Source organism: Coccinella septempunctata, chromosome X, assembly GCF_907165205.1.
Source record: "Coccinella septempunctata chromosome X, icCocSept1.1, whole genome shotgun sequence".
Lineage (NCBI taxonomy): Eukaryota > Metazoa > Arthropoda > Insecta > Coleoptera > Coccinellidae > Coccinella > Coccinella septempunctata.
Window position 1 is genome coordinate 14583074 of NC_058198.1, and position 114995 is coordinate 14698068.

The 114995-nt window shown below is 37.1% G+C and overlaps 5 protein-coding genes, 1 long non-coding RNA gene and 1 other non-coding gene across 8 annotated transcripts; 4 read left to right on the forward strand and 3 right to left on the reverse strand.

Moving 5' to 3' along the window:
• Positions 1–12445: 12445 nt before the first annotated feature.
• On the reverse strand, positions 12446–12518 carry Trnat-ggu. The gene has a single exon. It is a non-coding gene; the product is annotated as a tRNA-Thr (tRNA).
• Positions 12519–20042: 7524 nt separating this feature from the next.
• Positions 20043–22494, forward strand: LOC123321842. Its single transcript, XM_044909620.1, has 2 exons — positions 20043–20517; positions 21533–22494. The coding sequence occupies exons 1-2, from the start codon at positions 20343–20345 to the stop codon at positions 22492–22494; spliced, it is 1137 nt and encodes a 378-aa protein (XP_044765555.1). The 5' UTR covers positions 20043–20342.
• Positions 20518–109890, reverse strand: LOC123322008 (protein ALP1-like). Its single transcript, XM_044909822.1, has 2 exons — positions 109633–109890; positions 20518–21464 (listed from the first exon to the last, which is right to left on the reverse strand). Exon 2 carries the CDS (start codon positions 21338–21340, stop codon positions 20555–20557), a length of 786 nt encoding a protein of 261 aa, XP_044765757.1. The 5' UTR covers positions 21341–21464; positions 109633–109890; the 3' UTR covers positions 20518–20554.
• Positions 27798–29954, forward strand: LOC123321843 (MFS-type transporter clz9-like). Its single transcript, XM_044909621.1, has 2 exons — positions 27798–27905; positions 28677–29954. Exons 1-2 carry the CDS (start codon positions 27798–27800, stop codon positions 29952–29954), a joined length of 1386 nt encoding a protein of 461 aa, XP_044765556.1.
• On the forward strand, positions 45567–55289 carry LOC123321846 (52 kDa repressor of the inhibitor of the protein kinase-like). Its single transcript, XM_044909623.1, has 4 exons — positions 45567–47950; positions 53027–53220; positions 54821–54982; positions 55216–55289. Exons 1-4 carry the CDS (start codon positions 45567–45569, stop codon positions 55287–55289), a joined length of 2814 nt encoding a protein of 937 aa, XP_044765558.1.
• On the forward strand, positions 95688–98024 carry LOC123322007. Of its 2 annotated transcripts, none has more exons than XM_044909821.1 (2): positions 95688–97281; positions 97502–98024. In XM_044909821.1, the coding sequence occupies exons 1-2, from the start codon at positions 97164–97166 to the stop codon at positions 97729–97731; spliced, it is 348 nt and encodes a 115-aa protein (XP_044765756.1). In that variant the 5' UTR covers positions 95688–97163; the 3' UTR covers positions 97732–98024. Both variants share the same exon structure in this region; 1 of them encodes a protein (XP_044765756.1).
• A 724-nt stretch (positions 109891–110614) lies between the features above and the next one.
• Positions 110615–110843, reverse strand: LOC123322009. The gene is made up of 2 exons (XR_006539021.1): positions 110784–110843; positions 110615–110682 (listed from the first exon to the last, which is right to left on the reverse strand). It is a non-coding gene; the product is annotated as an uncharacterized LOC123322009 (long non-coding RNA).
• Positions 110844–114995: the final 4152 nt, after the last annotated feature.

Below are 114995 nucleotides of genomic sequence, written 5' to 3' on the forward strand. Positions count from 1 at the left end.
TCTTTTGGAAGGTTTTGTATATGCTGATTGGGGAGGAAATATTAAGGATAGAAAATCATACACAGGATATATAACTTTGTGGGGCTGGTATAGCCTGGGAAAGTAAAAAACAAAAAACAGTGGCTTTGTCAAGCACTGAGTCTGAATATATGGCTATTGCTGAAGGTGTTGAAGAAGGAATATATCTTAGAGGTTTAGTTGGAGAATTAACAGGAATTGTAACAAAAGTTTCAATTTTTAATGATAGTCAGAGTGCACAGAAATCAATAAAAAATCCTTTATTTCACGACGTACCAAACACATTGACATTAGATATCATTTTATAAGAGATAATGTTGATAACAAATTGTTATCTGTAGAATATTCAGATACTGATTAGATGTGTGCTGATATTTTAACCAAGTCCTTATGTAAAGAAAAACATAAAAAGTTCGTTGAAGATTTGGGCTTAATGTAAAATGCATATTAATTTAACTTCTGAAATAGTGGGGGTGTTAGAAATTGATGTCAAAAGTCAGATTAACCCCATATCTATTGTTAGCTCTGTATAATGATGGTTTCTGATTGTTGCCGGTAGGTGGCCCTTGGGATAAAATTGTGACTGCTATATTTCACAGTTTTCTGAAGTCAGTCAGTCTGAAGTCAGTCGACATTGGACGATTAACAAAGACGGTTGTTTTATTCTGAACGCTCATCGCCATATTTCCCAACAGAAAGTTCCAATTTTTGTTTGTCCAGAGTCCTGAACGCTCTGAAGTTCATTTGATTTTTGATCATATTTTTATTGTTGTTGTGCAATTGAGAAAAGAGAATTTTAACCCAAGATTTTGTTGACGAAATTTCAATGATTATTGCTTTGCGCACTTCGCATGTGTGAAAGAAATTGAGATTTTATTTTGGTCGTTATCGACCAAATACGTGCTTGTATTCAAATTTCCGCAATAGAATTATTCGTTTAATTTAAACAGAGTTTCATTTAAATTTTCTCCCCGAAATTATAGAAAAACATCAAAGACCTGTCCTTCGCGCGACGGGCCGAATCCACCATTTTTGCCTTTAAATGGGCCTTCAATTTTGTGTAGTTAACATCTCAAAAATAATCACCCCTGTTCAGTGGAAAGCCGCTCTTCCATTGATTCCAGATAAGGGGTGTTTTATATCAATTGAACCCACCCCATCTTCACTGAGTGAGCCGTGGATACCCTCGCTTGGCAGCCCGGGTATTTCTTGCGTTTTGGTGTGACGAAAGGTCACACACAATACAACAGTCAATAACTTCGTGACTTGTCGTGGTGATTATTTTAGTTTTGTTGCTTCTTCTTCTTTCAGATACAGTTCTTCCGCGTTGTGAGGTTAGGTATAGTAATTTTGTTTCGGTCATATTCGTTGTTGAGTATCGATTTAAGTATGGAGGGCCGTATGGATGTAGGTCGTCTTGATAAAGATGAGTTAGGGTATGAGTTGGCAATTAGAGGCGTAGACGATGTTACTACGGTTTTCGAGATGAGGAAAAGTCTTAGGGGCTATTTAAGGTTAGAACGATCTGGAATTGAAACCAAATACCCTCCGTATCCATTCAAATTCGCCGATGACTCGGGAGTAATCGGAGGTACGATATCGGTTCTTCAAAGAGGAATTTTCGGGTGATGAGAGGATTTCAGCTTTTCATAAGTTGTCTTCTCGTTTGGTGCATTTATTTAAACGGGCTGAACGTTCTCAAGCACTCTCGGAGACGGAACAAATTCTCAGGTCGGGATATTTGGCACAAATAATTGGGCTAGAATCGGAGTTACGTGCGCGCGCGAGAAAATATCGAAGATTTTCGTAGCAGGCACAGACCCCTCTGGAGTTGAGCACTTTGATGGCCTCGGTTGATGTATCGGATTCAGCTTCGGAATCTGGGTCGGATGTTGATATATGTAGGTAGTGATATCGCTCACCAATCCACGGCTCCGGTTGCCGTCCATAATTGTAGGGCCCCTTCTGTATCGGTGGCTAAGTGGAGTATCACTAAATTCAGTGGGAATAATGATAGGTGCTCTCTGAGCTCCTTCCTAGAAAAAGTGGAGGAATTATGCATTTCACGGAACGTTACTAAAGAGCAGTTGTTTTCGTCTAGCGATCTTTTTGAAGGTAAGGCTCTTATCTGGTTCAGATCGGTTCGGGCCACCGTATCAACCTGGTCTCAATTAGTGGAGGAATTACGGAAACAGTTTCACCCCCAATTATAAAGAAAAACTTTTTGATGAAATTAAGCGCCGAACTCAGGGTCCTGACGAGAACATAGGTTTGTACCTTGCCATGATGGATAACCTGTTCAAGCGCCTCACTGTCCCTGTTAATGACGATGTCCGACTGAAGATGCTTCTCCGTAATCTTTCCCTTGCTATCAGAGTCAGATAGGTTAGACCAACATAACCTCAATTTCGCAACTTCTGGATATCGGAAGACAGCTGGAGGCTCGCAAGGAGTGTATCGAATCTTATGTGCCCCCTCCACGAAATAAAAGCTCTTTGGTAGAGCCAGATCTAGCTTACGTGTATGCCGAAACCCCCTCCTCCTCTTCTCCTCAGGTGAATGCAGTTCTGACCTGTTGGAATTGCCGGCAACCTGGTCATGCCTCTAGGGAGTGCCGCTCGGCGAGGAAAAGTATTGTTTCCTCTGTGGTCGTCCAGATTTAACCGTTCGGGGTGTAAGCCGTCGGAAAACTGATGGGGAAAACCTCTCATGGCAGTAGGTGTGTCTTCCCTCAATCGACTGCCGGTGTTCGTTTGCCTAGATGTCAGGAAGCCATCTTAGATTATGTGTTGGCGCATGCGCATAATGATGAACGTCCATATTTGTCTGTTTCGGTTCTTGATGTTGATTCCTCAATTATAGGAGGTCCTGGATGAGATATATTGAAAAAGTTGAAGCTTAAGATTGATTCATCAGAATCAGCAACAATCAGCAACATTATCAAATGTTGCTTCTTGTTGGGTCGCTAATGGTCAAAGTTATTCAAGTATTGGTTCGGTTGATCTACCAATTAAGCTTGAGAATCGGGTTAAGATGATTTCAGCCTTGGTGGTTCCAGATTTGCCGCACACCTTGATTTTGGGCATTGATTTCTGGAGGAAGTTTGGTATCGTACCGGATCTTCATGGAGGGAACTGGGTCTTCCGGCGTGATGCTGATGTGTCTGTGGGTGCAATTGCCTCGGAGGAGCATCTGACTCCCGACCAGACCAGAATTCTGAATGAGGTTGTGCAGGAGGCTTTCAGGGACATGGGTGACGAGTTGGGGTGTACTAACTTGGTGGAGCATGAGATAAAAACTTCTTGTCGTCCCATCAAACAGAGGTATTATCGAGTTAGTCCGGTGTTGCAGGGTCATATTGATGCTGAGTTGTATAAATTGCTCGAGCAAGGTATTGTCGAGCCCTCGACCAACCCCTGCTCATCTCTTCTCGTGAAAAAGAAGAATGGCTCGTACCGGTTCTGCGTAGATTACCGGAAACTAAACGCGGTTACGGAAAAAGATGCGTATCCCCTCCCCTATATAAATGCCACTCTGGATCGACTTCGCAATGCCAAGTTCCTATCGTCAATGAACATCAAGTCGGCATATCTTCAGGTGCCCCTGGAGGAATCTTCTCGCCCTCTGAGTGCCTTAACGGTTCCCAATAGAGGTCTGTTCCACTTCCTTCGCTTGCCTATGGGATTATCTAATAGTCCAGCCACCTTCCAGCGTTTGGTTGACAGACCAAAGAGTCCTTAGTCCCGATCTGGAGCTTTATGTATTCGTCTATTTGGACGACATCATTATCATCACTGATACCTTTGAGAAGCATGTTGAGGTATTTAAGGAGGTCTTCAAGCGCCTGAAGGCTGCCAATTTAACGGTTTCTAAGAAGAAGAGTCATTTCTGCTGACCGGAACTCTTATATTTGGGATATGTGGTGGATTCTACAGGGTTAACCCAGATGTTACTACCGTCCTCTTAAAAGGCATTCGATTTACAGGTCGATTGAGTGAGCCTCGTATATTTTTTAATAGATGTCGCTTTAAATATCTATTCGTGAACATCGGATAAGGCCACCTGTCAGCTGATTCCATCTGAGCTATAGATTTGTGAATGTTTACTAGTGTTTTTGAACTCTATTTTCATATACTGTGATCATGTATGATTGGAGGTGAGTTTATTTACCAATATGAATAAGTTAAGTCATATTGAATATGATATTATGATACTATAAGGACATAATTACGCCATACTACCAAATATAAAACGTCATAGGTTATTATAGTGCATGCATACTGTGCAAAATGACGCTGTCCTTTTTAAAGGACGGTAGTAATATATACTACTGCACGCTACTGCAAACTTGTAATAACTGTTTTACCATTTTCAGAAGACCTTTGAAACTACACGAGCTACTTGAAGAATTAGAAAATCCAGACAAAATACCTGTTCCTCCGGAAGGAATCATACTTTTCCCCCCTGAAAATGCAAATGGTGACCTTACCGATTGTGACTCTGGGGACGAAGAACTCACTGGCCTAAATAATCTTCCAGGGAGCCAATTGAGGAACGACGTGGAAGTAATGCTTTCACAGGACTCTGAAGCTAAGGACAATGAATATGATTCTGATGAGGACATACCATTGGCTCAACTTTATCCTGGGGCAGCTCTGCTTTCCATTGGTGATAGATTTGGTGAACCCCAAAAAAAAATTTGTCTTGGATTCAAGAAGATATTACCCCACAACCAAACTCATGGGAAAAATTTATTGGTCCTTTTCAAGAGCAATCATTTGAACTTTTCTTCGACTCTGAGGTGGTTGACCTGCTAGTGACCTTCTCCAACAGATATGCTCTCAAGAAAAATGTTGACGGTGATGTTACCACTAGAGAAATGAAATGTTTTTTGGGTGTGTTGATTCTGAGCGGTTATGTAGATATCCCTAGACGATACATGTATTGGGAAAACAGGAGTGATACCAAGAATATTTTAGTGACTAAAGCTATATCAAGAGATAGGTTTTCTTTCATAATGAAAATACTGCATGTTTTGCATCTTCAGAAAGAGGACAAGTATGCTAAGCTCCGCCCTTTATTTAGTCTTCTGAACAGAAGGTTTTTGGACTTCGCACCCTTGGAGCAACAACACAGCATCGACATGGTGCCATATTTTGGAAGGCACTCTTGTAAGCAATTCATAAGAGGCAAACCAATTCGATGGGGTCATAAGTTTTGGGTTGGTGCGTCACGTTTCGGATATATAGTATGGTTTTCGCCATATCAGGGCGCATCAACGACTCTACCTAATAGATATAAGGAACTTGACTTAGGATCGAGCATAATCCTCCAATATGCAGATGTTCTCAGCTCCAAATGGCCAGATATTCACTTTGAACTCTTTTTTGATAATTTTTTCACTTCGATTCATTTATTACACGAACTAAAAAAAAAAGAGGTATAAATGCTACTGGAACTATCCGAGGAAATCGCACATTGAAATGCCCAATTTCTAGTTCCTCTAGTTCCAATTTCACATCAGTTTTACCTCTGGGATATGTATAAGATAAAAAACATGTGAATATTGAAACACATACAAGGGCGGTGTAGACAGGGGTGACCAGAATTTAAGTCTATATAGAGTCTCGATCAGAGGAAAAAAGTGGTATTTCTCCCTATTTGCACAATGTTTGGATATGGCAATTCAAAATGCGTGGCAATTACATCGTAATCAGGGAGGAAAATTGGACCAGTTGGAATTCAGAAGAGAGGTTGCTACAAATATCTTGGAATCAAATCAGAAAGATATCAAAAGAGGACCATCCAGAAGAAATTCGCATGAAAATGCTCACTCAAGGTTCGATAACATGAACCATCTTATAATATATCAAGAAAAGCAACTCAGATGTGGAGAATGTCATAAAAAGGTTCAATTTCGATGTGAGAAATGTAATACCACTCCATCCAAAGTTTTGTTTCAAAAAATACCATACCCATTAGTTTTAGTTAGTTTCAATTATTTTAACTACTGTTAAAGTAAAGGTTATGCTACAGAATTAGAAAAATATTATCAAGTGCAGTAGTTTATGTTACTACCGTCCTTTTAAAAGAACACCTCATAATCCTGACATATTCATAGCAAATCCAATAATCAGTATTTTTTTTGTCATATTGAACGACAAAAACCTTATATTTAGGGAAAAAAGTCAAAAATGCCATGAAAAAAGTTTCAGTAACATCTGGGTTAAGAATCGATCCAGCTAAGGTCCAAGCCATCTTGAACATACTGGTGCCCACAAGTGTCTCGGAGGTTCGACGTCTGCTGGGACTAGCTTCATGGTACCGACGCTTCGTACCAAATTTTGCGGATCTAATTGCTCCTCTGACGGAGTTATTAAGGGTAGACCTTTCAAGTGGAGTGCCCAATGTGATGAGGCTCTGAATAACTTGAAGGAACGGTTGATTGGTGCCCCTGTGTTGTCTTGATTTCTCGAAGCCATTCACTATACAGTGTGATGCTTCAGGTTATGGAATAGGTGCAGTCCTTACTCAACAACAAGAGGATGGAGAAAAGGTGATATGTTATCTTTCTAGGTCTTTAGCTCAGTTAGAGCGCAACTATACCACCACGGAATGTGAATGTCTATGGGCGATTGAAAAGCTGCGACCGTATATTGAAGGCACCCATTTCACAGTGATCACCGATCATGCATCTTTGCTCTGGGTGGACCGATTGGAGTCATCTCCTGGTCGACTAGCCCGTTGGGCGATCCGGCTCCAACAATATGATTATACCATTATTCATCGAAAAGGTAAATATAACATCGTACCTGACGTTTTGTCTAGGTCGGTACCCGTACTCGATACCATCGACACTACCTTGGGTTGTTCCTCGGATCCGTGCAACAGGAAGCTTTTGGAAGGGATAGTCAAGACCCCGCACCGTTTCCCTTCATGGCAGTTGATCCAGGGTAAACTCTTCAAAAATGTTACCCCCGCATTCTCGAATTGGCATCTCCTTCTGACTACTGGAGAGAAGTTGTTCCGCGACCTCATCGGAAAGCCTTAATTGGAAAGGTTCACGAATCTCTTTTGCATGTTGGCGTGTATAAGACCTATCATAAGTTGGCCGAGCGCTATTATCGACCCAAAATGCGATCCGACGTAGCCTCGTTCATCCGTCGATGTATCACTTGTCATGCCATCAAACCGGAGCAGCGAAAACCTCCTTGTTTCATGCTCTCTAAACAGGTATCAATCCATCGACCATTCGAACTTATGTCTGCCGATCTGGTTGGACCTTTGCCTCGAACTCGCTCAGGTAAACAATATATTTTTGTCATCGCTGATTGTTTCAGTAAGTTCCCTCTACTGTTCCCGTTGCGTTTCGCTACCGCGTCGGCGATTGTGAAGATATTGGATACCCACGTTTTTCCTATTTTTGGGTGTCCAAATTCCATCATTTCGGATAATGGCGTGCAGTTTCGTTCCAAGGAAGTTACTAATTTTCTAAAATCTTATAATGTTAACATTCAGTATACGGCCTTATATCATCCTCAAGCGAATCCGGTCGAGAGAATTAATAAGGTTATTAAAACTATGTTGGGGTCATATCTTTCAGAAGATCAGAGAGGTTGGGATAGACAGTTGAGCCAGGTTGGTTTGGCCATTCGTTCCTCAAAGCATGAAGTAACCGGTCATTCCCCAAATATGATTGTTTTCGGAAGAGAAATTTCATTAAAGGGTGAAAACGCCTGCCCTGACCGGATTCAGTTCGACAGATCAGCTTTGACTAAGGAGCGCGAACAAGCCTTCGCGAGGCTGTACGCGGATGTCCAGAAAAAGATGTCGCAAGCGTACGAAGCCAATAGCCGCACATACAATCTTCGACGACGGGATGTTCAGTATACGGTTAACCAATTGGTGTGGAGGAGGAATCAGGTGTTGTCCGATGCGGTGAAGTATTTTTCAGCTAAGTTGGCACCGAAGTATGTTGGGCCTTTCTTGGTCTCGAAGCGGATCTCCCCTTGGACCTATGAATTGCAGGGTGAGGATGGTAAATACCAGGGTGTTTGGCATGTTAAGGATTTGAAATCTCACCCACCGGACCAACAAGCAACTGGACATCTGTCAGACTAGTCTCGTTATTTTCCGGACTTGGGGCAGAGGATAGCTGTCCCTTGCTTATGCATAAACTGACTTGGGGGGTCACAACCCCTATCCAGTGGTTGGAATACTAATTATCATCTACAGTACATTCCAGACCACGGCAGTAATCTAGCTGTTATGGTTGATGTGACCTATATTTTGGCCCGATGATGACAGGGGCAGAGGATAGCTGACCCTTGCTTATGCATAAATTGACGAGGGTGGTCACTACCCCTATCCAGTGGCGGGAATTCTCCTCATCATCGTTGGTACATTCCAAGCCACGGCAGTACCATCGCTGTTGTATTTTCCTTCACTGGCCCTCAGGTAGATCGTTTGTCGGGGTGGGGAGATTTTTAGATTGAGTGTGACCATGAGCCTTTGTGTTTTCCATTTTGACGTTCCTTGATATTTTCCTTTATCGATATAGATTTTGATGTGGATTTGGTCTACCTTCGCTGCTGGCGGATTCGCAACGTTCTATGTTGTCTGAGGTGACTTTTCCTTCTGATTTTGATTGCTAATAATTCGAAGTTCCTTGATATTTCCGTTTATCGATACCGATTTTGATGCGTATTTGGTCTACCTTCGCTACTGGCGGTTCGCAACGTATCTATGTTGCTTGAGGTGACCTATCCCAATTTTGATTGCTAATTTCTTTTCCGGATTATGACGTGTCCTGGTTGACACTTACCTTCCCGATTTTGAGTACATCGCTTTTTTTTTTGGATTGTCCGTTTTGGGTTTGCCTTCGCTTCGGCGGATTTGCGACGTGTGTTGCCTGAGGCGACCCTTCTTACCGATTTTGAAACGATAACTGCCGTAAGACTCCCGACGAGTTATTACTCTCAGCGGGTCGTGCATGGAGCTGTGCTCTTTGCCCACGAAGACCCCTGATTTAACGCTAACTTCCCGATTTTGACTAAAGATTTTTTTTTGTATTACCGTAGGACTCCCGACGAGTCAAGACTTGCGGTTGGTCGTGCACTGAGCCGTTGCTCTTTGCCCACGAGGACCACCGTTCTGCCGATTTTGACTATCTTTCCCGATTTTGTCGTTTTCCCGATTGTGACATCACTTCCTAAGGTTGTGGTGGGAGTCGTTGAGGTTGCGACTTTGAGAATAAATGAAGTCTTCTAGGTCCAGCGCCTTTTCCGTGGTCTTCGACTCGGGCTGCGGAAAAGTTCTCTTTTTAGTCCTTGAAAAAAAGTATTACACAAAAATTTCGGCCCTTTCTTAGTTTTCTTTTTAGTTGAGCCGGTACGAATTGAATTTGCAGGTTATGTTGATTATTATGATGGGCTCAGGGGCTGTGTATCTAAGATGCACAGTACGGGGATCGCCAAACCCGAGGTACCCGAGGACCTGGTAGCTCGCTACCTTGCACACACCGACCTGACCTAGACATGTCGTAGGGTGGTCGGGGAGCTTGGCTTAACCGTCCGGCTCGATAGAGAAGATAGACTCTATAAAAATCCCCAATCCCAAGGTGTGGAGGTTGCCGACGGGATGCATGGCCGAGGGGTGCTCGGTCCTTCCACGTGGGACATTTAGCCTTCCCTGCCGTATGGGGTCACTGCGGTGGGGTGACCTTCATTTACGCCCGAATCGTGGGATTAATTATGAATAATCTAGAAAAACTCAATAAAAGAATAGGAGGCGAGAAAAAGCGAAGAAGGGTTAGCCCAGAAACGCCAGAATGCCGAAACAGCTCTGAGGCTGCGGTTGAGGATGGTGCTGATGACGTCGCTGGTGGTGCTTGCGCCGCCGGTGGTGTCGGAAGCACCACTGAAAAGATGAGGTTGATCACGGCGGGCCTGAGGGACTTTGCCCTTCAGGACTCTAACCGGGTCAACAGGGTCGCGGCTGGATCCATACTCGGTGCTCTCGCCGAGTATGAAAGTATAATTGTGGAACAAGCGAAAGAGATCGAACGACTGAAAGGTCGTATCGCGAGAGCTGGGCTCAGCAAGTTGCGGCTGGTGGAGCTGCAACGAGTCCAAAGAGCGCAAGAGGGGCGCCTGCGGCAAGCAGGCCCCAGAATGAACGAAAGACTGAACGAAGCTATGCCATCGTCGTCAAAGACGCCAGTGGCAAGCTAGTTAGCGAAGGGGTGAAAAAGAAAGTGTGTGCGGGTAACCGCCGTCCGGAAATGTAAGAATGAGGGCGGTATAGTCATTGAGACTAGGACCGAGCGCGAATTGGAAAGTCCCTCCAAATGTGAGGGCTTTCAAAGGCTTAGGTTAACAGTGGAAAGGCCTAGGAAACTAGGCCATAGAATGAATGTATTCGACGTTCTGTCGAACATGAGTGATGCGGAGCTCATTAGTGAGCTCCACAGAAAGAATGGCGCTGGTATCGATGCCACCTCCTTCAGAGGCGGCGTACGCGTCAGAAGCCGGGGCAAGAGTGGCGAAAGTGGGAACGTGGTACTTGAAGTACCCGTTAAAGTGAAAGATGAGTGGCTGCGGGAGCGGAGGGTCTACCTTCGCTTCCAGGCCCTCAGAGTGAGAGAGCTCAACATAGTTGAGCGCTGCCATCGGTGCCTGGATTTCGGGCACCTTGTCAGAGACTGCAAGGTGAAAAAGGATATATGCCGCAAGTGCGGCACCGAGGGGCACGTCGTAAAGGACTGTAAGAAGACGGACGATTGTAGAGTCTGTCGTGCGAGAGGAAAATCCGGTGCGGGACACAGCACTACTAGTGACCATTAAACTCCTGCAGCTGAATGGGCAAAGATGCTACGGCGTCATGAGCGAAATAGGCGAATGCATGCAGCGTGAAAGGGTGAGCATATGTCTGCTGCAGGAGCTCTACTTGAGTCACGGGTTGGTGCATGGGTTTCCCAGTGCCATGAGAATATTTGTATCAGGTTCCGGGGGCGCTGCCATTGTGGTCAACGACCCTAGTGGTGACGTCATACCGGTGCCTGGAATAGGTGATGAAGGAATATGTGTTTGGTTCAGGAACACATGTTTCGAAGGAGACTTGGTATCAGTCTATTGCAAATACAGTATGAGAGTTGAGCCATACTTAGGATATATAGAGAGTGCTGGAAACGATTGGGAACAATCCAGTCCTGTTTGGACTGGATGCGAATACGACATCCACCTTGTGGTACAGCAAGGTGACGAGTGAGTATGGGGAAAAAGTTGAAAGGGGACGGGCGATAGAAGAATTTGTTAGCGAAAAAGAGCTCCTGGTAGTGAACCAGTGGTCTGAATGGTACACCTATAGCGGTGCTACAGGGGAGTCAGACATTGATCTGACTCTGATAAATGATAAGCTGGATGAGCAATACACACACGACTGGTGTGTGGTGTCGAGCTGGAGCATCAGCGACCATAACGGTATGCTGATAACTCTCGCAAGGCGACTGCGAGTACAAGATACGTATGAGCTGGAGAACAAATGGCGAATAAAAGGAACTGACTGGGGAAGATATAGACTTCTCATTAGGGCGGAGGCTGAAGAATTTGGTTTCGACTGGTTCGACGGCCTTTGCTCTGGTGAGAAAGTACGATTAATAGAAGGCTGGATCACGAGTGTGAACGAAAGAATGTTGCAGAGACCTAGGCGAGCCACTGGCAGGAATGCCTGGTGGACGCCAGATCTCCAGAGGCGAAAGTTACAAGTGAGAAGGGCGAGAGTGGCATATCAGAAAGCAAGAAAGGGCGAAAGACCGAGCGATAGAGAGAAGGCGGAGTACATCGTCGGACCATCTTGATTCCTAAGAAAAAAGATGAGCTACACAGGACAGAGAACTGGAGACCACTAACGATCTTCTCTATTTTACTAAGACTCCTAAATAAGATCGTGGCGTCTCGGCTTTCAGAGAAGATTGCCCTCGTCGAGTGCCAGAGGGGTTTCAACATGGACAAAGAACCGGACGTGCCGAAAGCTGTGGAAGTTGAAGAGGATGAGAAGACAAAGGCGAAACTAATCCTAACAATAGATCCATCGCTGTACTTTCATGTGAAGGAGGCGACCACGTCCAAATCTCTATGGAGTAAGCTGCAATGCATGTTTAACGATTCTGGCTTTGCCAGACGAATAAGCTCACTAAGAAATTTAATTTCGACAAAGCTGGAGAGTTGTTTGTGATAGCATGGTTCAGAATGTGAACCAAATTATAGAAACTAGACAGAAGCTTCGTAGTACCGGATTCAACATACACGACGAATGGATAGGTTCTTTGCTGCTAGCTGAATTACCAGATAAGTATATGCCAATGATAATGGCGATCGAACACTCTGGAATTCCATGACAGACAGGAATTGAATTCTGAAAAAAGTATCACCCAGAGCAGGATTCGAACCTACGCCCCCCTGATTACCGGTCAGGTACTCTCCCAACTGAGCTACCCGGGCTGACGTGAGGATCCATCTGCATTGTCTGGCTACCAATATCCTCAGAATTCACATGTTAGTATTATCACTTCCGAACTCCGGCGTTCGAAAGCGATTGGAAATGTTATAGGTGGAGGGGATACACATTCGCTTTCAATGATCTTTGGGATTCTACATATCCATTTCCCAGTGCGTCGTCGACATATAGCGACATCAGCGGGGATCGGATGCGAACCTCCGATCATTGAACAAATTAAGCAATTTCATTATATTTTCAGACAAAAACTATCATTACACTCTGGAATTCCAATCACAGCTGATTCCATTAAGTCAAAGCCGATTGACATGGAAGGCGATGTCTGTAGGGCAGGGGGCGCGTTATATGTCAAACACCGCTCAGCTGGTCCGAGTCAGGTTGTTGTAAAAGTCAAGCTGTCAAGAATAGAGAAAACGACGGAATGTCAATGGAGTGACCATCGAAGAAGATGATTTATAGTTCTATGGTTCTGTGTATATAAGTTGATGAGCAGGATGTGCTCTCTCTCTTGCATGATTTTTTTCAATGGTGAATAAAGGTGTTATGCTGATTTTCCTTTGTTTTATTCCAACGTGGTGGAAGCGCCTGGCACAATTCGGCACTAAAACAGTTAGATTGTGGCACGTGGTCTATAAAGCTAGGTGAGTAATGAAAATTCAATTCTGAAATAAAAGGTATTGCCCAGACATTGAGTTGAGTTATACCCCAGCAAACCAACATGTTACATGCATGAGGATGCTACATATCATAAACAGAACATTTGAAACACAACTATAGATTTATAAATAAATATTCCATATACATATTAATATGTAAGCCGATCCGGCACATCCCTTAAATGAAGAAGCACTGACCGCCAACTGCTGATCAGGCATAATTTGTCTATTTAAGGATGTAAGGTGTTAGAATAAGACAGAGTTAGTAGATAAGATTCATTGTAAAGACTTTGAATAAATCGCTTGTAAAAGTTCTTCCTGATTTTTTTTAAAACGTGTTGACGAGTTGAGAAAATATATCTGGCGACGAGGATGGGATGTTGCTAGTATTCTAGAGAAAAATAGAAAACGTGAAAGTTATTTCTTCGAGCAACATTCGAAACAAAAAAGTTGTGAAAATTTGTGACGTCAATCCTAACTAGTGAAACCGATCAAAAGTAGCAGCAAACCAAAGAGCCAGCTAGAGTCCAAGACGAAAGGCTGAATCCCTGAAAAGAAGGGCAAGGTGAACCCTCTCAGGCCTGCTTGTGAGCTTATCAACATCGGACAACACACCTGTGGATTGATGGAGTAGCGCCCTTCAAACCAGGACCGGAAGCAACGAAAGTGAGTTGATCTATTAACCTCCTAGTTTTTCTATTCCCTAGACCAAAGGAATATTTGATTTTTTCTCTTTTTCATAAATATTGTAAGAAACAAACTGAATAATTTCATTCAAGATAGACGATTTAATTTAAAAATTCAAAAATCTTAAAACAACAATGACGCAACCTTCCGTAAGTCAAGTTAATAAGTTGGATATCAATGATTTAAAATTATTTGGAGATTAATTACCCAAATTCAGTGGTAACTCACACGAACTTCAATCATTTATAGTGGAAATAGAAAATTACATCGCAAAATTCGGATTAACCGATAATGCCCGAATAAATCATTATTGTTTCGCCATGATAAAGTCACGAATAATCGACGAAGCATCAATAATTATAAATTCAGGACCAATTCTAAATAATTCTGTCGAACTGAAGCAAATTTTAATCGATAAAACAGACTAAACTACAGTATGACTAATGTGACCAGACGTCCCGTTTTGAACGGGACTGTCCCTTTTTTGATTGCTTGTCCCGGTGTCCCCGAACTGAACGCCGGGACGCAAAATTGTCCCGTTTTCGAAAACCGCACTAAAATTAAAGAGCTGGCTGGTAAATATCTGGAGCAGTGGACTTGTTTCCTTACCAAAGAAATGGAGATATTTTATTGGGTAGATTTAAAAAAATTAGCCTCCTGGAAGATGTTCAAAAATCTCTGGATATATTGATTGAGGAGGAATATATTGACTCTAATAAAGATTCAGAAGTTTTTGACAGATTTTCATGTATTTTCTATGATGAACAAATTGTGGACATCTGGAAATATCCAGTTACAAATTCCCTTAGATTAGGAAAGGGAGTCTAGTCTCTAAGCAAATTCCAGTTCTAAAGACGATGTTGATAACTAAGGTGAATAGGTGAATATAGAAAAAACGTGCCAAGAGTTCCACTCTTACAAAATCATCACGAGCAGTATTGAAGGAAATTTGTTCCTTGCTAGTTGTATATAAATACAACTAAACATTTGGGAAATGTTTCTATTTGTATACCTGTTAGTTTTTTTCTGTGAATAAATAATTTATATATATATATATATATATATATATATATATATATATATATATATATATATATAATAAACTAGTGTTCTGTTTTGAGTCAGAAAATTAATGGTCACGTTAAGTATGACTATCAATTACAAATGCAAGGTTTCAACAATAACGAACTTGTAATTTATAGAAACATTCCGGAAAAGATTGGTCAAAGAGTAATTTATAATAATGTTGATGAAAATGTAAGAAATCTATTGGATAATAATGAAAGAAACTTTGATGATACCTGCAAAATGTTGAAAAATCGAGAGATAAAAAGACAGCAGTTAAGTTTCAGTCCTAATTTCAATTCTTATTTACAGAATGCTCATAAGAGTAAAGAAAAGATTAACTCTACCTCTTATCATTCCATTCCAAACCCAAATTTTTCTAGACAAAATACACGCCCTCATATCAGTCATAATTCGATTCAGAATTTCCCAAGTCAACGTGTAAGTATACAGCCTGCTCAGAATTCAACGCAACCAAAATTCTTTAATAATGAACGAGTATTCGGTAAACCACCTAACGTTTTCAAACCTAACCCTCATTATAAACCTAATGATAAACCAGAACCGATGTCCATAAGAACGAGAATTTTGCCACAAAAACGATCGAATGAATCATCAAGTATACGACAACCTAAACCAAACTATTAACCTAGAGAAAATTATTTCAGAGCAAGGGCACCACCGAACTTTGTATCGGAAGAATTAGCTAATACAGAAGAACAACATGAATTTTTGCTAAATGAACAAACAAATGAAAATTGCGATCTAGATTATGAATACGTTCATTCCAGTAATTCGGAAGAGAATCAATGTAGCGAAATAGAAGATGAAAATTTTCAGGAAACTGCTTATCAATCACACATGACCCAAATTTTAAGGACGAAAGAATTGCAAGTCTTTCTTATATCAAGTTAGAAAATCCACCATGTAAATTACTAATAGATTACGGTAGTTCGATTTCTATTACAGATCCAATGATTGCATACAACTATTTTCCTGATTCGATTTATAAAGAAAATACATATTTCACAACAGCTACAGGTAAAGAATCGTGTAATGAAAAAATGATTTTTCCTTTAAATATTTTCGGTTATGATACAACCTACCCATTTGTTGTCTATAAATTTCATCCCCAATACGATGGTGTGATAGGATATAATTTGATGAAAGACCTACAACTCAATTTAGATTTAAAAAACAGAATATTAACCAATGGAATTGTTTCCCAGGAACTCCATTTACAACAAGTAAAACCCCGTGAAAATCTACCTATAGACTTAAGTCATTTGAATGGAAACTTGAAAAATTAATTGACAAAAATTCTGCAAAGTAATAAATCCGTTTTTCAGTTACCAGGACAACCTATAAATTTCACAAATAAAATCAAGCATAATATTCGAACTATTGATGATAATCCAGTGTATGTTAACCGATACAGATACCCAGAAGTCCATAAAGAAGAAGTGAAACGCCAAATTACAGACCTCCTAGATCAAAATATAATCAGACCAAGTATATCTCCCTGGTCATTTCCTATTGTTGTTGATAAATCCGGAAAACGAAAATGGCGCATTGCTATAGACTATCGTAAACTTAACGAAAAAACAGTTGATGATAAATTTCCTATTCCATATATTGACGAAATCTTAGATCATCTCAAAGGCGAAAATTATTTCAGTACACTTGATCTAGCATCGGGATTCCATCAAATCGAGTTAGACGAGGAATCTATAGAAAAAACAGCTTTTGCCACAGATGAAGGACATTTCGAATTTTTAAGAATGCCCTTTGGATTGAAAAATTCCCCTTCAACTTTTCAGAGAGTAATGAATCGAATTCTGTAGCCTATTCTTGGAATAATTTGTGTTGTCTACATGGATGATATTTTGATATTTTCTAAAGATCCAGATAAACACTTAGCAGATATCCAAACAGTCTTACAGTTACTCAAACAAGAAAATCTTAAAATACAGTTGGATAATTTTTTCAAAAGCGAAGTAATGTTTTTAGGCTTTAAGATCTCAAATAAAGGAGTAGAACCTAACCCAGAAAAAATTGAAGTTATTAAAAATTTTCCAATACCAAAAACCTCAAAGGAAATCAAATCATACCTAGGCAAGAGAGGCTATTATCGAAAATTCATTCCAAATTTTTCTAAACTTACCAAACCATTGACCCAATGCTTGAAGAAAAATTATAAGATCAATGTCGAAAATCAAGAATATCAAGAAGCATTCAATATCAGTGAAAATATGTTAATAAATCATCCTATACTTCAATTTCCAGATTTCAATCAACCCTTTGTTCTTACTACGGATGCATCAAAATACGCCATTAGTGCAATTTTATCACAAGGAAATCCACCTAATGATTTACCAATGGCCTTCGCGAGTAGAACTCTCAATACTGCCGAAATTAATTATTCAACTATCGAATAAGAATTACTCCACTATCTATACAGATCATCGACCTCTTACTTGGCTATTTTCACTAAAAGAGGCCTCTTCGAGATTAATGCGTTGGAGAATTAAACTAGATGAATTCAATTTTGAGATCAAATATCGAAAAGGTGTTAATAGTAACGCGGATGCCCTTTCCAGGATTAAAATCGACTATTTTAATATTACAGAAAAAGAACAACAATTGTTATCAGATTTAGAATCAATAATGCCACAAATATCACATGAAGATCTTCTTAAGAAAAGAAGATTTCGACGAATTAATTGCAATTAACCCAGATGAAAATTCAGATGCGGAAACGGTACATTCTAACGAAGAAGATCCAATTTCAGAAATTCCCTACACCGAACGAGAAATTAATGCATTCCAATACCAAATTATCATTAAAAGCGGCAATAACATCAACGTCACCAAAGTAAAATTACATAATCAATCAAAATTTAGGCTCAATGTAACTATTTCAGGAGAAAGTCAATCCACACAATTCCTGAAAGAATTCATAGTCCCCGATAAGTCATATGGAATTTTCTTCCAAAAAAAAATATCGAAACATCATTTTTATTCATTATTCACAAAAACTATTTAATTCAGGAAGTTTCAAGTTTGAAATTTCAAACACATTGCTGGAAGACATAGAAAACGAAGAAGATCAAATGGAAAAAATTAAACTGTACCATGAAACGAAAACCACACATCGAGGTATTCAAGAAAATGTGGAGAAAGCCTCAAGAAAAAATTCTATTTTCCGAATATGTTACTGAAAGCCCAACGTTATGTTAACAGTTGTGACATCTGTCAACGTCAAAAATATGAACGCCAACCAAATAAACTGATCTTCAAACAAAATCCAATCGGTGAAAAGCCTCTCGAACACTTATACGCTGATACAATCAACATTGCAAAAACACCCTGTCTAACATTGATCGATTCATTTTCAAGGCATGGACGGTGTTTCATTCTGAAAAGCAAAACGGTAGCGGAAATCGTAGAATGTTGTATTCGCTATTTCTCTAATCACGGAACTCCTAGGAAAATTACGACAGACAACGGAACGGAATTCAAGAATGCTTCATTCCAAGAATTCGCAACCATTCATAATATCGAAATTCACTACGTGACCAACTACAATCCTACATCAAATTCCATTGTTGAGGGATTTCACTCAACATTAATTGAACAAATCAGGGTCATTGAAGATAAAAATTTGAGTTTAAGAGAAAAATTGAATAGAGCACTTTTAAGTTACAATAATTCCACTCATTCTACTCTCAAATATTGTCCCATACAAATTATAAAATCCGATTTGAATTATAGTCTTCCTGTTGAATACACCGAAAATGAAAAAGTTTCCAACTATATCGATCGATATAATCAAAATCTTAAAGAAATTAAAGAAAGTTCCAGCAAATAACAACAAGAAAAATGATAATAGAAGGCAGAAAGTAAACGAAAATAGAGCTGAGGATGTTAGTTTAGACGAAGATCGAAAAGCGTTTCTCAAATTACCGGCAGATGCGAAATTAAAACCAAGATTCAAAGAGGCCAAGATCAAAATTTTAGACAATATTCTTATTAAAGAAGCCAATAAAGGTCACATTTACCATAAGGGTAAAATCAAACAAAGAAAGAAGTAATTATCGTCTGCTTCAGGATGGTCTACCTTCATCTTAATTTCTCTCACAACCACATTTTCCATGAAAACAAAAGAAATAAGGAATAATATAATCACCTTCAGTGGTCCCAAAACATATATTGTAGAAAATGATCATATCCTCATGTATCATTATAACCTTTCCCAAATTGATTCAATTCTGAACAAACACGAAGAAATTTTAAATGACATAATTAATAAAAATGAAACAAGGGATACTGCGACGCAATACTTATATGAGTTGACATTAAATCAGTCTTTTGCAAATAAGCTTATCTTGCATGAATTAATCCCATCAAGGAATAAAAGAGGCCTTGTTAATATAGAAGGAAAAATTTCCAAGTTTCTTTTTGGCACTTTAGATGATGAAGATGAAAATCTTTATCAAGAATATTTTCGAACATTACAAGATAATGTAGTAACCATCAAAATAAATCAAAATAGAATTATAACAATAATTAATTCAATATCTGATAGATTTCACAATCAAATCAATATCATGATAAATCAAGTAGATAAATTCCTGAAAATACAGCAGGTTCTCGATAAAATCGTACTTCTACAATTTGAACAAATTAAAATATCTAAAATGCTTTCAGAAATAAATACAGCCGTCAGTTTTGCTAGACTTCATTTGCTGCACGAGTCTATTTTACCTCTCAATTACTTCAGAAATTATATTCAAAATAATGATTTATTAAAACATCTAGTCTACTTGAAAGATATTTACTCAGTGTTTTTCACGTCAGTGAAAGTAGAGGAATCACAGATTATATTTGTTATAAAAGTACCTTTGGTAAATTCCATCCCTCATAATTCTTTTGAGTTGAAATTTGTTCCCTTCCTAAATACCCACCTGATAGATCAACCTAAGTATTTGCTCCTACAACGAAAAGAAATCATATGGTCCCTGTATGAAGAATGCCAGAAAGTGGAAAAATGGATGCTTTGTTCACGAGATAAACTAGTGAAACCACCTTCGAGCCCGTTCCCACTTATCCGATCAGTCTATTTTCCCGGTCCGTCTAAATAGACGGATGTGCCAGTGGCAGTACAATTTGTGAACAGCTCCATAGGAGCTGTTCACATTATGACTGATCCGGGAATAAAGACTGATCCGATTTATTTGACGGACATTTTGCCACTGCGATGATCAGTCAAAACGCCCGGATCGGATGAGTGTGAACGAACGTTCCGTCAAGACCATAGATGAATCTATGGTCAAGACTGAAGACGAGCCCGCTCTTTCTCGCGTCGCTAGTCTCATTAGTTGTTAGTGCTAGTGGAAAATGGACGTGGACGCTTGCGCGTTAATATCGCTAGTCGAAAATAAACCCGTATTGTGGGATAAAACTTTAGACGATTACAAATTAACTAATCGACGATTAGAAGCATGGCGTGAAATTTGCTTAATATTAAATCCTGAATTCGAGAAATTGGACGAAAAGGAAAGAAAAAAATATGGTAAGTTAATTTTTTATTCAATGCTATGTAGGTAGTTTCATATAGCTGTTTCCTGCCAAGGTATTGAACCAAGATCAGACGAGAAGTATTCAGCAAATGCTCTTCGAATTATATTTGCAGTAGGACCACCTCTACACGGTCGAGGATGTGGACGACGTGGAAACGGGCCCGTTTCTTCACTTGTTTCCATACTTATTGGGTTTTGTTGTAAATTAATACCGTCTTTATCTCGGACAAAGTTATGTAAAACCGTACAAGCTTTTATGACGTTAATCGCCGTTTCTATTTGAAGATCTATCGGCCGATGCAGGATTCTCCATTTATTGGCTAGAATACCAAAGGCACACTCAACATATCTTCTAGCTCGGCTCAAGCGATAGTTGAAGATTTTTTTTTCATGATCTAGATGTGTACCCCCATATGGTCTCAAGAGATTCGGTGTTAAGCTAAAGCCTTCGTCCCCAATGAGTACATACGGCATTTCTTCATGTATGGTTTCATGCACAGGCTTGAGGTTTGGTATATTTAATGAACCATCATTAAACTTTTGCCAAAAGGTACTGTTCTTTAATATGGTAGAATCACACTCTTTCCCATATGAACCAATACTTATGTAGATGAATCGGTATTCTGAATCTACCACAGCAAGTAATACAAACGAGAAATAATCTTTATAATTAAAAAACATGGAACCACTATGGCATGGTTTTATAATTCTGATGTGCTTTCCGTCTACAGCTCCAAGACAATGAGGAAAGTTAGCTTTTGTTTCAAATCCATTTGCAATGGCTTCCCATTCTCCCTCTGTATCAGGCAACTTCATGAAGTCTGTGCATAATCTCTTCCAAATAATGACGCTTGTTTCTTTTATTATTTTACTAATAGTCGATATTCCTACCCTATATGAGTAGTGGAGTTCCTTAAACGAACACCCAGAAGCAAAATATCTGAAAACAAATAAAATGGATGAAACACTTAAACAACAGAACTTTATGATATTATTATTTGTTTGCAGGAAAATCTGTATCTGATAAATGGAACAACATTCGAGACACATGGCGAAAATCGATGAAAAATAAGAAAGATGAAAAAAAATCTGGATCTGCTGCCAAAAAGTCTCGACGTTATATACACGAAGAACAGTTGATGTTTTTAAAGAAGGTTTATGAGCCAAGATCAACCCAAGAGTCTATTCAAAACTGCGATGAAGGAAATGTACAAAGTGGTCCTAGTAATGCAACTGAGTTTCGTAAACCTTCGATTCCCAAAAGCACGAAGAGCACAACAGACGTCGATGAAAAGATATCTAAGTTCCTGGACTCTAGGATGACACAACAAAAAGAAAATCCAAATTTACTTTTTTTCAAGGGTGTATTACCCGCCGTCGATTCTTTCACAATGGATGAAACTTTAGAGTTCCAAGCAGGAGTTTTAGCTCTAATACAAAAAATCAAAGGCCGAAATAGAGTTGGTTTCCAAAGATATGATTATCAAACTGAATGGCAAGATCCATATCGTGGATACCATACACAACCTCTTCAGCAGCTGGCAGCGTTCGTACATTCACCATCACCAACCTCTCAGTCATCGTATCATTCTCAACCATCTCCTGCAGCGACAAGTGCATTACAATCTATTCAGCAAACGACAGCGTTCGTACATTCACCATCACCAACCTCTCAGTCATCGTATCATTCTCAACCATCTCCTGCAGCGACAAGTGCATTACAATCTATTCAGCAAACGACAGCGTTCGTACATTCACCATCACCAACCTCTCAGTCATCGTATCATTCTCAACCATTTCCTGCAGCGACAAGTGCATTACAATCTATTCAGCAAACGGCAGCGTTCGTACATTCACCATCACCAACCTCTCAGTCATCGTATCATTCTCAACAATCTTCAGCAGCATCAAGTGTATCAAATTATGATTTTGAGGGATTTTGGTCATTATATCTTAATCAAGAGTACTAAAGCAAAAGCTCTCATGTGACTGTTTTCCATAAAAATATTTCAATAATTACATATCTGTATTTTATTTAACTCCTAAAAATATTTTCCAATCCAACTAGCCACCTTGGAAGAGCATTTCCTATATAAATATTTGAAGAGAAAAAAAGGTCGTACCTTAAACATATGGACAGCCTTTGTTGTGGACAAATGCACTCTCTAAATCTTGTGTCTTGTAATTTTATGTCCATTGAAATTCTTCCCAAGAGATCGTCGAAAGAGGAAAAAGACATTCGAAAGTAGTTAAAGAACTTCGCCTCATCATTCCTTAATTCTCCCATCAATGTTTCAAATGTCCCTGTGGAAAATCGGTCTCGAAGTATAGGATGCACCCAATGTTGTCTTCGTTTTCTACATCTTTTTCGTCTCATTCGCCTCAAATACCACCACAATATAAGAACATCATCGTCGCCGTCCATCGCGTACAAAATACAAACGTAAACTGGCGGCGAGTCGAACCACCGACCTTCCGGCAAAACAGACTGATCGGATATAATGTGAACACCCACGTCCGGCGTCCGGTTTCAGGGCAAAAAGACTGATCGGATAAGTGGGAACGGGCTCTTCGTGTATGAGTGCATTTGTGCGTGAAAAACGTGACATTTGTAAGAGGAAACGTACCCCAATTTTCAAAGACTTAGAAGCCCTACCAAATGGACAATATTTATCCCTCTTCAATGATTTTTTTAAAGAAAACTGTTCAGGCCATTTAACATATGAACATGAACCAAAGAAAATTCTCCTAATAAAAAGTGATTGTATAATTTCTAATGGTTTTAAAACTTTTCAATCCTCCAAAACCGATCATTTTTACCATGAATTTCAACTTGATAACTTGCATATTTCACAGATTAAAGATTTAACTTTAGACCCTTTGAATGTCACGCATTTTTCATACTTAAAATTATACGAATGGAATTTGCATCCCAACCACATTTCAACCCTCTATTTTATTTTCCTGATGATGTGTTTACTCATAATTGTTCTTGTAATGTATAAAATTTTCATAATGAAATTTCGTAAAATTGTGGATTAACAGAGTTCAAACATTCAGAATGAACTCAGTTCAACAAAAGGGGGAGACAATATGTAAGCCGATCCGGCACATCCTGTAAATGAAGAAGCACTGACCGCCAACTGCTGATCAGGCATAATTTGTCTATTTAAGGATGTAAGGTGTAAGAATAAGACAGAGTTAGTAGATAAGATTCATTGTAAAGACTTTGAATGAATCGCTTGTAAAAGTTCTTCCTTATTTTTTTTTAAAACGTGTTGACGAGTTGAGAAAATATATCTATATATACACCAGAAAGAAAGTTGAGAACCCAGAGGTACCAAACAACCCCAAGAGGGACAACAAAACAACACCACCCCAAGAGGGACAACAAAATAAAACAACCCCAAGAGGGACAAAAAATAATCAGCCCACAAAGGGACAACAAGGGATCGCCGGATGGGGATCACCTCAACGCAACAAGGGGTCACCAGAAAAAAGGACCACCACAATTTAACAAGAGATCGCCAGAAAGGGATCACCAAAGAAACAATCCAAGGGTAACCTAGAGCCAGAGCCAAAGCCGTAGACAGAGGGATCAACACCAATCAACCACAACTTCCGGACGCAAAGTCAGAGGAGCACCTCGACGGAAGGCCCCACCCAAACACCGCAACCAAAAGCGAGTCAAATTGTTCAAACATTGTAAAGTATATGAAAACTGCACAAATGTCACTCAAAGAAAAACCAGGCACCGCGAATGATAATCTAAGTGACGACGAACCATTTGAAGAATTACCATTAACTGTTCTATTCAAATACATAAAAACATTCAATGGCGACCGGACGGAACTCACACTTTCATAACAAATGTAAATTCAGCATTTTCTTTAGCTCAATCACATCAAATTCCAAGTCTTTTTCTATTCGTAGTATCACAATTATCCACGAATGTCATAAATGAAATCGATATTGATGAAATAAGTGATTGGACAACCCTAAAAACCAAATTGAAAACGTACTATAGTCAAACAAAGCATGTCGCACAAAGCCATGAAGAACTAGAAACACTTCGTCAATATTCGAATGAGGGAATTACTGAATTCTTCAAAAGAGTCGAAAAAATTGAAAATGTATCCAAGCTGAATATTTATCTGCCGAACGAGACGAATTCACCGCGATTAAGAAATCAATTCAAAGAACAGCATTGAGAAGATTTATTATTCATTGCAAACCGGAAATATCTCAAATGTTAAGAGCTCGAGACATCGACAATTTGAATGAAGCTTATAATATAGCCCTTCAAGAAAAAAATTCTTAATTATACAAAAAATAAATCGAATAATTCAACCGGACTTTACTGTTCTTACTGTAAAATGAAAAACCATAACACACAAAATTGTCGCAAAAAACCAAGGTCTAATAATTCCAACCATCAATCAAGTCGAAACTCTTATCGTAACAACAACAATTCTCAGCCAGGAACCTCCAATAATACTCATAATGCAAATTCCAATCATAATCCTAATCAATTACACCCAAAATTCAAGAGAATTTTTTGTACGTATTGTAAAATATTATACCTGGACACGTTTATGAAAACTGTAGAAAGAGACAGAATCGAAATAATTATACTCAAAATCCCAAAGTCAATCAAGTGGAAAAGAATTATTTAAACTCGAAAGTTCAAACTCTGCCGAATGTCCCAGAGTTGGACCATGGCCAGTATATGGAGGCATTCGAATAAATCATTACGGAGCAGAACTCCAAGTAATTTCATTCAATGTCGAAAATTCACCAAACAAAAAGAGAGAATTTCTAATAGCCAAAGTCCAATCTGCTCTGAAGAACACCACATCGGGTCCTGTAAACAATTCTTAGCCATGGATGTCAATGAACGCTGGTCATTCGTATGCAAGGAAAACCTCTGAACAAGGAGTGCAAAAAACGAATGAGATGTCCAAAATGTGATCGCAGTCACAATATGCTCCTTCACAACGACGCAGCAGTTCCCAAAACTAATCCTACACAAACAAACAGCGAAACTGTTGGAAAGACCACTCAACCAATATCTGGCCACCTTGGAAGATCCAATCAAATTAACCATCAAGAAAAAGTAGCCATGCTTGCAACTGCCTATGTGGAAGTACGAACCAATGATGGCCAAACAAACAGCGAAACTGTTGGAAAGACCACTCAACCAATATCTGGCCACCTTGGAAGATCCAATCAAATTAACCATAAAGAAAAAGTAGCCATGCTTGCAACTGCCTATGTGGAAGTACGAAACAATGATGGCCAACAAAAAATCTTGAAAGCACTTATCGATCCGGGATCTCATAAATCGTGCATCACGGAATCAGACCAACTTCTAGCTATAGGCAGCATACAATTATCAACACGACTATGATCGTGTGAGAGTCCAGAAACCATAAGAGTCAACTGGTTAATAGGCAAAATGCCCGGAACCTATGAAGAAGCAGTTAAGGGTTTTTAGTGGGTCTCGAGCTCAGAGAGTGAAAATTCCCCCCTCGGGAGAGGGTGTGTTTGTCTGTTTTGCAGATTCTCCCCCTGCTACACCAAAAAAAAAAGACCAACTTCTTTGACTGTCTCGATACAAACATAATGTGGAAATAAATGGCCTAGGAATTGCGGCGGCAGGAACCTCGAAATGGAATTTTCACGCAGCTCAAACCAAGATTCTCAATATCCCATGCACACAACGCAGAATTGCTGGTTATGCACAAACTAAGAAGAAATATACCCAGCACCAACATCAACGTACACATACCAGATGAATGGAACAACCTGATGCTTGCAGATCCAAACTTGGTCTCAAGAAATCGACAACGGGTCTGATTCTACAAAAAACCACTTTGGGATGGATAATTTCCATTATCAGCGCAACAACCAGAAACTTTGGGATTAATAGCCAACATCGATCATGATATTGATGAAAAACTGGCCAAATTCTGGGAAATAGAGGAGATCCAGTCCACCCCCAACTCACCGGACGATATGGAATACAGCGAGAAATTCTAGAAAAGCACCCATACACGCATTCCGAGTGGAAGATACGAAATATGGTTACCATTCAAAAATGATGCGAATCACCTTGGAGAATCAAGAAAGAAAGCTGTCGGACGATTTCTGCAATTGGAGAAGAAATTCCGCAATAACAATCAACTAGAGGCCGAGAAACTTTTTCTTCGGGAATTTTTTTCGGAGGGAGTTGGGCAGACCTCCAAATATCCTAAAAGAAGTAAGTCAAAGCCAATACTGAAAGATGTAAATATCTTTCATCAGAATGTTCAGTGTATTGGAACCTCATTTCTGACGGTGGAAGAAATATTGGCGAAACACTGTGTTGACTATCTCTGTGTATCTGAGCATTGGAAATCAATAGAAGAACTTAAAGAGTACAATTTTGAAGGATATAGGATGGCTGCTGCTTTCTGTAGAGAAAAGGAAGTAAACTGGTAGCAAATACCACATCCATCTTGTGCAGCATCCCATTACCAATGTTAGATGAAGGAATGAACATTCAAGTTCTATCTAACCTAGGGAAAGAAGCGGAATAGGAGAAAGATGGCTTGTCTAACTACAGGTGGCGAAAAAACTATGGGTACATGACCACAATAAGCGTGACAATAGTTATTACAGCAGCCATAATTACGGCAGGGCTATACACATGGAATAAATGGTGTAAACAGGTAAACAATTCGCAGGATACTGCTCCACATGATGCAACCAATGATGACTGGACTCTTCACCCACTAAGGTCCAACTCAGATGAACCAGGGGATCCCGATAGCGAGTACAGCGAATCCGTCGCCCGGGATAATGACTGATATTCATGAAAAGATTATCAGACAGGCTTCAATATTTCATATTTTGGGCGAACAAATACAACTGCAATGCGGCACTTTAGCTTAATTGCATTACTTTTTGAGGATTTGGCACAGATACCAAGGTCATCGGCTGCACTTCGTGATCGCTAAATATCATTGAGTAATTAGGTAGTTACGAATTAAGAAATATTAGATCCAATATGAATAGATTTACGAACATGAAATAAACCATCCTTCAGTTACTTCTTACTTAATTCACTACTGTGTATAGTCAAACCCAAAGAAGTGAGCCTTACAACCTCACTATCTTTTACAGTTAAATTTTTCTTCTAATAGTATTTTCTCATTATTTTTGAACGTCTTGAAGTAGGAAGAGTATCAGAGTTTTTAGTTAGTGAAAACAGTTTACATCTTAAATCACAATGTCGTCCGATGAAGAACCGAGTACAAGTGCGCCAAGTGCAAAAAGAAGAAACTACCAACAATTTTACAAGAAAGAATGGGAAGAGGAATTTCCAGGCTGGTTGCAAGTAAGCCGAAAAGGAATAAACAGCGCGTATTGCAAAATATGTAAGAATGATATTGATATCGCGTTAGGGAAAGGCGCTTTGAGGAAGCACTGTTCTTCTCAAGGACACTTGGCATCATCCAATAGTTAGAAAGCACAACCGCAGATATCCTCGTTTGTAGTGGCAAAAAATCCAATTCCAGAAATACAAGTTAAACAAGTTAAGAATGTTTCATCATCTTTTAATGAATACAAGCAAGCATTTTTGAAAAGTAGAAACGCCCTTATTATTAATTAGGGAAAGGTGGGGTAAGACGGGGTAGCGAGGTAAGATGGGGACCCTACCAAAATAGATAATGCAGTGCCACTAGAAAATTTATTTTAACGCCATCTGACGGTATTCATCAGTATTAGTTAGTGTTAGTAAAATTTAGGCGTAGAAGTGCAGGGATCCACTTGGTAAGTATGTTTTTTTCTAAATTTACGTGGTTTTATCTGATTATTGACTTGTATGAAGTGCGTGACTGTTCATAATATATGTTATACAAGGTGCGTGATATATTCTTTTATTAATGTTTGTTTATTTTACCATTCTTAAATCATTAATTCGTCCCGGTTTGCTTTGGTTTACAAAATACAATACACCTGTCCAGTTCGGGAAAGATGGGGTACCTACTTCGGGGTAAGACGGGGTTGGGACCCCATCTTACCCGCTCCTTTGCTATTCTTTTTGGATCTAGATTTCATTCAAAATTATAATTATAAGTTGGGTTAATTTGATTATTTCTTATAGATTATGGTCCGAAATTATGAAAGAAAAACTAATAGAGGAAAGTGGAGTGAAGCACAAATGAAATTAGCCATTCAAGAAGTTTTGGATGGAAAAAAGGGTTACAAATCGGCCAGTAAGGCTTATAATGTTCCTCAAACAACACTCGAGCGTAAAGTTAACCAAGCAAGAAAAAGAGAAAATAGTGTACAGAATGTCAAGGTTCCCTTAGGTCCAATTACAACAGTGTTTTCTGAAGAAGCAGAACAAATACGTGTTGACTATTTGAAGGAAATGGAAGGAAGATTGTTTGGTTTGTCAACATCCGAATTCCAGAAGTTAGCCTATGAGTTAGCAGTTCGTAACAGACAACACAAATTTAATGAACTCAAGGAAAAAGCTGGTAAGGACTGGCTGCGTGGATTTCTAAACCGTCATCCTCATTTGAGTTTACGAAAGCCTGAAAATACTTCAGCGGCTCGTGCTGCTGGATTTAATAGTGTCGAAACATTTTTCGAACGGCTAGGAAAAACACTTGACGAAAACCGTTTTACTCCAGACAGGATATATAACTGTGACGAGACAGGTGTTTGGGTGGTGCCAAAATCACGGTCCAAAGTGATCGCAGCGACGGGTAAAAAGCAAGTAGGTGCTCTGACATCGGCCGAACGAGGCACGACTATAACGATTGAAATTTGTTTCAACGCTGCAGGGTCATACCTTCCTCCAATGTTCATATATCCCAGAAAACGTATGAAGCCCGAACTTCTCAATGGAGCTCCACCGAACTCATGGGCTGAATGTTCAGATTCTGGGTGGATTACTGCAGAAATTTTCTTGAAATGCTTTCAGAAGTTTGTAATACTCACCAACGCTTCTAAAACCAACCCAGTTATGCTGATTTTAGATGGCCGCGCTACTCATACCCAAAATCTGCAGTTAATCGATGAAGCACGTAAATACGGTGTGCCGATAATATGCTTCCCACCACACACCACTCACAAACTACAGCCCGCAGATGTTGGTTTTATGTGGTCTTTGAGTATATTTTATGATCAGGCTCTAACAGCATGGTTAAGATCTAATCCTGGGAAAGTAGTTTCGCAATTTCAAGTGGCTGACTTCTTCGGGCAAGCGTTTATCCGGGCAGCAACAATGCTAACTGCAATTAATGCATTCAAAGCATGTGGGATCTCGCCTTACAATCCACATATTTTTACCGAAGATGATTTCATTGCTGCAGAGGCTACCGAAATCGAATTGAACGCTGAAAAGGAACCCGAAGCTGATACAACTCACTGACACTGACACTGACAGTTCTACCAACAATAACTTCGTCACTGATACTCAAACGGCCACCTACACCACCATAAATTCTTCAGAAAACACTCCACCTCATCCAACTGCTACGACCTCATATGTAGTACAACAAGCCTCAGTAAATAATTCTTTGGATAATGCAGTATTCCATCTGGTTAGCCAAAAACTGTTAATGCCATTTCCACGAATGGCCGAAAAAAATCGAGGCAAGTTTGGAGAAGAGGAAAAGCAGCTATTATCACTGCTTCTCCATATAAAACAGAATAAGAGGAAAAACAAAACAGTAGCAAACCGAAACCTGATGTCTCAAGCGAAAAGAAAATGAAAAAATGAAATAAGAGATCTCGAAAAACTAAGCAAGCTGAAGAAGAAGCTCAGACATCAGAAGAAGAAGATACACCATGTCTATACTGCCACGGCTTGTATTCCGAGTCTATCGAAGGATGGATCACTTGCCAGGTTTGTTCTAATTGGGCGCATTGTGGCTGTGCAGAAGTGGAAGACAACGATGATGAAGCTGTCCATATCTGCCCATTATGAAAAGATGAAGACTGTTGAATATTCTGTACCCCATCTTACCCAAGGGGGTGCCCCGTCTTGCCCTTTAGTTGGGGAAAGACGGGGAGATTTTGTTATTTTTCAAATTAGATATTAAATGAGAAGAATATATATTTTTTTTTTAGACTGATTGTTATTGAAAAAAGAAAGACCGATTATTTTCTTGATAAAAGTTCCTACATTGTGCAATTATAAAGAAGGGTTTTATTCAAGAAATGTCTTAAGGTCGCCGTCATACCTCACCTTCCCCTACATACTTTTCACAATTTCGGAGAAATAAGATTAGTAAGAACAGCATTAGGCCCACAAACATGTGCAAATATTTGGGTATACTTATTGACAACAAGTTGAGCTTCAAGTCACATACAAGAACGCAGAAAAAAGCAGTTATCACACGTGCGGGTCATTTTAGATCGCTCACCTATAAAAACATGGGTATCAATATGAAGACTGCAACTTCAATTTACAAAATGATATGCAGACCGATGCTAGAATATGGAAATACAATTTTACTAAACTCAACTAAAACAACCCTCAAAAATCTTGAAATAGCTGAAAGAACATGCTTAAGGAAAATAACGAAAATGAGACATCCTAATAATCCTTTGCACAACCCTTCTAATTCACTACTTTATGAAACAACTGGAGTTGAGCCAATACTGAAGAGACTTGAGAGACTGGGTAAGAAATTCATTGGGAAGCAGACGAACAAAGATATAATGGAAACCATTGATTCATCATTATGAAACACAGTATGCAACACGGGCGGAACTGCCCAACATTACCACTTTACGAACACCTACTATCTATAGAATGACTTTAGTAGTAACTGGCAGGAAGACTTCGGTCGATAGCCAATTGATCCTTTGTATCAATAAAGTTATGTTTCTCTCTTTCTCTCTCTCTCTCTCTCTCTCTCTCTCTCTCTCTCTCTCTCTCTCTAAGATTAGCTTCATTTCTGGCTGAATATAATCTTCCGTTTACCATTAGGAAACATCTGATCCATTGTAGATAATGTATTAGGTAAACCTAGTTTTGCTATTCTATGTGAAGATCTGCGAAAGAATAAGTTTCCATTCATTATAGATGAGTCAACTGCTCTAAGCACAACTAAACATTTGTGCTTAGTCGTGCGATACGAGAAGAAAAAACGCATTAGAGATTGTTTTTTGGTTCTCATTCTATTGGTAGCCCCTAATGCAGTCTCCTCATTTGAGAACATCATTAATTTTTTTACCAGCTTTGATATTCCCTATAAAAAGAATTTAATAGGTTCTGCATCAGATGGGGCAAATGTAATGATGGGGCGCCATAACTTTGTAGCAACAATGCTACAAAATGAAATTCAGAATATTTTTATTCTGAAATGCACCTGCCATTCTTTTCATCTTTGTGCATCATATGCATGTACAAAACTGCCAAGATGTATTGAAGACCTAATAAGAGGCATATACAATTATTTTTCATCGAGTCCAAAAAGAGTTCCAGAGTTTCAGAGCTTCCAATTTTTTTGTGACTTGAAAGTACACAAGATACTTCACCCTTCTCAGACTAGTTGGTTGTCAGTACACGCCGCAGTGAAAAGGGTAGTAGAACAATTTTCTGCCCTCAAGATATTTTTCATAGAGCAAGTGTCTATGAACGATCATATTTTGGCTGCAAAAAATATTCTTCAGAAACTGTAGGATCCAACTACATTATTTTTTCTTGGACTTCGTTCTTCCATTATTCAATAATTTGAATAAAGAAATGCAGGCCGAACACCCGAAAATAGATATTTTATAGGGAAAAATAACAACTACGTTGAGAACTGTTTTCGATTTTCTTTTTGAAGCAGGAATATTTAACAAGTACGGTAATCGAAGATTTTGAAAATCCTAGGTGTAATACATTACTCGATAAGTCGGATTTAACCCCCGGTCAGGTCAATTTGTTCAAATGCAGATGTCTTGATTTTTACATCGAAGCATGTAAGCAAATAACTGCTCGCTTTCCGTTAAAAAATATCCCTCTCAAAGGTTTAGAAATAATCGAACCTAATAATGTGAAAGGTGGCAAAACCACCAAACAGGTCAATAAAGAGGAAAACCACATCAAAAAAAAATCCCCTCAATATACTCGTGGGAGCCAAGTATTACATGACACTATGAACTCGTTGACGTTATAAGGTTCTGCATCAATTAAAAATTTCAAGATTCCTTTCCTGAATCTATTGAACTCTGAAATCTCTCGTGGTAAACAATTGAATAGTTTAATGCACCAGTAGGTAGTTGCACTCTCACTCATGGCGAGGCGATGCACAGGATAGAATGATGTAAATTCACAGCTCCTTTCATGAATTCCAAATATGTTTTCATTATTAATGATAGAAGCTGTAAATTTACAATGAAGGTGAAAACAACGAAAAGTATGTATATAGGTATAGTGCGCCTGTAAATTCAAAATTCCCGCCATTCATATATCTACGTCCACAACCAAATATGGCGGCATATAAATGACATTTGGTGTTGCCTCGGATTACTAAGGACATTTCACTTCTTGTATATAAGTGTTCTGTGGTGTTGAGCATCACCTGCATTTTGGACGCTAAGGACGGTACGGAAACGTGAGAGAAAATTATTTGTTCACTGTGTCATTTAAAAGTTGAAGAAACTGATAAGGTAAAAATGAAATCTACAGTTTGTAACAATTAATCTGATTCTGGTGATCTTGCAGTTGGCGAAGGAACAAAACTGTAAGAGAAAAATAACAGGAATAACTGAAATTTTTTGAGTATTAAGGTTTTTGGTATTTCTCATGAACAATCAAACCAAAAGGCGTCAGTTATTATCGGAATTGTCTAGACGACAAAAACGTAGATTGGTAGTTACAAATGTACATAGTTTATTCGAAGACAGTCGAGAGAATCAGGCTGATGTCTTTGTGCTACTCCTTCAGCTTCTTCTAATTCAACAAACGCTCCACAGGCTTCACACATTGATGAAGTTTACGAGCCAGGCATAAGCCAAGAAGTAGGTTTCAGTAATGTAGTTGTCGGTGAAACTAATTCCGTTCAAATTGAAAGTTCTTCTCATAGTTTTTCTCTCATCATTCCCATTATAATAGTAGTAACAGTCATTATAATAGTAATTATACTTGTACTTCTAAATTCTCCAAATACAGAAGACAAAATTTATCAGAATCACTTCGTTCTTGCTTCAGTAAACACAATCTATCACAGTGAGCTATAAGTGACATTTTGAAAGTTTTAGTTGAACATAATATTGGAAACCTACCTCTCGATGCCAGAACTTTGATGAAAACACAGAGGAATACTAATTCAAATAAAGATCATATTAACGGAGGGCAGTATTGTCATATAGGAATTCGGCAAGGTCTTATCACTTCTAAAAAATCACATAAAAAACTGCCCTTCAGAAATTTTATTTGATTTCAATATAGATGGACTTCCGATTTCCAAAAGTACGAATGGACAGTTTTGGCCAATATTAGCTTCAATTCATGACAGTTTTTATTCAGTCCCATTTATTCATAACGGAACTAGTAGACCATTAGACCCGTATATTTTCTTGAGACCTTTTGTTGAAGAAATGAAAATTTTAATGAGCCGGGGTTTAGAATATAATGGTGGTTTAGTGCCTGTTAGAGTTCATGCATTCATATGTGATGCCCCGGCTAGAGCTTTTATTTGCGGCATTAAAAGTCATTCAAGGATATTTTGGCTGTCCAAAGTGTGAAACTGAGGGCGATTTTATAGAAAATAGAGTTGTGTTTCCTGAATTAAATGTCAAATTTAGAACAAATTTGTCATTTAGACAAAAATTACAGCCAGAGCATCACAAAATGAATTCCATCCTCCAAGAACTCGACATAGATATGATTGCTCGAATACCATTAGACCCTATGCACTTAGTTTACTTGGGAATAACTAAACGTCTTATTAAATTTTGGGTGCAGGGCAAAATGGATGTGAGACCCACTAGAGCAAAACTTGAAGAAGCTGAAATTCGTAACAAAGAATTGAAAGCTTATATTCCGAAAGAATTCTCTCGTGGAAAGGTGGAAAGCAACTGATTTGGGGCTATTTTTGCTATATACAGGAATAGTAATTTTGAAGGATTGCATGCCACGAGCTAAATACCAACATTTTCTAGCTCTGGGTGTATCTCTTCCCATATTATCATGCAAACAGCTTTCACATTTAGTTCCTTATGCTGAGAAGAGTCTGAAATATTTTGTGGAAAAATATTCTTTTTTATGGCGATCAGCTTCTTAGTTATAATGTTCACTGTCTGATACATCTGTGTGATGAAGTAAGAAAATTCGGCCCAATTCAAAATTTCAGTGCATTCAAATTTATATGTATCATATCAAACAAAAACCTCTGGAGAGCCACTTCATCAAATTGTAAATAGATTAAAGGAGGAACAAGATGTAGGTAGCAACCAACAAAAAAAAAAAATTTTCCAGAAATTCATATCTCAGGCTCGGTTGTGAAAGAGGTAGAGTTTGAATCTTTTATAATTTCTTTTAAAAAACCCAATAACTACTTTGTTTTTTAAAATGACAGAATAAGTATTATTGAGAATACATATTTGGGTTGAAAATAACATAATAATGATGACGTGCAGATATTTCACCAAACACACAAATTTATTTTCCATACCGTATGAATCTTCCCCAGTTGTAATATTTTTAGTGAGTTTGAAGGATTTAAGTGGGCCTTTTTATGTTGAGTTGGTGAAAGACGAAATTTTCAGTAAATGCTTACAATTTCTGAGCTCCGAAGATAGCATTATTATAATGAAATTGCTGCATTTATAATTTGTATTACAAATATTGACACTTAATTCTTATTAAAATTTCGCCAAAACTATAAAAGATAATAAAATCGTCAAAATAAGGATATTTCAAAACCCACCGCTATATTTAATTCATTGATGAAGACCCATCGTCGAAGTTTTCTTAGAAATGAGTACATCTGGATATTAATAAAATTATTTTCTAATTAACCCTTAACCACTAATCATACGTCTCAGAGACGGCACGACCTCATCCTATTCGTCAGATGACCTCTCCCTTTCAACTCATGCCACAGCCCTTCCACGTAATTTATCATTAGTCCACTCTAACTTAGTACCCTAAAGTTGATTGTCGTATATATTCTAGTTTTCTAGATATTTCTATTGAAAGATCGATTGCCGTCTCTTAGACGTATAGTTAGCGTTAACGTAATAATAAAAAGACGAGACCTTCTCTGAGTCGTATCATTAGTGATTTGAAATAACCATAGATTGCCGAACTAGTTCGTCAAAAAGTGTAAAAATATCCATAAAAATTTCGAAATACATTTGTTGAAGTTGTTTGATGAAGCTGGAAGTGATTCCAGTCGTAGGTCTCGTCGGTAACCACTCGCGATATTCTATAGACTCATCCATATTTATTTATTTAGCCTATGGTCTATTCGAACATACCCAAAAGAGAGAGTGAACACAGGTATTTACAACACAATACCAGCACATACTCCACAATACAATCAGAATTATTGTCTTCATTATCACAGCTCCAGGCCTAACTGCTCGAGCCAGGAACTGTCAACTCGTTCATTTTATATAATAGTTATCCAGAAAATGTGTAGAAAGAAAGATCTGATTTAATGGAAAAACTCTCTCAAAATCTAGTACCTATTACCACAATTAACAGAAGACGTCGAAAAATCCAAAGCTGGCATGAAAAATTACGACTTAGTATTTTGGAAATACTAGGTAAAAAAGGGGCTGAAAATACCTGAAATTAGTGTGGAAACATTGAAAAAAAAAACGAAAGAATTGTTCTATTTGCTCTCATAAGAAGAAAAGAAGGAAGGCATATGTTTGTTATGAATGCCAGAACTCAATTTGCCTAGAGTGTGCAAAAAAAGTATGTCCGGAATGTGTAAAAATTCGTGATAAACAGGCATTGTCAGTTTTTTCAGAATACCTGTTTTTGATCAATTCTTGTGAATAGATTTCCGTCCAACTCTTATTGTATAAAGAAAAATAAAAAAATTACTTATTTATATAGTATTTCAATTGAATTTCAGTTTTTCAAAGAATCTTTGCCAAAATGTTGAATATTCCAGACTACATTGGAAAATTGTGATTTTCACTGAATATTGAACTTTTTTTGCATTTCTGAGCATAGGTTTCACCTCTAGAATAACAAAGGGAACATATAAACAACTCATAAAGTTAAAACTGTGGAAACTTAAAAAAATATGTCCATCTATATGAAGCCGTTTGTGAGACGTTAGTGTGTGAGACGGTAGTGACAACGTTACATATTTGGTACGTTAGTAGTTAAGGGTTAAAATGAGTATAGGGAATTATTAGCAACATGATAAACATTGATGAAACTTAAATTAGTTTCCTTTAATTTGGCCCATTCCACTTGCTCAGAAGCTAGGTATCTCATTATGTATGGCTTATATGTAGGGAATTATCTGTCTGTATAATTTCCAGATTCATTACTATGTCTTATGCGGTGGTAAAATTTATTGAGGATGGCGTGATCAGTCATGTCCAAATAAGCTGGCTGAATGCATCACAGACAGAATGTTTGTGGCCACCTAACATCCCCAAAAATGTAACGCATCTAATAAAGAGGAAAACTGCTACTGGCAAACACTGGTGTGCCCATAAAATCATAGTGGATGGAATATATGGTAAATAATGTATCTGTTATATTATAATGGCTATGATGTATCTCATGATCACTGCCTCATACAAACATACACATTTTTCAGATTCACTAGAGACTGCTATCAGGAAAGCAGGAGATGCGGAATATACATCTAATGATGAGAAGAAGGGAAGAGGCAGAAGAAAGATAAAATTTCGCCAGCCCCCCACTAGCCCATCTACAGATGATAGAGAAGGTGGGTATAAGTCAATGTTTCAAGAGGATTCAGTTGACTCACTTGAGTTTTTCTTGACGTTTGTAGACAGTATTTCGCCTCCACCCAAATTAGATATTGAGCAGGCTGAAATCATATGGGAGCAGCCATGTGAGGAATTATCCGAAGCATGTTGACATCAACTCAGGTAATAACTTGACTCAGAATATGTTATGCAGAACATTGAATAACCTATGTTTATTTATAGTGGTAACACCTTTTGCAAAAGGAGAAGATGTCATCTCAGAAGTTAATTTCTTTTTCATAGAATGAAGAAAGTTATTATGTCCGAATTCATTATCTGTTGATGTGTTTTTTTTTTAGTGTTTCAGAGTTCAGAATATTCTGTCACGAGTGAATCACATACACCTTCATCAGGTATTCATATTCTTGAGCAGCTTGCTAATTAGGTTTTATTTTGTCATATGATTGATATGCTTTTTTCTTTCCATTGTAGAATTAGACAAGGCGAACATTGAAATGAAAATTGGCAAGAAAAGAGTAATTTTGCACCTATTCATGAGATTCTAACATCATTTTTATATATTAACTATTGGCAATGATGTCAAATGTCATGCTACAGATTGAGTACCTTCAAGAAAAATTCAAAAATATGGAAATAAGTAGGTAACCTTAAAATAATTGGAAGTTTTTTGAGGAGAATCTTCCTTGTGATTCGCTGGAAGATGTTCGAAAAATTGAATCCTATTTAGGGTCAGAGGAAAATAAGGAAGTATATGTAAGTTGATTTTAACATTCTCAAATAAACATTTCAATGATAGAAAAATAAGTGAAGTCTTATTGTTAATATAAGTGAAGAAAACTTATTCATTCAACTTATGCAGGAGCATTATTACTCCTCATTATTTGAATATTTTTTAGATACAATATCTACATTCTATTGGAGGAGCCCATCCAAGAGATAAGATCAATAGGATGATGAAAGCTCTTCTCACCAATAAATTTGCCATTGGATGCTCTCGGCTAGGACTAAGAAATAATATAAGGGCTAGTGATTTTCGTTGTCTCCAAGTTGCCGAGGGAAGAGTTTCTTCTGAAACAGTTGTAAATGCATCCTTGGCTAGGCTAGCCAGCCAGATTGTTTAGTTTCGCTCTAACTGTTACGCTAGTGTGAAACATTGTGCCTCATTTCCAAAGCTTTCGAAGATGGAAAACCATCGGCAGCGAAACGTATGAAAATGTGTGTACGAGGATATTGCCAGTGCAGTGTGTATTGGACATCCCGAATTAAGAGTGCCAGCACTGGATGTCTAGACAAATTTAAAAAACGTCACGCCATATTCGAAAAAATCATTTGTGGGGAAAGTGCCGATGTGAATGATGCTGCTGTGAGATTTGGAGGGAAAATGTGTTGAAAAAATTAATGGAAATGTATGAATCAAAGAACATTTTCAACGTTGTTTTTTTTTTTTAAATTTACTTTATTTGGTTCCTCAGCTCTATCCACAGCGTAGTTGTTAATCTCTGACGATTTCATCAGCGTGAGCAAACGGCTCCGTACCCCGAACGGTTTCCGTCCTCTCAATTCGGGCACCTTCTCCACAGCCGTGCGCCAGAAACTCCTGTTGCTTACGTTACCCACGTTGGCGACGGCATGCCGGACGATGGCGCAGTCCTGGGAGGAGGAATACTGCCATCTCTTCGGCTCCCGCAGGTGTTCGGCGGGAGTCGGAGGGGTATGGGGAAGGGCTGGGGATGGTGGGCCCATGCAGGATGGTCTTCTGATGACCAACCTTGGCAGGGTTGGTCGACGACGCCGTCCCGTCGATGTACTCGGCTCCGCTAGGTCCGTCGGCGTCGGTGCGGTGTCTTGTTTCTGTTGTCTATTGTCGTTGTCGTCGCTGTTGTCGCTGTCGTCGCTGTGGTTGTTGTCACCGTCATCGCCCACGTCTTCGTCATGGTCGTCATGCTGCTCGTCGTCGTCGTCCTCGTCGTCGGTCGTTGAGCAGCTGTCGTCCGTCAACTTAACCCGGTACCACTCGTACATACCCCTTAGGGATTTACTGACGGGTACGCGGGAAAGTAATTCACGTTCTCGTGTACGTATCGTACCAGTTCGTCACGTTTGTAGCGTGTGTTGGCCGTAGTTGCAGCCATCAAGAGGGCGAACCCGTTATGGGTTGGCGTCTCTATGGCTACAACTACTTGTCTGGGGTCTAGCGTCCCGATGATTCGCCATCGGCGTCCGTATTCTCATCTGCCTCTTCCATAAAGGTGACGTACGTGCGTCGATCCAAAGTCTTTGGTGTTTAGTCTCGTCCATGAGGTCAGGTTCGGTCCGTATTTCCTGAAAGACAAGTGGGCTATTGCCTTCATCAGTACAATGTGCGGTCTCGTTATAACGTCGTACCTGTCTGCGGCCGTCAAGTACGTCTGTATGTGTTCGCGGAACCATGGTACTGGTATGTTCGTGTGGTATAGTTTCATGGTCTGGAAGGTGAAGGTTCTAGTCAGTACGTGGTCTGGGTCGTAGTCCATCACTGCGTATCTCAGTAAGCCTCGTTGCTGTGCACCTTCCATGTCGTCGTCCTCGTCGTCGTCGTCGTCGTCGTCGTCGTCGATGAGGCTACTGGAACACACAAGTGATTTAAGTCGGTTGTAGTATAATAGTCTTGTCGTCCCGTCGTTGAAGTATTTCAGTTTTAGCTCCGCGTCGTACATTCGACGGGCGGCATCGCGGGAAGGATCCTCCTTCCAGGACTGCCTCGCATCTATCACCTCTTTGAGATAGGCGACGGCCGTGGAGTTGATGTGCTGCTTCCAGTCGCCATCGAAGGTAGCTAAACAACAGAGGCTTTCGGCTCGTTCCTCGCGCCGCTGTACGGTGAAGGTGTCCCGAATTAGAGAGAGGTACGGAGACGTTGGCTCTAAGGCTGCCATAGCCTCTTCGAAACCGTCGAAATTAGCTACGAACTCAATTCGAAGTTGCAGATTGTTCTTGATATGCTCTAATCTGTGGCGGTGGGAAGTTTCGAAGTTGTTCATAAACTGCGTCTTGTATACCTCTTGTATATCCAGCCGTCTGGCCATTGTGTGCACTCTCACAGTTTGTTTAAAAAAATAAAAAATTAAAACTATAATTCGCGAAGATAACGAAAAACAAAAACACAGTTCTAATAAGCAAAAAAAAACGAAGTTCGAAAATAGGCACTAAAAAACGAAATAAAAATGAAATCTTCTAATAAAGTTCGTAGGAAAATTCTAATGAAGTTCGTATGGAAAACTACCGAAAAACCACTAAATCACAGGAAGATTATTCAGAGAATGAAAATCAGGTCAGCTAATTTTTATCGCAATGTGGCGTACTGCTCTCTGATTGGTTAAAAATTGATGAACAGATGGTCTTTTGTTTTTTGTCGCATTATTGCGGTTGTTGCTATGGAAAAAATTGTGTGTAGGAAGGGGAAATGATGCGTGGAAAGAGAAAAACTGTCCGTTCGTGGAAAAGAACAGGGTCTGTTAAAAATTGAGCGAAGCCCCCCTCCGACCTCTCTCTAGTCGACGCTCCTGACCAGCTCCGGTGGCCACGTATGGTACCCCGATTTGAAATAGATTCATAATCCTTGCTAGCACCGCTCAACTGAAACGTCCACTCAAGACAACTCGAACCATTGCCGGCTCAGAAATATATATTTTATTATATTTCATAATTTATATAGATTTTCAGACTTCTCTAGATCTTCTCAAATGAAAATGGGTATGTAGCACCAGGATTGAAACTTCTCAAGTCCATCTCAATAAAAATGATAACTGATTCATTGTCTACTCATAATATTCTTTATTATTAGAATCAGTTTAATCATTTTATGACAACTCTTCTGATCACCTCGAAGTACTTATGACTAATTACTGTTGTTGAGTTTCAGATGAATGAATCCTCATATTCTCCAGGGTGGACCCTGGATGTAGCTGTTTTCTTCAGAATAAGATGTGAACACCTCAAGTTTCGTTAAGCGATCAGTGATAATGCTCGATACACCTCGACCTAGGCTCCACCCTGGAAAGTCTGCTCGAACATTCATGTCTACTCATTTGGTATGGTCTACTCTTTATAATATGTACTCTCGTTGGTTCTTTTCTATATTCATTCATCGGACTCAACATACATGTTAGTTTTCTCAGCCTTCAGCACATCTCAAAATCTACGATTAGAGATTTATTCAACTCAGTACTCTCATGACTTCTCTTAATTTATCAATTGTTTCTTCTATTTTTCTGATGAACGTTCTAATCGTGCTTACTTGTAAGCAGTTCGTCTCTGTAAATGTTGAATTCAATGATAAATTTTTGAACTCTTCAAGATAATCTCATTGTATATGAATTATACTATGTTCTTCTCAGATTAATTATGATTGTCCTTTTCATTTAATCAATTATTATTGAACTTCTCATTTAATTAGAATTTATTGCCCTTTTCATATTATTTTTAATATTCTAGCGCTTCTCAAATTCATTAATTCTGTGCTTCTCATTTAATTTGTGCGACTCTTGTTCTGCTCATACTTACATTAACATTATTGATCAACTCAAATTGAATGTATCGATTTCTCGTTGATGATCAGACTTAGACATTGCAGTTTCACCTCGGGCCTATTTCTCTGTACTCTCGCGTCTTCTCTTTAAAATTCAGTATTCTAACCTTCGCGTTTTCTGATAGAATAAGGAGGCTCTCGCAATCAATTTTCAATTGATTGCCCTATCACTGTGTAACAATTGTGTTGATATTGAATTCATTGAACTCCTCAACGTCTAAGTCTGACATCAAGTGACTTCTCATTTGAACTGCTCTGGACCATCTCTTGTTTTTAGTTGGATATTGTCTCTCTGAGTTTATAGATGTGGTTAATATTAGTTGCTTTTACTGTATTAGCTTCATGCAGGTGACATATTCATTTTATGATTGTGAACGATACTCAATAAATGTTTTTATACCATCTCCAACTCAATTATCTTTTCATACAGTCCACTACTCTTCAATTACAAAATCATAACACCCTCGATTTTGAACAGGGTCGTACTCGAGTAGTATTGAAAGAATCGAACGAAATGAAAAAAAGTGGAAAATTCGTAGGAAGTGAACATTACATTTATCAATTCAGTAATGAACTAATTATTGGAAATAGTGTGTCTTTTAATATGAAATATGGGAAAAGGCATTGTAATCGTTCAGAAGGACGGAGTTAGCGGAGAAACACGAAAGTAGTAAGATAAGCATTTAAATAATTTGAATATGACAGCAATGACTGACATTTCGGGTGGCATGGAAACATTGAACTCTATGGGAACTGGAATGGCTTCGTAGGTAGCAAAATTCGTCGAAAAGTGTGACCGAGAGAGAGGGAAGATGTAGAGCAACCTTTCTCTCTCTAGCGTGTTTTTGTTTACACTATGATAACCTAAATTTAAATGTCATTTTCGTAGATAAATTTTAAATTACATTGTTTAATGTCTTTTTGTCAGTATTTTAGTAAAAATCAGGGTGAAAAATTGTTTAGAAGCCTTATACTTCCGATTTACATTCCTAAGAAACTCGAAAAATGTCTATATATCAAGTCAAGTTAGCTGTTGAACAGAATTTCTTGTGCTTTTTCAAAGCTTAAATATAGTTTTTTGGTGAGTGTTTTTTGAGTCTATGTGTTTCCCAGAGTGATAAAAGTGGTTTTTGCAGTAACAAAAAACATTTTGAATAAGAAGAATTTCATAACAACAATGGTCCAGTATTGTGTTGGAAACGGATGCCAAAATGCAGGGGACATAAATATAATATAATATTTTTTCTGTGAAGTGTTGGTATCACATAAACCAATCCATCCTGAAAAGTTTTACAGAAGTGAGAATCCACAAAAGGAGAGAAGCAGTAAATAATTAGGAATTATGCCTCATGTTTTTCATTTTTTTAGGTTCCCTCTCCGAAAACCTTTTACTTTACAACTTTGGACCAAAGCTACAAGAAGGAAAATTTGGTAAAGCTGGATATTCAGCGGTTTCGGAGTTATGGACCTTTTGCTCTGACAATGATCACCCTGTATCTCGCTTGTTTTTCAACCGATCGCGATGAAACTTAATACGAAGAATGTATTTTCGATAACGAGTCTTTTGAACCCTTAGGTACAGCGAGATATTTAGTAGTTGCAGAGTTATTGATGATTTCGAGTTTTCAAGGGACACCCTATATCTCGATTTTTATCAAACTTGGTACGTAGAACCTCCTTTCAAAAAGGAGTAGTTTGACACCTTATTTATGGGGATATCTTCAGCGGTTCCAGAGTGATTGACCTTTTGGACTTGGTAAACAACACCCTCTATTTCGCTTATTACTGAGCAGATCTCGATCAAACTTGGTGAAAGTATGCTATTTACAATTGCGAATTTTTCGAACCTATAAGTACGATAATATTATGAATAGATTACGAGATATAGCAGTTCTACTTTTTTAGTAGTATCAACACTCTAACGGGGATGGGGGGCAGAAGGGGCCCTGGGTGGGTTAATATATGGGGAATAGTGATGTATAGAGATCTAACATTAATAGAAAACGGGTTAGATGCATTCAGGTTTATTGTAGTAGGGGTGTAATGCCTTAATAACCAGGGGTGTGCATACTTCGAAGGGATGGGGTGATCCGATTTTGATGGAATTTGATACGTATGATCTTTGGGGGTCATAGAATCGATTGCGGCCATAAAATATACAGGGTGGATCTTGAGAGTGGCGGTGGAGGACTTTTTTGGTCTTAAATTTTTTATGCCGTGAATCGATCAGGATCGTCGAGATGTCTCCTAGAGAGAGTAACATAATTATTCTGTATCTTGAAAACTGTAGAAGTTATGGAGATTTTTTGTTTTTACAAGGTTTTGTTAATATCTTGCTCATTATTTGTCCTATCGCTATGAAACTCGGTGAGGACGTTCCTCTCGTCAAGACGGTTCTTTTGAACCCTTACCGTACAGCCGGATTCCCAACGGCTTCGGAGTTATAGACGTTTTTGTGTTTTCAAGGTTTCCCCATTTTCTCCCTTATTCTTCGGTCGATATCGATGAAATTTGCTGTGTCGATTCTACGTCGCATCTTTGAGACCCTCAGGTACAGCTATTCAGCGGTTTAGGAGTTATGGACCTTTTGATCTGACAATGATCACCCTATATCTCGCTTATTATCTAACCGATCGCGACGAAATTTGGTACGAAGAATGTATTTTTTATAGCGAGTCATCTGAACCCCTAGATACACCGAGATATTCAGTAGTTTCGGAGTCATTGATGATCTTCAGTTTTCAAGGGACACCCTATATCTCGGTTCCTACCGAGCCCAATTTCATCAAATTTTGTGAGTAGAATCTTCTTTGAAAAAGGAGTATTTCGACACCTCATGTATGGAAATAGCTTCAGCGGTTCCGGAGTTATTGACCTTTTGGACTTGGTAAAAAAGACCCTCTAGCTCGCTTATTACCGGGCCGATCTGGATCAAACTTGGTGAAAGTATGCTATTTACAATTGCGAATTTTTAGAACCTATAAATACGATAATATTAGGAATAGCTTATGAGTAATGGCAATTCGAATTTTTTAGTAGTATCAACACTCTAACGGGGAAGGGGGGCAGAAGGGGCCCTGGGTGGGTTAATATATGGCAGTGGTGTATATAGGGGGGGGCCCAGGGGGCCCGGGCCCCCCCCGAAATGAATAAAGAAAACTGAACTACTATAATAAATTAAACAGGCTCGAGAAGCATGGCTACGGCGTCTGATGTGAATATACAACAACTGTTCATTCGCGTGACGATTTCTAAACTGGTTGGGAACCTAAACGCAGGCTCAGATCTTAAAATTCGGAACATGCGTACCAGTTACAAATCTCCGAAGCTCTGATCATGTCTTTGAATCCGCGAACGGTTCTTTTCTATCTGCGCTTGCGTGAATAAAGCTAATCTGTAATACGCACGACACGGCTGAAGCCGCTAGGACAGTAGTTGATGATTACCTAAATCTCACGTTTGCGTTCTAATATCTAATATAATAAGTCGTAAGAGTATTTTAGTGTTCTCGGGTCGTAATTGAAAACTGACTAGTGAAAGAAAATCACAATGAAGAGACAAAGTTCAATTCAAGATTTTTTCACGAAAAGACAAAATGTGAATAGACCTGGAGTTGAAAATTTAGAAGCCCGCGTTGCCGTGGAAGGACAAAGTGAAATTGCTTGTGCCGATGTCTTTCAAACGAGCTCCTCTGGTCAAGATGTGGAAGGTATTTTTCAAGTTATTAAAAATGTAAACGATATTGGAAATTACTGTCAAAGGAGTTATATTTGTTCATTAACAAATGATGAAAAAGTTTCATTGTTAGAAAATGTATGGAAACCTCAGTCTGGTTACAAATTTCCTACCACTTCGATTTCAAACCACACGAGATCCTTTCAAGCAAAATGGCTTGAAGAATTTGAGTGGTTAACGTATTCAGAGGAGAAATGCGGAGCATTTTGTAAATACTGCGTGTTTTTCTCTCAGAGCGAACATGTAGGGAAAGGAAATCACCAATCATTGGGAATATTTGTGACCCAGCCTTTCATAAATTTCAAAAAAGCTAGGGAAATGTTCAAAAATCATCAAGATTCGAAATACCATAGGCAATCCATTTTGATTGCTGAAAACACAAAATCCTTGATTAAAAAAAAACGTGAAAGTGTTATTGATCAAGTGAATTCTCGAAGAAAATTAGATATTGAGAATAATAGAAAGAAACTGGTTGCTATAATTCAAACTATTAAGTTATGCGGAAGGCAAATGATTGCTCTCAGAGGTCATAATGATTCTGGACGAGTGAGTCTTGAAGAACCTGACGAAAATGATGGAAATTTCCGATCATTGTTGAGATACCGAGCTAACAGCGGAGATAATCTTCTTAAGGACCAATTGATCAGTGCTGGTGGAAAAACAATGTACACAAGCCCTGTCATTCAGAACGACATCATTAACACATTTGGTTCTTTGATTCAATCCAAAATTGTGGCAAAAGTAAGGAATTCTATCTTCTATTCTGTTTTAGCGGATGAAACCACTGATATAAGCCAAATAGAACAATTTTCACTTTGCATTCGCTATGTTGATGAAGAAACTTTCAAAATCAGAGAAGATTTCCTAACATTTGTCCCCGTTCATGATGTAACTGGTGCAGGTTTGGCGAAAACTGTATTAGAGACCTTGTCAAATTTAGGTCTTGATTTGAACAAATTGAGAGGCCAAGGATACGATGGTGCTGCCACTATGAGTGGCAAGTTCAGAGGAGTTCAAGCTGCTATCAGAGAAAAACTACCATTGGCCCTTTATACACATTGTTCTTCGCATACACTCAACTTGTGCTTGTCAGATGCAAGTAGCATTTCCTCTATTAGAAACTGCATGGGTGTCATTAAAGAAATATGTGCATTCTTTCATGCATCAGCTAAGAACACAGAGATTTTAAAATCCACGATTTCAGAGTGCTTTCCTGATGAAAAGAGAAAGAAGCTGATTTCATTGTGCGAAACGCGATGGGTGGAGAGACATGACTCAGTTATTCTATTCAAAGAAATTTTAGAAGCTATCATACTCTCCCTACATAAGATAGAAGAATCTAGTGTTTCATCAACTAAAGCATTTGCTTTAAGTCGTGCCATTTGTACTTTTCCATTTATTGTTAATCTTTTCATTTTGAGCCAGATGCTGTCGACTACACACAGCTTGTCTGAGACCCTTCAGAAAAAAAACATTGACCTTAGTCAGGCTATAAGCAACATCACAACTGTTTTAGACCTACTGTCAAAACAGAGATCAAATGCCGAGCAAACGTTCAAACCATTATATGAACAGGTGAAGACAATAGCCTCCAAACTTTTTGTCACAGAAGAGCTTCCACGATTTTGTCGGCTTCAAACAACACGCAACAATGTACCTTATACCACAGAAGAAGAATATTATAGACGAGCAGTTTATGTGCCATACCTGGATGATTTTTGTGAAGCGTTAAGGGAAAGATTCCAATCTCATAAAGACACAATAATATCTTTACAAAACATTCTTCCACAATTTTGTATCAGAACAGACATCACTTCATTAGAAGCTGCATTGAAATTATATGAACCAGATTTGTCATTTAACGACATTGTGCGAAGTGAGTTTAAGCTGTGGAAAGAAAAGTGGAAACAGGAAAGACCTGAAGTTCTGCCAAAAACGGCGATTAGTTCTCTAGAAAACTGTGACAAAGATCTATTCCCCAACATTTATATCCTTCTAAAAATACTAGCTGTCCTTCCCGTGTCAGTCGCTACCGTTGAAAGGACTTTCTCTAGCCTAAGAAGACTGAAAACTTACCTAAGGAACAGCACATCTGAGAATAGACTAAATGGTCTCGCATTACTCTCTATTCACAGAGACATCACAGTTAGCGACGAGGAAGTTCTTGATAAGTTTGCTAGTGTACCGAGAAAACTGGGGTTTGTTTTGTAACCATCTATGTAGCGAATGTTCAGCTAACCTCGTCTTCATGTCGTCAATTAATTTTTATTTTTTCCACTTATAATAAAATGAAATTTCTCATTGTCGTTTTTTTTCTTGTTCAAAACATGATGAAGCCTTTTGTGAAAACCTCACTACTCTATCAATTTCTCGTCACGTTTCAGGAGTCCGTTAAATGGGGATAGTTCACAGACGTGAGTGTTGGCTAGAAATAGCAACCAATGGTAATTTTTTTTGCATCATAACTTTTAAGATTTAAAAACAATGTGTGCGAGATATTGATGAAAAACAGGGAGACTATGCCCAAAGTTATCCTTTGATTCTCAATCGAAAAATTGCATCCAACCTAATCTAACCATTGGATCATTTGATGGTGTAAGCATCTCGGGGCCCCCCCCGAAAATATTTTCTATATACGCCACTGATATATGGGGAATAGTGATTTGAGCAATTGTAGAATTGCTTAAAAACAGGTCGGACGCAGTAAGGAGTATTGTAGTAGGGGTGGAATGCCTTAATAAATAGGGGTGTGCATACTTCTAAGGGATGGGGGGGTCGGATTTCGATGAAATTTGGTAGGTATGATCTTTGAGGGTCACAGAATCGATTGCGACCATAAAATATACAGGGTGGATCTTGAAAGTGGCGGTGGAGGACTTTTTTGGTCTTGAATTTTTTATGCCATGAATCGATCAGGATCGTCGAGATGTCGAGATGTCTCCTAGAAAGGTAACATAATTATTCTGTATCTTGAAAATTGTAGAAGTTATGGAGATTTTTTGTTTTTACAAGGTTTTGTCAATATTTTGCTTATTATGATAACTTGGTGAGGATGTTCCTCGCGTCAAGACGGTTCTTTTGAACCCTTAGGTACAGCTGGATTCCCAACGGTTCCAGAGTTATTGACGATTTTGTGATTTCAAGGTTTTCCCTTTTTCTCCCTCACCCTTCGGCCGATATCGATGAAATTTGCTGTGTCGATTCTACTACGGAAGACGCATCTTTGAGACCCTTAGGTACAGCTGGATATTCAGCGGTTTCGGAGTTATCGACCGTTTGCTGTGACAGTGATCACCCTATATCTCGCTCGTTTTCCAACAGATCGCGATGAAACTTGGTAGGAAGAATGTACTCTTTATAACGAGTCGTTTCAACCTTTAGGTACAGCGAGATATTCAGTAGTTATTATTATTATTATTATTATTATTGTACAACCATTCATAATTACAATCAGGTTGCTGGCAAGTTAAATGGTAGTCCAGTTTATCATAAGCGTTCCAAACCCATTGATTTGAGACATCATTCAATCAGCGTTGATGCGTGTTAGGAAAGGAGTTGTAAAAATAAATTGCAATGAAATGATATCAGACAAAATTGAAAATGTTCGTTAGAAAAATTCTCCTTGTAACATCACGCGATACGTCATCGACAACTTCCAGTCAGCGGGCTGCTAGCTCGGCCTCCTCAAAGCAACATGTTGAAAAGAAACCGGTAGAAAATAAAATAATTTCCCCGAATTCAAAATGGTGAATGTTGATGAGTAAATTTCAATACTTGAATGGTATTTCCGGGGTCAGTCAATTCAATCGATAAAAACTCGTTTATCTGATGATAGGCCAATTCCTTCCAAATCCACTTTTTCTAAAATTATTTCAAAATTTCATTAATATATATGTATATGTGTGAAAAATCTGTCAAAAATGCAAAAATATTAATTAACTACCAAAATCCATTAATAAAAGCCGCCTGAATAGAGAAATACACGTTAGTGCACCTATTGAAACAGATGAACTTTGTTCAAATCGATCAATCGGTTGATAGGTTGACATGACTGAGGAACAGCTCGAAATATTTCTAGAAGAAACAGTTACTGTTGCTATGCAGTACAAGCAAATCAGGAGATTTTTTTCGATTACATCATCGAAATATTTGGGTACGTATAATAAATTTTTTATCGATGTGCCCCAGACGTTGCCAAATATGTAGAGCTTTTTGGTTATTTCAACTGTTCGTCAACTTCCGATTGATTTCGATGACATTTGGTCTCAACAGGATAATGCACGAAAAGTGACTGAATTTCTCTAAACGGCGTATCATTCATATAAATGGTCCGATCAAGTGGCCCTCCTGATCACCAGATTTATCTCCCAGTATCTGAAAAATTTGGACATCCACCGAAATTGACAGAGATACAAATCTCGATGAAAAAAGGTTGAAAATAATCCAACTGTGATCAATATTATTCCGAATATACTCAGAGATATGGGGTTATCTCTTCGGGAGAGCTATTAGTTCTTGTTTGTCGCACTAGCGTGGACTTGGATGGACTGTTTGCAAACTCAATAATTGAGATTTGTGAACCTTCGACCTACGATAGGAGTCGATTTCGATTTTATTTTCTCTCCGGTTGTTTTTTGTTGTTTTCGAAGAATTTATTTCATTTTCAAACCAGTTACGACAAAGAAAACCCAAATAGGTCGGACGCTCGGTCGGACGTGGAATTTGTTTCTCAGATGCAATGGAATGAGGAATATCGAAGAATATTCGCATCACGCCGGAATGGAACGCAAATTTATGCGTACCTTGTTAGTTTAGGAAACAGCGCTCACTTATCGGCAACGGACGACAACGCCCTTTCGGCGGAATTCTTTCGCCGTAAGTTCGTTGCGTATCCACGAAAAATACGTCATATTCTCAGTATTCAGAATGAATGAACACAGGCTCATTCCGCTTGTAAGCGAATTCAGAGAGCTTTATGATCTGAGTAATAAAACTTACTCAAATCAAGAAGTACAAATTAACTGCAAGAAAGCTATGGCACAACTAGGTAGTCCGAAGTGAAAACTTTATATATGAAATAAAAATACATTTGTGTGTGAAAGTCATGAAAGAACATATTTTTAATGTTGGTTCCTAAAACCACTTTGCACCATCTCCCTCGGGCAGTTACAGAAATTTTACCGACAAGTGCGCGTTGGAACGAAAATTCGCGTTCCGTCCTATGGCGTGGTCCGTTGACGGCCGGGCTGGTCTAACCAAGGAGGTTCCTTTACCTCTATGGTAAGCAACAGCCGAGAATTCTCTAGAGAATTTACTAGAAAATTCATGCGCCGTGAATTATTTACCGTTACATACGCACTTTCGGTAGAATTCTCTGTGCAGTTGCACACAAAATAATCTCTGCCGTTTTCTTGCGAGAATTTTGTAGAGAATTCTCCAGAGAACTCTCGGCTGTTGCAAACGGGCTGTAAACGAGAACCTTCACGGTCGCGTGCTGTTGCAAGGAGGGCGGAAGTGTTTCCTCTGAAAATACTCGACGGTGAATTATTTTGAGAGACTAATTTCTTTCATTCTTCTTTCAATCAAATCATTGCACTTTGATATAATGATGGATTCTTGAAATATTCCATCAATAAATATACCGGGTGGCCCACCCCAGCCCCGGCGCTCATTTTGAAGGAGTAAATAAAGATATTTTGAAAATCTCTTCGTATGGTGCGTGTAGGGTGTTCAAATGCACAATTTAAAATTATTGTCATATATACAGGGTCTTCGAAAACAAAGATATACACCAAACTTGAACTTTTTTGAATGCATCACTCTGTATTTGACTTGAAATGTTTTGAATTAAAAATCGAAAATTGCTCAGAAACTATCAGGTTTAGATTTAGAAAATTTTTTATGAAGATAGTTTCGAAATTAATTTTTACGTTCAACCCTATATAGAAATACCGGGTGTGCCATTTGAAATAAGAAAGTTTTCGACGATTATTTGTAGTTGATGTTTGAGAATTAATTATGATCACTCTGTATATTCCAGAGTTAAAATTTTCTATTATATGTAGGAGTAGCCAACTTGTCTACTCGAAAAAAATCTGCCTGTATCACTGGCGTAATTAGTTTCTTCATCAATTGAAGGGTACAAGGAAAAAACCATTCATGTCAATTTTTGTCCGAAAATGAGTTGGACACACCATTCAATTCAGAATGAAAAGTAATATATTATGGTATATTGAAACAAGCATGAAACTAGCTCAGTCATAAGTTAAATCGCTTCCGAAGATTTACCGCACAGAGAAAGAACTAACGATGTCGATCAATATACGAAAGAAAAATCGCTAAGTCATTTCATATAATGCACTCAGTTTATGTATAATAATATTAATAATGTTAATTTCGAGAACAATAGTATATAATTTGTCATATTCCAAATAATATGAACGGATTTTGAAGTTCAAAACGCGTTTTTCTCAGCTCTAAGGAAAATTGAATTTTTCCCTGTACCCTTCTTGCTATTAAAAAAAACTCCATATTTTCGATTTTTCGCCATTACCTATCTCGTAAAGGGTGCTTCTGAGCTATAAAGTGATCTGAAGGAACTCATCATTACTTGAGCTTGCCATTCTATTTTTGAGGTCAAATATGGGGTGTTACATTTAAAAAAGTGTGGAGTAAAATCGGCATATGGGGAATAGTCGGGTAATATGGAAAATAAAATATTTTTTAAACAAGAAGCGCCATCTCATAAATAATGACGCTATTAGAGAAGTCCTCATATATGTGGAATGTGTGTGGCACTCAACGCTATGAACGCTGAAATATGCGAGGTTATGATTTCGATGTGATCCGAGTTTGCGCATCGACTCAGTAGAAAATATTTTGCTACCACCCATTGCGAAAATAAATTTGCTTGAGACCTTGGTAAGTTTGTTTAGGCATAAGGTAATAGAAATCTTGCAGATTTGAATCCATAATTTCTGTAATTGACACTACAGCATTAGTTTAGCTTTCATTTCGGAAAGCGGATAATATGGAATATTCCATATTTGCCGCATTATTGCTATTCCATATTACCAACGTGATTTTGAGCAAGTGATTATTTTCCTTTACAGAAATGATTAATGTTTCGGTGTCGAAAAAACGAAAACAAAGGAATCAAATTGAAATGACAAAAGCCATCGAATCAGTAAGGAACCGGAACATGGGATACTTGGCCGCAGCAAAAGCGTTCAACGTTTCAAGGTCGACACTATTTCGCCTTTGTAATACTGGAGGTACCCAGCAGCTGTTGGTAACAACACTAAGTTGGGTGAAAAACCAGTTTTAACACCTGAATTAGAAGAGGAACTGGTGCGGTATTTACTCCTGATGGATCAGAAATTTTTTGGTCTGACGAGACGAGATATCCGATCTATGGCGTTTCAACTTGCTAAGCGCAACCACATACCGCATCCATTCTCCATGTTGCGTGAGTCTGCTGGAAAAAATAGGTTCTCTTCTCTTATGAAGAGGTCTGACGAGAAGAAATGTCCGATCTATGGCGTTTCAACTTGCTAAGCGCAACCACATACCGCATCTATTTTCCATTTTGCGTCAGTCTGCTGGAAAAGATTGGTTCTCTTCTTTTATGAAGAGGTATAAGGCTTTATGGAGTCTGAGGAAGCCCACTGGAACTTAATTGCCAAGAGCCGTTGGCTTTAACTGAAGAGGAGCCAGTCACAAATGACGACAATTTCAGAGCCATCCTAAGAATGAGGATGAAATGTGGTGATACAAAATTGCTCAAACACGGCGAAAATATTGCTCTGAACGCGACATATATGAGCGCTAAGGTCCAAAATGATCTGATATCAATTTGGGGGGAAATAATTCAGAATGAAATTGTGAACTATTTAAATGAAGCGAAGGTGTTCTCCGTTTTAGAAGAAGAAACTGCTGATATTTCGGGACACGAATAACTTTCGCTATGTGTTAGATACACAAAAAAGGTGGAAACTTGTTATGTGGTGAAAGAAGATTTTCTCGGATTTGTGAAGTTCGATAATACAACTGCACAACCATTGGCTGACACGATCATAGCGTCCCTGAAAAACCTTGACATTGACTGCAACAATATGGTGGGACAGGGATACGATAGTGCAGCTGCGATGAAAGGTGCTTTTAATGGCGTTCAAACAATAATACGGAAATCATATCCCCGAGCTCTGTTTGTCCATTGCAGCTCTCATTCGTTACACTTGGCTCTTTGTGATTCATGTAGTGTACCTGCTATAAGAAATTGTATAGGAACTGTGAAAGCAATCGGAAGTTTTTTGAAAGCATCTCCAAAGCGAACAAGCTTCCTTCAGGCAAGTATTGGGCCAACTTTCCTGATTCAACATGGCAGAAATTAACACCAATGTGTGAAACGCGGTGGGTGAAAAATTACAACGGCTTGTTAAAATTCAAACAAATTTTTAAAATTATTATTGAGACTTTAGAACAATTCGGCACAGACCCGGATATGGAGACCTCAACCAAAGCTTCTTCTTTTCTGAGATCTGCTCTTGCAAGCGAATTCGTGGTATCACTCTGTTTTTTGGCGAAGGTATTCGCAGCAACATTAACAGTATGCAAAGTCCTGCAGTCACCTCTTTGTGACTTAACAGCTGTCGACCATATCGAGAACGTAATATCGCACTTTCAAAATATTCGATCCAATATTGAAAAAGAATTTTCAAATTCATTTACAAAAGCGAAGGATTTATTGGCCGATGTCAATAAAGAGATCAAGCTTCCACGGTTGACATCAGTACATCGCGCTTATCCAAAAACTAATAACCCCGAATAGTATTACCGCATAAGTGTTGCAATACCCTTATTAGAAGACTTAACTTCCCAGTGTGTGTGTGTGACAGAAAGCTGCCCCAATGAACAAGAGCAGTAGGTAAGTTATTATGATCTCTATTATTGAAATGAAATCTTTTCTCCTTCAACAATTCACAACATTTTTTCGGAATGTGTGGCTCTATCCAAGGTGGAATAAAAATAAAACGTGTGATGTTTATTACTCGTTCTGAATTTTCTAGGGAAATGCTGGATTCAAGTTATACTTCTGATGGGAACAAGCGAGGGAACAATCCTGATCAGGCAAATTCCTTATCTACACTTACTATATCAGAATGTGAAAATAAAACAAGTAAATTGGAATTCATTGAACCAACTACACACAACATGCCGACCGGAAAGAGGTAAGATTGAGTTAATTCTTTATGAGAAAAGTAATGTTGATTTATGAACAAATTATTTTTCAATTACCGAACAGAGTCAAATTTACTTCACTTATTCGAGAAAGAGGATGTTGAGATAATTTCACTAGAGTAAAGCAAACCAAATCCCGCACTCATTCGGAATTCTCGCCAACAATAAATATGTCAAATGCGTTCGGTTTATAAGCCGACAATACAGTGAACTTTTCTTTTAGAGTTCACTGCGACAATATTAGTGCTGGCGGTCAAAGTATTGAACGACAATCCCCAGAAGTGTTCGACAGTGTGAACCATATACTTGCTATTGGAACCTATAGGTCTATCGCACACGACCGATAGTCGCTGAACGACTATTTCGTAGGAGGTCAGCGCACATGGACGACAGTCTGCCAATAAAATCGGTGATCAACGCACACGAACGATCATTCAGTCGGTGATTGTAGGAGATGGATAGGAATAGGTTGGGATTGAGATGTTTTGCGGTTTATTTGAGGTACCGGATTGATTGAAAAGCCAATTTTATACACTTTTTTAGTGATGCCCACGAGACCAACGAGACGAGACTTTACTACAGTCTCGTCTCGTCTCGCCGATAAGGCACGTCGAGTCTCGTCTCGTTGGCTTCTAGTCTCGTCTCGTCTCGAGTCTCGTTCGAGAGTCTCGTGGTCTCGTCCTTGATAACAGTTTTTAAAAGCGGAATATTTAAATCCAATGATTATAACGCATGTTCTAGTTTATCTACTGAGTAATTCTTTACAATTATTTGCTTTTGGAAGTATAATTATAATATTATTTAAAATTTATTCATGGATTTTTGTACTTGTTTCAAGACCTATAAAAGCAAACAAAGCAAAAACTTCCGTCTATCGTTCACTATCAGAAATCTAATATCTAGTTCTAATTCTTTCAAATCTGGCGAATGATTCGAGTGCTTCCCGGAGAAGATTTTCAGATTTTTGGCCTCATTCGACATATTCTGAAGTGGATGTTATAATATCGAAGAAAACTTTTAGAATATCAAAATCGAATTTCGAATTCTCTTTCATATCTTTTCACACATTGAATTTGTTGAGATTTGCATTATAAGAAAAAGAATGTATTCTGTGATCCTGACATCTTCCCCCTTCACAGAAGATAGTAGTGAGGTTAGAAAATTTTTTGTAGAAATGGTGATGAATGCTTTTGTACTTGCTTTTAACATATAATATCATAATCATCCATAACTGTTGACTGATTTCTGTCGACTAAAAATACGAAATAAAACCTGAAAGTGGTGAAATTGGGTTTATGGGTGGGTTTTAATAAATAAATAATAAATAAATAAAACCTGAGATGGAACCGTCCGTGCTATCTTTCAAGAAATTATCAGATGATAACTTCAAACAATGGCGCTTCAACATGCAGATGCTATTGGCAGAAAGGGGTCTTTGGGGTTTTGTATCTCCCGACCAAGAGGATGCTGAGACGCCCCCTGATGAAAAGGCGACTTCCAAGGAGCTAAATCAGTATAGGAAAGACCAACAACGAGCCTTCGCCACAATAGTGCTGGGTTTGGAGGAGGAGCAGAAAGGTCTAGTACAAAATTGCAAGAGTGCGAAAGAGGTATAGGATGTTTTAAGAAGCACCCACGAGCCAGCCTCAAAAGCAAGAATTGCCCAACTGCGACAAACATTCCTCAGCTTGCGATTGGAACCCGGAGAGTCTATGGGTGTGTTCCTGAGCCGAGTGGAGAATGCAGGGTTAGATCTGAAGAATGCAGGTAAGGAGGTGCCGGATGACGAAATAGCATACCATATGATTGGACACCTGCCGAGTGAGTACGAAGTAACAGTTAAATCCTGTTATGCATTAGACGATAAGAAATTTACTACTCTGAATGTGAAAAAACAATTAATTTCTGAATGGGGTATAATTAATATTGTTAAAGGTAGGGACTCAGAAATCTTAAACGTTAAGACTAGTAATCTTAGTAATAAGAACAATTCTAGTATTAAGAGCAGTTATAGTGATAGTAGAAAAAATCTTGAAACCTATTTCAGGGGAAAATGCAATAGATGTGGGATAAATATCCCACATAAATATCCCACATAATCATCCATAACTGTTGACTGATTTCTGTGGACTAAAAATACAAAATAAAACCTGAAAGTGGTGAAGTTGGGTTTATTTTTACTCCAAAAATACAACGATCCAACAGAATTTTTATGGGTTCAGTTGTATTCGATTAATTCTAATTTGAAACTTTTTGTTATTTACATAAACCGTATCACTCATATCGCTCTGTTTATAAACTGTTTGAATGAATTGGGGAAATTTGAGACAACTATTTGAATACATCAATGCGTGAAAGAAACAGAGTCTTTTAAAAATTCCGTATACAGGGTGGTTCGTAAACATTAGGATATATCGGTACCTAATAGCTTTTCAAGGCACATTTGGTCCTATCAATAAAATCAACTAATGTCGCTTTATCCTTCTTGATTTCGTCCATCTACTCCTCATTCAATCGTAAAGAAGTTGTCTTAGTGGTTTTCTAAGAAATTAAACAGGCATATGATTCCATCAAGTTTCATCTCTTGGAAGACTCGTTGCTGTCCATGTGGGTTCCTCGACCTGTGATCGAGCTGCTCAGATCGGTGTTTGTTAATAAGAAAATATTTCTACTGGACCCACATTCTAAGAAAATTCTTGGCCCCAAACGCTCAAACCTGGGCATATCTCAAGGCGCCCCAGAGAGTTCAGTTCTGTTCAATGCCTTCGTCAAAGACCCGCATTCATGTGTTAGCATTCCTGGTGTGACTGTCCTGAAATATGCAGATGATACCACTCTTGTAGTCTCGGACCCAGATTTCTCTACGGCTTATCGAAAGATGACTCAGGCTTTATCTTCCATTGAGAGGTGGGCCTCCTCTAAGCAACTTCAACTGTCTCCAAACAAAACAAGTTGAACTCCAACCCACCTCTAAAACTGTGTGGGGCTGATATCCCGTGGTTCCAACAGGCAAAATATGTGGGAATTACCATTCATCAGAACCTCAAAGTTCCATTTGAGGTTCTTGAAAGAATGTATGCCGGAGCTTCCCAGGGAATTAATGTAATGAAGTCGTTGTGCAGAACATGGTGGGGCTCTCAGCCTGAGACGCCGTTGTTGATGTATAGGTCCATAGCTCGTCCATATCTCTATTATGATTGTTTATATTATGGGAATTGTCCTAAGACGAGAGATGAGAGAAATTATGAAAAGGAATATTAGAAAATGCGCAATTGTTTCGGAAAAGATCTCTAATTGGACGATTTCAGTCAAAAACGATCACATTTCTCTCGACGTCAGAGCAAATCTTCGATTCCTCTCAGATAAAGGATTTTCTGTCAAATTAATTTGGGTTCCAGGACACACAAATATTGAAGGAAATGAAAGAGCAGATGAACTGGCCAAGCTTGGCTCGAAAAGTCGACCGCTTCTGAACCTCAAAGCGGATGTCAGAGATTTCTGGCCAACATTAAAACGCAAATTATGGGAGAGACGGAAGTCAGATTGGAACGCGCAGATGAAGGGACGTATTTTCCTCTCCTATGTTCATGCTAAAGCCCTTGATCAAAGGCCCTGGTTTCATAGGATCGACCTCCCTAGAGGCAACATAACAACCATCAACAGGTTGAGGTCTAGTCACTGTTATTCACCATGTCACCTTTTTAAAATTCATGTAAGCAAAACGGACTTATGTGGTTGTGGAGATAGAGGCGACCTGGCACATTTTTTTAAAACAATAAAACGAACTGTGCGAGTCTGTACACAGATTTAATGGGAACTAGATTGATCAGAGCTTTCCCAGTTAATATATGTATATGACCTGATATATTCAGATGATCCCACTATTTACAGACTACTATATAACTTTTTGGCGAGTTGTAGGATCAAGCTATAAAATTATGATTACGTTCACTTTCTGTATACCTGTTCGTCTGGGTGTATATTTGTGATGTTGACATATCCTATATGGGATCCTTTGTGTCGGTGAACGCTCCGATTAACTGCAACCAGCGATACAGGAGTGAAAAGTAGAAAAAAGATAGAATTCTTCCGACACTGGAAGAGACAGAGTGTTCTTAGCAACCTCATTTTGAAAGCACTAGAACCTTTAGTGGCTAAGAACCCTAATAAATTAATCGCGCAGTCTTATGATTGCGCAGCTGTAATGTTTGGAAAAGAGAGTGGTGTTCAGGCTAGGATTAAAGAAAAATATCCTGTAGCCCATTTCGTACATTGCTATGCCCATCAATTGAATTCGATAATGAGCCAAGCACCTTCTCAAAATAATGATGTACGTTTATTCTTTGGAAATCTAGTGAAATTCCAGCATTTTTCTCCAATTATTGTCAACGCGTTGCCCTCCTAGATAGAATAGTGAAAAGAAAAATACCTAGGTCTCTTCCTACAAGATGGAATTTTAAAAGTAGAACAGTTAACTTACATAGTGGTTTCCTATCTTCCTAACACTATAATCTTTGGTTGCAATAAAGCAAAAGGAAAAAAATTCATGTCAGTTTAGACATTGACAGTTTGATACACCATTTTGTGACAACTGATGGCTGTCGATCGTTTTGATATGTTCAGCAGGAAAATTTGTACTGTGCTTTGTTTCCATTCGTGAGTCAGTTTATCTAGCATGATTTGTAGCATACTTACAGTTTGTCATTTCAGCAACTCCTGATGAAGGGACAATTAAAGTCTAGAAAGCTCGAGAGAAAGGAATAACGAATTTTCTTTTATCCTGACTACTATCCCAATACTATGTTACACATATTATACTGAATAGTCAACAACCTAACCTTACCATATAATATAAAACACAACACAACTCTCCTACTTATCTAGTCGTGAATTATTGTCAGAATTGAAGGGAATTTTTCAGAACCCTTCACTGCTACCTCTGGAGGCTCTTACCTTGGCCCTCTTCTATTTATTAATGATGTTGTTGATAAGTTTGCTATTGTTTTGATTTTTGCTGATGACATAAAGATTTTTACCGAGGTTGGGTCCTTTTATGACCAAGTTTGTCTACAAAGAGATCTTGAAATCATACACGAATGGTCTTGTGTGAATCAGTTAAAATTAAATTGCTCTAAATGTAATGTTCTATCTTTTGTGAGAAGAAAAACTAAAAAGACTCTCATTCCAATACTCCAAAATTGTTGACCAGGAGTTATATTTCAGAGTAACTTCGAATTTGACATTCAATGGCTGGGCTTTGTTAGGAGGTCCACTAAGGAATTCAAATCCCATGCCTCCATTGTTCATCTCTATAAATCTCTGATTAGGCCTATTTTATTATGTGACTCGATTATTTGGTCACCAACTAAAGATATTCACCTCACCGCCAGATTCTGAAATCTGTCCAGCATAAATTCTTTAGGTATTTGGCTTATAAAATGGGTCATGTTTTAGTGTTTTTGAGCATGTTTATACTGAGTTTGATAGATCTCTTAAATTCGAGTCTATAAAGTCTTTGCACATTTATCGAGATCTATATTTTGTAAGAAAAGTTGAAAGCAATCTACAGTGGCGTAACTATAGAGTAGCAGGGCTGGCCAAATGCCGGGCCCCCGACCCAAAAGGGCCCCGGCGGCCTAGGAGGTCGCGAGCTCATAAATAATTTTTTAACCTGAGCATTTTATTCTACTTGAAAAGTATATTTTTTTCATAGTTCTGCTAAGTGAGACAACTAAAGACCATAATGCAATTTCAACTCAATCGTTAAGCATTTCAACACATCCTAAACCAAAGCATGCTGATCAATTTTAGAACGCATCCATTGGTTTCTACATTTTTTGTCGCGATACGTTGGCAACGCGGATGAGGAACACTTAAGGAAATCCCCTATTTTTCTATGAGGGCCTTGAGCGTATTAAGTAAGTTGTGTTCTGTGCTTGAGGGCTCTATTGATTGCGTATTCATTGTCTGATTGTTTCGTCAATTGGTTATTTGTATCTCTGATTTTTCGTATTTGTTGGTTTGTGGCAAAGTAAAGTTGATTGTGAAAGTTAGATATTAAAATGTCTAGTTCCCGAAAATATTTAAGTCGGTGTGAAAAACGAAAGTGAAAGAGGGAAACTGAAGAAAAAAAATGAAAAGCTACCTAAAATTAGCCAGTACTTGAAGAATGATGACTTTAATAATGGAAACTCGAGTGAACAGTGCTCCAAAAGTGAAGAATTGGACCTTCCGTTATAATGCTGTTTTTGCTTTGAAAGTTCGGTTTGTTGAAGTCCAGGAAGCGCTAACGAAAACACTTCTGTTAAACTGCAAAATCAGATTGAAGAAATAAAGCTGTTTCACTCAAGAAAAGATCGAAAACTGCAATTTTATTATGTCATTGGTTTTCCATTGCATAATTCTACAAACTACCGATGCAGCCTCTAAAGCACTTCAGTCTGGGACACCGATCTTTCTAATGCCTTAAAACGTTTGAAAATTTGTCTAGAAGAATTGGAAATTGAATTTGAAAATTTAAAAATTGAAGCAAATAGTGTGGCAGAAACATGGTTCATCACCCCTGAATTTTCTAAAGTAAAGGTAAAACGCCATTTTGATGAGCTTTGCGAAGATGAGCGTCTCCAAGATCCGGAATGTTTGTTCAGAGCAGTGTCACCAGATTCAGTAGTAAACTACTTTTTTAGTAGTTTTCTAGGTATTTTTGGTAGGCAGAAATCTGCTGGTATATTCTGGTAGTTTTTGAAATCGACCAGTAAATTGTAGAGTTCTTCTCATAGAGGGCACTGAAATCAGTATTGCGTTCGAGTACTTCCCCGAACTGCGAATTTTCTGTAGTCCCTGTAATCTCTGTAATTTGTGTTTGTGTTGTAGCCTTTGTGCCCTTTGTGTTTTCTAGTTTCTAGCCACGGATACTGTTTGAGTATCCATCCATAGGCAACCGGTTTCTAGTCACGTAAGCGTTTCAACTTTGAAGACCGTTCACCCGGTTCACCGCATTCGTATTTCGCATTACCGCCATTACGCAGTAGTTATTTCGTTTCGATTGCGCTATTTGAAATAATTAAAACTAGTATAGCCAGGAGATCCAGCTTGTAGGTAGATTCACCTTTACTGGCAGATTCGCCTTTCGTCCGTAGCTCGGGCCTACGGCCCTCGCGATACGCCTTTTGTTCGTAGCTCGGGCCTTCGGCCCTCGCTCGATTCGCCTTTTATAAATATCTAGGCCAAAAACGTTTTTTAAAAGCCCGATCGATTTAAGGCACCTCGTTCTGTGATCGCTGCCAAGCCGTCAAAACTGACGTTAACCTTTAAATCACACTCTGACATCGATTGTCAAAGTGCACTTTCACTTAATTTTCTCTGATAATCAATAGAAAATAATTTAATTTTGTGGAATGTCACTCGATTTTTAATAGACGTCAAAAATTTTCAAAATTCTTACGCTTTTTTAGGTAATATCGTTCGGGCTCCGGAAAAAAAAACAGGCCTATTTTAATTTCGGGTTCTTCGAGCTTAGTTCGACACCCATCCCGGCTCTCGAGCTACCGCGGATCTCTCAAGCTAATCAAATCAAATTGGTACCTTTTCGCGAAAATCGTGAATTTCGCGATTTTCTCACGCAATTTTCGGACACTTCTAGACGGGGTAAAAATACGATCTAGGCATTTTCGGAAAGCTCGATTCTTACTCTTGCGTTCCATTTACTGCTCTACCCGGCCACGCGACTTCGGCGCTCGCCATTTCAAATTTCCCATACCCTCCACCGACACTTCAACATGGCAAAAAATTTGATACGATTCAGTGATCATTTTTTATCAACGTTATAGTATTAATGAAAAGAAAATATGAACAGGCCTATAGATCTGAATGGAAACAGAACCCACCATTTTCATCCTGGCTATGTAAAAAGAAAGGAAACTCAAATGAAGAAACGGCTTTTTGCAAGTCGTGCAATTGTAGCATGCTTCCTAGATTGGCCTCCATCAAGGAACATTCCCTGACGAAAAAACACCTCAAGAACATAAGTGTTTCTAGCGGATCTTCAAAAGTAGGTTCTATAAAAATATTCAATATTTTAACATAATCCTTGTGATGCGAGGTGAGGATCAGTCGATAAAAATCGCATGTACAAAAGTTTCAATTTTTTTCAGATAAATACATTCTTCAAAAAGTCAACTATTTAGCAAGAGACAAAAAAAGCGGAAATAAAGATGGTAGCTTTTCTTCTTGAGCATAATCTTCCGTTTCGGGTGATGGATCATCTAACTGACGTTGTGAAAGAGGCATTCCACGATTCCGAGATAGCCAAAAATTTTGCTTGCAAAAGAACAAAATCTGTAGCGGTTTCGTACAACGTCATTGGCCATCATTTTGAAAAACTTATGTTGGAAGATGTGAAATCGAGTAATGTATACTCAATAATTATTGATGAGAGTACTGATATAACCACCACAAAGGTTCTTGCTATTGCGATTAAATATTTTTCGCAGGAGCATCAGTCGGTCCAAACAAGATTCCTCTGTTCTATTGATGTACAGGGTGAGTCAGCACAGAATTTATTTGATGCCCTGCATTCTGCACTTGCTGCTAGAAACATATGTTTTAAAAATATGATTGGATTTGCTGCCGACACCACCAATGTTATGTTTGGTGAAAAAGCTGGCATTGTGAGTAAAATTCGTGCCCATAATGCTAGTTGTATTTTTATTAAGTGTGTTTGCCATTCAATTGCCTTATCTGTGAGTTATGCTTGTAAATTGTTTCCCAGAAGCATTGACCAGATGGTTAGGGATGTTTATAATTATTTCTCACAGAGTTCAAAAAGGCAAAGAGAGTGCGCAGAATTGCAAAATTTCATGGACCTAGAAAAACATAAAATTTTGAGACATTATGACATTCGTTGGCTCTCATTATATAGTTGTGTTAATAGAATATTGGAGCAATGGTCTGCTTTGAAATTATTCTATCAGCGTCAATATTTAGAAGACAAACGGCATAATGGATCTTCTGAATTTTTGTTCAATTGTTTTAATGACGATATTTTGAAATTACATTTGAAGGGTCGCGGGGAAGAACGATCAATGTCAATTTTGTGACAAAATGAGATTGTCATGCCATCTAGTAGCTTGTTCCAGTACCAATCGCAACGTGAATCGAAACCGGGAAAAACGATCATACTATTTGAGAAAATGAAGGAAGAAAAAACCCTGCGACGGCAAAGAAAGATCATTGTCCGCGCGGTGACTGGGAAAAGGGATCAACGTCAAAGTTTAAAGTCCACTCTGTTCCTTTCCACCGCGGTCATTTCATTGTTTTGTTTCGTGCTGATAAACATTTTTGTTGCGTAGTTCCTCAATAAACGTTATTTTGCATACGAAATGGATGATTTTAGTGAAGTTGAGTGTAGTGACAGTAGTGAGGGTAGGGTCGTGAATACTGCTGGTACTAAAAAACGAAAAATTACCGGAAGAATGAGTGAGGTGATGAAAAAAATTAAAGCTTGTTCCTACGAAATGGGTGACGACTGCCGATGTAAGAGGTACAAGTGTTTTGAATCTGTTTCCCTGGAAGAAAGAAAACGAATCTTGAAGGATTTTGATAATTTATGTGATTACAACCGTCAAAATGAATATTTAGGGGGTTTGATAACGATTGTCCCTGTCAAGCAACGGAGAAATACCAAAGACGACGATGAGGCAAACTTTCATACTGCCTCCTACACCTATCGTGTTCGATGTTACGTTGAAGGTAAGCTGCAAGATGTTCACGTTTGCTACAAAGCATTTTTAGCTATACACGGCATCTCTAACCGACGTGTACAAACATTGAAACGGAAATTGACTTTTTCTGGTGTTGTTGGTGACGATAAAAGAGGCAAACATGATAACCGACCTCATAAATTGAGTGTCGAAACCAAAACTAAAGTTTTTGACTACATAAAGGCTTTAAAAGGACGAAAATCCCACTACTCACCTGAAGACAGTTCAAAAGTATACCTTCCTGAAGAATTGAACATTAAAAAACTACACAGAATGTATATGAGCGAGAATCCTGATAACCTTGTTGGTTATACAACATTTCGTGAAATTTTTGAGCAAAATTTCAACATATCGTTTGGCTACCCTCGCAAAGACACGTGTAGCACATGCGACCTACAGAAGTCAGAAATAAGCCTCCTTGAACGCCAAATTGCCACTTGCACTGAAATTGAAACAATCATGAGACTGAAGAAATCTCTAAAAAAGAAAACTGTTGAGCACGATCTGCACAAACTAAAAGGTGATAAGTTCTACGAATTAAAAAAAAAATACAGAAAAAAGGCCAAGAGGATGGACGATCTTGAATGTATAGTCATGGATTATCAACGAAATCTACCCACTCCCAACATTACAACGAATGATGTTTACTATCGTCGCCAGCTGAATTTTATATCATTCAATGTGCATGTGCTATCCGATTCATCTTCGATATTCTACACTTACGATGAAACGGTTGCACGAAAAGGAGCTGATGATGTGTGCTCCATGCTTGAACATTTTTTTTTTAATATTCTTGACCCAGAGGTAAAAAAATTGGTCGTCTTCTGTGACTCTTGTGCAGGTCAAAATAAAAATTATACAATAATACGGTTTTTACATTACATGGTTTCTACCAAAAAACGCTTTGATTCGATAAAAGTTATATTTCCAATTCGAGGTCACTCTTACATGGAGTGCGATAGAGATATGGGGAAAATTAATGCCAAGTCGTACACTGAGATACCTGATGACTGGAGGAAAGTCTTCGAAGAGAGCCAACGAAACCCCTCACCTTTTACTGTGATTGACTGTGGCAAGACTGTTGAGTTCAAGACCTGGACTAAGTTTCTAGCTGGTAGATATCCAACGAAATGTCCTGTTGCAACAAGACCAATCCGAGTCATGATGATCGATAGCAACAAACCTCGATTTTTACATCATAAATCGACGTACAGTGGTGCCTTCAACTCTGCTGTTATTACACTAACTACGAAACAGATAAAGACCAAAAGGAACCAAGATGCCACTCTTGACCCTGCATATAGTGGCCCTCTTACTATAAAAAAAGCAAAACTTGAGGACCTAAAGCACCTTAAGCAATTTTTGATTAACCCATTAGCTCATAATTTTTATGAAGCACTTGCTACTGATGAGAACGACAGTGGAGAAGCCGAAGTGGAGTACCTTGACGATCCTCCAATAGACGATACTGAACATTGACATTGAATAAGAGCAGCCGTAGCAGGAAATACCGATGTAGAGGAGCAGCCGTGACGGGAAATACCGATCAAGGTCAAGGACTTTTTTAGTTTTACATTTTTTTTCTTAGTGAACCAACATACTTTTTAATTATTTATCTTTGTAACCTTGAATACAGATAATTGAAGAACATTATGGTTTTTTCCTAACTCAAAAACTTTACCCGACGTCATTTTATAGGTATTTAAACTTAAAAATTGAAATTCCCAACAATTGAAAAAATTGATATTGATCGTTTTTCCCCGCGACCCTTCATTTTCATTTTTTAGATTTTATATTACCTATGACAAATAAGTTAAATTTAATATTTCAAGGAGATTATCCAGTAGTCCATAGAATTCATAGAGATATGACGGATCTATTAAAATCAATATTAGGGTGTTACATGAAAGCGGATTATATTAACACAGTGTCCATTGTCGAAATTGACCCTAAAAATAATTTGTTTATGCTTCCAGTTGAGAGAATATATTTGGGAATAAATGTTGCAAAACATCTCAATGATTTGAGAGATAATGGCAGGATATCTGTGGAAATAGAAAAAGATTTTTTGAACAAATGTCAATTATTTCTAATTGAACTTTGTAGACAATTGAAATCAAGATTACCTACAAATGACATATTCAAAACCTTATCTTTTTTAGATCCACAGGTAGCTTGTTACTATGAGTTCCATTTCTCTCTGTTCATTATTCGAGAGGTTTCCCAATTTAATTTCTCAACTTTATGCACAGTACATTGACAATGAATTTAGATTGTTGAAATTAGATTCAGAAGTAATTAATTTATTATCAAATTCTAATAATGAGACAGCAATGATTAATGTGGAAAATTTTTGGGTAGGTGTTGGTAGCATAATGAATATCCAACAGCAGCCAAAATATCCAAATATTTCTGCTTTTGCGAAAAAATTATTGTGCCTGCCCTTTTCGAATGCTAAATGCGAAAGAATATTTTCAGCCATTAATCGGATTAAAACCAAGGACCGAAACAGATTCCTAAATAAAAATATAGCATCAATATTGCATGCTAAAGAAGGCTTGAAAGAAGTCGGTGGTTGTTGTGTTTTTCAACCAACTAACAGTATGCTAGACTCAATGGCAGATAGCATTCTGTACAAAAATATTTCAGAGGATGATTTGGCTGATACTGAATAAAATGTATTATGTTCTTGTTTTCTAGTTTAATTTTTATATTTATTCGAATGTTTATTGTGATTTTTATTTTTAGTTAGAGTTATTTTTCATTGAGAGAGTTCCTTTTTTTTGTCATAAAACAACTGTGATACTGTGATATAGTTGTCTGTTGTTTATCAATAAAAATACCATTTTGCTAAAATTTTCTCCTGTTCTTTTATTTTTTCATGTTTATAATCGAAATTCTCAATACAAATCTTTCATTCTCAATCTCGTACTAGAAATCCCTATTTATATGTTGACACATCTATGATTAATGAAGTCAAACCTAATAGGATACTCTATACAGGGCTCTATATTTGATAATAGAGTTCCTTTTAGGGACTATTTGATAGTGGAAAGAAGCGCCATCTACAAAATCTCTCCTGAAACTTCAACAGTAGATTTTTCGTAGTTTTCAAAATGAGGTTGGTAAATTTTTGGTAGATTTCTATATCAAGTTCAGTAGATCTTGCTCACGCCAACCTGGTCACGCTGGTTCAGAGTGAACATATTTTATCGAGTATTGGACATCATTATTAATCAACTGAAATCGCATTTCCTTCCGATGAATGAAATTGTTTCAAATTTCAGTATTTTGCAGCCTTCAACTTTATGAGTTTTAAATGACACTAATCTTTTGAAAAAAGCTCTAGATTGTTGATATATATGAAAAAGAGATATCTGATTCATTTGCCAGGGAAATTTTTCTCAGTTGTCGGTCCACTTTCAAAGACGAAATAGAAAAGTCCTCGTGTGTTAGAGAACTTGCTGATTTATTAATAATAAAGAACCTTTTTATGTACTGCAGCTTTCCTGAAGTTTGCACTGCATTGATGGTGTTTCTTACAATTCCTGTGACTACAGCTAGTGCAGAATGATCATTTTCACAAGACAGGTTATGTAACTATTCTGTCTATTGAAAATTCTATGGCCCGATCTTTAAACTTTGATGATGTTATAGACACTTTTGAGGAACAGAAAGTTCGAAGAAAAGATTTTTTCTTGGTAAGCATCATATTGAGTTGTTATAATTATTTCCTTTACCGAAAATCTAGCAAATAGAAGATGAATGTGAAGTCTTCAATCCGCATTGGTCTAGCGTGGGGACTATAGCCCATTTCCTCCCCCCTTATGGTGATTTTATGCAAAGTTACTGAGAACTGTTACCTAAGAAAGGGACCAACCTAATTGGCAGATGACGTGCACGTGTTTGCCATCTGCCCATTAGATTGGTCCCTTTCGTTCAAGTGAAAAAGATTCTCAAGGGTAAAATATTTATGCATATTTATTAATTAAATGAGTGACTTTGGCGCAACAAATATTAATTATGTATTTTGTATCATATTTTAAGATTCTCCATAATAGTGGACAATTCGTCGAAAGCTTCTTCTAGTTCTGGTGGTGTGAAAAACAATACACCGACAAAAAAAGAAAATATCGTGACAAGTTAAGTGAAGACGAAAAACAAAAAGTTTTCAAGACAAATTTTCATTCAAATTAGAAAAATGAGGAATAATTCAAAGGTTAAGCATTAATAAAACCGAAATGAGTTTATATTTCGAATTGGTTTGATTTTACAGGGTGGCTCAGTGAAGTACGAAATGAAGACACAAAATTCAAGTGTCAGTTGTGTAATGTTATACTTTCACTTAGAGCTGGAAAACAGGAAATCATCAGACATGCTAATTCTAAAAACAAACTCAAATTATACTAGATGCTTAGAATTGTAGCGAGAAAAAGGCATACCTATTATTCCTAAAATATGTTTTGAATTTTCTCAATTCTTTTAATGCGCTCTTTCAGTCCAAAACAGTCCGTATACATCAATAAGCAGTGGAAAGCAGACGTATTTTTTTCAAATTTTGTAACAATTTCATCAAAATGAATCAAACTGAAATTAATGTTAATTGTAATCTCCCCAGTTTTTGTCGATACATGGAAGGTTTATTTAGGGCCTGACGTGAAAAATTTATTTCAAATTTAGAACAAAATGTGCAGGAGAAAATCAGATTAAAATGTTTAGAATTTTATCAGTTTGTTGCAGAGAAATGCAGAACCGTTTACCAATGCAAAATAATTTTTTTAATCAATTAGTGTTTATAATACCAAAGATTGCTTTGGCATTAGAACGGCCTGAGGAATGCCAACAACTTTTGGCGGTTATTGCAAAGTTTAAGCCAATTATAGACAACAAAGAAAATGAAATTGAAGCAGAGTGGCGAAATATTCAATTTCACTTCAGTGATGAAGAGAAAGTTGAATTGTTGGAGTTGCCTGTTTCTACATTTTGGCAAAAAATTAAGGAAACCAAAGATTTCAAAGACGAAAGTTTGTTTTTTCAATATTGCCACTTTGGCAATATTCGTACTTTCGCTGCCATATTCGAATGCAGGAGCTGAAAGAGTGTTTTCAATAATGAATGACGTGAAAACAAAAAAACGGAACAGACTTCAAGAAAACACACTGAATTTTCTCTGTGTATTGTGTAGCCATTTTCAGGATACAGGTACAAATTCAGCAAAAATGTCTGTCACCGAAAAACATCTAAATTTGATTAAATCAAAAAGTTTATATTCCTAGATATTTGTTATACATGTTGTAAGTTTTTTTTGTTCTGCCTATAAAATCAATAGGTAATTTTTTTTTATTTTTTATCTGTTTATTATTAAAAAGTTTATTAAGTTTTATTTTTTTTTGTTAAGTACGTAACCTCTACCTACTTCAGAAATCAGAAGTTTTTTTGGCCTTAGCAAAGTTTATGGAATATAAAATAATCATTGATGAATATTTTTTAACGACATTGGCCCTTACTAATGCTGGGTTGGTACTCCCAAGTGACGTTACACACCACTGCAGAAATATGCAGAAGTCCTGAGGACAAATTGAAGGAAATTGATATAAAGAATCTGGCAACTCGTGGCTATTGAAACTCATTGGAACCTTAATGTTGTGATGGTAACAAAATAATTATTAGTTATCTCCACTTGATTGCTATTTTATGATGATTTTGTTCTATGATTGTATGTAGAGATGAGCAGATGTCGAGATAATAAAAAAGTAAGTCTTTATGCAGCAACCGGTGTGTTTTATTAGGTTATGGGCCCAGTCTCAAATTTTTCGAATATATTCTAGTTTTCTCGTACAGTGAATTGAAAATTCATAAAAACTGTTCAAAAGCTTTGAATATTCGTTTTTAGACTATATTTGGTCGTACTTTCGTGACTTTCAATCAGTTACCACGTTGACAGTGCGCGTACTTTTTCAATATGGCCGGAAGTTACATCGTTAACGTGCCTAAACTGAAAGGACGTGAAAACCATGATGGGTGGGCGTTTGCAGCCGAAAATTTCTTGATGTTAGAAGGAGCAGACATTCATAAATTGGAGTCACCTGTTCAGACGACTCCATCTGATCCAACTGTTTCAGCTGTTCCATCGGAAGATTCTGACAGTGAAAAAAAGCGAAAGCTAAGTCGATCATGACGATTGATTCATCGATTTATGTGCATATCAAGAATGAGCAAACAGTGCGAGGTGTGTGGAATCGTTTGAAAGCCCTTTATGATGATTCCGGTTACACACGAGGCATCAGTCTACTTCGTCAGCTAATTTCAATACGCCTGGAAGATTGTGAATCCCCATTGATTCACAATCTTCCAGGCATATGTTACACAAATGGTCGACGCTGCACAGAAACTCAAAGGTACCGGTTTTCAAATCACAGAAGAATGGATTGGTTCGTTGTTATTAGCAGGTTTGACCGAGAAATTTGCGCCGATGATAATGGCCATAGAACATTCAGGACAGACGCCATCAAATCAAAATTATTGGATATGAGCTCGGAAGTTAGCAGACCTGGAAGAAATAGTGCATTTTTGTCAGGAGGTTGGCAACAGCGACCTAACAAGAAGACTGGTTATCCTGCGCATGTCCCAAAGATGAAAATGTCATTTCCGCCACCTTCAAGTTCTGTCAATGTCAAAACAATTAGATGTTACAAATGTAAACAGCTTGGTCATTATATGAACAAGTGTCCGAACAACATTAATACACAGATTAAACGTGAAAGCAACGCATTCAGTGCAGTATTCATGAATGGAACTTTCGGAAAATCTGAAAAGTAATCAGTGAACCGTGTCCGACTGAATCACCAGTACAACTGAGTTTGGCCGAGTATCTAAACAGATAGTTTAAGCAGAGTTGAGGTTCCCAAAACACAGGACACTCGTATCGATCAAAAAGAGGACAACTAGGTTCCACCCGAAGGTCTCAAGCAGACGATTGAAGTATACTTTGAACTGTCTACAACCTGCAATAAATCTAAAAGGCTAAAGGATATAAGGTCAGAAAATTCCATTTACTCATACAGCGGTTCCGAGCTAGGAACGTGAAAAAACCCAGTTTCTAGAAACACTGATGTTTTTGCTCAGATAATGTAAATAATTGCTCAATAGTTGGTTTGACTGTAAATATAATTGTTACGAGTTAAATTAACCGTCTTTCATTATCCTTGCAATACGATCTCTACCAAGTTACATTTCTAGACTCCGCAATTCTGCGTAACCAGTGACAAGGTAGCTCACTGTTCTTCTTTAAGCGAGTGAAGATTATTATTCTAATATTGCGTTCGCAACAAATGGTCCTTCGGGCCGGATCTAGAATTGTGACTTAGGAAGAATTTGCAAGATTACAAATTGTGATTTCTAGGTGATTACCTCTTTCGTGTCTTTCTTCTAACTGCTTTTTTGTATTTGATTGCATGTAATTCTATGTTCTTATCTTCATCGAAAATGGAAGATATATCTTATAACAATTTGAAATCCAAACGTACCATATTCAAGTCTAAAATAACTAGGGTTAGCAATTGGGTTGAACAAAATTTACAGACAGAATTGAATCCCAAGGTTTTTAAGCGATATCTTGAATCATTAGAGTCTGCTTTTGATAATTATGAAGGTGTTCAAAATGCAATTGAACTCCTACCAGATTCTGAAAATTTCGATGACGAAAATCGTGTAGAGATAGCAACAAAATTCCACAATATTGCTGGAAAAATTGAACTTCAAATCGAAAAAATGTCTAGCCTAATCAGTAAATCTACTTCTCAAGGAAATTTAAAATCTCTCCCTCGGGGTCATTGTAATGTAAATTTACCCCAAATTAATATAAAACCGTTTAAGGGCGATGCTTCTGAATGGACTTCGTTTTTGCAGTTGTTCGAAACTTTAATTGTTGATAATTCTTCTCTTTCTGAAATTCAAAGATTTGTTTATTTAAGAATGTCATTGCGAGATGAGCCACTCAAGCTTATTGAGGGATTAGCGGTAACTCATGCGAATTTTAAGATTGCTTTAGAAATTCTGAAAAAAAGGTACGAAAATAAATCAACTGTTATCAATGCTCATTTTAATTCATTGTTGGAAACAACACCCATGACCAAATGTAATGCTTCGAATTTAAGAGAATTTGTCACAAATTGTAAAAAAACCTGGGATTCTTTACATAACCTAGGATATTCGGACTCAGAACTATTAGAATTCTTTTTGATCTATGTGTTGGGCAAAAAGATTGATTTAAATACACGAAGAGCATTCGAATCTGAAAGGGATATGGACCAACTCCCGTCATTGAATCAGTTTTTTGAATTCATTGAGAAAAGATTTAGTTTTTGAAAATTTAAGTAGCACTGAGACAATACCAGTTTATAAAAATCCGAAATCTCAAATGAAAACGTCTCTTCATGTTTCAAACAGTCAAGTTACTTCAAATTTACCGCCTTGTTCATTTTGTAATGACCATTTTCACAGAATTTATGCTTGCAATAAGTTCAAAGGTATACCTCTTTCTGAAAGGAGGCAGTTCGTTAACTCCAAACAACTCTGCTTCAACTGTCCTGGTAAGGGTCATCAAATTTCGCAATGTAGTTCTAAAAGATGTTGCACCGTGTGTTCAAAAAAAACATCACTCTCTTCTTCACCCCAGTCAGGGCCCACTGTCTACGAACTCCCAAAATACCTCTCCAACAGAGCGTTATGTCGAAGCAACAAGTCCATCTCGACACAATGCAGGTGCTGGACCTCTGTCCCAGTTCGCATCTGGATCTCAACCTAAAGGTCAATAAAGAGCCTTGCAGCAAGGCAGCAGTAGTTCTCAAGATTCTCATTCATTTTCAGGTGTTTCTACAAGAAACAATCACGTCCTTCTGGCCACTGCTTGTGTTTCCTTATACAACTCGCAAGGTCATAAAATCAAGGCCAAGGCCATTCTGGATAACGGGTCCCAAAATTCCTTTGTTACTGAAGGTTTAATCGAGAAATTAGGTTATGTGCCTTACAACCACTTTACCATAGTTTCCGGAATTGGGTTGAGTAATATTCATTCAACCAAAATGATTGATCTTACCTTCTTTTCTAAAGTTCATTCACACCAGAAGTTTAGAGCAACCTGCGCACTTCTTCCGACAATAACATGTCAACTCCCACAGTTCAAGGTAAATGTTTCTCATTGGAATATCCCCAGTGAGTTGCCACTGGCAGATCCTACGTCTACCCAACCATCTGACATCGATATACTCATAGGTGCAGATGTGTATTACAAGATTTTGTCTCAAGGTATCATTCCTTTGGGGAGGAATCTTCCTTCTCTTATCAACACACATTTGGGATGGGTGATTGGAGGTTTTTTTCCCACCCACCAAAAAGGAAAAATGCAGCAGCACTCATTTCTGAGCCTAACTCTTCCAGCAGAGAATGTGCATCCCAGAATTTCCCTACTGATTCAGACAGCAGCGGAGGATGAATTGGAACAACAAGTCTCTAGGTTTTGGAAACTGGAAGAAGTCGCCAAGGCAGAATCCCTCTCTCCATATGATGAAGCAGCTGGAAGTTTGTTCTTACAAACAACAAAGGTTTTGAAGGATGGCAGGTTTCAAATTAACCTACCATTAAAATCTCAGAGCGAGAACCTCAAGTTAGGTGATTCTTTCGCTATCGCACGAAGAAGGTTTGACAACCTAGAAAAAAGGTTCATCCGAGATCCTTTGTATTATGCAGAGTACAAAAAATTCGTTAATGAATATGTTTCCCTCGGGCATGGTAAGGTCGTCCCCCTCTCCCTGACAAATGAATTATCACAGCCTAAATATCTTCTTCCCCACCATGCTGTCTTCAAGGAAGATAGTGTGTCCACAAAAGTGCGGGTCGTCTTTGATGGTTCTTGTAAAAGCTCTTCTGGTATTTCCCTGAACGATATACTTCTAACTGGTTATCAAGTACAACCAGATCTCTTCGATATCCTGTGTAGGTTTAGGTCTTACAAATTTGTTCTCACATCGGATATTATAAAAATGTTAGGCAAATTCAAGTTAATCCTACTCAAAGGTTTCTTCTGAATATTCTTTGGCGTGACAAGCCACAGGAAGAATTGAAGTGTATAGAATTCTCTACTGTGACTTATGGCACAAACTGTGCTTCGTTTCTTGCCACTAGAGTATTGAAGGAGGCCTCCATTCAAAATGCTTCAAGATTTCCCATGGCTGCTGAAGTCCTCAAATACCAAACTTATGTCGATGATGTTCTAGGGCGAACAGACGATATTACGGAATTGGATCATCTATATTTCCAACTCAATTCTCTTCTTACTTCTCATGGCTTCAAATTGCACAAGTGGTGTTCGAATTCTAGACAGTTTTTGAACAAATTCCCTGAAGAAGTTACAACAGAAAGAGATTTCAACTTGGAAAATGTTTCTAGCAAGGTATTGGGTCTGAAATGGAAACCAGATGCTGACTCGTTTGGTATTTCTATTCCAGTATAATCCCTCGCAGTGCTATGATCCTCTTGGGTTTCTGTCGCCTCTAATAGTCAGAGGTAAGCTTCTTATACAGAGAATCTGGAGCAGCTAAATAGACTGGGACACTCCTGTCATCGACCAGTCTCTTCTTCAAGATAATGACTTCAATTTATTGAAAAATTTGAATATTCCCAGGTATTTCTTCCTAGGCAAAACTGTGAAACTAATAGAGTTTCATGGATTCGCAGATGCCAGCTTGAGGGCTTATGCAGCTTGTGTCTATATTCGGACAGTATATATAGATAACACGGTCTCGTGTTTCCTGATTTCTTCTAAGTCCAGAGTAGCCCCTCTCAAAACTGTCACCTTACCCAGACTGGAGCTGTGTGCGATGCTCCTTCTTGCACAGTTGACAAACAAACTGTTGAACATATTCAAAACTCGATTTCATGTCGACTCTGTGGTTCTCTGTTCTGAAATAGCTCTTAATTGGATAAAATCTCACTCTTCTCGGAATATCTTTGTCGCCAACAGAGTGGCACAAATTCAGGAACTGACTAAAAATTTCACTTGGTGCCATGTTCGATCAGAGAATAATCCTGCTGATCTTCCTTCTCGAGGTGTTCTTATATCGGACCTCCTCCACATGCAGCTCTGGTGGAATGGTCCAGAGTTTCTTTCGGACTCAGCTTGGAAATATTCAGATATGTCAGAAATAGAGGTTCCGGTAATGGAAGTTCCGGAAGAAAGAAAATTGGTTCTCGTGTCTTCCATCATGTCGTATCAAAACAATTATTGGGACTCCTGGTTTAACAAGTACTCTTCCTTCTCAAGGCTACAAAGAGTGATAGCTTATTGTCTTCGTTTTCATCATAACGTCAGGAGTGATGACAAATGGTATGGCTCTCTTCAAGTACATGAGCTGAATGCAGCTCTCAAACTTGTGGTGAAGGTGCTCCAGCACATTCATTTCCACAAGGAAATCCAGGATTCAAAGAACCAGAAACCTCTACGTGATAAAGTTAGCTAAACTGAATATCTTTCTTGATGAACACGAAATTCTACAGGTTGGTGGAAGACTTGAAAATGCAGAAATTCCTTATGATCAGAAGCATCCTATGTTGTTACCTCCTCGCAACTATGTAGTGTCTCTCATGCTTAAACAGAAGCATGAATCTCTAGGTCATGCAGGTGCTCAGAATGTTTTGTCAAACTTCAGGTTGAGATTCTGGCCACTCGATGGTCTCCGAGAGGTAAAAAGGATCTCAAGGAATTGTATCTTGTGTTATCGTTTTAGAGCACAGCCTACTCATCAGTTGATGGCAGACTTACCAAGAGACAGAGTATTAGAATCACGCTGTTTCAGTCGAGTTGGAGTGGATTATGGTGGTCCATTTGTCATCAAATCTTCGAACTTGAGAAAGGCACCACTAGTTAAGGCATACATAGCGGTCTTTGTATGTATGAGCACAAAGGCTGTTCACTTAGAAATGGTAACAAATTTGTCTGCTGAGCAATTCATCATGACTTTGAAAAGATTCATTGCCCGAAGAGGAAATCCTTCTACCATATACAGCGATAATGGTACGAATTTTGTCGGAGCAAGAAATCAGTTATATGATCTTTTCTAGGTATTTAAAAACGGCAAATTACAAGAATCCATAAAAGAATTTGCATCTCAAAATGAGATAGAATTTAAGTTCATACCCCCCAGAAGTCCTCATTGGGGTGGTGTCTGGGAAGCAGCAGTTAAAAGCACAAAGCATCACCTAAAAAGATTGATTGGTGAAGCACACTTTACGTTCGAGGAATTTTACACGGTGTTAGTTCAGATAGAGTCTATTCTGAATTCACGTCCTCTCTGTCCCTTATCAAACGATTCCAATGATGTTCAAATATTAACACCTGGACATTTTCTGATTGGAGCGAGCTTGACTGCCCCTTCAGAAAGGGACGTAACAAAGATCAAAGAAAATCGACTGACACGTTGGCAGAGAATTAGCAAAGTGACCCAAACCTTCTGGAATAGATGGACAGTTGATTACCTCAACAGACTGCAGAATCGCCCAAAGTGGTTTCATCCTGTTCCAGAATTGCAAATAGGCTCCTTAGTCCTTCTGAAGGACGAGGAAACCCCACCTTTAAAATGGCCATTGGCCAGAGTGCTGGAAGTTTTTCCGGGAAGGGATAAAAGAATTCGAGTGGTGAAACTTAAAACAGCTGATGGCAAATTCACACAGCATCGCTAAGCTATGCCCACTCCCCATACCAGAGACGCCTGATAGTTGAGGTTTCCTTCCAATAATAAGTGTGTTTTCTATTGCCTTCATAAATATTGGTTCCCCTCATATTCTTTCTCTTGAGGGTTTCATTTTTATTTTTTTTTTTACTTTTTTGGTAGGTCTTGTTTTTCTTGAAGTTCAACGTGCGGGAGTATGTTGCGATAAAAAACGCAACCAAGGAACGAACGAAAGTTCCTAGGGATCTTGCCGCGTACCTGCTTCCCAAATATGCCCATATATGGTAATGAGCTGAATCCGCAAAGATCATTGGTTGTCACACATGTGACGCAAAACTTCCCTACACGCTCTTCCAAGGGATGAACCGCGGTACCCACGCCACATTAGCCGAGAATTACTCAAGAAACAAAGGCGTTCGACCCAAGCACCACAGGGGTGCAGTTTTGTTGGCATTCCCTCTCATTTAGTTTTGTTCTTCTCTCGTTGTCTCGTTAAAAAGTCCTCAAAACCGTGATAAGCAGTGTGTTTCGCTTATCATCATATTTTATCCTTACTAGTGAAAAGTAATCAGTGAACCGTGTCCGACTGAATCACCAGTACAACTGAGTTTGGCCGAGTATCTAAACAGGTAGTTTAAGCAGAGTTGAGGTTCCCAAAACACAGGACACTCATATCGATCAAAAAGAGGACAACTAGGTTCCACCCGAAGGTCTCAAGCAGACGATTGAAGTATACTTTGAATTGCCTGCAACCTGCAATAAATCTAAGGCTAAAGGATATAACGTCAGAAAATTCCATTTACTCATAGAGCGGTTCCGAGCTAGGAACGTGAAAAAACCCAGTTTCTAGAAACACTGATGTTTTTGCTCAAATAATGCTGGAAATAATTGCTCATTGGTTTGTTTGACTGTAAATATAATTGTTACGAGTTAAATTAACCGTCTTTCATTATCCTTGCAATACGATCTCTACCAAGTTACATTTCTAGACTCCGCAATCTTGCGTAACCAGTAACAAGGTAGCTCACTGTTCTTCCTTAACGAGTGAAGATTATTATTCCAATCTTGCGTTCGCAACAGATAGGAAAAGCAAATTTGGTGAATGGAATGTACAAGATGAATCTCAAGAACTCTGAATGTTTGTTTACAAGTTCTGTAGCAGATGAAACTGCTGAGATATGGCATTGAAGAATGGGTCACATAAATAGTAGGGACTTAAATCGTATGAAGAATGGCGTGTTGGAGGGAATCTCTTTTCCTGATAGAGCTGAAGTCGATATATCTAAATGCATCATATGCTGTGAAGGGAAGCAGTCAAGATTGCCTTTCCCGCATCAAGGAACAACAGGTGTGAAAATGTTTTAGAACTTGTTCATGCTTATTTGTGTGGACCTATGAAACAGATCTCAATTGGATTAGCAACATATTTTCTGCTTTTTGTCGATGATTACAGCAGAATGGCATTTGTTTACTTTCTTAAGGCCAAAAATCAAGTCTTCAAGTATTTCAAAGAGTTTAAAGCTCTAGTTGAAACACAGACAGACAGAAAACTCTGAAAGTATTGAGAACGAATAATGGTGGAGAATTTTGTTCCTCAGAATTTGAACATTTTCTGAAGAAAAATGGTATTGTGCATCAAACCACAAACCCTCATACCCCTGAACAAACTGGTTTATGTGAAAGGCTCAACAGAACTGTGGTGGGGAGAGCTAGGTGACTTTTGTTTGAGGCTAATATGGAAAAGATTTTTTGGGCTGAAGCAGCCAATACTGCAGTCTACTTACGAAACAGATCATTGGCTTCAGGATTACATAAAACACCTTATGAGTTATGGAATGGCAGAAAGCCAGATCTCAGTCACATTCGGATATTCGGAAGTCCAACTATGGTTCATGTGCCCAAGGCTAGAAGAACAAAATGCGAGACAAAATGGGACAGAAAAGCTGAAGAGCACATCTTGGTCGGATATCTAGAAAACACTAAAGGCTACAGACTATACAATCCAAAAACAAGAAGAATCGTTACCAGCAGAGATATTGTTGTTATGGAGAAAGGAAAAAACACAGATAAGATAAGATAAGATAAGATATTTCTTTATTTCAGATAAATTCGAATTACATGAAGAGTTACAATAAATTCAAAATTAAATGAAATGACGTCACAAGAATTTTTAGTTCACTCAGTAGCTTCAAAATAGTCCCTGAGTTTGTATGGTTCCAATGCAATCAGTAGATTTTTAACTTTATTTCTGAACGATTTATAGTTATTTATGTGTTTTATATCATTTGGTAACTTATTGAAAGCTCTGATGCTCATATAAGCAGCGCTCTTCTCAGTTAATGTTAATCTATGGGTTGGAAACATTATATTTAAATTTCTTGTGTTGTAACTATTTATATTCTCAGATATGAAACTACTCCTATTTTTATGTAAGAACATAAGGCATTCAAACAAATATAGGCCATAAACAGTGAAAATTCCTCTCAATCTAAAAGTTCCTCTACATGATTCCCTAAATTTCATTTTGTAAATTATTCGAATTGCTCTCTTCTGAATTAGGAATATTTTCTCTAAGTTTTCATTTGTTCCCCAGAAAATTATTCCATATTTGTAGGTGGATTCAAAGTTTCCAAAATATACTGTTCTTAAGGTTTTCTCATTCATATATTGGGTTATTGATCTTAGTGCAAAGCATGTTTTACTCAACTTCACTGAAATGATTTCTGTGTGTTGACGCCAATTGAGGAATTGATCAATGTAGACTCCCAGAAATCTGACGTAGTTCGATGGTTGGTAGTTACAGTTGGATAAGGTTACTGAGTCTGATTTTTCCTTGTTTGACCTACTTGTGTCAAAAAGAATGATTTTTGATTTGTCCTCATTTAGAACTAGGTTATTTTGGTTGAACCATGTTTTTGATTTCAAGAAGATGTGGTTTGCTTGTCTTGAGAGCTCTTCAAAATCCTCGGCACTGGTTAATAGATTTGTGTCGTCGACAAAATTCACCATGCTTCCTTCATCTTGCGGTACTATGTGGCCTAGATCGTTCAGGTATACTAAGAATAAGAGTGTGCCGATGACGCTTCCTTGGTCGATTCCTATTTTTCTTATCAATATTTTTGACTTTGATTGATTTTTATTTTGTGTGATGGTAACTCTTTGTTTTCTGTTAGTCATGAATGAATCAAGCCATTTAATTGTGTTTCCTCTCACTCCATAAAACTCTAATTTCTGAAGAAGATATTCTTTGTTTAATGAGTCATAGGCTTTAGAGAGGTCTAGGAAAATACCTAGAGCCATCTTACTGTCCTCAAGTGACTCCAAAATGTACTGCAAGAATTCAAAGATAGCTGTCTGTGTTGAGCGTCCATGTAGAAATCCATGTTGGGTATGTGAAAAAAGGTTATTTTCTTTAAAGTATTCGGTTAATCTTGTCGAGACTAGTACTTCAAAAATTCTGGAGAATGCTGGTAGTAAACTTATGGGTCTGTAGTTGTTGAGATGTTCTGGGTTGCCTGTTTTGAATATTGGTTTTATGAGTGCTAGTTTCAAGGAATCTGGAAATATACCATGTTTGAAAGAATTATTTATGATGTATGATAGTATTTCGCTGACTGCTGGTAATGATAACTTGACTATCATAATAGGAATTTCGTCATCTCCGCTGCTGAATTTGTTTTTGATGGTTTTTGTTAAGTTCTCTATTTCGGAAGGTGTTGTTGGTCTCAGGTAGAAGGACTTCTCTATACGCTTCATGTGAGAATAATCTATAGGTGTTGTAGATATGTTATTTAGGAGGGTATTTACTGTGTTGTTGAAGTGATCGTTGAAATTTTCTGCTATTTCTTCTGGAGTCCCTTCCAATTGCCAATCTTCAGTGGATCTTGTTGTGCCAGTGATCTCTTTGCATATTTGCCACATAGTTTTACCTTTATTGTCTGACTTGATTATTCTTTCCTCATATGTTTTGGTTCTCTGGTATTTCAATGCATTGTCATATTCTTTTTTTGTTTTTTGGTAAAGATCAAGATGTTGTGGGCTCACGTTACTTAAGACTAAGAGGATGTCTAATTCGTTTTTAATTTTTTCAATTTCAGGTGTTTTGTGAGTATAGGCTCGCTTTTTGTTTAGAGATGGTTTTTTGGGAAAATTCTCGTTGAATATATTTATGAATTCAGACATGAAAACATCCCATTGTCTATCCACTTCGGATCTATCTATCTCTATATAATACATGCAGTGGTGGAAGAAAAAGAAATTACCCCTGCCGATGATTCAATTGTAAGTACAGACTTAATAGATGATCCCACTTGTGTTCCAGAGGTTCCAGATGATAGCATAAATGCTACAAGCTCTGAAGAATCGAGTGATGGTGATTCCATTCTAGATGAGGTGAACGATCTGTCTGAGAGAGAGAAGCGTAGCAGAAAGCCGCCAGAAAGATTTGGGTATAGCAACTTTTGCCAGAGAAAAGGGAAGTACTTGAAAATGAGAGCAGTCTTACCTACGAAGATGTAATGAAAGGTTCAGAACGAGATAACTGGTGCAAAGCAATGGTGGAGGAACTGCAGTCATTTCATCAAAATGAAGCCTGGGAGGTGGTCGACAAACCAAGTGAGGGGAAGATAGTGCAGTTTAAGTGGGTGCATAAAAAGAAGTTAAACAATGACAATACAGTGCGATATCGGGCGAGACTAGTGGCCAAGGGCTTTACGCAAAGGGAGGGCATTGACAATAAGGAAACTTTTTCTCCTGTTCTGAAATATTCAACTTTGAAACTGTTGTTTGCTGTTAGTGTGAAACTTGATCTTGATGTAACCCATTTAGATGTAGATACCGCATTTTTGAATGGTTATCTAGATGAAATTGTATATATGGATTTGCCTCAGATTTTTCCATATAATTACATAATCCTAACCCTTATTAATTTAAATTAGACTTTTGTTTGTTTCCTATTTGAATCTACATATAGCTATACAATATTAATATTACGCAATAGTGCACCTGCATCCTTATCTCTTTTAAGATAACCCAATGTTATAAATATCAATTCATTCAGGATGCAAGAGGAGAATTAATTCAGAAGTCAATCAGTCTCATTACATAGAGTAGTCTCTAGTCACTGCTGTAAATTTCCAAAATAAAGTTTGTGTTTTTAAAAACGGAATTTTCATCGTAAAAAATATAATTATGTGAATTTGAAACTGCTTAAGTTTTAAGGTTAAAAAAGACCTTTTATGGACTTAAAAACGGAATTTTCATCGTAAAAAATATAATTGGCGACGAGGTCTGGGATTGTGCCAATTTGTGTGAAAAGCAGAAAACCTGGAATTGTGCCTGAGAAGCCGAGAATCCAGAGCGTCCACGAATTGTCAGTATCAACTGTCCAGCACAACCAAAGAACAAGGTGAAACACCGTAGGAGTCCGATTGATCGAGTAGCGCCCTTCGACGGCTTCAAAAGACAACTTTAAGGAATACAACGTGGTGAGCAAGTCCTGAATTTTTTCCCCCAGTCTAATAACCTGGCCCAAAGTTATCATTCTTTTTCCCAGTTTTGAGCGTAAAACCGGTACCAAAGTTTTTTCTAGGTTTCTTCTAAAAAAAACGATTATCAAAGTTTTTCCTAGGTTTTTCATTATTAAAACCGATTACGAAGAGTTTTTTCTAGGTTTCTTTCAAAAAAAACCCGATAATAACGTGAATTTTTTAATATTGAATAATTATTTAAAATAACGAAATCTCAAGATTACTTCAATTAACCCTTTCGTTCCTAGTGGTTTCACTATGAAACCACCTCTAATAATATTTATTTCATGAGTCCCTATGGTTACATCTCAAAACAGTTGCAACAGTGGTACGTCAAAGGCGGCCTCTCATAGAGGGTTGCAAAAGTTCTGCAAAATGTCGCTATACAACGTGTAAAGTTAGTCTTTGCTTAAATGACAAAAAAAACCGTTTTCTTGCCTTCCACAAGAAATAATAATATTACTTGTATTATAAGTTGAGTCCTGGTGGATACATGTAGAAACCACCATTTAAAAAAAATAGCAAATAGATATTCAATGAAATATATTGAATTTCATGTATTCTCGACCTCAAAATATAAGTTTATTTTGAATGAAATTTTCTAATTTGGGCCTGAAAGGGTTAAGCATTTTTCCTTCAAAAAGAATAAAAAAGTAAATAAATTTAAAATGGCTACGGAAAGAATAGATTTGTCTATTGCAGAAAAATTTGGCATGCTATTACCTCAATTTTCAGGTATAGAAAATGAGATGCATTCGTTTATTCAAAATGCTGAAGATTATTTAATGATGTTCGCTAATGAGAACCAAATTGTTAAAAATTATTGCTTTGCTGTTGTAAAATCGAAATTAATTGATAGAGCTCGTGCTGAAGCATTAACTTCCGATATTCCGAATAATTGGGAACTTCTCAAACAATTTCTCTATACTAAATTTGGAGATCTTATCAACCTAGACGTATTAATCCACCAGTTACAATTTTTAAATAAAAAGCCACATGAAGATTTATTGAATTTTATAGAACGCATAATTGCCTTGAAAATACGAATTAATTATCGAATTGATGCAGATTCAATGACTGATCCAGAAAAATTACTGTATAAAACGAATATTCTAAAAATTTGCAAAACAGTGTTAATTTCAAATTCACCCTCCGTATTAAGAACGCATTTAATTATGCATAATGACTATAGCTTTGATGATACTGTAAATGCTGTGAAAGATTATATTTCTAATTTAGAACAATACGAATTACTCGATAGAAGCAGACGGAATAAGCCTCAACAGATTCATAAGAATAACTTTTCTAATAATTTTAACCAAAATAATCGAAAAATGAATTTTACACATTTTAATCGCCCAGCAAATAATTACAATCGTCCTAATTTTAATCATTTTAATCAAAATAATCAAAGAAATGCGCAATTTCCTTCGCAACCGATACACTTCAATCAACGTCCAGTAAAATATAATTATCCGACAAATCAGCAAGTATTTGGAAATCGATATAATAAAAATGATAATCAAAATGTTTTTAAACCAAATCCTAATTATCGAAATAATAGTCCTCCAGAAAGAATGAATGTCTATTCAAAGCAGAAATTATCCTCAAAAACGTCCAAATTATTCTTCACAATATGATATAAATCCTCAAAGAAGATTTGTGAATGAGAATCCGAAACCTAATTTTACGTTTGAAGAATTAACGCATGTACAATCTACTTCTAAAGATCCTGTTCGTTATCCTAGTAATGAAAATTTTCACGAAACGCCTCAAGAAGAGCCATTGGCTTAAATAATTCATTAGATCATTCTAATCAATTACCTTATATTGAGTTTTCAAATCCAAAGTGTAAATTATTAAATGATAGCGGATGTTCAGTTTGTTTAATAGATCCAAAATTTGCATACAATAATTTCCCTAAGAATATTTTCAAAGAATCGACTACATTAACTGCTTGTTTTAGAAAGCAAACTTCTGATGAAAAAGTTTTACTACCATTATTTTCAGAATTCAGAACAGATGATTTTCATCTTTTTATTTTGTATAAATTTCATAAAAATTATGATGGTTTAATTGGTGCAGATTTCTTGAATAAATACGACCTTAACTTAGATTTCAAAAATCAAATTATTTTTAATTTAATGATAATTGTCAAATACCTTTTTACTACCAACAAGTTTGTCAAAATCAAACAGAGATTCCAATTGATTTAAGTCATTCAGAACCGAAATTTAATAGTCAATTAATGAAAATACTGCAAACAAATGAAGAAGTACTTCAACTTCCTGGTCAACCCCTCAATTTTTCAAACAGAGTAAAACATAAAATTCGTACGACTGATGATGTCCCTGTCCATTGTAAAATTTATAGATATCCTGAAATTCATCGCGAAGAAGTGAAAAGTCAAATTAAAGACATGTTAGATAAAAAGATTATTCGACCGAGTATTTCCCCATGGTCTTTTCCAGTTGTTATTGTTCCAAAGAAACAAGATTTATCAGGTAAAACAAAATGGCGTATGGCAATTGATTATAGAAAATTAAACGATAAAACAATTGATGATAAATATCCTCTACCTCAAATTGAAAGCATACTAGACAAATTAGGAAATAAAAAATATTTTACCGTGCTTGATTTAGCATCCGGATTTCATCAAATAGAAGTTGATGAAGATTCAATTGAAAAAACAGCTTTTACTGTTGAAGATGGTCACTATGAATTTCTAAGAATGCCTTTCGGTTTAAAAAATGCTCCGGCATCTTTTCAAAGATTAATGAATGACGTTTTGAAAAAATATATTGGAAAAATATGCTATATTTACATGGATGAAGTTATTATATTTTCTGATACACCCGAACAACACTAAGCTGACATTCATACTATTCTTGAAGCTTTACAGAAAGATAATTTGAAAATACAATTAGACAAATGTCACTTTTTCAAAAATTAAATTGAATTTTTAGGACATATCATTACCCCTGAAGGAATTAAACCCAATCCAAATAAATTAAAAGCGGTTAAGCATTTCCCTATTCCTAAAACACAAAAAGAAATTAAGTCATTTCTTGGTTTAGTTGGTTAATATAGAAAATTCATTCCTAATTTCGCGAAAATTACGAAACCATTAACGACATGTTTGAAAAAAGACGCAAAAATTAATGTTATAGATCCGAAATATATTGAATCCATTGAAGTATGCAAAAAAAATTTATTGAATCACCCTATATTGCGATATCCGAATTTCAATGAGCCCTTTGTGCTTAGTACCGACGCATCAGGTTTTGCAATTGGAAGTATTTTATCTCAAGGTAATCCTCCGAATGACCTACCAATAGCTTATGCAAGTAGAACATTGAACCCTGCAGAAACGAGATATAGTACAATTGAAAAAGAACTCCTCGCAATAGTTTGGTCATGTAAGCACTTTAGACCCTATCTATACGGAAGAAAATTTACGATATACACGGATCATAAACCTTTGACATGGTTATTTTCTTTAAAGGAACCAAATTCACGCTTAATGCGATGGCGTATTAAATTAGAAGAATATGATTATGACATCAAATATAAGAAAGGTTCAAATAATAATGCCGATGCCCTTAGTAGAATTGTTTTGAATTCAACCGATCATTTGAATTACGAAGAATTTTTGAAACTTTACGATAAGAAAGAAATTGAAGAAAATTTTAATGTTCAAGAAAAAGAAGGTAATTTATTTAAAGCCCCTAAGAAATATGCGTTAGCCCATTGTGTATCAAAAGATTTTCATATGAATAAAGGTATTGCTTTAAAGTTTAAACAAAAATACGAAGGAATCAATGAATTAAAATCGCGAAATAAGTCAACAGGAGAGGTTGCTTTTATTAACCGAGATAATAGAAATATTTACTATTTGATAACGAAAGAATTTTATTATGAAAAACCGAAGAATGAAACAGTTTTTAAAGCGTTAATAGATTTACGGAAATTATGTGAAAATAATAATGAGAAATATTTAGCGTTACCACGAATTGCGTGTGGTCTAGACCAATTGGAATGGTCTATAATTCTCAAAATGATACAATTCATTTTTTTCTTCAAATATAAACATAATGATATATAATATTCGAAGTAAAAATAAAAAGGAAGTAAATAATAAAAATATTGATTTTAATGGTATTGAATACGAAGAATTTATGAAATTGATTAAAGAAGCTACTTATGAAGAAGTAGATGAAGACGAATTAGCGTCAATGATTAATCAAGTTACTGAAGAGGAATTAGATGAATGTTTAGAGCTCTTGAATGCTCATGATAAAAATACTAATAATCCGAATCAGAATATTAATAATGAAAATTATGATAATGAAGGAACTCACTTGAATGAAAATTATAATAATGATGATAATAATGAAAATGATATTGAAAATGATTTGAATCAAGATAATGATGATGAAAATGATGATTTTCATGATTTTACTGTCCATAGCAACGTACAAAATCCAATTTTAGAGTTACCATATACGGAACGATGTTTAAATGCATATCCTTTGCAAATAATATTTAAAATAGCATCAAATTATAACGTTACCAAAACGAAGTTATTTGGAGATAAAATAAGATTTCGTGTTTTGATAAATTCCATTGATAATGATTTATTAAAGAATATGTTCGTCCTGAAAAACCTTACACGATATATTTTCAATCCGAAGAATTAGAAGAATCCCTTATTAGAATCCTACAAGACAAATTCGATTATAAAACTATTAAATTTAAAATTTCTAAAATATTTGTTGAAGATGTTGAAGATAAAGAAGAACAAATTTTACGAATCCAACAATATCCTGAAACCAAAACTAGTCATCGTGGTGTAAGCGAAAATTTAATTAGTTTAAGACGAAAATATTATTGGCCTTATATGAATAAAGATGTGCGAAATTATATTAACTCATGTGAAATATGTCAGAAGAGTAAATACGAAAGAACTCCTATACAACTTCAATTCAAACCTAACCCTATAGGATCGGAACCCTTTACACATGTTTATTGTGATACCATAAGATTTGGTCAAACCTATTGTTTAAGTATAGTAGATTCATTTTCAAGATTAGGACAATGTTATCCTCTAATTCAGAAAACAGGAACGGAAATAATTGATAAATTAATAATGTATTTTAGTCATTATGGTGTACCCTCTAAAATCACGTGGATTAGAATTTAAAAATAGTGTCGTTCAAGATTTTTGTAAAGTACATAAAATCGAAATTCATTATATCACAAATTACAATCCAAATTCTAATGCAATTGTGGAAAGATTTCATTCAACACTAATTGAGCAATTACGTACTATAGATGATAAAAATTCTACTTTTCAAAATAAATTAGCTCTTGCTTTATTAAGTTATAATAATTCTAATCATTCGAGTCTAGAAATGACTCCAATGCAAATAATCAAAGCCGATTTAAATTATTCATTACCCATTGAAAAAACTCATAATGAACAAATACAAGATTATGTTGAAAATTATGTGGAAAATCTCAATGATATTTCGAAAGAGTTAGAAAAAAGAAAGCATAAAAGTATTAATCGTTTGGAAAACATAAATCAGAAAAGGTCCGCTGAAGAAGAGCATCCATTAAATGATAATCCTACTTATATTAAAAATCCTATCACCAGAAAACTAGATCCGGTATTTAAAAAAATAGATGCTCGAGAAATTGATTCACATCGTATTCAAGATAAAAAGAATGAGCATATTTATCATAAAAGAATTCTCAAACAACGAAAGAAAAAATAGTTTGTTTTGTTTCAGACATAATGCTCCTGAAAACGAGCTTCCTTCTTATATTATGCGAAATGATAATTTTGATCACTCCCTTTGAAATAGTTCCAATAGAAAATAATATTTTGCCTATTTTGCTAGGAAAGGCTTATGTTACAAGAAAGAATTTGCAATTAATCTATCATATTGATTTAAAAAAGATACAAGATATAATTTTTAAATATCAAGTAGAAATTGAAGCACTGAAGCATCGACAGTTGGGTTTTGCAGCGACAGCTAATTACGAGTATTTATTACATACTAATGAAATTAATACTAATACATTCGAGGAACTTTTAAATGAAAAAACTAGAATTAAAAGAGGATTAATTAACATTGGTGGCAAGATTTCAAAAATACTATTTGGAACATTAGATTCTGATGATGAAGAACTTTATAGAACTTATTTTAATAGCATAGAGAAAAATGAGAAGACACTCATGAAGAATCAAAAACAGATCGCGACTATAGTAAATGACCTTAAGGATAAATACAATGATAAATTTAAAAAATTGAATGATAATCTTAAATTACTGCAAATTGTGCCAGCATTGAGGGATGTTCAACAAATGCATCTCATGACATTTGAAATCAAAGATATTAAGAATACATTAGATGAAATTCAGACAGCAGTTAGTTTTGCCAGATTACATCTCTTACATGAATCTATTCTACCGTATACAAAATTCGTAGAATTAGTCAAAAATGTAACTATTATTCCAATGCATCACATCAAAGATTACTATCAATTATGTCATACCAAAGTTATTTTCAAAGACAAGATCTTACTATTTCTGATATCAATTCCAACAATTTATGAAGATAGTTTTGATTTACATAAATTTTACTATTTGCCTCAAAACAATCTCACCCTTCCCTTTACCTATCCTTATTTGCTCTCACAAGAAGAGACATTAAAATGGTCAACAAGTGAATGTCATCCAGTCGAAGATGATTTCCTCTGCGATCAAGACTCATTATCCAAGCTTCCAATATGTATGGAAAATATCTTGAAAACCCACTTCGAAAACTGTACAAGACGAAAAATGGTTCCTACGTCAAACCTCAAGTTATTAGAAGATGGAAATATCCTCTCCGTGGAAAATACAAAAATTAAAGAAGATTGCCCTCGTCAAACAAAATGGCATTTTGTTCCTCCAATCGCTATTATACGCACAAGTTGTGTCGTCAGTAATGGTCAAAAAGAAATTTCCCCAACTGCAGTTATTAGTGAAGAAAAATTCATCGTTTTACCCAAGATGGTACCTAAATACAAATACTCCAAGAGAGAAGATGATGCTACAGAGGATGAAGAAATCCCAGATATCCATTTAGAAGAGTTAGAAGGATGGAACTTCCAAAATAATAATCATACATTTTTAATAATTTTAATATTGATAATTTTAGCAATAATTGCATTTTTAGCTTTTAAATATTTTAATAATCATTTTAATTGTAAAGCTACTCCTTTGGGAGATACCTTTATCCAAGGTGGGGAGGAATTACATAATCCTAACCCTTATTAACTTAAATTAGACTTTTGTTTGTTTCCTATTTGAATCTACATATAGCCATACAATATTAATATTACGCAATAGTGCACCTGCATCCTTATCTCTTTTAAGATAACCCAATGTTATAAATATCAATTCATTCAGGATGCAAGAGGAGAATTAATTCAGAAGTCAATCAGTCTCATTACATACCAGTGTGAATGCAGCCACGAGTTCCAGCCACGCGTTTGCCTCGGCGCCTCGGTGAAGCGGTCGGCCCGATCGGGGTGTATCTTGATTCGTAATGAAGGCTGGTACGGGATTGATATTGAAAAGTGGTAATGAAAATGAAATTTAACGATGTTCTCGATAAGGTGTGAGGGTACTGAGTATCTACAACCATTCTGAACTATTACTAGGAATGAATGACGAGCTAGTGGGTCAATAAAATGGAAATTTTCTAGTTTCGAGTAAAATCGAGATATTTGAATTTTTTTTTCGGTGAATATATTCTATTTACAATGCTCTTCAATACCTATATACCACCTGATTTTGTCGGGCACGAATTCACCCCCCACTACCCCCAACTTGTGTGTTTCCGAAAAATTATGCTAAGTCGGTAAAAATTGAGATATTTGAATTTTTTTTTCAGTGAATATATTCCCTTTAACATGCTCTTGAGGACCTATATACCACCTGATTTTGTCGGGCACGAATTCACCCCCCACTACCCCCAACTTGTGTGTTTCCGAAAAATTATGCTAAGTCGGTAAAAATTGAGATATTTGAATTTTTTTTTCAGTGAATATATTCCCTTTAACATGCTCTTGAGGACCTATATACCACCTGATTTTGTCGGGCACGAATTCACCCCCCACTACCCCCAACTTGTGTGTTTCCGAAAAATTATGCTAAGTCGGTAAAAATTGAGATATTTGAATTTTTTTTTCAGTGAATATATTCCCTTTAACATGCTCTTAAGGACCTATATACCACCTGATTTTGTCGGGCACGAATTCACCCCCCACTACCCCCAACTTGTGTGTTTCCGAAAAATTATGCTAAGTCGGTAAAAATTGAGATATTTGAATTTTTTTTTCAGTGAATATATTCCCTTTAACATGCTCTTGAGGACCTATATACCACCTGATTTTGTCGGGCACGAATTCACCCCCCACTACCCCCAACTTGTGTGTTTCCGAAAAATTATGCTAAGTCGGTAAAAATTGAGATATTTGAATTTTTTTTCAGTGAATATATTCCCTTTAACATGCTCTTGAGGACCTATATACCACCTGATTTTGTCGGGCACGAATTCACCCCCTTTTACCCCCAACTTGTGTGTCTGAAAAATTACGCTAAGTCGGGAAAAATTGAGATATTTGAATTTTTTTTCAGTGAATATATTCTATTTACAATGCTCTTCAAGACCTACATACCCACTGATTTTGTCGGGCACGAATTCACCCCCTTTTACCCCCAACTTGTGTGTCTGAAAAATTATGCTAAGTCGGGAAAAATTGAGATATTTGATTTTTTTTTTCAGTGAATATATTCTATTCACAATGCTCTTCAAGACCTACATACCCACTGATTTTGTCGGGCACGAATTCACCCCCCACTACCCCCAACTTGTGTGTCTGAAAAATTATGCTAAGTCGGGAAAAATTGAGATATTTGAATTTTTTTTTCAGTGAATATATTCTATTCACAATGCTCTTTAAGACCTACGTACCCACTGATTTTGTCGGGCACGAATTCACCCCCCACTACCCCCAACTTGTGTGTCTGAAAAATTACGCTAAGTCGGGTAAAATTGAGATATTTGAATTCGTGCCCGACAAAATCAGGTGGTATATAGATCTTGAAAAGCATTGTAAATAGAATATATTCACTGAAAAAAAAATTCAAATATCTCAATTTTTCCCGACTTAGCGTAATTTTTCAGACACACAAGTTGGGGGTAGTGGGGGGTGAATTCGTGCCCGACAAAATCAGTGGGTATATAGGTCTTAAAGTACATTGTAAATAGAATATATTCAGTGAAAAAAAAATTCAAATATCTCAATTTTACCCGACTTAGCATTATTTTTAGGAAACACAAAAGTTGGGGGTAGTGGGGGGTGAATTCGTGCCCGACAAAATCAGTGGGTATGTAGGTCTTGAAGAGCATTGTAAATAGAATATATTCACTGAAAAAAAAAATTCAAATATCTCAATTTTACCCGACTTAGCATAATTTTTCGGAAACACACAAGTTGGAGGTAGTGGGGGTGAATTCGTGCCCGACAAAATCAGGTGGTATATAGGTCTTGAAGAGCATGTTAAAGGGAATATATTCACTGAAAAAAAAATTCAAATATCTCAATTTTACCCGACTTAGCATAATTTATCAAACACACAAGTTGGGGGTAGTGGGGGGTGAATTCGTGCCCGACAAAATCAGTGGGTATATAGGTCTTAAAAAGCATGTTAAAGGGAATATATTCACTGAAAAAAAAATTCAAATATGTCAATTTTTCCCGACTTAGCATTATTTTTAGGAAACACAAAAGTTGGGGGTAGTGGGGGGTGAATTCGTGCCCGACAAAATCAGTGGGTACTTAGGTCTTAAAGAGCATTGTGAATAGAATATATTCACTGAAAAAAAAAATCAAATATCTCAATTTTTCCCGACTTAGCATAATTTTTCGGAAACACACAAGTTGGGGGTAGTGGGGGGTGAATTCGTGCCCGACAAAATCAGTTGGTATGCAGGTCTTGAAGAGCATTGTAAATAGAATATATTCACTGAAAAAAAAATTCAAATATCTCAATTTTACCCGACTTAGCGTAATTTTTCAGACACACAAGTTGGGGGTAGTGGGGGGTGAATTCGTGCCCGACAAAATCAGTGGGTATGTAGGTCTTGAAGAGCATTGTAAATAGAATATATTCACTGAAAAAAAATTTCAAATATCTCAATTTTACCCGACTTAGCATAATTTTTCGGAAACACAAAAGTTGGGGGTAGTGGGGGGTGAATTCGTGCCCGACAAAATCAGGTGGTATATAGGTCCTCAAGAGCATGTTAAAGGGAATATATTCACTGAAAAAAAAAATTCAAATATCTCAATTTTTACCGACTTAGCATAATTTTTCGGAAACACACAAGTTGGGGGTAGTGGGGGGTGAATTCGTGCCCGACAAAATCAGGTGGTATATAGGTCCTCAAGAGCATGTTAAAGGGAATATATTCACTGAAAAAAAAATTCAAATATCTCAATTTTTACCGACTTAGCATAATTTTTCGGAAACACACAAGTTGGGGGTAGTGGGGGGTGAATTCGTGCCCGACAAAATCAGGTGGTATATAGGTCCTCAAGAGCATGTTAAAGGGAATATATTCACTGAAAAAAAAATTCAAATATCTCAATTTTTACCGACTTAGCATAATTTTTCGGAAACACACAAGTTGGGGGTAGTGGGGGGTGAATTCGTGCCCGACAAAATCAGTTGGTATGCAGGTCTTGAAGAGCATTGTAAATAGAATATATTCACTGAAAAAAAAATTCAAATATCTCAATTTTACCCGACTTAGCGTAATTTTTCAGACACACAAGTTGGGGGTAGTGGGGGGTGAATTCGTGCCCGACAAAATCAGTGGGTATGTAGGTCTTGAAGAGCATTGTAAATAGAATATATTCACTGAAAAAAAATTTCAAATATCTCAATTTTACCTGACTTAGCATAATTTTTCGGAAACACACAAGTTGGGGGTAGTGGGGGGTGAATTCGTGCCCGACAAAATCAGGTGGTATATAGGTCCTCAAGAGCATGTTAAAGGGAATATATTCACTGAAAAAAAATTCAAATATCTCAATTTTTACCGACTTAGCATAATTTTTCGGAAACACACAAGTTGGGGGTAGTGGGGGGTGAATTCGTGCCCGACAAAATCAGGTGGTATATAGGTCCTCAAGAGCATGTTAAAGGGAATATATTCACTGAAAAAAAAATTCAAATATCTCAATTTTTACCGACTTAGCATAATTTTTCGGAAACACACAAGTTGGGGGTAGTGGGGGGTGAATTCGTGCCCGACAAAATCAGGTGGTATATAGGTCCTCAAGAGCATGTTAAAGGGAATATATTCACTGAAAAAAAAATTCAAATATCTCAATTTTTACCGACTTAGCATAATTTTTCGGAAACACACAAGTTGGGGGTAGTGGGGGGTGAATTCGTGCCCGACAAAATCAGGTGGTATATAGGTATTGAAGAGCATTGTAAATAGAATATATTCACCGAAAAAAAAATTCAAATATCTCGATTTTACTCGAAACTAGAAAATTTCCATTTTATTGACCCACTAGCTCGTCATTCATTCCTAGTAATAGTTCAGAATGGTTGTAGATACTCAGTACCCTCACACCTTATCGAGAACATAGTTAAATTTCATTTTCATTACCACTTTTCAATATCAATCCCGTACCAGCCTTCATTACGAATCAAGATACACCCCGAGCGGGCCGACCGCTTCACCGAGGCGCCGAGGCAAACGCGTGGCTGGAACTCGTGGCTGCATTCACACTGGTTCATTACATAGAGTAGTCTCTAGTCACTGTTGTAAATTTCCAAAATAAAGTTTGTGTTTCTAAAAACGGAATTTTCATCGTAAAAAATATAATTATATGAATTTGAAACTGCTTAAATTTTAAGGTTAAAAAAGACCTTTTATGGACTTAAACCGTCAGCAAGAACCTGGTTTAAAAGGGTAGAAGATTGTTTATTGAAACTTGGTTTTAAAAAGTCTTTCCATGAACATTGTTTATTCCGAGGTTTATTCATAAAATCAAATGTGAATTATAAAATATTTGTGGCTTTATTTGTGGATGATTTTTTCATATTTTCGAATAGCATATCTAGTGTAAAAAATTTAAAAATGGAGTTGAGTAAGAATTTCAAATTGAAGGATTTAGGCCAACAGAGGCAGTGTTTAGGAATGGACATTAAAATAGAAAAAAATAAAATATGTGTTTCTCAAGAAAAATTAATAGTAAATTTTTGTACCGATTTGGTCTGGAAAACTGTAAAAATTTGGTTGTAACCCTTATGGAAGTAGGTTTGAAACTTCAAAAAGAAAAGGATATCCAGATTTCATATTCTGTTATTTACTTCAGTTAAACAATTGCTATTCTAAAACATGCTAAAATCATGTGGATTGATGTATGTTAAAGATGATTTTGATAGAAGAGGCTATGCCGACGCTGACTGAGCATCTGATAGTTTGGATCGAAAATCTTATAATGACAGCCAAAGTGCTCAAAAACTTTCTGAGAATTGTGTTTATCATAACCGGTGTGAATACAGCGGCCAAAGATAGCAGACCAAATCTCCGGAAACACCCGAACGCTGACGCCAGTGGCGTACAGACTGATTCAGTTTGCATCATGAGAATTGGATGTATAATGGGAGACATAGTTCAATTATCAGTATATTGAGGACTTCAAATCTTCAATCGTTGTTTTTTCAGATTAAATCGGATATTGAGCGTTCGAATCGGATAGGTTCATTGAAATTTCTACCCTCCAACTGAGATTACACGCCATGACATCCACGATTTTTATTGGGGCCTTGGTAATTATGAAAAGCAAAGAAATTGGTTATTGTCGTGTGTCAAAAAGGTAGACATATTGCGAAGAAAAACAGAAGCAGAGTATAGCAGACGACATAATTCCTATAAGTACTTTATCAATTGGGACGATAAAACACTTGAAGTGTGCCAGCAGTTTTTATTAAAGACGCTAGATATTTCGCAAACGGTTATGCGATATGCAATGAAACATGCTGTACAAAATACATGTAAAAGTGATCATAGAGGCAAACACGAACCTGTCAACAAAACAAGTTCAGAGATGATCAATAAAATACACGATTTTATTGAGCAGTTGCCAGCTGTACCATCCCATTATTGTCGAAATCAAAGTAGCAGAAAATACTTACCACAGGAATTGCGAAATGTTAGTTTCTTGTACCGGATTTTTATTAAACATGAGGAGGTAAATGGAAGAAGCAAGAAAGAATGTGTTTCACTCAAAGTGTTTAGAAAAGTTTTTAACAAAGATTTTAACCTTGGGTTCCATTTGCCTAAAAAAGATAAGTGTTCTTTGTGTGAGGTACGAAAAGATAAAGAATATCAAGAAAACACTACGTCGAAAGAGGAGTACGACAAACATTTAAAAGACAAGGAAGAAAGTAAAGAACTATTTTTAGAAGATCAAAAGAAAGTCAAAGAAGTCTCAGATTCAGTTTGTTCCAGCTTTGATCTACAGAAAGTCTTAAATACTCCCCATGGGGATAACATGTTATTGTACTACTCTAGAAAATATTCATTTTACAATGAAAGCATATACGAAACGCCATCGCAAGATGGATACTGCTTTTTGTGGGGTGAATCCGATGGTAATCGTGGGTGCAACGAAATATGCACCATCATTTACAATTACCTAAAAATGTTAGATGATAGAGATATTAGACATGTTATTTTGTACTGCGACAGCTGCGCCGGACAAAATAAAAATAGAGCAATGTTGGTCATGATTCACTTATTTTGGCAAAAATCAAAAAATATTAAAACCATCAAAATTGTATTTCTTTTACCGGGGCACACCTACATGCCTGTGGATTCCATACACGCAGTTATCGAAAGGTTCATCAAAAATAGAATTATATGGGCCCCTTCAGAGTGGAGCACCATTATAGGAAATTGCAGAGTTAACCCGAGGCCATATAAAGTTATAAAGCTTGAGCACTTTGAGTTCAAAAATTGAAAGAAGCTAGGGGATGAGCAGCTCGTCCTTACAAAAACAGGGCTAAAAATGAATAGTGTAAGACAAGCTTTTTTTCAAAAAGGATCACCGGAAGTCGCAGTCAAATATACCTATGACAGAAGTCCTGAATACGATTTGTGTTTTGAGTTGAACTACAATAAGGGTGGTAAGTTGGCCCATGTTACACATTTTAATGCAATAACAAAAGAAAATTTTACACTGGATAAGCTTTTGCGTTTAGGTATATAGGAAATTCCCGTGTTATTAAGACTTTATTAAATACAGACTTTTTTTAGATATTTTTAAGCCAAACTACTGTCAATGAACTACAAATAAGAAAATTAATACATATTTGCGGGTTATCCTATAGTTTTTCTTTGTTTAAGGTCGAAAACGACAAGAAAAGGCCTTTTCTGAACCTGAAAGAATTTATAAGCAACTGCTTTCAATATCCGAATTAAAAAGAAGGGATTTGGATAAACTTTGCAAAAACAATGTCATACCTGCCAGGTTTCACGATGAATTTTTTAAACTGAAATCAAAGTCTTCTGTTCAAGATGAGTTAGCAAAGAGTGATGCAGAGGATGACAAGGAGGATGAAAGCTCCGAATCTTAATAAAAAATAATATGTATTTTTTACTACTTAGTAAGAATTTAACAGTTGATTTCTGTAACGTTATTTTATGTGTTTTTTTTTATAATAAACGATAACTTTTAATTCTTTCCATAATAATTTAAGTGCTACAGTTTGCCGCTAAGCTGACGTATCTGGGTACTTACGTTACATTTTTGATCAAGACTTCGATAACTTTCAATTCTTTCCATAATAATTTAAGTGCTACAATTTGCCGCTAAACTGACGTATCTGGGTACTTACGTTACATTTTTCATCAAGACTTCGAGTTTTATGATCCTGTAAAGTAACGTAAGTATCAAATAACCACTAAACCTATACAAAAACTTAAAAAATTCTTTTTTTTAATTAACTGTGGACATCAAAGAATCACCCTGGAAAATTTTGTACAATTTAAATAAGTTTAACCAGGTTAAATTAAAAACACGTTTTTTCTGCAAAATCGTTTTTGGTGACTTACGTCACTTTGGCAAATACATATCGATATGTGAAAAGATCACTTGTCATTGTTTTGTTAGTTGTCCATGCTTCAACTTGAATAAAAGTTTAGTCTTTGGCGAGATAGCAATTCGAACAGTTGTCTGATTCCACCCGATCCTCGATTTTCAATATTTAGAAACATCAGAAATGCCAGCCGATTTATCGACAAAAAGTCTGAGTAAAAATAAGCATCATAATTTCTTAAATAAGATGGGTGTTGTTATGTTGCAAACTTAATTAATATTATTTTGTTAAGTGGTGGTGTTGTAATGGTAACAAAATAATTATTAGTTATTCCCACTCTCGTTCCCACTTGATTGTTATTCTATGATGATTCTGTTCTATGATTGTATGTACAGATGAGCAGATGTCGAGATAATAAAAAAGTAAGTATTTATGCAGCAACCGGTGTGTTTTATCATTTAATAGGTCTATGGGCAGCATGCAAATTTATTTTTGTAGTACATATTTGACATTTGTATTGTATGCTTTATGAAGATAACCTATATGTTGATCTGTGTTCTATGACTCTCTATGATCTAATAACCCAAGGAGATATCATATATCTATTATACCAATATTGATAACACGCGTTCTAGACTACGACAAAAAGTGAAGACAAATCGTTGGGAGGAATCCACTTGTACGCAGGCGCGAATTTGAAGTTCGAAAATGACAGTCAAGATATTGGTTAGGTTGTTTTTATTTTTGACATTGGATGATTGAATGAATTCGAATGATGATTTATTTCAAATTCTTGTACAAATTTTGAGAAGAATTTTATATGAGGCGAAAGTTAATGAATATTAAATTCATCGAGAATGAATGTGTTTTTTCAACTTTCAGATGAATCAAGGAAAAAAGATCAAACCAAATAAGTGCATAAGAACTATTCACGCTATTATGATATGTGAAATAATAAGTGCCGAATAGGAATGGTATTGTCCATACTCAGTAAACTGAAGAGTGACATAATAACAAGTTCGTTGTATATTACTGTTTCATACCAGTTGCAATATTGCGTGTACGTGTAAACATCATACTTATCTCACCTCCTGAATTTCCCTCCTTGTAAATCTACTCAATACTCAATAAAAAATATTATTGGGTCAACATTTAATGTAATATGTAGTTATATTATATCTAGGTATATAAAAGTACAGAGTGCTCATTAAAAGAGCCATGGTTTCTGTAGAGTATTCGAAATATACTGTACGCAGCGCGATAACTAATATAGTTGAAATATGAGTTATGTAAACCATAAGCAGATTTGTTCCAACTCGTGGCATTCGATTTAGAGAACTTATGTGAATGAAGTGTTTCCTACAATTAGCGAGTTTTCTTTAATACATCACATTTTGATTATTGGAATAATGAAAAGTGAAGAAGGACAAGAGGAGTTCATAGGTGGGAGTTCAAAAGTGACAAAAGGAGTTCAAAAGTGAGTAAACAAAAAATACTGAATTTCAAGTTCATTTGAATTCGGTTCGGAATTGGATAAATTTCCAAGCCAGTTCAAGTTGTGCTTGTCAACATAATAAAATTGGATTAATTTCCAACTTAGTTCGAAATCAGCTTGTTAACCAAAGAAATTGAATAAATTTCCAAGTTAGCTTAAATTGAGCTTGTCAACTGAATAAAATTGGATAAGTTTCCAAGTTAGCTTAACCCTTTCGGTCACCGCGTACTCATTTGAGGACATACTATTTCATGGCTGATATTCACGAATCTCGCTATTAAGTATGCTTTGCAAACATTGTCCTTAAATGGGTACATATGTAGTTTGTATTTGTCGCACATAGCGATATCTAATTGCTAGTGGTTCAACCAGTACACGCACCCCATTTCCGTGTTCTAGGGAGAGCGTGATCTGGACATATTGATTTCGGTTTCATTGATCATGGGATTCATCGATCTATATAATAATTTTTTTTCATGGTGGTAAAAGTACATCATTCAGTGGGAAAGTGAGAAATTATAACTGGACCAAAAGGTAAGAGAGTTTTCGAAGAAGTTCTAAGCGTCCTCATTTGGGGACATCGTGCAGTGTGGGAAGTATTATATGCAAATACTGATCAAGTAAATACCAGCGTTAGATATTTAGGAAGTTAGGTTGTTTTAGTTCTCGATGTAACTGTCAAATATAGATAAGCCATCAATGAAGAAAAGAGGTCGACCTAGTAACCAGAGTCCAGTACCATCGAGAGGTCCTTCGAAAAGAGCAGGGGTTGAAGTCCGTCCAGCATCAGAGGTGTAATTAGACAATGTTGGACATCTCGCTTTAGTCAGCGATAGAATATCGTTCGACAGGTGTAAAAAACCAGGTTGTAAAGGTAAAACCAAATTTTTTTGCGTCAAATGTAATATACATTTATGTCTAGATAGGAAAAAGAATTGTTTTTTTGACTTTCATTATGCAACCAATAAAAAATAATTGTTCAATTTGTGTTTTCTTCCATATAATATGAATTCTTAATAAACTAATAAACTATGATTTATAGCTATGATTAATATCTTACTCGACAACCTTCTGATCACAGTGTCCTCATTTGGGGACATGCCATAACTCCTGATGGGGGCGTTTTGGGGTTGAAATGAATATATGAAAAATCCTAATTGAAATTATAGGAAAGATTCCATAGGTCCAAAATTTTTTCAATGATAAAACAAAACTTCGTGACTGAAAGGGTTAAATTAAGCTTGATTCGACGGAAGTCCATTGTGAGGTGTTCAATCAATGTAAGGGGGTGAAATTAGTGAAATTGACATCAATGAGAAGATTTTAGGTTAGAGAATAGGGGGGGCATCGACAATTATTATAAATCATAGAATTGTATGTGGATTAGTAATTTAAAAATTTAAAATATAAGAGGATAATGGAAACATTAACAATTTTTGAGAGAAGGTGGAAAATTATATTAGCCTCCCCTTTTTTGACGACATCTCCTACCAAATATCTTATGTTCTAAAACAACAGAATGTTGGTTATGCAACCCAAAATAACAATTCTGTTAGTTCTAAGAGGTTAGTTTTAGTTCAAATGTATCGTTATTAATTGTCAATGTCAGAGCAAAAAGACGCGGCAATTTTTCTACATGTCTCAGTAAGTGTAAGTCTTGATGCAAACGTTGATGCGTTATGAGTGTATGTAAATGCTCCACAAGTATGTAATAAACCATAAAAAGGATTCAACGTTTTTCTCTGAACCTCTAAAATCAACAGGTTATGGGCCCAGTTAACCGAGTGAATTGCGGAGTTTGAAAAGTGAAAACGAACAAATTCTAGAAAGTTGGAACTTATTACGGTTAGACTGTGGTGCGGAAAATCTCATAAAGCGGGAAGAAAATGGCGTCCGGAAGTACGATCACAGTGAAGCCATTCGACGGAAACGGGTTTGGAAATTGGGAATTTAGAGTGAAACTTCTGCTAGAACATCACGAAGTACTAAACGTAATTACCGAGGAACCCCCAGTCGGTGACGAAACAGTTGCTTCTGCTTGGAGAAAGAAGGACCTACGAGCAAGAAACTTGATCGTACAATGCTTGAACGACAACGTGCTGGAGATGATAAAGGGCAAGGGAACGGCCAAGGAAATCATGCAGACACTGAACAAAACTTATGCAAAAAGTGGAGTAGCTACACAGGTTCAGTTACAAAGTAAGCTCAGGAATATGAATTTTACTAGCACAAATTCATTGAACGAATTTATCATTGAATTCGAAAAAACAGTATCAGACCTGAAGAACTGTGGAGGAAACATGAGTGATGTTGAAATGATAACTCAATTATTATCTAGCATGCCGACCACATTTCAAACAGTAACAACAGCGATTGATATCTATTTTTGTCAGAATCAAAACGCAGTCACATTAGACTTTGTGAAATCGAAGCTGCTACAAGAGGAAGAAAGACAGAAAAAGGAACAAGGACACGGAGAATCAAGTCAAGCTTTTATGGCACACAAGAAGAATTGGAAAAAGCCCGTGAATAAAAACCACGAAGACACTCGAGAAAAGAACACATTCAAGTTTCGATGCTATTTCTGTGGAGCGAAGGGCCATAAGAAGTCTGAATGTCGTGAAAGGAAAGCTCAGAATACTTGTAACCTCACTGAAAAAGATAAAGAAGAAGATATATGCTTCATAACCTCTGCAGGTACAGAAACAATATTAGAAACAAATAATATTGTCAATTTCATTATAGACAGTGGAGCGACAAACCACCTGGTCAACACCAGTATAGGAAAATATCTGACAGATGTCAAAGATATACATTGTGAAATAAATGTAGCCAAGGTAGGAGAAACCATTATAAGTAGAAGACAAGGAACGTTGCATGTAGAGACTGAGAAACGAGGGGTCTTTCACTGCAGAATTTTAGTGTACAAAATGATGGAATTGAGGCGGAATTGCACGGATTTCTATGGAATTACACGGAATTATATCGGAATTCATTAGAATGGAACTGAAGGACATTTTATAGGAATTCAATGGAATTGAACGGCATTCTGAAGGAATCGTAAAGGAAATGAATGGAATTGTACAGGAATTGAATGGAAATGAACATGCGCAGAAAGATGCTTTTGCATAATCGTGTCACCTAAGAATCGTTTTGATATAACCTATAAAAGTACTTTTTTGTGAAGTCGATGATGCTCAAGCAAAGTAGACATATCTCCATCATCACTTCAGTAATATTTAACATATTATACAAGGTGGCCATGTCAAACAATCCATAGTCGAACATTGCCATATATTGAGTGTTTCTGGAAAGTGTGATTTTAATTTTATTTATGAATTAATATGGCGTTCGTTTCGATGTCGAAAACTATATAGTAGGAAGTGATGGGTGACATGCATTGTGGACGAGTTTTCGAATTTGTCATAAATGTCCAAATGGAAGCCTTCTAGTCGATTTCCCAAAAAACTTTTTTATTTACGGAAATATTCGACTGGAATATTTTACGCGGGCCACAATGTAGGTATAATATGTTGAATATATTTTCGAAATGGAAAATAATAGGGATTTTTCCTAAGTCATACTTGACTCGAAAATAAAAGTCATTATGAGTTTCTCAAAAAAATATGCCACTCATTTTCCTAAATATATTGAGTCTTAGGGTAAAATAATTTTAGTTCATAAGTTCATTCACCTATTTCGCCACCCTAATTTTTTCAGCTTTTTTTTTGGTTTGAAGAAATTCCCTTTAGATTAATTTTCGCTGAAATAATCTTATTGAGAATAAATGGCTGTATTGCCAATAATACAGTTCTACTGATATTTCGATTTTTGGTTCGATCTCAGATTAGATGCACTAGTAGATTCAGTCTAGGATAAATTATACTTCAGATGGAGCAAGACGAAACTTTGAGCTCACAGCTTGGGAACATGAGACATATCAAAATTCGTACTTATTTGACGGCAACTTGATATGATTCACTGTTGGTTTCGACAAAACTGAGTGAAGATGATTTCAACAAAATAAAGAAAAATTTATTTTTTTGTCTTAGGTTTTAATGTTGAGTTAGTTATACAGTGTTCTTTATAGGTGATATTTATTCATTCGAATTTTTATTTGTCCTAAATACTTATAGTGGACAACACACTCATGTTGAGTTTTCACTGAAAATTACTGCGATAAATTTAACGGAATTTAGTGGAATTGAACAGATTTATGATGAATTTAACGGAATTGTGATGAATTGAATGGATTTAGGTGAATTGAACGGGATTTTCCTGAATTTAGTGGAATTAATCTCGAAATTGGAATTTTAGTGTACAAAAAACGTCCAGTGATAGACCCCTCGCACCCATCACTTCCTACTATATAGTTTTCGACATCGAAACGAACGCCATATTGATTCATAAATAAAATTAAAATCACATTTTCCAGAAACACTCAATAAATGGCAATGTTCGACTATGGATTGTTTGACATGGCCACCTTGTATAATATGTTAAATATTACTGAAGTGATGATAGAGATATGTCTACTTTGCTTGAGCATCATCGACTTCCCACTTAAAAAAGTACTTTTATAGGTTATATCAAAACGATTCTTAGGTGACACGATTATGCAAAAGCATCTTTCTGCGCATGTTCATTTCCATTCAATTCCTTTACAATTCCATTCATTTCCTTTACAATTCCTTCAGAATGCCGTTCAATTCCATTGAATTCCTATAAAATGTCCTTCAGTTCCATTCCAATGAATTCCAATATAATTCCGTGTAATTCCATAGAATTCCGTGCAATTCCGCCTCAATTCCATCATTTTGTACACTAAAATTCCGCAGTGAAAGACCCCTCGGATGGGTGACATGCATTGTGGACGAGTTTCTGAATTTGTCATAAATGTCCAAATGGAAATTGAGCCTTCTAGCCGATTTCCCAAAAAACTTTTTTATTTACGGAAATATTCGACTGGAATATTTTACGCGGGCCACAATGTAGGTATAATATGTTGAATATATTTTTGAAATGAAAAATAATAGGTCATACTTGACTCGAAACTAAAGGTCATTATGAGTTTCTCAAAAAAATATGCCACTCATTTTCCTAAATATATTGAGTCTTAGGGTTAAATAATTTTAGTTCATAAGTTCATTCACCTATTTCGCCACCCTAATTTTTTCAGCAGTTTTTTTGGTTTGAAGAAATTCCCTTTGAATTAATTTTCGCTGAAATTATCTTATTGAGAATAAATGGCTGTATTGCCAATAATACAGTTCTACTGATATTTCGATTTTTGGTTCGATCTCAGATTAGATGCACTAGTAGATTCAGTCTAGGATAAATTATACTTCAGATGGAGCAAGACGAAACTTTGAGCTCACAGCTGGGGAACATGAGACATATCAAAATTCGTACTTATTTGACGGCAACTTGATATGATTCACTGTTGGGTTCGACAAAACTGAGTGAAGATGATTTCAACAAAATAGAGAAAAATTTATTTTTTTGTCTTAGGTTTTAATGTTGAGTTATACAGTGTTCTTTATAGGTGATATTTATTCATTCGAATTTTTATTTGTCCTAATTACTAATAGTGGACAACACACTCATGTTGAGTTTTCACTGAAAATTACTGCGATAAATTGAACGGAATTTAGTGGAATTGAGCGGATTTATGATGAATTTAACGGAATTGTGATGAATTGAATGGATTTAGGTGAATTGAACGGAATTTTCCTGAATTTAGTGGAATTAATCGCGAAATTGGAATTTTAGTGTACAAAAAACGTCCAGTGATAGACCCCTCGTAAACACCTCAAAGACACCAACCATGAATTCGACCCCAACACAGATGTAGAACTTCTTCACCCGGTAGACTATGGTTTCAAACAAGAAACTTGGGAAGAACTAGAAATATACAAACATTCCCAAAGCAGATACGAAGAACCCGTAAAAATCATGTCTACGAACACTGTACCACCTCTTTTCAAAATTCTCAAAAATTGTTAATGTTTCCATTATCCTCTTATATTTTCAAATTTTTAAATTACTAATTCACGTACAATTCTATGATTTATAATAATTGTCGATGCCCCCCTATTCTCTAACCTAAAATCTTCTCATTGATGTCAATTTCACTCTTAATCTGTTTCTGTATAATGTGATTTTACTGTTCTGATCTTTGACATAACTATTAATGTGAGAACTTCGTTTGAAACTTGGACTAATTTCACCCCCTCACATAAATTAAGCTTGTCAGCTAAATGAAATCCGAAATGAAATCGGATGAAGTTCCAAGTTAGCTCAAATTAAGCTTGTCAAATTAAGAAAATTGGATAAATTTCCAAGTTACCTCAAATCATTGGATAAAGATAAGTGGTCTTTATACAATGCTCAAATTGAGGTTGTCAACCAAATAAAATTGGAAAAGTTCTAAGTAAGCTTGAATTAATCAAAAAAAATTGGAACAATTTCTCCAAGTTAGCTAGTGAACCAAAAGACCCAAACTCTCATGCGACAATATACTAAAATGCAATATCTGGTATCTGATTTCTAGAATGAACACTCTTTCGGGAATCGAGCAATTCCAATGCGAAGGTGATCCACTATCTCTAGGATCTAGATGGGAGAAATGGAAAAGAGCGCTACAGATCTATCTTGCCGCATCGGACATAGCAGAACCAGCCAAAAAGAAAGCCATCCTCTTACACTCGGGTGGCATGGCATTGCAAGAAATATTTTATAGTTTACCTGGAGTAGATATTGATCCCACAGTGGATGGCAATCAAGTCCTAGATGTCTTCAAGTTACTGATTACTGATTGCTGGGTGTGTTGGACGGACTAACCCAAACCTGCCACCGCGACCAACGGTCTATTGTAGCACACAAGCATGCTCAAAGAGCTAAATCTCTCCCTCTAGTCCCATCCTACCCAAAAAGGAGATGATGTCGGAGGGGGAGTGATTCTTGAGTTCCTCTAGGATCATCTTCGGAGAGCCGAAAACTCCGAGTCTGACCCTGTCTGCCGCCGGGCAGTCACAGAGGATATGCTCAATTGTTTCGTCTTCCTCTAAGCAGAGTCTGCAGAGTGGGTCGTTGACGATTTTGAGTTTTTTGAGGTGGGCTCTGAGTCTGCAGTGTCCTGTAAAAACCGCTATTATGGATCTCAGATTAGTTCTAGAAAATTCTAGCCAGCGACTGGTGTATGGGCTGGGAGGCACTGAAATAGCCCTATGCGAGTGACGCAATCCAGGAGGGTTGCGCCAGTGCTCCAGGACCTTTTGCCTTATGCAGCTGTTGTTTCGGTCCCTGATTAAGGAATTAGGAATTCCTATTTGATGAAGAAAACGAAAACGAGGCTTCGCGGTAGGTCGAAGAGGGCTTGGTTCGTTAGATTGTTAAAGTGTTTTGTGTTTTAATATTTCCAGGATTCCAAAATTCGAAAATAGATATCGAGAAGCTTCAACAACAGATGAAGTTCCTGTCTTCAAGTTAGCTTTACAAAAACTTGATGAGTATTTCCGAGAGTATTTCTTACCTAAGCAAAGTAAGTTATTTGAACGATATTCATTCCGTTTGATGAAGCAGGCAGATGATGAGAAATTTGATAAGTTTTTGGTGCGACTGAGACACCAAGCATCGAAGTGTCAGTTTAGTGATATAGAAGAACATTTAATCGATCAAATAACTGAAAAATGTAAATCGAAAGATCTGAGACGGAAAATGTTATCTCTAGGATACAATATCAAACTAGATGATATCATATTGGAAGCTAACGCCTTGGAATCTGTGAATCGACAAATGCAGAAATTTGAAGATGCTGATAAAGCCACCCCTAGCACTAGCGACACCGACTTAGAAGTTATAAGGAAAAAACTTCGCGCCTCACAGCGGAAAAGCATCGAGTAGGGGTAGTTTGCAGGCAGTACGGAGAATGTATCTTGAATAGTCAGCAATCATTTGTGTGAAAATCGCATTTTGTCAGTTGTTAAAAATTTCTCACCTAGGTGTTTCAGTTCGGGAAATTATATCGAACAATTTTATTTTTCAAACGAATTGTTTGAATTATCGAATTTATAGGTACCGACCATCAAATATTCATATTCTTCCAACTTCTAGTCTAATCATAATCCGAATCGCAGAAGTTTTTTGGGCGAAAATAAAAGTTGGTCAGAGATATAGAAGGGGGAAAATGGAAAAACCATTAAGTCTCTAAAAAATAAAGTACAACACATGAAAGAAGTGATGGACTTTTTGAAAGAAGATCAACGTATTTCTGAAAATGCTGCCCATCATTTGGAGAAATCCTTCGATTCAGTGCCACATTTATTGATGAAAAGATATTTGAAAAATGTAGAGAATGATACTGTGAGCCATGAAAGTTATCCTCCAGTCTTGAGGGAATTTGCAGCAACCCTCCAGTTCTACTCCGGTAAAGCCTATGAAGATGAAGAAGTCAGGAAAAGATTTGCTATGGCACTTCCTCATCAAGCCACTGTAAGGAAATGGTACAAAAATCTGAATTGTGAACCAGGATTTTTATAGCCTGCTTTTGATGCTCTGGAAGCCATAGTTCAGAATTCAAGTACAAAAATAATCTGTTCCCTCTTATTAGATGAAATGTCAATAAGCAAACAAATTGATTTTGAGGTTAAAAGACATGGGGCTATGTAAGTGTTGGGGTTGGTGTAGAAAATGATGAGATGCAAATAGCAAGTGAAGCTCTTGTTCTTTTGGTAGTTTCACATACAGGCCATTGGAAGATGCCAGTTGCTTATGTCTTTGTTACTGCTCTAACGTCTAAAGAAAAGGCTAACATAATAAACGAATCCCCAATTCTCTCACATGATATTGGAATTGATATAACGTCTGTTACCTGTGATTGTCCAAGTGTTAATTTCAGTATGATGAAAGAACTTGGTTGCAATTTCGATAATGTTCATGAGATGAAGACATGGTTTGAACATCCAGTAGATAAAACCAAGAAAATTATAGTGTACTGGATGCATGCCACATGCTAAAACTCATGAGGAATAGTTTTGCAAGTTTGCAGCAGTTCAAAGATCCCAATGGAGAAATTATAAATTGGAAATATGTAAAACAATTACATGAATTACAAGAGCAAGAGGGTGTACATATAGCCAATAAGCTGAAACGTGCTCATATCGAATGGTTTAAGCAGAAGATGAAGGTAAATAAGATCATAGAATTTCAGTTCACAAAACTGATTATGATTTTTACTTAACTAAAAGCTTCAACACTATACTCTCAACTGGCTTTCCCACACAATATATTACTGTCGAGGGCATGCCTGATATATGTATATGGAATTCTTGACTTAAAGAGTCAATCTCACACATGAAAAATCCTATAGAATATTTTCTCGAATGTCCTGAATTTCTAAATTTCAATTAAACAGTACATAATTGTATGGATAGATAGAAGAATGTATATTTTTGGTTTTGTTGAGGGCTTATAGTATACACATTATGTGCTCTGTTAGTTTACCACTCAATTGTATATAATTTGCTATGTTGTATAAATTCCCATAATAATGGTAAATACAACATTCATAATTGGATTTTGGGATGAAAACTGAATGTTGTCTATTGATACAGTTTCATTTCATCAAAAACAGAAATTGGCTGTTCGTGAGGCACTTAAATAACAAATAATTTCAAAATGTCCCATACTCAGTCGCATACCAGAACAATAATTGTTCTCTAGAAAGAAAATATATTCATTCTGGGAATGTATTCAAAGTAAGCCTTAAACAGGGGCTCCATGAAACCATCCTTCATTCAAGCAGTATGAATCTGATATAATGAACATAATGTATCTGATGTAAGGATGTCACTTCCATTCTCAAATTTGTTTTCATCTTATTTTTGCATGTCATGAAAAACAAATGGTTTTTGGTAATTCATTATACGAGCTGAAATACTCACTTCAGAAACTGTCTTCAGAGACTTCCCTGTCTCTGGTGTCTTCAATAATTCATTCCTCGTTCAATTCCAAGAAGCCGTAACCGAGCAATCATTGTTAGATCGAAATTCTAAAACAACTCAGCTCTTCACATTTCACACAGAAATCATGGAATAACTATTTCACATTGTCTTGTTTCATAATCTCTAAACAGCAATCGTCATCATAGACTTATAATTATTTATAAGTCCATGATTATCAATCATTCAACACGTAATCAACAAACACCATTGAACTCTATGGGAACTGGAATGGCATCGCGATACAGGCAAAATGAGGAAGAGTGAAAGGGAAGAAGTAGAGCAACCTTTCTCTCTCGCACGCAGTTGCTATTAGCAACGTAAACATTTCAATGTGCGGGAATGAAAGAATGAACTATTCGAACTGAAAATATTTGAAGGTTTGATACTGATTGGAAAAATTCACTTCTTTCTCTATTCCCAAATTGTTCAAATCTTTCAACGAGTCGGTTCGTACTAAAAATAATTAATCATTAGTTTGTCATTCTAATCGAAATTTCTAAAAATTTTGCACTTTTTTTAGTGATTTATGATGTTAATCATAATTTCTTGAATTTCGGGAACGAAATTTTTAATAATCAACCTTGCAGCCTTGATGAATTAATAAAATAGAAGCTTTAGAGTAATTTGAATATAAATATTAATTATAATCTTGAGGCAAGAATATAGGAAATGATCTTCTGAAAAGCCTCGGATAAAGCTTTGGAATCATATGAAAAGCAGTGTCAGCAAAGACAGAGTTGTCTCTGGAGCAGAGACAGTCGTCTCTGGTGTCAGTGCGAGAGATTTTAAATATTCCAAATTGCTGAAATATTTTTATTTAACATAATTGGGACAAAAATGTTACATTTGCTTAACAATTATTAAATAAAATTAATTTAGTCATTTTTTGACGAATAGTAGAGGATCTCCATGAAGTTCATCATTCATTAATTTTGATTGATGGAACATTCTACACTAGCCCTAGTGCACTCTTCATGGTCGAAATAAATCCTAAAGCGAATGCCTTTCGATAGTGAAAAAGAATGTTGGTATCATCAATTTCCAATAATTCTAAACATTCTATAGTTTCACTGAAAATTTCCTCAACATACCTCAGGGAAAAAGATCTAATTGGAGCTTTAAACCCTCTCCGGAACAGATTTCTAGAATTAAGAATGTCAAACACTCTATCAATTTTTCTAATGAATTCAACGGTAGCGGCACTATCTTCGAATTGTAAGTTCTTACATTTGTTATCAAGAAATTCCATAGCATCTGCTACCCCATTACTCATTGTTTGAGTAGCTAATCTGACATTCATAATTCTATTTTTATAATTGATAATGATATGCTGAGATGAGAGGGAATTAGCCAACCTTAGACCTTCCTCCATTTGAACTTTTTCTAATTCCTTGACAAACTGCCAAGAAATGTTTCCTGTGGGGGACTGCAAATTTTTTTCTGCAAATGTATTTCTACAGATACCAATTTTTCCTTCCTGTAGCTTTGGTCCAAAGTTGTAAAGTAAAAGGTTTTCAGAGAGGGAACCTAAAAAAATGAAAAACATAAGGCATAATTCCTAATTATTTACTGCTTCTCTCCTTTTGTGGATTCTCACTTCTGTAAAACTGTTCAGCATGGATTGGTTTATGTGATACCAACACTTCACAGAAAAAATATTATATTATATTTTTTATGTCCCCTGCATTATGGCATCCGTTTCCAACACAATACTGGACCATTGTTGTTATGAAATTCTTCTTATTCAAAATGTTTTTTGTTACTGCAAAAACCACTTTTGTCACTCTGGGAAACACATAGACTTAAAAAACACTCATCAAAAAACTATATGTAAGCTTTGAAAAAGCACAAGAAATTCTGTTCAACAGCTAACTTGACTTGATATATAGACATTTTTCGAGTTTCTTAGGAATGTAAATCGGAAGTATATGGCTTCTAAACAATTTTTCACCATGATTTTTACTAAAATACTGACAAAAAGACATTAAACAATGTGATTTAAAATTTATCTACGAAAATGACATTTAAATTTAGGTTATAATAGTGTAAACAAAAACACGCTAGAGAGAGAAAGGTTGCTCTACTTCTTCCCTCTCTCTCGGTCACAATTTTCGACGAATTTTGCTACCTACGAAGCCATTCCAGTTCCCATAGAGTTCAATGACAAACACTAACCTAACATAACCATAACCTAACCAAAGAGGAACTCTATGACCTAACTTAATCAAAGCATTGTGACTTTCTTCTTCTTCTTTTTCTTTACTATGTGTTTGACAACCAGGCCGATTCGAAGTGGGGTGAAATCTGTAAGGTTCTCTAATGACATCTTCGTTCTTCGTATAATATAATTGTAACGGCATAATAGTCAGCGAGAAAACTTTCACGTATTGTATTTTCCAATTCAACGTCGGATTCAGGATCAGTTAGGAGCACCGATATAACACTATTATGATGTTTCAAGAATTCCTCGTGAATTGTTTCGATATCTTGATAGCGGACTTTAAATAAAGTATGTTGACTTTTCTTTTATCCACTTCAGCCTTCTGTGCAAGAGTATTAAGCGAAGTCATGTCACTAATGCAAATATTTCGATGCGTTTTAAACTTCTTCAATTTATCCATTTCGCGAAAGAAATTGACAACAAGAAGGTAAACAAATCCGGAACAGAAACAACTGATCGACTGAAGGTTCAACGACCCTGTGCGAATGTGCGGACACGCTGATGCGCAAATGTGAGGAGTGGGGCGAGCGAATCAATTGTAACGATTTCCCTTGGAGGCGACGAATTTTCAATGGCGGACGATGTTCTTAAGCGGTTTCAATAATTAATTTCAAAAATTAATTGTATCAATCTCATAACACTCAGCAGCATGAAAAAAGTATGAAAATGATTTATTTTTCGGGAACTAATAGAATATATGATTGCCCCTAGCGTAAAGCAATAAATAAAGATTTTCGTGCACAGCGATTGCTCTGAAAATGACAAAAAAATCTTTTTCGTCCGTGAACAATAAAATTTAACTATTCGAATCCGGCTCGTTAGGATCAAAATGTTGGGGAAACTCAGTTTATAAGAGAGAAATGTGGACTGTATTGTATTTTAGTTAGAAAAAATGGCAAACGAACGATCTGGCATCAGGAATCTTAATGCTAAATAAGGGCTGGATCGTAATCCATATGTAACGGTTTTCAGGCGGAAATCTTGTATTTCACCATTTGGGGCAAAACGCGAAAAACTATCCTCTGGAAATCACACTGATCAGGATCGACCCAGATCATTCTATACATTTGACGTATATCGCAACAAATTACATATTGAAAAAGACGAAAATTCAGGATCACTTTGCATATATCAGGTTGCAATTTCGGACCTGCCATTAAAAGGTCATTCAATGAACTTTGAGAATTATTAGTTGCCGACCCATCAAAAACAACCCGTAATTTGGTTGATAAACTTTCTGGTTTCAACACGCAATGATGAATTAAATAGTAAGAGTTAGTTTCAATTTCATTAGATGGAACTTCTTCCATGTGATGCGAATAGAGATAATCTTTCATAAATTCCTTATATTGTGCATACAACTGCGGTTGTTTCAATAGCCGGCGTTCAAGCGAATAAAATCTCGAAAGAGCGAAATTTCTCATATTTGAAAACTGTGGTGTGGAATTATTTGAAAATGGAAGTGAGACAATAAATTTTCCGTCACTTGCGCGAGAAATTGTTTTTAAAAAATACTTTTCACATTCAGAATCTTCAATCCCAGAATTTGCCGTTTCCGGAACAGTTTCAATCTCCCAAAACCTATAAATGTCACTTTCAAATGAATGAGATATAATCCAGATGGCGGAACTGTCTGGGCGAGCACTTCTCTGGCTTCTGCTTGAAGGCATACGTCAATGGCTTGTGATCCGTGAGAATGGTAAAGTTTCGGGCCTCTACCATGTGTCTGAAGTGTTTGATGGCTAGGTAGATGGTTAGCAGTTCACGGTCGTATGCTCCATAACGAGTCTCTGGTGGTGACAGTTTCTTGGAGAAGAATGCCAGTGGTTGCCATTCGCTGTTGACCAACTGTTGTAGAGTAGCTCCTACTGCAGTGTCTGACGCGTCGGTTACTAAGGCTAGAGGAGCGGCGTCCTTGGGATGCGCAAGCAAGGTGGCTGAAGCTAGCATCTTCTTCCCTTCTTCAAAAGCTGCAGTGGCTTCTGGGGTCCATGAGATCTTCGCCTTTCCTTTCAGTTTTGGCACAAGCAGGTCGTGGAGAGGTGCAAGTGTCTGTGATGCTCGGGGTATGAAACGACGATAGAAGTTTATCATACCCAGGAATCTTCGAAGGTCTTTGGCGGTTGTTGGTTTACTGTACCCCAGTATGTCTTGGATTCTGTCTGGCAGTGGTCTTGTTCCATCGGCAGAGACGAGGTAACCAAGGAACTTTACTTCAGGTTGTCCAAAGATACACTTGGCTGGATTGAGGACGATGGAGTAGTTGCGGAACCTCTCGAAGATGATCCGAAGATGTTCCATGTGTTCTTCTTCCGACGATGAGGCGATCAGTACGTCATCAATGTAGCTGAAGCAGAAATCCAGTCCTTGTAGAACCTCATCGATGAATCTCTGGAAAGTCTGTGCTGCGTTCCGTAGTCCAAACGTCATGACTGGGAACTCGAACAATCCAAATGGCGTGGTGATGGCGGTCTTGGGAACATCTTCTTCGGCCAGGGGAATCTGGTTGTACGCCCTCACTAGATCGAGGGTTGAGAAAATTTTCTTCCCCTGGAGGATGTGGGCGTAGTCCTGGATGTGTCTCACGGGATACTGATCGGGGAGAGTCCGGGCGTTTAGGGCACGGTAGTCTCCACACGGTCTCCATTCTTCAGAACCCTTCTTTGGTGCGAGATGCAGTGGGGATGACCATGGACTCTTGGATGGACGGGCGATTCCTAGTCGTAGCATGGCTTCGAACTCCTTTTTGGCTGCCTTGTACTTATCTGGTGCCAAACGTCGTGGTCTCGAAGCTACTGGTGGTCCGGGCATCGTCTTGATGTGATGCCTCGTGTTGTGCCTGATGCGTCCCTGGTGCTCCTGCAGGTCTGGTGATCTCTGGAAAATGCGTTAGTAGATCATGATACCTGGAGGATCCGTTGACAGTCTTGACTTCTGGGATGGAGCACTCAGCCACTTCTCCTTGGGTAGTGAGTTGGGTGGTTCCGTCCAAAAGTCTTCGGTTCCTCACGTCCACTAGCAGGTTGTAGAAACTCAAGAAGTCGACGCCGATGATGGGCTTTGATACGTCGGCTATGACGAA

Excerpts from the sequence above, each read along its gene's own strand:
- LOC123321842 (XM_044909620.1), top strand. The coding sequence starts at position 20,343 with ATGGACGTGGACGCTTGCGCGTTAATATCGCTAGTCGAAAATAAACCC. Across the intron at positions 20,518-21,532 it reads AAAGGAAAGAAAAAAATATG|GAAAATCTGTATCTGATAAA; the intron begins GTAAGTTAATTT and ends ATTTGTTTGCAG.
- LOC123322008 (XM_044909822.1), bottom strand. The coding sequence starts at position 21,340 with ATGAAGTTGCCTGATACAGAGGGAGAATGGGAAGCCATTGCAAATGGA.
- LOC123321843 (XM_044909621.1), top strand. The coding sequence starts at position 27,798 with ATGTCGTCCGATGAAGAACCGAGTACAAGTGCGCCAAGTGCAAAAAGA. Across the intron at positions 27,906-28,676 it reads AATTTCCAGGCTGGTTGCAA|ATTATGGTCCGAAATTATGA; the intron begins GTAAGCCGAAAA and ends TATTTCTTATAG.
- LOC123321846 (XM_044909623.1), top strand. The coding sequence starts at position 45,567 with ATGAAGAGACAAAGTTCAATTCAAGATTTTTTCACGAAAAGACAAAAT. Across the intron at positions 47,951-53,026 it reads AGTGTACCGAGAAAACTGGG|GTACCCAGCAGCTGTTGGTA; the intron begins GTTTGTTTTGTA and ends GTAATACTGGAG. Across the intron at positions 53,221-54,820 it reads GCATCCATTCTCCATGTTGC|GGAAATGCTGGATTCAAGTT; the intron begins GTGAGTCTGCTG and ends TGAATTTTCTAG.
- LOC123322007 (XM_044909821.1), top strand. The coding sequence starts at position 97,164 with ATGAATAGTGTAAGACAAGCTTTTTTTCAAAAAGGATCACCGGAAGTC. Across the intron at positions 97,282-97,501 it reads GTTGAACTACAATAAGGGTG|GTCGAAAACGACAAGAAAAG; the intron begins GTAAGTTGGCCC and ends TCTTTGTTTAAG.